At 42.2% G+C, this 144,179-nt stretch overlaps 2 protein-coding genes and 1 long non-coding RNA gene across 10 annotated transcripts; 2 read left to right on the top strand and 1 right to left on the bottom strand.

Moving 5' to 3' along the window:
* Positions 1–19,807: 19,807 nt before the first annotated feature.
* LOC149870413 (uncharacterized) lies at positions 19,808–23,470 on the top strand. 2 transcript variants are annotated; one of them, XR_016440736.1, is made up of 3 exons: positions 19,808–22,456; positions 22,887–22,985; positions 23,336–23,470. It is a non-coding gene; the product is annotated as an uncharacterized LOC149870413 (long non-coding RNA). The 2 variants fall into 2 exon arrangements; XR_016440737.1 differs by lacking the exon at positions 19,808–22,456 and adding an exon at positions 22,642–22,682.
* Positions 23,471–39,016: 15,546 nt separating this feature from the next.
* Positions 39,017–87,102, bottom strand: FBXO8 (F-box protein 8). 3 transcript variants are annotated; one of them, XR_016440735.1, is made up of 7 exons: positions 86,801–86,935; positions 74,635–74,974; positions 61,603–61,729; positions 53,841–53,959; positions 51,237–51,433; positions 48,127–50,346; positions 39,017–45,582 (listed from the first exon to the last, which is right to left on the bottom strand). XR_016440735.1 is itself a non-coding variant. In XM_090036171.1 (6 exons), the coding sequence occupies exons 2-6, from the start codon at positions 74,961–74,963 to the stop codon at positions 50,159–50,161; spliced, it is 960 nt and encodes a 319-aa protein (XP_089892297.1). In that variant the 5' UTR covers positions 74,964–74,974; positions 86,801–87,102; the 3' UTR covers positions 46,742–50,158. The 3 variants fall into 3 exon arrangements, 2 of the variants coding, with proteins under 2 accessions (XP_089892297.1, XP_089892295.1); XM_090036171.1 differs by lacking the exon at positions 39,017–45,582 and having other exon boundaries at positions 46,742–50,346; positions 86,801–87,102; XM_090036169.1 differs by lacking the exon at positions 39,017–45,582 and having other exon boundaries at positions 46,742–50,346; positions 74,635–74,971; positions 86,801–86,932.
* On the top strand, positions 87,084–131,229 carry CEP44 (centrosomal protein 44). Of its 5 annotated transcripts, none has more exons than XM_090036166.1 (11): positions 87,084–87,217; positions 95,502–95,651; positions 98,801–98,948; positions 101,574–101,720; positions 105,566–105,673; positions 108,044–108,175; positions 111,200–111,409; positions 126,675–126,750; positions 129,780–129,907; positions 130,170–130,207; positions 131,045–131,229. In XM_090036166.1, exons 2-11 carry the CDS (start codon positions 95,563–95,565, stop codon positions 131,091–131,093), a joined length of 1,125 nt encoding a protein of 374 aa, XP_089892292.1. In that variant the 5' UTR covers positions 87,084–87,217; positions 95,502–95,562; the 3' UTR covers positions 131,094–131,229. The 5 variants fall into 5 exon arrangements, with proteins under 5 accessions (XP_089892292.1, XP_089892291.1, XP_089892290.1 ...); XM_090036165.1 differs by lacking the exon at positions 87,084–87,217 and adding an exon at positions 87,218–87,354; XM_090036164.1 differs by lacking the exon at positions 87,084–87,217 and adding an exon at positions 87,230–87,424.
* Positions 131,230–144,179: the final 12,950 nt, after the last annotated feature.

Raw genomic sequence — 144,179 nt, 5'->3', positions numbered from 1 at the left:
TTGGGAGGGTCTATAATACACCCACCTCACCTGCTGGGGGGTGAGGGGCTGAAACTCCCCAGACTTAACTCCTTTCACTCCCTTTCTTCCCTCTCATTCTGAAAACAGCGACAAGCTGGGAGCTCCACAGACACAAGTTACAGAAGATGCTACATTTTGAAACATTTTTAGCTCATGCAGTGAGGGGTCTGAGTTTCACTCAGTAGGCCATTTTTTAAGCTGTTTGCAGCTGTGCACTTGTGTTGGTCACAGCTATAAACTGCTTTCTGTGGCCAGATCAGGCAAAAATTGTCACTTATCTCTGCACCCAGAATTCTTCACTTAGATCTATATAGGACACAGTTATTTTGCTCCGTCTTCTTACATCAATGCCTCATTAACATCAATATGAGTTTTGTACATGTGAGAAGAGAGAGGGGCCTAAGCTTCCAGAAGGCATGATGGAGCTTCTTCCTTCCCCTGTGATCCTGCTGGTGAGTTCGGGGTCTGGTAGCAAACTTCTTCATTTGGTTCTGCCGCCAGAATTCCACAGCTTACCAAGCTTGCTAAGATAAGGAACCAGTAAGAGCAGGGCCCTGAATGCTTGTTTGTTTTCCCTTTGCTACCATTTTGTGTAAGAGGAGCAGAATGTTATTCTGAAGAGGGAAAGAAGAAAGAGGAGGAGATGTGAACTGGGCCTCTGTGCAAAACATTTGTGTTAAGCTTGGGGTTATTTTGGTAAATATTTTAAATAAATTATAACGTGTTGCAAATGCCACAAATATGTAACAATAAATATATCATCTGTTTTGAGTATTGCAGGGAAGAACCTACTCATTCCATTGCACCTAGTTCTCACATTTTTTATTTCACATCTGCTTTGAAAATAATGGAAAAATGAATGGCCTTCTAAAGGGGATTCCAACTCATAGAGGTAGAGCTGCCTGTCAGTTTTTATAACTTATTTTAAATTGCATGCATTAGCAGTTCCATTGCTACATGAGCCAACAGTGTGCTCTTGTTGAAGAAAAACACAACAGCATACTCGGTTGTATCAACAGGAGTGTTATTCGCAAATCAAGGGAACTGATACTGCATTCAGCATTAGTGAGGCTTCATCTGGAGTATTGTGTCCAGTTCTGGGCCCCCACACTTCAAGAAGGACAGTTTAGAAAGAGTGCAGCCCAGAGTAACAAAAATGATTAGGGGTCTGGGAGGCAAGACTTATAAAGAAAGGCTAAAATAACTAGGGTTATTTAGTATGAAGAAAAGACTATGGTGGGATTTGAGAACAGTCTTTAAATAATGAAAGGCAATTATAGAGAGGGTGGAGATGGGCTTTTTTCCTGTGGCTGTTGGAGACAAGACTAAGAGCAATGGCCTCAAGCTGCAGCAGGGGAAGTTTAGGGTGGAGATTAGAAAAAACTTTATGACAATGAGGGTAGTCAAGCATTGGAATGAGTTGCCTGAAGAAATTGTTGAATCCCCATCCTTGGAAATTTTCATTGGGCAGACATTTGGCTGTGAGGGTTTAATAGGGGGTGATGCTGCCTTAAACAGAGGGCTTGACTAGATGACCTTGTGAGGTCGCTTCCAGCCCTACTTTCCTATGAATAGTTTATTAATCATATCCTGGTTAGACTTGTATTTCAGAATCATGGAATAGCTATTGGATAGTGTCCACTTAGGCTAGTGACAGATTTCATACATAAACTGGTTTAAGTGATCAGAAACTGGTTTAAAACTGTAACAGAATGGATGTTCAGGACACAAAAACCAGTCTGAAAATGTCTGAAACCAGTTTGAGATAAACCTAGTTAAATGTAGTATCAGACTTAACTGATTTGGCTCAAACTGGTTTATGCAATGTCTGTCCCAGACCCCTTGCTGGTTTAAGTTAAATCAGAGTCCCCCAGGATCCCAGCATGCTCTCTGGGTTGGGCAGGGCTCTTTGTTCCACAGCAGTGCTCCATTCCCTGGCTGGAGCTGGCACAGACTTGCAGGCACAGCAGGTTCTGCTGGCTTCCTTGTGCTTCACTCTTCCCGCTCTCACCACCTGCTGCTTAAGCAGAGATCCCTTCCTCCTCTCTGCCACAGCACAGACTGTAGCCAGCATGTGGTATGCTAGCTAATGCTGAGCAGCTTCTGTGTGTGTGTTTCTTTCCAATTCACTGGGATAGGCAGACAGAACAGTGACTGCCTAGGACTTTTGGACCTAATCAACAGGTCAGCTGGTAAGCTGTTCAAGAAATTTGAAGTAATGTGGAGAGAGGATATTGTTTTGCTAATTGGGTGGTTAAGTCTGTTATCAGCACCTCCCCACCCCCCAATCCGGCTGGCTTGCTCGCCTGTCGGAGAGAGATTGAAAAACTCTGTATCATCAACAGATACATGCACTGCACCCCCCCAATTTGCCTCAGAGTGCTACACCTGGGCTAGAGGCTAGCAACACTTCCACCCCTTGAGCAGCCAGCAAGAAAAAGCCTGGGACCATGCAGGAAGACATCCCTAATCAGAGAGTCCTGCTGGGGCCTGGCCACACCCACCTCAGCTCAGCTCCCTGCAGAAGGGAAGGGAGGGCTGGTCTAGCACCCCCTGGCTTCTAGCCTGAGCCACTGCAGGCATGTGCCTGAATTTCCTCAGTCCAGAGAGAATGTCTGTCCAGTTTCAAACCAGCTCAGCCTAGCCAGGTTAAACTAAACTGCAAAGATTGAGTCAATTTTGGCTCAGGCTCTTTGAATGTCTGTCCCTAGCCTTAGGGTATATTTACAAGATACAATGCAGTGCTACATAGAGGTACCTAAGCTGGGTCCACATGATGGCTTAGGTCAAGAACAGAGCTGTATTATCATGGCTATACAGCTTGATACTCAGGCTTATACCTCTATATAGCATGTAGCTAAATTCCAAATCCTCAAAATTGGGTTTCATGGTTCTTATATATACAAATTCTATCTATGGTTTCTGAAGGAGAAAAAAGTCAAAGCAAAGACTAAGCACTCTGGCAGAATTTTTTTATGCTTTTAAATTTACACTGTCTGAGAAAAATGTAAGGTAGCAAAGAAGATAATTGCTGAGAAGTGTATTCAGTCCCTTTCTCTTCCTATATGGTATGATTCAAAATCTGTTTAAGTCAGTAGGAACCTTTTCATTGACATCTGTGGGTGTGTCTACATATTCATTAATGTGCCTTGGCTACTGCTCATTAAGTTTAATACCTCTGTTATGAGGTAATAGATAAAGGTGCAGTAGCTGTGCTAATGCACAGCAGCAAAGGTAAACATGTTTTGTGATGCTTACTGCACACTAGCACAATTTTTGCTGTGACGCACTAATGTGCAGTAGAACAGTACACTGCACATTAAGGCATGTCATGTAGATACACCTAGTAGGATTTAGGTCAGGCACAAAGGCTGAGCAGAGGAAAGTCAGGAAGGGATTAAGTGATCAATTATTCTTAAACCAGACTGCACTGCTGTCAGCATATAAATATCTCAGTTTGAAATAAGCATATTAATAAATTCCCAAGAAAACATTCAAGTGCCTAACAAACATTTTTTTTCCTTGTCTACCGTAACCAGTTTAATAAAATCCTGAGCTGGAGATCCCCTAACATTTGTACAAATTTCTCATTTTTATTTTTAAGAAAGACAGTGTCTAATTCCCCTTAAATTGAAAATGTAGTCTGCTGGCTTGGTCCTAATTGCATTACTAATAGTTGTCTTTCAGGATGTTAACATTAAAAATATCATATATGACCCTGATTTTGATCTCTGATCAGTGCAACACTGGAGTGGCTCAAGTGATTTAACTAGTTTTTACTCAGTTTATCCAAAGAACAACCTATGACAGTAATGAGGTCAGAAAACATGATATAGATACACTAAATTAATCTAAGGCAGAATAATCTTGTTTATGTTTTGGCTACATTTTAAAGTCAAAGTGGACAAGGAGACTTAATTGGTAGGTCATGAGATTCTTTTTTGTTTAAGTTTTCACTTTCTATATTGCAGTGACATTTACAGCAACAAACTATACACACTGCAGACACTACCGTATAATAACATGGGATCTTCCTATTGGCCAAACAAGTACAAATGATACACAGTGGAATAGATGCATCTTATGAGAGAGAAGAGTTAAATCTATTCATGTGTGTCAAGAAAATAAAGTAAATTTACCCAAGGTGAATATAATTATGTTTTGCCAGTGCTAATATCTGGAGAATGTGGGTGCTTTAACGATTCTATAGGATTGCTGGCCAGTGCAGGATTTGTTTCTAAAAACAGTCATACAGAAATTATACTGGTAAATGTGACATCTAGTGTGTAGAAAATCTGTCATCCAAATGTATTGTGGGTTGCAGTTTCCAGCTTATACAAACAAGAGCACCCATGCCTCACTGCAGATATGTATGCTTTTCTTATCACATCCCATACACTAAATATTCCTCAGCCTGGCAAACCTCTTTTCTGGATCTTGTTCATGGGCTGTTTTGTTCATAAACAATCTCTTTATCTCTTTTCTTCTCTTTTGTCATTTTTAGGGGGATTCCACCCTGGTCCTCCATAATTCCTTGTGTCCCCCTGTCTTTTTCTAAACCATGAAGGCTTTGGTAGTATTTCGCTCTTTAAATTGATATTATTAATGGGTGACTGGGAAGAACAGCTTGGTACTCATTTTACAAACATGTAAATAGGGAGTAAAAGAACTTGAATCAATGAAATTATTTTCTGCAACAAAATCATTTATACATAAAGAGGCTATTTTATTTTTCCTCCTCATCCTCCAGTTCCACACCACTGTTATTATAGCAATGGGGTTACTCTTAACTTACCCTGCTGAAAATGATGGCAGAATGATATGCATGATTTTTCACTTGTACTACCAAAAGGATTTTTAGTTCTATTTTTTATTTTTGTTTTGTTTTTTTAAAGAAAAAAAAAGACGTAGAGGAATAAATATTCTGGGGTTTGTGATTATGCTGAGGATGTTTATGTAACATTTTGAGTTCTCAGTAAAACAAAAAGACCATGCTCATCCTTTCTAATTAGTAAATGCTTGTAAAGTACTTTGAAGATAAGAAGTGCTAAGAGTTATTAATTAATATTGTCCAACCAGGCTATAATATTTACATGCATATGACAACAAAGTGTTTTCATAAAAGTGTATTTGACCTACCGAGAGAAGATTGCTTAAAGCTTTTGATGTGCTTGTACACTATGTCTCTACAAACCTTTCCTTTCAACCCAGCATTATGTTCAAAAGCAGAAAGATATACAGCTGACATTTCAAACTGAATGACAGTATGATAAACTAGGGGTTCTCTGGAAGATAAAATACATCATAAATCGGGGTAACACTTACCTCATTTTAAATATTACTGTCTCCTTTTATCAGGTAACACTATATAACCTCTCCTTACCTCCTTTCTTCCCATATTTTATTTGAAATATTAATTCTGAACAATGATCACAACCAGAATTTTTTTAATTAAAATAAAATATATGGCTTTAGAGGCTTAGGTTATCTGATAAAAAGATTTTAATTAAAAAGACACTGACTCCTTTGATTCTCTGCTAACTGTGATAATAATTGAAATGTATGGCATTAATCTTATTCTGTAATTGTCTTTTTAAAGAAATAGTTCTCCCTCCCCTTAAAAAGAAAAGAAGGAAAAAGTGGGAGGAGAATGAAACTTAGTGACCCATTGATCCTTTTATAATGTATGATTTTATGACAACCTGAGGAAAATACAATGAAGTGCCATCAACTTCCTTTACAGGAATATTTATCATAGCTCAATTGCTACTGTAGATTTTTAGTTTCAGAGCACTGTACTGTATACATAAACATAACACTTTAAAAATGTGACACTTGGTAAATCTTGTTTCTTCTTCTTTGTTGAGCTCCATGGTAGAACCGACTTTAAGGGCCAAGGATTTCCACCAGGGCCGTGCCTCAAAGAGCTTGCAATCTAAGACAGGAAAATACAAAACATGAAGAAATAATTTTGTACAGAAGCTATCAAAGGGACAATATCACCATAGAGACCAGTTCTGTAATACTGTATTGAAGAAAAAGTTTTAAAGAAGGATTAGAAAGAACCACTACTGTGGGCACATCTACACGAGATGGTATGTTACCACAGCAGGCGTTGGCGGGCACAAACCTGGCACTACAATGACATAGTGTTGGCTGGCACAAACCATGATGCCAACGCTACATTGCCATAATGATGAGCTACATCACTTTAACTCATTGCTATGGTGACGTAGCTCATTAAGCAAGTACTGAATGACTGTGCAGTATCAAATGTGCAGTCAGGGGCACATGTAGACGTGCTCTGTATATACTGAGGAGATCTCCAGAACTAATTAACTGACTCATCAGTACTAAATTGAATCCAAGTCTTTTGTTCTGAATTGGTGTAGCAATGCTTTGCAAAGCACTATTTGAAAATTCACTGACTATTATTGAAGATTTACTAACTCTTTTTGGGAATGCTAAAAGAGCAAAACACCCACAGCTGCCTTGTACCTTCTCTGTACATCAGAAGCCAACCAATTGCTACAACTATCTCCGTGCCAGTAGCTCTCATCCTAAGCACACCCCTAGATCCACCATCTACGGCCAAGGTCTACATTCCAACCATATCTGCTCTGATCCCTTGGCCAGGATGCATACCTTAAGGATCTGGAGCATGGATTACTACAATTGCAGTATAATCCCAAAACTGTCACCCCTCAAATCAACACAGCCAGACTCATACCTCATTCTGACCTGGTATAATACGAATCCCAAAACAAAGATGACAGAATCCCTTTGATTATCACGTACAACCCCCATCTTGAATACCTCAGATACAGCATTAATGACTTCTAATCCATCCTAGAAAATGACCACCTTGAGGTAGCCATGGGCCACTAACCTATCCTAACTCCTTTTTTCACCAAGGCACCAGAACATGTCCAGATCCAGATGCCAGCTCATCAACAAAGACCACATCTTCACTGGATGAAATAACATGGATTATAATGTTTACAGTTCATTTATCTGCTTCTCTACCAATACTATCTATGCCATCACCTGTTTACACTGCCCCTCTGCTGTCTATGTGATCCCTACATGTAAGAATGAATGAACAGGTCCCTTCCAGCCCCTAACAACTACGAAACACCATATAATATGAATAATAGAAAGACAGAAAACCTTGTGGCAGAACATTTTAACCTCCCAGAATATCCCCTTGCTGACCTCAGTGTGGCTGTTAGACAGCAACACTTTAAAACAAACTTGAACAGAAAATTGCAGAACGAGAAATCATCCACAGACTGGATTGGCTAAGTATGGTTTCAGCCAGGACTATGGATTCTTATCCCATTAACTGAGTTAGCTTTTAGAAGTCCTAAGGGTGCAGACAGAAGTGACAAGTTTTGCCTGATCTGGCTTACAGCTGTGACCAGACACAAGTGCACAGCTATAGACTGCTTTAAAAACAGCTAATCAGGTAAAAATCTGTCCCCCTCATTGCATGAGGTATCAGATGAAGATGTTTCAAAATGTAGCATCTTCTGTAACTTGTGTCTACAGAGCTCTCAGCCTCAAAATTGAAGGGGGGAAAGGGAGCAGAGGGACTTCAGTCTGGGGTTTTTTCAGCCACTCCTGGAGGGTGGGGTGGGTGTATTGAACCCCACCCCCAAGGTGGGGGGACTCCAATTCATCCGCCCCACCTGTCTGTACTGGCTGGGAAGCCCCAAAAACAACCCCCCCCCCCCACTGCCTTTCTCCCTTCCCGTTCTGAAAACAGTGAGCACTGGCAGAGAGCCTGGATGTTGGTATGGGAACCTGGCTGCTGGCTCCTAGTCACAGCTAGATTCCCCTCCTCCTGGAACTAGCAGTGAACTTCTGTTTGGTCTGGGGTAAGCTTGTAACTCAGAATGCTTTGCAGAAAATTTTCTCAGTTACAGCTGTAACTCCCTAGGTGCGTTAACTGTTTTGTTTTTCTCTTTCCTACCCACCTTGCCTTTCTCAGCAGTGACCTTTTAAATTTCCTTCCCTACTCTTTATATTCTAATCACTGCTTTCTATTTAGCAGCTCTGCTTCTTGCAGTCATTTCATAGTACCTGATGAATTAAGCCTTTGGCTTCCAAATGCTTATGCTATACATTTTTTATTTAATCTATGAAGATGCAAATATACCCTGCCTTCTGCCTTATTAAATCAAGACATTGGAGACGATATAATACACAGAAGCATGAGTTATTTAAGGATTCTTTTTCTTCTTATGTTGTTGTAGTTAACTAAGAAACCCACTGGGATTTCCCTTAGAATTCCTTTGATCTGGACAAATCAATTTTTAAGATGCAAAATGTTTATGCTTGTTCTATAAATAATTGTAGGAGCTTGGCTAACCTCAAGAAAAAAAGATTCTGCATGTTGTTACCATTTTCCTCTCTAGTACCAAAGATCATGACTGAGTTAACTATAAAAAGTCCGGAATATTTCTTTGAAACCAGATAATTGCACTCAGTTTTTTGCAGAAAGTTAAAAATGTATGTATATGTGACTGGTTTCTTAGTTAAGTGAGATGCTACATAAAGCATGTGCATGGGTGATCTCAGAGGCAATAACATTTTTAAAAGTCCTAAGCAGGGAGATACTGGGAGCATTCCACATTACAGTGTAGGAGTGACATGTTTTTTGCACAAGTCCCCAAAGATCCATCTGGGCTGCAGAGGGCAATAGTCTTTCATAGTAGTTCACCCACAGTGCTGAAAAGCAGGGTAGTCTGTACATCAAAGAAATCAGAAGGACAGCAGACGATAACGGTTAGATTCTAATTTACCCTTTCTTTACTGCTTGAAACTTCCTTTAGGTACCTCATTTTCAAAACTGCTGAACGTTTTCCATAAAAATTAGTAGTAGCCATTGGAAAAGGGCATTTTTTGAAAATCAGGACAAACTTATTTAGGTACCTAAGAGCCTATCTAACCTTAAGCATCTATCTGTAAAAATGGTGGTCTTTATCTAAAAAGTAGTCCTACTTAATGGATCTGCAGATGATTGTATTAATGTCATATTATTCTTATAATTGTGTTAATTTCTCAGATTCAGTGGCTTCAACAAACTGTATGCTGTCTAAAAGGTGGGGAGGTTGCCAATGTTCGTTATATATGCTTTAAGAAAACAGTAATCCTAGACCAATGATTGTCAAACAGGGTGCCTTGAGATCCTTTTAAGAGTGCCACAGAGTGCCATGCAACGTAAGCTCTGTTAGATGTGTACACATGATTTACAAGATAAACCCAGGGATTCAAATAGGAATTTATAGTGTTAAAAAAGTTCTGACCTGTTGTGGTCTTTCTGAGTTCTTTACAACAGAATAATTGCTCTATCATTATTCTGTAGTCAAAAAACTATTGAAGATTAAGAGGTGGCATTTTCTGAGGATTGCCTCAAGTCTAACAAAAGGTGCTTCAAATCTAACAAGAGGGTCCTTTACCTTTTTCGATTTTGCTGATGCTCAAGTTACGCACTTATATACTGTACACACTCCTCTGAGATTCATTTACTTGCAAGGACATGATGTGTAAAACAGCATTATATACATAAACATTGAAATTTGCATGGTTGGTTGTACTCCCTCTTGAAAATCTGGCTGTCACGTCCTGTAGGAATCAAGGGGAGGAAATCTAGGATATTCTAACGTGAGGACTATTTGAGGAATATTCATAAGAGCTATTGATGCTTGAGAGTGGCCATAACACTTGACTGGTCACTCTCCACTATTCAGCTTAGGTTTTTTCAAACACTTTTAGATTTCCACTCGTAACTGATGGACAGAGAAGGCTGGAAGAGCTCCATTTAACCTGGAGGATGAGGACAAAATCATTCAGTAAAAAGACCACACTAACTTTGAAATATCTGAATTTGATATATAGGTATTGGCCTTTGTTCAGAACACTTCAGCCAACACTGACTGTTCTCACAGGGCATGTCTACATGAGATGTTTACTGTGCAGCTAATTAATTGTGCAGTAAACGTCTCAGCATCTACACATGCACCCGTATTGGGGCGCACAAAACAAATAAACTCTGCAGCAGGATAGTACTAGTAGTATCTTAGTAGTAGTATCCTATTCATAACATGCAGATCCTAGTAGCATCCTAGTGGTATCTAGGCTCCTACTAGTTACAGGATCCTACTAGTATCCTAAGAGTTATACTAGTTATATTAGTTATCCTAGTAGTTATACTAGGATCCTACTACTTATAGTATCTTAATAGTATTCTAATAGTATCCTAGTAGTATCCTATTTGCAACATGCAGAATACTAGTAGTACCAGTAGTACCCTGCTGTGGAGTTTTTTCATGTCCAACAGTACATGTGTAGATGCTAACCCAGCTGTGTGGAGCACAGGGTGCTTAAATGCAAGGCTAGCTGGAAGGCAGCCCCTGTGCTGAAGCACTCTCATACCTCAGACAGCTGCTCTGCAGCATGTGGAACCCAGTCAGAGCAGCCAAGGCTAGCAGGATACCCAGGGGTCAGCCTGCCAGCCCAGGGCTACTATGACTGGGCTCCACATGCTGTGCACAAATAAACTCTGGAGCAATAAAAACTTAGTTTATTCATGCACATTAATCGCATATGTAGATGCACCCATGATGAAATCTATAAGTAAAGCTCTGATTCACTGCCAGTTGCAAGGTGCTGAATAGTGCAACGTTCAGGTCTTTAGTCTGGAGTCAGTTGTGTGTTTAGGTGATTACCCGATTTCATAACTTCAGGAACATTTACGGCATTGTGACGTATACAAACAGAATGGATAGTACTTCCATGCCACTGATCATATTTTCTTTCTAAAATTATATATTGTTTCTGTGGGCCCAAAACTTCAAAAAATAGGGTTAGCTATATAGAGTCACTAAATTGTTTTTAACCTCTTCCTTGTTGAGGAAACCTATTTTTGTATTAGTTAAAAAAATGTTCATGAACAGGAAATCTGTTGACACCTTTAAGGAAAGTAATGTGAATTAAGTAGAAAATTATACCAAGGTGGGCACGTGGAAAGTAAAACTGCAAATGTAAGATGAAAGAAGAAAAGTATCAAACTATTAAAATATTAATATAGCCTTCTCTTTAAAATAGAATTCAGTGAAGGTACTCTAAAATATTATAACAGCTGTCATAGTTTGCATTTTTCTCAAAAGCTTCCCTATTTTTCTTTCTCAGATCTTACAAAAATCTGTTGTTTTACAGACTTTTTACTGCTTAAGGTATGAAAATTTGTTAACAAAGATATACAAGATCATTTTACGGTTATGCGTATTACAGAAGTGAAATGTTAAAACACTGCAGTGGTGTGTTGGAAGCATTTAATTTTGATAGGCATGATATATAGCTAGGGAAGTAAATGTACTCAAATAATTATGCTGTCTTTGAAAGACTAGGCAATTTAAAAGTAGATTAGCCAATGAGACTGAAGTAGTTGTCAAATTTTCAGGAAGTAATTAAACAAGCAGAGGTTCTCTCTTTTTACTGGCTGTTTCTGGATTACATAGGGATTATGAAGAGAGACAAGAAAAATGACAGAGCAGGCTAAACAGCCTATCAACCTCTTGGAGAACTGTTTTTTTTTTCAGTGGTTCAGCTTTCTCTTTTACAAATAGTTAAATAACGTATTACAATATTTTGGATAGGGGTGGCTGAAAAAGGTAGCCGCCTTTTAAAAGAAAAGAAACAAGTTTTAAATTTAAGTATGTAATGGATTTAAATATTATGTAGTGCCTCCAAAAAATTGTTCCCTCTTTTTTTGGGTAGGTTAATTTAATCCTTTGCTTTTCTGGCTGACTTCCATTTCTTCCATATCTTCTGAAATAAGGTCCCTAGTTGTTTCTGCAGTTATTGTCAGTGTTGCGTGATTGTGCATAAAGTAGACTTTGCATACTTCCACACCTTTTCTAGAACACCTCCTCAGTTCTCCAAGTACCTGCAACAGTCTGTGTTTCACTTCACACAACGCAACATGCAGAAATTGCCTTTGGGCACTTAGGAAAAAACTCATCTGCTGGTAAACTCGAGGCTAAATTGAATAAAGGATTTGAACACCTAATCCCAGGAGTGGAACCTGGGACCCTGTCCTTTACAGAGCATGAGAAAAATTAAGCACATGGAAATTGAATCAATCCCTCCTTCTGCTCCCACTATTCAGGAGAGTTTTTTGAACTAACTGAAAGGAAAGATTGAGGACAATGGTATGTTTCCAGTGCCTTGCTGAGGCCTAGAAGGAAGTGCCTCCTACATCAGGGGTTCCCAACCCCGCCTAGTACCGAGCCACAAAGGGTTGGCTGCTAGTCTACAGGAGAGTTGGCTGCTGGACCAGAGGTGACCACAGACCGGCAAACTGAGGACTGGAAGTGACCACCATACCGAGGATCAGGAGCTAACCCTTTTTTATATTAAGTATAAAACCCTTTACACTAAGTATAAAAAAGGGTTGGCTGCATGCCCACAGTATGCCAGTCACTGCTGGTCCACAGTTTGCCAGTCTGCAGTTTGCCCGTCCATGGGTGCTTGCTTTTTGCTGGTGTAGATGGAGCCTGGGATCAGGCTCCCCTTGCATTGGCAATAAGGTGTGATGGGGTATAATGTGTTACTCTGTCGATCATGCATTAGACCTGCATGTGTAAAGGGGCCCTAAATGTTGTAACTGTGTGTGCCTCTCCAGGCACCATGTTTACTTTCAGTTTGGGTCCCAACTAATAACAATAAAGTCATCAGCCCTCTCTTCCTTGGGCTAATCGAACAATGACCCCTGTGGATTCATAAAACTATAACACTAAGGAAGGATTTAAGCTTCTGTCTCCTATTTCCAGGAAGTTTGCTCTCTTATAGGTCATTGCCAGGTGGGTGGCAGTGCTGCTGCCACCACCACCTGCTGTTCTACAAAAGAAAGCGGCCACCTACATTTGTGAGGACCCTGATACTGTGGGTATCCCATCTTGGTAGAGCATAACTACCCTATTGGGCTTGTCACAGGACTTCAATGCATCAGTGCCTATTTTTTAGTTGTAATCTAATTTAGGTATGGGCTAGGAATATATTTGCTCAGACCTGAGGCAATTTGAGCATGAAGAGAAGAAATTCAAGTGCCAAACAGAAAGGTACTACTGAATTTAGACTTCTCTGGGTAGTACTGAGCATTAGTTTTCTTTGGAGTGTAAGTTTGGGTTTAGGTGCCTCAGTTCCATTTAACTTCTAATTTACATGTGCAAGACTTTTATTTAATCAGAATGCTGGTTTTAATTGCTGGTGCTCATCAATATAATTGTTCAACAGAGACACAGTAAAAATTGAATTATGCTTGACCTTAAGTTCTGACCCTATCTTTGTTAGATTAGCACATTGATCTGATAATGAGCGCTGTGTTAAAACCTAAGACAGTTGTGACTTTGGGAGAATGATATGACCACTAATTGCATGCAGTGTATATGTTTTCTGGGGAATTCCTAATCATGCACTGCAAGGCTTTTCAACTGCTGGCCTGTGGTGCACAGGACACACATAGCCCATGAGTGGTTAATATACAGTTCATGGGCCCAGGCAGCCCGGTCTTCTACTGTTGCACAGCAAGAGAAGGTTTGGGGTTCATCAGTTTAGTCCAACAGGTAGGTTGTGCCACCCACATGTAGGGGGTGGGAATAAAAGTCATGTGTCCTCCACCACAGCCCACATAGTAAGGGGCATCCCAGGAAGGCTGCTCCCATATTGTGCAGCCTCAGCCCTGATGTAGTTCATTCAGAGTGCATTTGACTGTACCAGTCAAACCTAAGATAAAAAGTGACTGGACTGCATAGGCGGAGGAAAAAAATATGACTGGGGGATGGGGCTAAGTAGGCATGCACGTAAGTCTGTCAGAAAGTAAGTCTGTCATGGGGAAGGGGCATAGGGAGGCAGATCGAGGCCCCCTTAGTGAGGAAGAGTGGGGCAGAGATGGGGCAGGGGCTGGGGTGAACAGGGCCCCAGGCCTGGGGTGGATCATGGGAGACTCAGAGCCCAGGCAGCTCATTCAGGAGCATGGGGGGGAGCGGGGAAATCCTGCCACTGCACACAACCCTGGGACAGGCACAGAGAGCACATGCCACCCCAATCTGCGTGTGGGGCAGAGGTGGCTGCCAGTGCAGGCTATGCTTTGCACTCCATTGCTGGTGCCCCAGAATACACGCAATGCCTTGTGCTTCCTGCATACTGGCTGAACTGCCTGCCCATTGGTGGGAGGCACATGGCATTGCATGGCTGCTGGGGACTGGCAGTGGGGTGCAGAGTGCAGCCCACGGCAGCAGCCACCTCCACCTTGCACACAGCACAGATTGGGTGGGAGCACGTATCCCCTGTGCCTGCCCCAGGAATGTGGGCAGCAGCAGGAAACCCCCACCCTGGATGCCCCTGGATGGGCTCCCCAGGCAGCAAGCATCCCACGACCTGCCCTGGGGTCCCCCTCACCCCCCCCCCCGCAGGGGTCTTGATCTGCCCCACTACACCCCTTCCCTACCTTGTGCCCCTTTCCATCCACACATGTACCTGCTCATCTGGGCACTGCTCCACACATGGCTGAGCCGGGCCAGGCCAGGCTGGGCTGAATTCCTGGCTACCTGCAGGCTCTGGCTGCTTATCTCTGACTGTGCATACCACCCCCACCCCACACACACACTGCCTGCAGCCTCCAGGAGCTTGCACCTAGGCTGCCTGTATTTGTGGTGATAAGCCCCCTTAGCCCCAGCCTTCTGCCGCCTGTGATTGGATGTTTATAGAAGGATCCCAGTTCATCTAGTAGTGTTCAGGAAACCTGTAAGAAAAGTAGATATGGGTTCAAATGCAAAAGTTGAAAATTAACAGTGGGTTTCAGCAGCCATACACACACACACACACACGAGATCAACTTCTAACAGGAATGCCTGAGGGGTGCCATTGAAGGCATCAAAGTGTAACAGACAAGGTTGTCTGCCTATATCATTAGATCAACACAACAACAATCAACAACCTTTAAGGTGTAACATGCACATAAATATGCAATTTAGCCTACTCTTTATTCCCTATGGGTCATTATAATCAGGTCATACTTGTTATGGGAGTTTCTTGGGATTTCAGAAACTTCAAAGAAACTGTGCATCTGGTTCTGACTTTTAAACATATCAACCTTAGTCCTTTTGAAAGTTATATTTTTGTATGCTGTCTTCCTACCTAGTGAGGTAATCTAATTGCTGTGATATTTTTGCCAATGACAACAAGCCTTGTTTTAGTTAGTGTATTAAGACTAACTAGTTTATTCTAAATGCAGTGTGAATTTTGTATTTAACACCTTCTAAACAGTTTTATATTGAATAAATAAATAAGTTCATGACTTAGCTGAGTTAGTAGATCATAATATATTAAATATTTTCTCTAAGAAATAAAAGCAAAACAAAAAGCAGAAATAATAATAGCATTCTATTCCTTCCCCGTCTGTTAGATATATGTCATAACGTTAACAGTTAATGTTACGTTAACAGTAATTAAGGCACTACTGAGATAAGCTCCCCACATTAGGTTTTCAGTGACCATGATGTGGCTTTGTGTTTCCATTTTTACACCCTCCACTGAGGACAGTAACCATGGGAGGCATCTGACAGGGCCCAACATAACTTACTTTTGGGTAGTTTTCTCTGCTGTCTCATCAGGCAGGTTGGAGCCTGTTTTAGAAGAGGGTCTTGAACTGGGGAGTCCCTTAGTAATCCCTTTGAGGAGAAACGTAATGGCAAGCAGACAAGGAGCCCCTCTACACATATGGAGTGCCCTTCATTGAGATGACATCAGCAGAGCAGTCTCCTTCACAAAGCTGTAGGCAAAGGTGGAAGGAGTTTTGCTGACCACTGGGGTATGTTGAAGGAGAAATAGAGTCTTACCTGTCCCAGGTCTTTGGTAGCAGCGGCCACTGCTGTGACTTCTGCTATAGCATTGTGAAGTTGGGCTTCTGCAGCTGAGGAACAGTCTCATTACATACCAGCAGCACTAGGCCCATGGTACAGGCTCTTCAGGGGGCCACTCCTGGTGCCCCATTCACTTCTCTCCTCCCCCCAGACATGTTAATGAGTGCAGGGCTCTGCCATCCATGACAAAGCCTCCCTAGGAAGACAAGGGGAAGCCAGTCAAATCACCTTGCCCACCATCCTCCTCCTAGGGTTGTGGACTGCTAGGCAGTTAAAACTTCTAATTATTAAATTCTTCATTGATTTATTCCATGGTTTAAACTAGAGAGTCTTTTAGGGGTTCTTGATTAACACTACTAATTTTCTTGAGTAGCATTCTATACATGATTAACTACAATAACTGGAAGTCACTAATACAATCTCATCAGAGTAACAGATGAACTTTTCCTGTCGTAATGCTTATGTACATCTTCTATTTATCTCTGTTGTAACACTTTAAAGTAATATCTAATACCATTTCCAGAGTTAAGACTTTATTAGTGCCTTGTAAAGTAATTCTATACTTTTCTTATTCACAGCAGAGTTTGCAGTTGAAGAACTTTGGTAAGGTTCAGCTTTATTTTTGTTTTCTAAGCAATCCACTTCATTGTAAAATAGTTTTATAACTATCCTATATGGAGAGCACTGATACATCAGTCCAATATTCGATTGGTACCGATATAAAGAAAATTGGCCAATAATTTGGCCAATAAATGCCTATGAGTGCACACAGCCACAGAGCAACACTCAGGCAGCAAGGAACAGAGCCTGACAGCATGGAGAGCTGCCTCCAGCTGGTAAGTCCACTGTGGTAGAAAGGGAGGGGGGAGGGAATGGGTGTGAGGGGGAGCAGATCAATGCCGCCATAGTGAGGGAGGGGACAGGGGCAGGCACTGCCCAGCCAAGATGGGGCAGGGTGTGGGACAGACCTGAGGTTTGTCGGGGGGGGGAGGGGCAGTTCTCACTTCTGCATGCACCCTGGGGTGCACAGTGGGAGGGGTGCTCCCAGATCTGCATAAAGCAGGGCAGGTGGGCTGCAGCTGTGGGCTGGAGTCAGGGCTGTACTGGGCTCTTCTCACCAGGGGCTGGGCTCAGGGCAGGGGCTATGGATGGGGCTGCAGCCACCTCAGATTTCACCATAGCACCACTTCCAGTGCTGCTGCTCACCCGTCAGCCCCAGCTCAACTTCTGCCTCCCCCCATGCACTGGGAAGACCTGGAGCTGCATCGGACATGCGGTGGCAGTAGTGCTGGGAGCAGCACTACAGTGAAATTTGGGGTGGCTGCAGTCCTCTTGATAACTCCTGCCCTGAGCCCAGCCCCTGGTGAGAAAAGCCTGGTGCAGCCCTGGCTCCAGTCCACAGCTGCAGCCCACTCCCCAACCCCACGCAGATCCAGGAGCACACAGCTCCCACCCCGTGCCCCCCCGGGTTCACGCAGAAGCAGGAGCTGCCTCCCTGACAAGCCATGGGTCCATTCCACCCCCCTGCTGCCCTGGCTGGGCAGCGCCTACCCCTGCTTCTGCCCCTGTTCCTACCTCTGTCCTCTCTCTAACAATGGGACTGGGGGGAGTGCCTCCAATCTGTCTCCCCTTCCCTCCTGCCTCCCCTTCCACCACAACGGACTTAGCAGCTGAAGGCAACTCTCTATGCTGTATTGGAAATCAGATCAGTATCAGCTGATATGCCTCCTTAAAAATTGGATATCGGTGCTGGCCCCAAAAATCTCTATTGGTGCACACTTAGTCCTATACTGTATCTTTAGTAGTTTAAACCTTTTTTTCTTTAATTAAAATGTTAAAGATAAATTGACCTTTTTTTGTTTGTTTAATATTATCAAAATAGAAGATTTGCAAGCGTAGAAAGACTGAGGCAATTATTATGCATGGGGAAGATAGCTTCTCACCATAAACTGTTCTGTTATTTGTTTGATTTTAATTCTTAATACTGTATTTTGTTGCATACACTGTACCCCAGGATAATATAGGCACCTTGTTTTTGAAAGACAGAATGAAGAAAAAAAAATCTTTCTTTATAGTAAATGACTTAGTAGAAGCTAGGGAGATAAGTCTGCTCATTGTTCTTCTACCTGTGGATCATTGCAGAGTTACTTTTTTCTTTCCCCTAGCAAAAGCTGAAGTGGCAGAAACTGCTGTTAGTATATGTCTTGCTTACAGTACGCCGTTTCCAGCAGATGTTTTTTGGGGAAAGGTGCATATTGTATGCAAGAAAATGTGGCGTGTACATTGGACCTGGTCCTGGGAGTCAAGTAATATATATTATTTTACCTGTTCTGTCACTAGCTTTCTGTATGATTTTGGACTTCTCTTTAATGCTTTCTGTGCCTCAGTTTTATAAAAACTGGAAGTAATGATACTTCCCATTCTCCTGGCTTATGCTATTGAGAAGCTTAACATTTTCAGGCACTTTTTTTTACCTGGACATAGAAAACAGCATACATGTTTTAAATATTCAGATTACATTTTATAAACTATCTACATACTATACAATTTTGAAATATTGCTTTGTCATTCAGGTCACGTGCTCTAATGATTTTGAAGAAAGACATAGTATCCCCTCAAACTGCACATAAAGAACACTATGCAAATTGGTGTTAACTATATGTTGTGAATTCAGGAAGCAAACATTCATAGCATAAATGTTATTAAAAAAACCCCAAAACCAGTATGATGCAGGAATCCTGGTTCTCTCTGTTAAAAAAACTTCAAAATTCTCTGATAAAAACACAAACCCCAAATCTGCATTTTTCCATGATTAAAATGCAACACCACTATATATATAGATATAAATATCAGTTGAACACAATGTTTTATTGACATCTTTACAATTTTAAAGCAATTTGGAAGCTTACCAATCATGATGATAAAGTTATTCGAAATACCTATATATTTTGGTGTTTGGTTTTGGTTTTTTATCATGGAAAACCAGAGCTTACCCTGCCCCCTTTGCTCACCAGGATGCAGGTCCAGCTGCGGCTGTTCCCCCTGCTGTTTTGTGGTGCTGAGCTGCCCTGATATGCTGGTGCTCTACCTCTGTCTATTCCATTGCCCCTCACTCCCAAACCACAGCCCCTTTCCCCCCAGACTTGTTGGTGCCCCTCACTCCCAACCTGCAGTCCTATGGCCCTGCCAGTGTCCCTCACTTCCAGCCCACAGCCCCTCCCCCCTAGCTCTGTTGGTGCTCTTTACTCCTGCCTTGCAGCCCCCCATCCCTTCAAGTGCCCCTCACTCCTGACCCACTGCACCCAACCCCAGGCCATAGCCCCCAGTGTGTGAGGAAGGGGGGTTATGTGTGGGGGAGGGGATGTGGGCATAAGCAACACCATAGGTGATGCACTGGGGGGATATAGTTGGGCATGAGGCAGATTTCTTCACCTACAGTGGGGCATGAGGCTGCAGTATGGCTGGCCTGGCACTAGATGGCAGCTGTCTCCTGAGCCCGGTGGGCAGAACCCAGCACAGGAGGGCAGAGCAGGATGGGGAGACTTGGTGCTGCCACTGCCACTGCCACCACCACATCCACCTGGAGCACCATGCCATCATGGCCACCAAGGTGAGGTGCTGCTGCAGTGGGGGCACCAACCCTGCACTGCTGCTGCGGTGCCTCACCTTGGTGGCCGTGGTAGTGCAGTGTTCTTGGTGTAAGTGGTGGGACCACCAAACCTCCCTGCCCTACTCCACCCTCCCACACCAGGTCCCACCCACTGGACCACAAAGGTCTGGTGCTGGTCCAGCCAGGCTGCAGCCCCATGCCCTGCTATGGACACATATGTTATGTTCCCAGCCCCAGCTGCCAATCATCAACCTTGTTCCACTTCTTCCCTCATTGTGAGGGCTCAGCATGAGCTGTGGCTGATGCTTCAATTTCCCCACAAATTGTGCTCCCCACTGTGCCCCCCCATGCATTGCCTATGGCCCCCACCCCTTCATACATTGCCTATGCCCCTCCCCATACACTTATCTGCAAGGAGCTGGCTGTATTGCCAGCCACATGCATGACATCTAAAAAAGTACTTGAACCCAGAAGCCTCAGAAGAAAAGCCAAATTGCCTTACCCGGACTCCAGTAAAAGGTTTTCCTCTCATGGTCAAATGCTGCAGCCCCTACACACAGGTGACATAGAAGCTGCCATATTAGAACAGGACCAGACAGTTCTAGAAATCTGACAGGTGATAATTATGAAATAACAGTAGAATAATAATAGAAATAATAGATTTTCTTCTAGCACTGAATGGTTAGCAATTGACTTGCATCCTGAATCATAGGAGTTTATACAATTTCCAAATTTCTTCTCTGCTGTGTGGGTACACTATTACCCATCCAGCCCTATGAATACTGCTAAACTCTTGTTTCCAGTGCCTTGAGTAACAGGCTAACTGGTTGGAAAAAAATGTCCTTGAATCAGTTTTACAGCTGTTCCTTTCCAATTTCACTAATGTCCCCTTGTTCTTGGGAAGAATTTAATTTCTCTTTATCCTTACTTATAGTATCTCTCAACACCACCCCCCAGCAGTTTTGTGTAGGTCCTCCTTTGCCCTGTGCTCCCTTTCTCTCTATTTTCCCTCAGTCTCTTTGCGCACAGATATGGCAGAAATAAAGGGTGGATGTGAATCTCCCACTTAATTTAAACATTCCTTGAATGAAAAGACAAGATTTTCAGCCTGCAGTTGTAATTACCTTGCTTAACTATTTCAGCCCTACCAAGATTAGGGTTGCCAACCCTGTTTGACTCTATTCAGAGAGTCAAACCAAGAGAAGTGGTGCTGGCTCCTACCCTGGGGGTCTTTAAGAGGTGGCTAGATGAACACCTTGCTGGGGTCGTTTGACCCCAGTACTCTTTTCTGCCATGGCAGGGGGGCAGACTCGATGATCTGTTTGCGTCCCTTCCAACCCTAGAAACTATGAAACTATTCCAGGAGGTTTCTGGAATGCCAGTGTGCCCGTGACACAACACTAACATGCCCACATGCTTGCGTATGTCAGTGACAGATTACAATGCATAGGCTTTACATCAAGAAACCCACTGGACTACTGTATAAATTGGATTCAACATTTAATATTTATTTTAATGAATGCGCCATCATTTATCTCCTGGGTGACTCTCAGCAGTCTCCTGGAGATTTATATCTTATGCCTGGAGACTCCAGGACGATCCTGGAGGATTGGCAACCCTAACCAAGATCAGTCCTGCACCAACAACTCTCCAGCTTCAGCTAATGGGCAAGTACAGGGAGGATTTATTTTGAAAGTGTTGGTTTTGTCCCAGCTGCATACAGACACACTGTACCTACCCATATGCATGTGTACTGCCAGTTGTCTCATGTCATTTGTGTTCTGTTTTTCCTCTTCCTGAAACACTATTTATACAAACGGCTTTCTTCTTCCTTTCAATTAGGTAACCATGATTTATTTACTTTTCTGTTTCTATCATCCACACACATATTTAGTGTTGTAGCTCTTGTCAGAACTTTTTTTTAAAGTTATTTATTTTGATTTCTGATGAGACAGCTTTAAATCAGATGTCAGTGTCAGCAAGTATGCTGCCCAGTGAATGTCATAAAATAACCAGACAGCTCCATGTTTGATTTGCTTTGCTCTCTGTAACTTCCGGGTGCTGGTGGTTGTTTTAATGAGAGTTTGGAACTCCTCTGGATAGGTGGACATCTAAATTACACAAATTGAAAACACCTTTGCACAAAAAGGGCTGGTGATGGTCATCAAACTGTTGAATGGAAGAATAACAGAATCTTCAGATTTCACAGTCTGATGCAGTAAAAAACTATCATTAAACAAAGGGGTGTTTTGTATATAGTTAAACAAAGGGTGAGCTGAACACAGGATGTGGCACAGTTGATGGACCCAAATTGACTGGGCCAAATAACAATCAGTAGATGCCACCTTTTCTGTGGGAATCAACCTCTTTATTTTTTCTGTAGATGCCACCTACTGAATCAACCTCTTTTGTTTTGTCAGTAGATGCCACCTTTTGTGTGTGAATCACCCTCTTTGAAGTCTCATAGCACTGTAGGATGTGTGGATGTTCTGTCAAAGTTCTTTGGGTAAAGGTGATCTCACTTATTCCACCAACTCAAATAATAAATCTAAATAAAAGTCTAATAAAAGAGATCAGCTTTACTCAAAGAACCTTGTCTGCCCATGCCCTTAGACCAACACAGCTACACCCTACACCCCTGTAACATGGATGCGCTGTTGAACTTGAGCATCCTAGGGTTCAGTTTTAAGACAAAGGATTTTTCTTCTGTCTTCGGGTGTCTGTGTTTCCTGAGATAGGAGGGAGCATCAGCCGAGTGCAATGTAACTGCAGTAGTACAAAAAAAAACTGCAGGTGGAGGACTAGGGTGTATCAAAAAAAGAGCCAAACACACGTGAACTTGGGGAGAAGGTTTGGCATCAAGTGGATTGCTGTAAACAAGCGATGGGTCCCAAAGGTAGGCGCAGATTGTTTTTCAGGAGTGCCATATATGGGAAGGAGGGAGGGGGACCTTTGGGGCACTTTAAAATGGAAAGAGCATAAAAGTGTGTGTGTGTGTGTGTGTGTGTGTGTGTGTGTGTGTGTGTGTGTAAGAGCATAAAATCGTGTGTGTGTGTACACACTTTAAATTGGAAAGACCATAGAAGACAGAGTGTACACTTTAAAATGCAAAGAGCATAAAAGTGTGTGTGTGTGTTTTAAAATAGAGCATAAAGAGAGTACAGACTTTAAAATGGGAAGAGCATAAAAGAGAGAGAGAAAGTGTGTGTGTGTGTGTGTGTGTGTGTGTGTGGGTGGGTGTGTATGGGTGTGTGGGTGGGTGGGTGGGTGGGTGTGCTGGGGGGGAGCTGTTCCATATTTAATGTATTGTGTGTCCTCCTTGTAAGTGGCACCGGGAGCGACTACAAGAAGAAAGCGGAGATCTCCAAGAACCGCCGCTCTCACAAAGAAAGGCGAATAAATGCCCAGGGCCACAAATCCGAAAGGTAAAAATGATTTCTCTTGGCCGTTTTGTCACCGGTCCCGGAATACAAGCACTAGAGAGAAAGCGAGGGGAGGGGAGGGGGTGGCAGTGAAGGGCGGTGGTTGCTCCTTCATACCTTGGACCATCACCGTTTCCCAAAGAAGCCTTGAAGAAGCAGCAAGCCACTGTTGTGCAAAGCCAAAACTGGCGCAGCTGTGCCTGGGAAGCAGCGCGCTGCCCCAGCACTCGTAACTCACGCAGGAAAACTCGGCGACTGGAGAAACTTCCCTGCGGAATTAAATTAGTGGGCCGGGAGAAGGAACAAAGTTTGCTCCAAAAATAGTATTTTCTGTTCTTTTTTTCCTTTTGAAGAGAACCCGATAGCGCCATGGTTTGCAGCCTATAATTTGGTGCGTGATCAGAAGAAGTTTGGAGCGTAATCACAGCTTTCTGGGAGCTTGTTAGAGAGGGCAGCGCTCCCTTCAAGGAAATTTTATATACTCTTCATTTGGGCTTGTTTTCCGCCGTCTTCTGACATTTACTGTGATGAGCCATTGCGTGAGGGTAATGTAATATTGAGCAAGGAGGCACACATTCAGTTTCAGACTGGAACATGCCCTTAAGCCTGCTTTAAATGAGGAGCGGGGGAGACGGCCAGATCCCCTGCCCTGCTGTCACATGTCTGCGCGGGGCAGCGCCGCTTGCCCGGGCGCTGCTGGGCGCACACGCTTGCAGCCTCTCCAAGAGGAACCGCTGCCAGACCTGGGGGGTTTCTCGGGTTTCCACGTTGCTCTTGGCCAAGACGCGTTGTACCCTAATTCCTCCTAAATGTATAAAGCCGATGGGGTCAGGGAACTCCATCTCTCAGCCCCCCCCAAGCCCCCATGTAGTGCCACAATTGATGTGGGAGGCAGAGAGAGGGGAAATAGTGCAAGCCGGACGGGCTCTTTGGCAGGCACTCCCCATTATTAGGTTGCCAGTTTGGCAGGCGGAGGAGAGTCCTGCGTCCTGACTTTGTCAGCCTGCAGACTGCTGAAGGTTTCATCCAGCTCTCCTAAGAAGCAGCGGCATCTTTGCTTTTGACCCCCCTAGAAGGATTCAGCTTGGAGGCTGAACGGGTCCCAAATGCAGCATCCCTCACCTGCCCCTGGGACTCCAGGGACTCAAGTCGTTTCCTTCCTGCCAAGCTCATCTCGAAAGGTTGCATCCATAAGACATGCATGCATAGGACAAGGACCCACCACGCCACCGCGGGCCTTTTTAATAAGACGCCTTACTGTATCAAGAGACACCGGATTGCTGCGGTGGCTATTGGTACCAATGGACGGTTACTAAATCGGTACAGCAATGCATGAGCAAGACCTTAAAAAGTTGTTTTACTGCCTACAAACGCTCAGAGAAGACGATCAGGCGTTAGGCAAAGCAGGATGGCAAAGGGGGTGGCAAGGGTGTTCTTAAAGCCACTTTTAGCTGAGCTACACGTTTTTATTAGTGAATGAGAGGCGACTAACACCCTCGGATTTGGCAGTAATGACCACCTCAGTGGGGAGAAATTATAATGCCTGACGCGTAGACAAGACCCACTGGGCAAAGGACATCGCTTAGCAGTAGCGACTATTTTATTTAGTAAACGGAATTAGTACAAGCGCAGGGATTTAGGGTTCAGGTAGTAAACTGCTTGGTCATTATAGAAGGAATTTATTTTGTATTGAGAAAAGAAAAATATTTGAAATCGGTAACCTCTCTATTGGCTAAAAGGTACCTTCCTTCTGCCCACTACCCAGATTTGTCCCCTTTTTAAATCAGAGAAGCTCTATTCTAAGTTTTCTACGTGCCAAGACCTAGACGGTCACTCTACAAGCTCCAGCATTTTAACACCTGCGACCAGCTCAGTTTTGCTACTTGAAAAAATCCCTTTCAAACATAAACGTGCCACGCCAGAGATTTAGATAACTTCTGAACATTGAAAACATCGTTATGATTTTCAGGTGCAAAGTGTACAACAAATGTTGCTCTTCTATAGCTGATCCTGCAGCTTTTGCTGCTAGAAAGGCAATATTGTTATCGCATCTGAAGTCACACGAAACAAGCACTGAAGGGACCACAATTTGATCTCATAATTTGAATCATCCTAATTTGGTGGTACTAATCATCATCAGAATTTGATCAGAATTTGAATAACTTCCATTACGAAATACTTGCTCATAATGCATGCCAGGCTCCAAATACCAGAGTACTGACAATATGGGGCACCTAATTTTTAGCAGGTTTCTCAGGCAATTACAAATTTTAACAATATGTTTACTCGTTGATTATCCAGATTGGTTCACAGAATTTAGCAGGTATAAATATCTGTTAAACGTCTGTTAAAAATTACTCGATTTGTTTCGGTGGGGTTTATAGCTTATTTCCTAAAAGAGAAAGAGCCAAAGCTTTTAATTTTGAAGTGTTCTGAAGATGGCATTTAGGAAAACTGCCCCCAAAGCGACATTTAAGTTGCCTTGAGGGTAATTTTAAATATTTGGGGGTTTTTTGTTAATAGTTTGGGTCTGTAAATGCAACTTTCATTTATTTTGATGCGGTAGATGAGATGAGGGAGCATTCGTTTTTTGATCCAAAGCTTGCCAAATAACCGAGGCACAAATTGCTAAATTGTCGTCTTCTTTTTTTTCCCCTCTCGGGCACAAATATCTTTAATGACAAGGTTTAGACCTCTAAGAGCAGTAGTTTCCCGCGGGAGCTTTGCTTAAATATGAATAGCTGTGAAAACGCCTCAGCCATTGTTCTGCGTTTCTAATGGATTTAGGGTTGCAAATGAAAAGATGAACCAGATCTGGGGCTCAGAGCTCACTGGAAATTGGCTTTTTGTTCAAGGCAACTTGTGGGAAGCAAAAGATAAAGGAATGCCCATGCAACAGTTTTTAAGCCCGTTGAAAAAAGACATGAAGCGATCTACTCCTACAGCATCTTCTCCATGGGATGATTGCTTTGTATTTATAAGATACAGGGTCTGTATTTTCCCCCGCTCCTTTGTAATGCCTTAGAAGAAAAGAGTGTGTGTATGTGGGGGGGATTTCTAGTCCTTTTTTGTTTTGTTTTGTTTTCTATTTCGCTTTTATTATTTTAGGCTGAGACATAACAAACGATTACAGGTTGGAAAACGCATTTGAAAGCAGTAAGGTCACATTACGAGGAAAGTCTGGGCAGCATTAATCTGGTGTTTGGAAAGCAGTTGACAGTTGTGAAGGGTGTTGGGTTTTTTTTAATTGGTCTTAAAAAAGAAAACCCTAAAAACCTAGCCCTCTCTTTCCTTCCCTTCCCCCCGCTTCCAAAATCCCCCCACTAGACCAGTGGTTTCCAACCTTTATTCATTTGCAGACCCCTAAAAAAATTCGTATAGAGATTTTTGGAAATCTCAGGTTTTGCTGGCCCCTTTGGATTGTAAATGTGGCTATTCACACACTTCTGACTGATCAACATCATTTTTCTCAGACCTCTTGGACATAGTCTGGGACCCGCAGGTTGAAAACCACTGCACCAGGACATAAAACCCAACCTCCTTCTCCTCCTCTCTTACAATCCTGTGAGCTTGGAAACACCTGGTGTCCCCCCAGCCCCAATTTGCTTTTTCTACTGGAAACAAGGTACTGGGATAGGATTCAGGTGAACGCTTGGGGTGGGGGGGACACCAGTTCTGGCACAGGTGACATTGTCTGGCACGGGCACAGGTAACACTGTTTGGCACAGGTAACACTCTGCCCTCACCTGGAAGACGATGCTCAGCATCAGGATAAAAGACCAGTGACTTCCAGTAAGGGGATTGGGGGCGGGGAGAGCATTTGCTATTTCAACAAAAGAGGGATGAAGGCCTTAGTCAAAGATGTATTTGGTAGCCGTGTTTGTCTGAGACAAAAAGAAATGCAAAAGTCTAGAACTCTTGGTTTAAGGATGATTAGACCAATTCATAAATCGCAGAAAAAAATGTTTCTATATCTATATAGATATATTGCAATTTCTTAGTTGATCTAATACAAGGTATCATCTCTGAACAAAGCATTCTGGAGTTTTGCATTACTCAAGTCAAAGCAGCTTATTTCAGTGATCATTTGGCCTGAGTAAGTCCTGCCCACAGACTCTGGCCCGTGATATAAACCATATTTTTGCCCTTGCTCCCCCTTGGATCCGAATGGTGAGAACTGCCTCCTGCCTGCTCCGCTATTGAGGGGCTCCTTGGTGAGCACGGAGACCTGTCTTCCTTGGATCCAGTAGGAGTTTCTTTAACTCCCTTAGTCTCCGATCCCTAATTACCCAGCTGATTACCCAACTGCTCCTGTATGAAGTCAGCCCCTGGGGCTGGGATGGAGTCTCTTGTAGTTGTAACATTGCATTTTCTGTTACCTAGTTGTTCCCCTCCTCACTCCCACCCCTCGTATGGCAGTCCCTTGCTGGGGCACTCTGTGTTTCCCTACTGGCTTTGTCATCTATTTGGGTTCACAAATCTTAACATCTACTAATAAAATTCAATCTGGTGTTTGGCATCTTAATAGCTGGGTTTGCTCCCCCCGGAGCTTTCCTACAGCCCAGCAGTATGGAAGGGAAAATGCTTGCAGAGTTGTTGTGTCCAAGCATGGCAGAGACTGGGAAGTCACCCAAATGGCACCACCCTGCCACACTAATTCATAAGAGAAAGACAAGGGAGAGGAGGAATGACTGGGCTCTGGTGCCTGTCGCCAAGAGGACCCCTCGCCTGCGTGTGAGGCTTTATTTGCCGGGGTAACTTCCCTACAAGCTATGTTACCTGCTGGGGTGTGTTACAAGCTACCTTTTTGCTTTCCTGAGGGGCTGATCCCGCCGGGAAAGCTCGCAAAGAGCCCAGCAGTCAGGGGATGCCATAGGGATCTGGTGGTTGGGGGGGACTGTAAAGCACAAGACAGCCCAAATGGCATTGCTGGAGCAGTCAAATGTAGGTTATCCTCTCGTCATCCAGGAAATACATTTAAAGCGCGTTAATTATCTGCTTCTGAACAGACGGGAGGGCTCATCTCAAGTCGCAGGGACACAGCGCAGTTAACTCCTAGAATGACAGAAGATGCGGGTTGGAAGGGACCTCAGGTCATCTAGTCCTCGAAGCAGGACCAGCCCCAACTAGACGGGGCTTTTCTGAGCTGGGTCTTAAACCTCCAGGGATGGAGACTCCTCCACCCCTCTGGGTAACCCCTTCCAGGACTTCACCACCCTCCCAGTAAGGAACCCCTTTCCTAATATCCACCCTAAACCTCCCGGGCTGCAGCTTGAGACCCCTGCTCCTTGTTCTGCCCGGGTGCCGGACTCGCCTGCCCACAAGTCTCTCTCCACTGCAGCCGGGTCCTAGGCGGTGACTTACGTGCCAAATGCCCAGAAACCCGAGGTGGCTTGGGCTGCCAGGGGGCTCGCACATCACCGGGCGGCTTGCAAAGAAGCGATCCCACAGCTCTGGTCCACCTGCCTCTTGCTTCCGGCCCTATCGAGGCCATGGACGCAAGCCTCTCGCATGAGCCCCCCGCGAGCCCGTCCCTTTCCTACAGCGAGGCCTTTGGTTTGGTTCAGATCCCAACTCGCCGCTTGGCAAAGCCAAGAGGAGCGGGGTAGATGCGATCGGGTAGATGTGATCAGTTCACACGCCCGTGATGAGGGGCTGCGATCAGCCCCGACTAGCCAGGACCGCAGCCACTGAAGCCTGCCGAGTGGAGCTGAGCCCTCCCGTCTGTTCAGAGGCGGAGAATTAACGCGCTTCAAATGCAGTTCCTCGATGATGGGAGGGTAACCCACATTTTACTGCTCCAGCGAGGCCATTTGGGCTCTCCTCTGCTTTACAGTCCTCCCCCAGCCAGCAGATCCCAGTCCTGCTCTCAGCCAGCTCCGGACAAAGAGAAACGTGCCCGGCAAAGTCAAGCCCATTTCACCCGATCAAGCAACCGATGCACCCACGGATCAAGGAGCCGATTAAGCACCCGATTGCCCTTTCCCGGGTGGGACCAGGAGGCTGGAAGCCGGAGCGATGCCTTGTCTCCACTCCGGCCTGAATGCCAAGCCCTTGCACGCCCCGCAGCCAGAGCGGGGACCATTCGTGTCTGTCCTGCCCTCAGGGTTTTCCTCCCCTTTGCCCGATCCGTTCGGTTTCTGTGATCCCCCTCCTGGCTCGCAGCACCAGCCGCTTGGCTTCTTTCTCAGCCGATGCCTTTTCTGTGGCAGCGCCTGCTCTGGTCCGAGACGTGCCAGCCTTGCCTAAGGCAATGGCCCTGAGAAGTCCGGAGTGGCTAGATGGCCTGGGCTTGTTTCAGGGACAGATCCGCAGGCACGGGGCAGTGTCGTGGCCCCGGGAAAGCTGGGACGCTTCTGGGAGATGCCACCCGCGAGCCCTTGCCATTTCCAAGCCCGGAGGAGAAGGGGAGGAAGCGATCCCGAAGGCTTATAGGAAACAGTGAGGGGAAGACACGACCTGCAAGCGCCAAAGGCAGCCATGGGCTTGATTTAACATCAAGGAGAAGGGGAGCTTTGCATCCATGAGAGCTGGAGATAGCCACGGGGAAAACGGGCAAGGCAGAGGGAAAGTGGCCTTAATAGATCTGATGCCTAGAGGCAGCACATCACGTCTTGCCCTTGCCTGTATCAAGTCTGTGCACTTTACTGTATTTAATGTACTGGGTTTCAAAAGCTCCCTCCACCCCACTACAGCTGCTATCGTTTCCAGGAGCACAAAGACCCTTCTCCAAATATACAAGGAAAAGAATCACTCCCTTCTCTCTCTTCCATGAGTTTTCCTTTCTTGGTTCCCTGGTAAATGCCCTTCCCAATCTCAGAGTTTGAGTAAGGACAGAATGATTAATTTTTCCCGGGTCACCCTTTAAATCCCCAGAGGTTGCTTTGCTTAACTCTGTTTTATGGCAACTGTTCAGGTCCCTGATCCTACAGCAGATAAATGGCACAGATGCTCTCCTCTTAAAGGTATAGTTGTGGGAGAAAGAAAGGCAGAATTCACATCGTTTTAGCAAAGCTCTAGACTGTGTGTTCAGGACAGAACTGGCTTCTTGATTCATGAGAATTCAGACATCTATGGTATTGTAGTATCTGATTTAGTGATCTAAAACTTTACTTTGTTAAAAAAAAAACACAAAGAGAAACAAAACCAAGAATTCTCCTAAAATATTTTGTTCCAAGAGCCTAAAATATATTTGGAAACTAATGAAAACCATTTACCCCAAAACAGTCCCCCCCCCCACAAAAAATTAATAATCTCAGACTTCTTTCCTTTTTTTTGTCCTTTTTAAATTGTGTCTTCCTCTGAAAACATATTGAAGGATCAAAAGACAGGCAAGAAATAATATTGGAAAAATATCCTTCATTATGAATTTAGGTTTATTAAGTATTTTAACTCTAGTACGGGAAATAACAATAATAACCTGTTTTAGTAGGTTGGACTATTTTAATCCTCTTTTAGATTTCTTTTGAGGAAGACAGGAGCTCTAGAAAAAAACAAATGAAAAGTATTTAAACCTAGTGATTGTAAGTGCTGTATAATACTACTGGAATAAATAAAAGTTGACTAGAGATTCTAGTCAGAAAAAGTGTCTGTACTGTAATAATTTCTAAGTTTTGCTTCAATCTGAAAGATATTAATTTAACAGTATAGTTCTTATGAAATGTAATTCTTACTTTAATGAATATTCAGTGGTAAAGAGCTCTCTACTTTTCAGACTCAGTTTGTGCCTTCCTTGATGCCAGTTAAAATTTTGCCTGAGTAAGGACGTCAGGATCAGGATAGTCTGTTTCATCAGTAAGAATCTACAGCAAAAAAAAAAAAAAAAAATGCAATTGCTTTGTGGTATCATGGCAGTGTAAGAATAAATGTTTCCCCCTGAAAGCATAATAACAGCAGACTTTGTTTTAGTCACAGTTTCAAATGATGTCAATCAGCATAGTTTCACTGAAGTAATCAGAACTGTCATTTTACACCAAGTGAGGACCTGGGTGATATGTGCATTATTTCTTCTCTGGGCTAAATAGTACAAACATGTAATAGAAAAGAGTGTCATGCAGGTCAGTTTCTTCTACTGATTCCTCAGTTTTATATACTCTAAAAGATCATTACTTTTGTATAGTATGATTGATACAAAAGGAAGGAATGGAAATAAATGGCACACTCAATATGGTAAAAGGCCAATTTCATAAGTTACAATATTGCCACCAGATGATGTTTCATAATGGTGAAGTTGCCATCATGAAATCCAGCTCTTTTGATCATTGAGTTTGCACAGATTACACAGTGTTGCCACTATATAAAAATGATAAATTGATTTCTTTAGACAAAAGATTTTGGGCTAAATTTGGATGTGGTTAAGACACTGAGGCTGCATATAGTTTTTCCTAATTTTGTTGTATCCCTAAATGCAAGATTTGATATAAGCCTATGAAACTCTATCCATTTCCATTTAGCCTGAACCAGTCCTTACAGGTACGATTCAAATGAACCACCAGCTCAATACATTGTTACAGTGGGATTTATTTCTGTTGTTAGGAACTGGATAATAATATAAAATGTCCAGCACCTTTTAGCAGAAACACCCTTGCTTATATTTACTTACATTTTTTAAAGGGTTTCATTTCCTTTCATCTGTAAAAAGTCAGTCTCTCTACAGTGTTCTAGTCTCTGAAGGTCTGCAACCCACATGGTTGCACATATTTGATATTTCACTGAATTATTTAAAGGAATATCATATAGTTCTTTTATAACCTAACCCTGTTATATAGTCTGATCAGGACCTTAATGTTTTCTACGTGTATGCACAGGAATGCAATGCTACTTAAAAATGCCAGTTTTTGAAATCATAGGACCCCTATACTCTGCTGCTGTGATCCCTAAATAACTTGACAATTACAAGAAGAAAAGTTTATATATTTCACAGCAAAAGCAGCTCACCATGTATTTTAGATAGATATCACAACACATAATGAGGGTAGACTACAGGTAGTAAGGAATTAGAAATATGGAGAAAGGAATAGAGCTCCTGAGAAACTTGTTTCACAGGAAATGTTGATATAAAGTTTCCTGTACATGTCTTGCTTTTTATAGCATGTATGTTTATATTGTGGAAGATCAAATGCCAAAGGAAAAATAGCTAGTGCCAGCCAAAAAGGTTAGAGGAGTTTTAGAGAGTCACTTCAAGAGAAATGAGTTACTAGGAACTCATGAAAGGGGGAGATGGTTCCAGGATCAGCCTCAGACTGAAAGAAGACACTTAGGAAGGAAGAGGTAACAATATCTAAAACTCTCTAATCCTGCTTGTTTACGCTCTCAAAACCAAGTTGATTCAAAGCCTCAGTAGGTTCTTGCAATGTGCCCTGATTATTCAGACATAGACTTAAAAAAATATGTGACTTATATATACAGAAGTACAGCCTGAATTTCAAACATCAGGCACAGCTTTCAGTGCAGTACTTCTGTATCACAATGCTATGGTCATTTGGTCATAACACTGGCTCTACCTTGCTCCGGAAGGGTGCGTACACACATACTAACTTTATGACAGCTAAGCTGACTTAACTTTTTAAAGCTGATTTAACTGTCAGAGCGTACCCACGTATGTGGAGCAGAGTCAACTTACATGTGCACCTCTGAGGTGTGCTATTTTGATTAACATTAGTTAAACTGACTCACAACTTAAGCTCACAAGATGGCTGCCACCATGTGGAGGAGCTGTACATGAGTATGCTCCAACATGGCTTAAGCTGACTTAGTCAGGTTGACTTAGTATGTGTGTACATACCCAAAGATAGCATCAGCGCAGGTATATGCCTGCAGACACCATAGGGAGAGGGAGAAAATTATTTGGAGGGAGGGGCTGAGCAAGCGTGCACATGACCCCCACCCCAGGGGGGAAAGTCTGTGGGAAAAGGGGTGGGGGGAGGGAAAAGGACCATTGAGGAGGGAAGGGAGTGGGGTTGGGATTGGGAAGGAGTGGAGCTAAATCAGGCCCAGGATCAAGATTGGGGCCAGGGCCCTTTGCGCCTGTGCTGCCCCTTACCCTGCATTGCCTGCACTAGTGCCCCCTGCATCAATGAATCCACTGTCCCCCAGCCCTGAACCAGACCCAGCTGCCTCCCCGCACTGGCCCTGGCCCCAGCTCCAGCTCCAGCTCCAGCTCTAGCTCCGGCCCCAGCACTGCCATGCACCACCCAGGGGGGCCCAGAGTCAGAGGCCAGAGCGGGTTCAGCCTTGGCTGTGCCACCAAGCCAGAGGGAACAGAGTCACTGGCATCGGCAACATGCAGCGGGTGCACGCAGGTGCACATGCACCCCCTGAGATAAGCTCCACCGGCACTTCCACCAGTGGCAGTGATTAGCCACTGAGGGGCCCCCTGTTCGGCAATCAGCTGCTGGGGGACCTCCCTCTTCTAGTCGGCGATTGGCTGCTGGTGCTCCCCCCAGTATTAGGAGGCACCAGTTGCCCATGGCCCAGCATCTGCCCTGCCCCACCCTGAGTCAGAAGAATGTGGTGCAGCCCTGACCCCAGCCCAAAATGGCACCCTGCCCTGCCCCATGCAGATCTGGGGGCACACACCCTCCATGCCTTCTGGGGTGTGCATAGCAGCAGGAGCCGTGCCCCACAGACAAGCCACTCATAGCTCAGTCCCGTGCCCTGTCAGCTGTGCAGCACTTGTACCTCTCCTATCCCCAGCCCTAGCCCCACTCCCCCCCTACCCCGCTGCTGTTTCTGGAAGCCCTCAGCCAGGCTGTCTTGCCCCGCATTTGTGGGGGCTAAGTCCCAGCCTCCTTTTGCCACCTATGGCAGTCACATACAATTAGCCATGGAACCAGTGTGCTCAACCACTCTGCTCCCAGTGTAGCAGGTAGAGGGGCTGTTGGTTGAGCCCACATCCACAGTAAACTTAAGCTGTCTTTTCTTCCTCACTCTAGTCATTAATGGTCAGCATAAATTAGAGAAACCTTCAAAGTATTCTGGCCCAACCTGGAGGGAATGATCTGCATGGAGCAGTGCTAGTATTAAGGCACCAAAAAGGAGTGATTTAAATTATCTATGCACATCACCTCCTGGCTTGTATTCTGTATGGTTTGAGTGTACCCCAAATGTATTTTATTTATTCAGATAGCACACTCACCTTTTCCCTGAAAATTAGCCACCGGAAATTGGGTTACATGCCTTAAACAATGATGAAATCGAGTCAGGGAGGTGCTGGAATGGTGGCACTGGGCTGTGCATGGCACTGACTCACCCAAAGCTGAACTTTCTGGCTACATGTAGCAGGGATGCAATCATTATCCCTCCTGCTACTGCTCTGCCAACAGCTATTGGTCTGACCTGCTCATAGCTACTGCTAAATTAAGACTTTGAGAGGGATATTGAAGAGGGGTGTCTGTCCCTATTCCATGTAGCTTGAGCATTCAGATCTCTGGGTGAACAGGTGCCAAGGCAGGTAAGACTTAGGGAAAAAAACATTTTTTTTCCTTGGTTTTGCCATCCCATAACAAGGTGCATGTCTTATTCAGGACCATGTTGTATGTGACTGTATATAGTACCTGGCCCAATGAACACCAAATACTCAAATACTCGAGTTTCTTTAACTGGCTAGGAAATGATTGCAAAAATGTAAAAGCAAGTTTGATTAAACAATGCATGAGAAGAAATTACAATGGGCAGATATGTCTCTGTGCTTTTTCTCCCCTTTTGTACAATGAGGACAAGTGATGCTAAGCTCTGAGTAATGAGCAACACAGCATATGGTTCTGATCCTGCCAGCTGTGGGCAGACCCTGGAGTCATGCAGAACCCTATTAAGCCTAAAGCAGTGCCCAAATAGAGCATGCTGCAGGATCCCTGCCCATATCTATATCCTTCTTCTAAGATCAGTCAGTCTGTTGGAGCTCCAGGAAGGCTCAAGTTCTTTCCTATAGACTGGTCTAAATCCTGTTTCTTTGTGAGCATATTTCCATGTATAATCTTTGTTGTATATGTTTTTGGTGCATTTATTTGTTTTTCTAACACACATCAACCCTACTTGCAATATAAATCATGTAGGACTGCTCCAGATCCAAATGGTACTGATGTAATGACTTTTCACTGACTTCAAGAGCAGCTGGATAGACCTTGATGAAGCAAGGCCATTGCACATGCATTCTATCAGCTGTATTGTGATGTTAATGCATACTTTAGGATGTGTGGGCTTTACTATGTATAGAGATTGGATTACTTACCTGCTTAAATCATAGCATCTACTTACAGACTTTGTTGAATAGAAATAGGATTACTCACATGTTTAAACTTAAGTGAGTTTTTTATACTATATTTTGATGTGAGTATATTTATTGACTCAAGAGCAGAACCTGGATAGTATATCAGGGTTTTTTTCCCTTTTAATTTTGTTTGTTTATTTGCTTAAATTTTAGTTGCCATAGTGCAAAGTAGTTTGACAGAGTCAAATGCATTGTGTACCAATTGTGATGGAGAGTATATTCATTACAGCAGTGGATTATATAGCCCTTTTAACTTTTTCTATGAGAATAAAACCTATCTGAATCTGCTAAAGCCCATCTTTGGGTCATAAAAGGGGATTAAAGTACAAATTGAAGACTGCAATAAAAACAATAAGCAAATGTTCTTGAAGCGGTAACTGATAAAAGTGGTGCTGTAAAAGTACTGTTTCACTGTTCAGCATTCTAATGTCAGTGGCTGTGATAATTTATATACTAATGCTGTGTCATGGGTAGAATGGAGATAAATTTGTATCTGAAGTGAAGCACAGTATCTTTATTCACAAGTATCTTTGGGATATTTTACAGAAATGGAATTTTAATATATCCCAAGAAAACTAAGGCCATTTGTCTTCCACCTTTGTAGAGAGAGACCATCTTTTGCCAAGGTTAAAAGCTTTCCAGGAGTGATAGAAACTAGGTAAAGTCATAGAGTTAATTCCTTTGATATTTACTCAGACTCTAAAACACATCTATTTGACAGCACAGAAACATTTCATGGGTTGTTTTCATAATATACTAAAAATATGAACATTTCACTTATAAACCCAATTTCAGGCTATTATAAAGAAACTTAAGATGCAGATGAAGGATCTAGTCTTCTTTCAAAAACAAGATCAGATATTCTGTAGGCAAAACAGGGAGACCTGGAAAAACTGTTTCAAACCCTTGCTGAGTATATCCTACTATATGTCTTCTTCTGGCAAAATTTCCCATGGGCATTTTAAGAGTAAAGAAAGTGGAAGTACATTAGCCATATTCTGCAGCATAAGGGGGAAAAAGAAAACAAAGAAACATTTTTTTCTGCCTCTCAGTTCAACCCTTAAGCAAAACCTCCAGACTTTCGTGATGGATGATGTTGGTGGCAAATATCTTTCTGGAAGAACTTTTTCCAGGGATCATGCTTTTCAGTCATCCAGGGTCTGTTTATGGACCGTCAGTCAGACTATTTTCATACTGGTCAAATATACTGATTGGAGTAATTTTTCAGCCACAATGTTCTTATAGAGAATCATTAGTGCAGCAGAGAAAACTGAGGTATTTATGAAGTATTATAGGACTCATATGTTTGCCTGTGAGAGTCTGCATCACATTTCCTTTGAGCACTGAAAGGATCAATCTTACAAGCTAGAGCTCCAGTAAAGTTGTGGGTAATGAGTTCTATCTTCCAGAAATACTGGATTATTTGCTGAACCATGTGAGCACCTGGAGGTGCTATTGCTGAGTCTGATCTGTTGTTCCTTTCTTTCACATGGGCTAATGCCCAGATGTGTCTGCATAGTTTCACAGAGTTTAAGGCCACAGGAGATCATTTGATCATTTAGACTGAAACTCCTATATGTCACAGGGCATTATACTTCAAAATTATCCCTGTACTGAGGCCAGAAACTTGTATGTTTGACCTAAAGAATAAACTGTGTTTGCCTGAAACATTATCTTCCAAATCGGCAGCCAGTCTTGTTTTGGAAACATCAGGAGATGGAGAGTTGACCACTTCATTTTCCCTGGTATAAACTTGTGTTTAATTTCTAATTTGAATTTGTGTGGCTTCTGCTTCCAGTCCTCCTTGGTTTCTCCCATTATCAGGACAAAAAAATCTTTCATTTCACTCTTGCTAGAAGAGGTCCCTAAGTAGATCGTCTCTAGTTTATTTTCATAACAATTCTTTGAGCAGGTTGTCTCCAAGGCTGTAAGCAGTCTGGTTTTATAATAATCAGAAAAGCAATAACATTCATCAGTGTTTCCAGTTTGTTACATTGAAACCATTTTTAAACATTAAAAATTCTTTTATGCAATCAAATACTGAAATCATCATACAATCTTTGCTTCAAAAGCCAAAGGTAAAATCCTGGACCCCCTGAAATCAATAGTGATTTTTGCCATTTACTTCAGTCAGACCAAGTTTTTAAAGACAACATGCAACAATGTGACTTTGTTTTGTTGAATTTACTTCCTAGTTGTTACCCTGCTCATTCCCAATGTATCAAAAATGGGATGTTTCTGTGTTGTAGAGTATGGATAAACCTTTAAAATAAGTAAAGATATATATCTAGACCTCCTATCTTCAGGGAAAAATAGATTTAGGCAATTCTGATAATATTTCTAGGAAGACATATATGATGAAATCCTACTCGGAAATACAGGATACCCTCGCTTAGCACTAATTGGTTCCTGAAAAAATGAGTGTTAAGCAAAACCAAAAGTATTTGATGACCCAAGATGGCGACCACAATTGTTTTTAATGACCCAAGATGGTGATCATGAGCATTATAATGAAATTCGCTGAGCACTAAATGAAATCAGGTATTAATTTCAAATGAGTGTTATAGCAAAATAGCGCTAAGTGAAACAGCGTTAAGTGAAGGTTGCCTGTACTTCTCCCATATCCAAGCTCATGCTGGCATATGACATAAAAGTATCACTTTATGGGAAGGACCTGCCAATTACAAGTATAACATACTTTCCTACATAGAGCATGCACCAAAAACCAGCTGCTGGAAATTGGAGTGTGTTATATGCATGAAATATATTAAGAACAGTTTTGCCACTTATCAGGTAAAAGCTGAAGTAAAGTGTGCATGAGCTCCATGGGGAATAGAATAATGAGTAGGCTTAGCTCCCTAGCTGTTGCTACTCAGTCACTTCCTACAAGGAAAGATCTTTTGTCTTATTCTGTCTTTCAGAAACAAAGGGTGTGTCTACACATGTCCCTGACTACGCATTTGGTACTATGCAGTCCCAGCAGTGTATAGGTTATCGGTTATTTTTAGACACTATGTCACAGTAGCAACAAGCTTCAGTGATGTAGCTTGGCATCACAGTTTGTGTCAGCCAATGCTATGACCATGTAATGGATCATGTAGAGATGCCCAAGGTGTATATCTTATTTTGGAGTGTGCTATATGTAAGAAAATATGGTATTTATTGGGCACATCTAGATGTGCATTTAATGCTATTTGGCTTTACTGCACAGTAAATTTACTGCATAGTAGACTAATTTACTGTGCAGTAAGTGCCTGCATGTGTGGATGGTGATACTTTACTGTGTAGTAGATTAGTTTACTGTACAGTAAACCATTTTGTGTAGACATGGCCATTAATGCATATTCTTCATTACATGGATCCTGTTACTAAGAAGTTACATTTTAATATGAAGAAGTAGACTCTTAGAAATCACACAGGGGATATGAAAAGAAAAAGAAGCTTGGCCAGTTGAGTAGATCATAAATTGCTCTTTGCACTGGCCTTTGCAGAGTGAGAACAGAAACTCAGTTCTGCAGTTGGTGATTGATGCATGTGGCACATTCATGAATGTGTAGTTAGGGCAGGTGGGCTGCCTGTGGGCCCCAACCCTGGATAAGAATTGGGAAATAACTTCACCTCCCCAACCTCATATGGGGGATAAATAATGAAGTTTTTATGTAAATAAAGGAAATTTTCCAGAGAAAAGAATAAAATTCAAGCCATAGGTAGTGAAAAAAATAATTTTTTAAAAGACCCCAAATAAATTTCTCAGTCTTATGTAACATTTTTAAAAATAATTTATTTTATGATACTGTGAGATTGTTTGATTCTGGTTACAGTGTGTTTGCATATATAGAGTATGTCTGTCTTACAGCTTCATACAACAAACTTTTATTTACTTTAGTAGTTCCTTTGACTGTAATTATCTAGTCACATGGAGAAGGGCCTGTAGGAGCATACTGTCAGATTTACAGTACAGCCAGAAATGAGACAAGTTGTCCACATAGAGCCTGTCTTCATTGTAAACTTGCCATGCCTGGCTGCTCTGTTTAGGGTGCCTGAACTGGAAGCAGTGTCCTGACAATAACTTCTCTGAACAAATTTTATTACCATGTCATCTTGTTAACTATCTCTCTGAATTAATCTAATTTCTTTGTGGCAGAGATGGTTAAGTTTTTGTTTTCATATGGATTAAAAAATAAATTGAATAAATGCTAAGAAAACATTTTGTAAAAAAGTTTATATTTAGTATCCACTGCCAAAAAAGACTATTTAAATAATGAATGAGGTTCACTTCCTCAGAATGTGTAAATGTCCTAACTTAGAGTTAAACTGTCAACAGCTGAAAGACAATACCATTGACATGTACCTGGCACTAGTTACTCAGGTTTATTTTTTCCTGGAAAGCTGTTTTGGGCGACAGAGTGGCGTCCGGGTTTCCCAGGTTGTTGTGCTGACAAACTGCAGTGGTGGTAAAAGCAGGGAGTCTGACAAAATCTCATTAATCATTTTAAATTAAATCCAACATTCCTTTCCAACACTGCCAAGAAGAAAGCTAACTTTTACAAATGAAAATTCCCTCTGAAAAGATTTGATATCCTGTCCTTGTTGCTCTCTAAATAAATACGTTTGACACACACACAAGAGGAAATAATACTATTTCTAACCTTAAAAAATGGCTCTGATTATCAGACACATTGAATGCCTCCAGATCCTATTTTCTTTAATGGGAGTTATAGTGAACAACAGCATCTCAGAAAATCAGAACATGTTTGTCTAGTTAGAATTTTCACATAATTATAGCAGTAGCAATTGTGAAAACGAAACAACCCCCCCAACAAACCAACCAATGACAAAACCAAAACCAATTATTCAAGTGGTCATAATAATCCAGCATCTTTCCACGCTTCTAACCAAAGCGGACAAGTTTTCCCTGTGTTCACTGGGAAAGGATTTTAAAACCAAAAAAACCCACAGTTAAATATGGAAAATTAAAAACTGAAAAATCTTTCATGTGGGAATTGGAAGTTTTCTTTGTAATATTTTACAACCCACTTCTTCTTCTTTAAGCTTGTATGAAAGAATAAGAAAGAAAATTATATTTATTACCATTGTCAGAAAACACTCTGAAATAATCTAGTAACATACAATGTAGAAACTTGTTTCTACAATTTTATCTTTGCTATAATGCCTTGGTCTTAAGTTTTCATCTGATCAGTAATATCTACAGATTTAGCTTGGTTTTATATTCAGGCAACTAAATCTGCTGTAGTACATAGTTTGGTACCATATTGCTTTTTAAACCAGAATAAAAATGTGCCTATGGGAGACAGAGAATCCTTTAAAGTCTGCCCTTTGTCTATTTTAATAGTGTTTTTAAGGTTAGAGTAGATTACCTTACAGTGGCAAAAAGCTAGTAATCGTGTTTAATGTTATTACATTTACGACTTTTTCACATATGTGAAAAAGATAAAATTAATAAATCTACATTTGATTGTCATCTGTAATTCAATAAAAGCTAAGTAAATATTACTTTTAAAATGCTTACTCCTATATAACTTAGTAACTTTTCTAAATAAAATTAATTTTTGTATTCATTATGTACTGAAAACGTTACATGGAACAAATCTAAATTCACAGACATTTTAAAATGTAGCAAATCTCACAGTAACAAACTTAAACAGAAAACCAATCCCTACCATTATGAATGGGACAATTCTTGTTAATGGATTTGAATACGTAAATACCTTGAGCTTATGTTACAGGGTGGGACTACTAGCACATTTTCCCAAGTGGACATTGCATTCTTATTTTCCAATTATTTACAGTTTACTGTTTTTCAGTGTTGAAAGATTTTTCTCCTGCTTGGTTTCAGTGAAAGGTGCTATTTTATGAAGGTTTAAGAAAGTGTGTTTATTTTTAAAGACTGAATTTGGCATACTGAGTATGAGCAGTACATGATATTACTTACTTAAATAAGGACATGATATTCCACACTGACATATGTGCTGGTTTTATCTAGATGAATGCAGAATAGTTGAGATTACATCACATCAGCATAAAACTGAAGGTACAATGCTCAGTGTTTTCGAAATTGGCCTCTGAGTATGTGTCTTGTAACTAGGCCCTTTCTCTCTCATCTACACACAAAACTCTCAATCAGTTTTACAGGTGCCTTTAGACAAAGTTTGCCAGCATGACAAGGGATATGTTATAGTTTAGTTCTGCTTTCATTTAGATTAGTCATATGCCCTCTTTGCAGTGAGGAAGTAGGTTAAATTACTCAAATGCTGATAGTCATTAATGTCTTCCCACCTTTCTTCCCAAGGCAGGCAGATTTTCTCTCAGTTCACTGGGAAAGGATCTTAAAGCAGCTTAGTTTAGCAAAAAGAACCTTGTATTAGGTATTCAGAATTCAAAATGACATACAGGAAGGAGTGGAGCATCAGTGAGGATGTAATAAATTGCATATGGCTTCTCCATGCAGAGTACTATTGCTCACACAATATGACTATAGCTTACTTGGATATTTTCACAGCCAGGTGCCAGTAACATAGCTTGCCCCTGCAGTGAAAATGTTCCCTGCTAGGGTTATGTTTGTCACCCAACTTGTAGCATGTAGGGTGTTATTTTAACAGGTGCTGAGAACCTGTAAGTCTGGTTGTAGTCATTGGGAGGTTCAGATACTTAGGATATCTGAATATTAGGTGTAAGATACTTCAGGTCAAGTACCCAAAGATTTAGACTCCCAAGAAAAGTGGAAGTTTTTCAACTAGTTCAGTTTTATAGTCCAAAGATACATTCTGGCTATTTAAACCTTGTTGATGTTTTACTGATGCTCCAAGCCCCATGAGTTTATAGCTTGAACTGTACCATCAAAGTCCAAACCTTTATATTGAAAAGATGTGTGGGAAATGGAGCAAAGAATTAACACATCTTACAGAGATTTGGTGGTGGGAGAATAAAGAAGTGTTTTTTTGAAGGAGAAAAGGTGAGAGGTGCATTTCTTCTGGGTGTGAAATCCTGGATTATAAAGAAAGGGGGGCAGATCTGAATTAAAATCAAGTGCCTAGATTCAAAATTGCCATCCTGAAAGCTCCTGCTCAGGTGCTGCTTAATCCTGGAGTTCCCTGTCTACCTCCCACCCCCTTTTTTCCCCCTGTAGCACATGTTAGTAATTCAGCTTCTGCATATTCCTGAAATTGTGTGGGGCTTGACAGGGGTAAGTAGCTCAGGATCTAGCTCACAGCTAAGTTTGTCTGGGATCTGGAAATAAGGTGTCCTCAGGTATGCTTATAGGTTCAATTTGGTTGGTGTTCTTAGTGTATATAGCAGAATCCTAGAGAAAATAAGTTGTGGTAGTCATGGTTTTCTTTAAGAAATCCTTTGAAGGAGAAGGAAGTGGTGATCCATTGCATATACAGTATAACAGCTTAGTGGTTAGAACGCTTAAAGAGTGAAACCAGGTTAATTTCCCTCCGCTACCTGAAGAGATTAAAATCGATTCCTGAAGTGTTCGTCTAATCACCAGGCTACTGGTTGTTGTTAGAGATGTTTCACTTTGCAGAAAATAATTTGAGACTCAAGGGGTGAGAGAGAGTATAAAAGGAGCATGACTTTGTGAGCTAATGTTTAAGGAACTTGCTTTGGGGGAGAGTACTGTGTTAAGTCCCTACACATCTGACTTTTTTATATTTTACACTAGATGCAGTGATGCAGGTGGAGATTAATATGCAGACAATATCCCAAACCCTTCCTACTCTTCTGGTATTATTCCACAGAGCAGACAATGTGCTTCTCTCTCTTCCCCTGGCACTGAAGTTTTCACAAATCCTTACTATATGTGGACAGAGGTAGTCCAAGCATTCCAGCCTTTTGCAGGGCTTGAGTCCAGAGGGAGCAGATCCTTCCTGCATAGTCTGGTACAAGAGACTTCCAGGAGCCTTGTCCTAGTTAAATAATCACTGAAAATTAGGATTGGAAAGAACCTCAGCAGGTCATTCAGTTCAACCCCCTTCTCAAAGCAGGACCATTCCCAACTATATCATCACAACCGAGGCTTTGTCTAGCTGGGTCTTAAAAACTGCAAAGGATGGAGATTCTGCAATCTGTCTTGGTAACCTGGTCCAGTGCTTTACTATCCTCCTAGTGAGAAAGTTTTTCCTAAGATCTAACCTGAACTTCCCTTCCTGCAACTTGAAACCAATGTGCCTTGTTCTGTCATCTGCCACCACTGAGAACAGTCTCGTTCCATCCTCTTTGTAAACACATTTCAGGTAGTAGAAGACCGCTATTAAATCCCAACCTCCCAATCTTCTTTTCTCCAAACTAAATAAAGCTCAGTTTTGTTAGCCTTTCCTCAGAAGCCATGATCCCCAGCCTTGTAACCATTTCTGTTGCCCTCTGATGGACTCTCTCCAATTTATCCACATCCCTTTGTAGTAGGGAGCCCAAAACTGGACATAGTACTCCAGGAGTGGCCTCACCAGTACTGAACAGAGGGGAATAATCACTTCCCTCAATCTGCTCGCAACACTTGTACTAATGCTGTTATGCTGTTAGCCTTCTTCACAAGGGCACACTTGTCTTACAGTGAGATTCTTGTTCACTGTAACTCCCAGGTCCTTTTCTGCAGAGCTGCTGTTTAGCCAGTAAGTTACCACCCTGTACCAGTGCATGCGATTGTTCTGTCCTAAGTGTAGGACTTGACACTTGTCCTTATTGAATGTCATGAGATTTCTTTTGGTCCAGTCCTCCAATTTGTCTATGTCATGAGACAAATGAATCCTAGCCCTACCCTCCAATGTACCTACTGCTCCCCTCAGCTTGGTGTCATCCACAAATTTGTGGTGTGTGCACTCCATCCAATCTGCCAGATCATTGATAAAGATATTAAACAAAAGTCCCTGAGGCACTCCACTTGAAACTGGCTGCCAGCTCAACACTGAGTCATTGATGATGACTTTGAGACAGATGATCCAGCCAGTTTTCTATCCATCAGTTTTCTATCCATTCATCCAACTCATACTTCCTTAGCTTGCTTGCAAGAATGTTGTGGGAGACCACACTGAAAGCCTTGCTAAGGTCAAGGTATATCAAGTCCACTGTTCTCCCTGCATCCACAGAGCCTGCCATCTCATCAGCTTGGTTAGGCATGACTTGTCCTTGGTGAATCTATGCTAACTGTTCCTAATCACCTTCTTCTCCAAGTGCTTAGAAGTGGACTCCTCCAGGTCCTGCTCTATTATTATTCCAGGGACTGAGATGAGGCTTGCCAGATACTTCTCTTTCTTAAAGATGAACACTATATTTGCCCTTTTCCAAACATCCAGGACCTCTCCTGATCGTCACAAGTTTTCAAAGATAATGGCACTGAAATACATTGGTCAACTCCCTTAGCACCTCAGGTGCATAGCAGCTTACTGAAGAGTTCCCTGCTAAGCCAAGCTGGTCTTCTGCCATACTTGCTAGTTTTCCTGTTCATCAGGGTAGTTCATGCCTGTGGCCTCAGTAAGGTTTCTTTAAAGTACACCTAGCTCTCCTGGACTCTTTTCCCTCTCAGATTTTTCTCCCAGGAGATCCCAGTACCCTGAGTGACTCTTAAGTCTAGTTTTCTGAAGTCCAGGGTCCTCACTCTATTCTTCCTTCCTTTCCTCAGGATCCTGAACTCAATCAACTCATGGTTATGTTGCCCAAATTGCCATTCCCTTCTATGTTTTCCACCAATTCTTTCCTGCTTGTGAGCATCAGGTCAAGAAGAGCATGGCCCCTAGTTGGTCCCTCCAACACCTGCACCGGGAAGTTGCCTTTAACGCTCTCCAAAAACTTCTTGGATTGCCTGTGTACTGCCATGTTGCCCTCCCAGATGTCAGGGTGACTGAAGTCTCCCATGAGAACAAGGGCCTGTGATCAGGAAACTTCTGCTAGCTATTTGAAGAAAGTCTCATTCACCTCATCCTTCTGGCCTGGTGGTCTATACTAGACAGCCACCACTGACCCTACCCCAGAGACTTTCAACAGGCCTGTTTCCAGTTTCATACTGGAGCTCTGAACAATCACATAGCTCTTTTATATGAAATACAACTCCTCCTCTTCTCCTCTGCCTGTTCTTCCTGAAGTTTATACTTATCCATGACAGTACTCCAGTAATGAGAGCTTTCCTATCAAGTCTCTGCCATTCCAATTACATCATGGTTCCGTAATTAGTTCTTCTTGCTTGTTTTTCAGGCACTGTGCATTCGTGTACAGACATCTGAGGTACCTAGAAGAATGAGATGGTCTTCCTGTTGCCCCTTCCTGCTTGTGCTTCCTCCAGACTTAGTTATGCCAGGGGACTGGAACAAGTGACAGCTGCAACAAAAGACAAGTGTAAATTAGAGATGTAAGGAACTCCTTTCACATCAGTACAAAACAGGAACAATTTCACTGGTATCAGTGGAATTATCAGAAAGGAACATCAGGCCCCACAATTTAGTTTTGGGTCCAGGAAGAAAGCTTTGCTTGATGAATCATGAATTTTCTAATTTCATTAAGATCCTTTCCTTTTATTCTCCCAAAGCAGGGCTCAGCAATGTCTGTGGAGTGAATGAATCCAGCCTGCAGACCTGTAGGGTTTTGCCTGTGCTGGGGCTGAGAAGCAAGGAGGTATGCTGAAGCCAGAAGCTGGAAGCTTTGCCTGTGCTATGGCTGCTTCTATCTACCCCCCTCTCCCCTTCCTCCTCCAATTTCTCCAAAGCTGCAGTGTGAGTGAAGCTTTCACTGGAGTGGAGCTACACTGGGGCCAGGCTGGGTGGGAGGGGAGGTGGGCTGGGGCAGAAAATGGTAGCAGCCTTGAAGGAGCTTCCAACCCTTGAGCCCCAGTGCAGCTTTCCTATGGCTGGAAAAAGTTTCTATCCAAGTTGGAAAATGGGGTGGGTGGGATGGGGCTGTGAGAAGTTGTGATAGTGCAGGTGAAAGTCCTCCACTGCTGCAGATGCACCACAGCCATCCAGCCCATGCCAGACTGGGGTTGGGATTGGGCTGTTCTGGACTGCAGCTTGAAAAAGGTTGCTGGCTTCTGCCCCAAAGCATCTCTTCCAAGAGATATTACCTAGGACATGGGTCTGCAACCCTGCTACCCTGGGACCACAGCTTGCAACGTGGCTTGATGCTGCAACCGCCAACCTCTACACCCAAAGACCCCTTGCTCAAAACAGCCTGCTGATATGTGGAGCCTTGCTCAAACTACCCTCACTGCAGATATCTGGCCCCTCTGCAGTGAGGTAAGTATAGGCAGAGAGAGCAGCAGCTGCTCAGTTGACTGCTGAGGATTCTGCAGAGGGCACAGTGGGCTTGGTGGACCTCTGTGTTGTTCAATCATCTGGGCCATCTTGGCCCAGGTTGGACCTTCCTGGGAAGAATCCAACCTCTTCACAGGCCAGATCTCTCTATAGCCTTTAGAGGTCATCATTCTAACCTGTCTTAATTTCTTCCAGAAATAAAACAAGAGTGGCTACAGCAGCTTGTAGTGTTCATTTTTAGCACTACAAATCTTTAATATAAAAGCTCTTACAATTTGGAGTTACCAAAAAAAATTCTGTAATTCTGTAGTGACTACTTGTGAGGTTATTGTAACAGGTTTAGTTAAGCCATCGTCGCTGCATCTATTTTTGAGCCTTCAGAAAAAGGATATACCACTGTACTTTACACTGTTCTGCAATGAGAAATCACTCAAGAGTTTGGAACAACCTTGTAGAACATGCCTGGGATGACCACGTGCAATGCTGTTCGTTTCCATCTTGAGGCAATACAAGTGCAGGTAACATTGGGCACTTCTACATGTGCTCTGGGGACGGGGCGCAGCACTTTAATTAGAGTGGCTCCAAGAGCTACTCTAAGTAAAGAGCCTCAGTGTCTTGTGTTCAATGAGCTTTGGTTGAAGTGTCCCTGCTGCCATTTTGAAGTGCAGGGACGCTGATACACAAGATGTGGGAGGTTGCTGGAGTGCGGTAATTACCATGCTCCAGCAGACTCAATTAATTAAGTCTTCTCCAACATACTGTAATTACAGCACATAGGAGCAGTCTCTGCCCTTGTGTACAGGCACCCATTGAGACTTAAAGGTGTATCTGAATCATAGCTGAATGGCTGAATGCATTTTTGGGTATTTTCTGGACCAGAAATATACTAGAAGTATTAAAAATTGCAAACAGTAGTAATAGCAATATCTTATCTTTATTTTATGTAACCCTTAGAAGAACTATGAATTAAAAATGTTATCATTCTCCTTCCTAATGATGATTTCATTAAAGTGCATAAAACAGAAGTCAACTGGTGCCAATCATCTTTATCCTGGGCTCATTTTCTCCTGATCTTTCTATTCAGGTGTAATAAATGTCATGTGTAGAAAGTAAGAAAAATGGCATTGTGGTTAAGGCACTAAGACTATGGAAGACCTGTGTTCAGATCCCCATTCTGTGGTAGACTTCCTGTGTGAAATCTGATCCCCTTCTAATAAAACTGAAATAAAAATTATTTTCTACCACACAAGGAACACGAAGATAAATTAATTAGTGAGTGTGATGTATTCAGATTATAAATAAACAAACACGAAATTAAGGATCATGTCTTATTTTCAAGGGAGCCTAATGAATAATAGGGAGAAGCACTACGTTGTATGCTACTTGGCTAAAAGACTGTTCCTCATTCATTGTAATATAAGTTGCACAGGTAAAATTCCACTCCTAAACTGCTAGAATACTACATGATTAAGACTCTTTCAACTCTTTTAATTATTTTCCTGAATTTAGAACAAATTAAAATCTATCTACATAAATCTATCTACATAAAAATAGACAAAAAAAGATGCTTTTAAAAACTGCATTCACTAGGATAGTTTGAAACGTCTCTAGCCACCTTATGTATTCTTCGCAGTTGAGGATGATTATTTTCCAAGGTTGTCTTATCTGTGAGTCCAAATATGGCTGATGGGGCCAATCTGGGATCGAAAGACTGCTGCAACTCAGCCATGTGCTTCTGTGCAGGGTATGTGGCTCTGGATTTTTTATTTGGTCTGTGACATGCTGTTTCTGCTGCTCCCGCTTTTCTGTCTCCTATTGTCATCATAAGGTTTCAAAGTACTGATCATTGCAGCAGACTTCCTCCATTTGGGGCAGTTCTGGGTGACAGCCTCCAATGAGCTGGTGTCAATGCTGTATTTTTTTTCCAAGTTGGCCTGGAGGATGTTTTTGAAGCACTTTCTCTAACTTCCTCTTGAGTGAGCCTTGACTGAGCTGGGAGAGTAAGACTTGCTTTTGGAGTCTGGAATTGGACATCTGGATATCGTGGCTGGTCCAGTGAAGCTGTTGGATGATTGTCACCTCAGTGCCTGGGGTGTTTGCTTACGAGAGGATGCTAATGTTGGTGTGTCTGTCTTTCCACTGGATTCAAAGGATCTTTCACAAACAGAATTGATGATGCTTCTGCAACCACTTAAGGCATCTCCTGTATGTTGTCACCATTCAGCTCTGTATAGTAAGCTGGGGATCACAATTGCTTGATAAACCATGAGCTTGGTTTTGGGTTTGATGCTGCAACCTTTGAATATCTGTTTCCTCAGGCATCTGAAGGCTGCACTTACACATTTGAGCTGATGTTGGATTTCTTCATTGATATTAGCCTTCTGAAAGAAACTGCTTCTGAGGGACAGGAAATATTCAATATCCAGAGTCTCACCATGAATCTGAATGGCCAGACCTTAAGTAATAGTAACATATCATAACCTGTTATGTAGCAGTGTTTAACCCAGGGTCCCCTGCATTGTAGTTAGATGGGAGGACTGGAGTTTGAGGACGACAATAATGTGTTTAACTAACTTCTAACCACCTTTTTGCAATCCAGACATAACCTAAGTTAGTGGGAGCTAACTCTTCTGAAGAGAGTGCCACTCTGATCTACTGCTTCTGCCTGACCTGCTGCCCTGCCTTGTGCCCCCCGCCTGATCTGCTGCTCTTCTTTCTGCCCTATTTGCTGCTGTGCTGCCTGTCCTATCTCTCATCTGCCATATGCTATATGTAGAGGCTACCCATGCCACAGGTTGGCCACCCCAGTAGTAAGTTATAATTAAGAAACACAACTGCAAATGTGCCTAACTTACATGGTACAGAACGTAAACAATCCACGTTAGCTAACTCAGTATTAAAAACCACCATGTTTCTTATCTACCTTTATGTAAAACCTTAGGGTTTGTCTACACAAAAGTTTTCAATCCTGTTTTAACTTAAATTTATAATAGTTGCCAATTAATTCAAGTAAACAAATACAACACTAACTGATAGTCTGGACACACCACAACTGCTTATGCCGTGTCCTGGAACAAACACTTATTCAGACTAACTTTTCTTTATCTTACAGTTGAGAAAACCAGTGTGATGGAAACAGGAGCAACATATGAAATGTATAAGGAAAAGTATACAACACTAATTTTTAAGAGTGAAAAGAAAAACCTTTAGTTAAAATATTTTACAATAAAATAATTATGATTATAAATCTCTTTAGTTAAATATGTACACATTACATAGTATTTTAAAAAATTATGGAACTGGTTAAAGTTTTCAAGCAAATCTAATGCACAAATCCACCACTGTCAGCTTAAAAGTGTAATGTCAGTTTAACATTCATAAATGGTACGTCAGAATAATGTCAAACTAATGGCACTGCTTTGTGCGAAACATAAGCAAAGTTATGGAAAAAAATATTCCCCAAATCCTTTGGATCCCATGGTTCAATTGCTAAAAAAAGGTAAGACACGCACACACTCACATTTTGATTGTATACAGAGGTTAGAATGACCAGCACTAATATAACCCCCATATCTACAAAATAATTAACTCCTTGGATTGATTTAGTTTTTTAAACTACAAATTCTAAGTCTCAGCAAATTGTGCTTTTAGGCAGCCACGTGGCCAATAAGGTAGATGTTGTCATAAAGGTGCCCTACAAAATCTTCACTGATGTTCTGAGCTGCACGTCTTGTGTTTCGGATGAATTCTCTCTTTGACATTTTGTTCTTCACATGAGGACTGGTAAGATCAATGGAAAGCAGAATCAAAGAGTAGCATAGTACGTACACTGCATCTAAAGAAAAGAAAATTTTTTGAAGTTATTGTTTTTAGAAACCTAAGTGTGTCCCTGCCCAAGCATATGGCCTCCTGTTGTAAATATGCACATAATTCACTTTATTGACTAAAATGTATCTATTCCTGTTAAGTAGCAATAATGATAGCAAAATCATTTCAAATTAATGTACTATTTTATATTGTATCCAGAGTGTTCAGAGGGCTTTATGGACAGGAATACAGACACACCTTCATTTCAGAGGCCAATTCATTCTGATTTCTGTGAGACGATTAGGAGGTATAAGTTAAACATACGTGCTTTCACGACTTAAGCCTACAGAATCTATAAAATTAAACCACAAAGGAAGAAGGCAAAAGGTGCAGTAGAATAATTCATTTAAAAAAAAAAAAATCACTTAATGGTGTACAAAAGGAGAATCAGAACCTTCAGATATTTTTAAAGATGTCTGAGATGTCTGTATGCTGAATATGCTCATGTCTGACACCCATTCAGTACTGTACTTTAAAAAAAATGTCATTACAGCCATGAACAGCGTGTGCCACTGGCGGCTGTGGGGGGGAAAACGGCTGCACCAGCGGCAGCATGGAGCAGGGAGCTCCTGCAGATGCAGTCAGCGCTACTGGCGGTGGGGGGGGTGGGATGGCGAGCACCTGCAGGTGCCACCGGCAGTGCTGGCACCAGCCAAGGGCAATCTGGGACACTGTTGGCAGCATCTTTTTACAGGGAGTGCACCGCCACGCGCAGGAGGTGCAGGTGCACCTGTGTGCACCCCCTAGGCATTGCCCCTGGTTACAGCTTTATTTAAACCCACTACAAAAAGTGGCAGTTTCCAAGTATACACAGAAATATAAACTCAGATTCGCTATATAAAAGTTCTCTCTACTTACCAGGGCTAAGGCCAAGCTCTCTCATCAAATCAGGGTTACAAGCACAGAATCTGTGTGAGAACTTTGTTATAAGAGTCTCAAGGTATTCACCACGCTCCTCAGGGGCATGAATGTGCCTGAAAAACTCTCTCAGTGCATTTGGCAAGAACTGATTTCTGAAGTTGTGCAGTGTCACGAGGTCGTCCAAAACGTCTCGCCTGGTTGGCAAAGGAAACAAAGAGAGAGAGAGAGATGTTTTGAGATGTTTTAACAGTTCAAATATGAAAATATAGAATTCATAATCTAGAGTGAAAATTGATTTCAGACTTTATATTTTTTCATGAGAAGTAAAAAAAATCCAAAAACACAAGAACAGTTTCTCAGACATCTACTACGCAGCACACAGTCTAGTGCAGAAAAACCACAAAAAAACCAGTATTCTAAATTTGTATTTGCATAGGTGCAGGCACACACAGTGGTAGTACATAGCAGGAAATTAAGACTGCAATACTACCTGAACAAAGCTGAAACCAGAGTAAAAGGAGCAAATATACAGTACAAGACATTTTAAAGTAGCTACTTACAGACATTCAATTTCTCCTGGGAGAGTTGCTTTTTTCCCCAGGAAAAACCATAAGTGTATACAGATGGTCATGATATTTCTTCCAGGGCAAAAATGGCTGCTCTGGGATAAAATCTTTCAGGAGACCAAACATCTGTACAGGCATCCATTTAAGAGAAGCCGCAGAATAGTCCCCTGGAATCCCAGAGAGCTTTGCTCCCTGCCTACTCCTCAACCTCCTTCCCTTGCACAGGTCCAGGGAGAAAGTATGTCAATCCCAGCCAAACAGGGCTCAGAACATGTCTCCTGAATGTTTCGCATCCACCTCATGCGTAGATTGCAGTACTTGTTGTTCTAAGGCCTCAAGGCACGCTAGTGTCAGCACTGCAAACTTTCTGTTATACAGCATGTATTGAGGTTTACATGCTGTGTAACAGTAGTGCTTAAACTTTTGGCTCTTTGAGCGAGATGAGTGGTGCAGGGCCAGTCCGTGGGCTGGATGAAGCCATACACATCAGGATTAGGTCCTGCAGTCCAGTACCACCTGCTCTCTGCTCCAGGAGTGATCCTTGCCTGGCATCACTCCCCTCCACTCCCATGCACTGGGATTGAGCCCTGAGGGCCTGGCAAACACTTCCCCCCAGGACTGGTCCCTGGGGGTCTGGCAATATCCACTTCTGGCCCCCTACACCAGGATTTGGTCTGGGGCCTCTCCACACCCCCCCCCCACCACCAGGACTGGGCCCTGGAATCCAGCGATGCCCCCGCTGGGCCCTGCTCACTGGGACTGGGTGTCCAATTCATTCAGCATGCAGGGCCTGGGCTCCCCATGGGTCCATAAGTTTGATGGTGAGGGTGAGGTTCCACCACTCTTCTTCAGACAAATTTACAGACCAGTGGGGAGCCCCGCAGGCCACATCTGGCCCACAAGGGTTGAATGCCTCTGCTGTATAACATCATTATGTTATGCTAAATGCTACATCTACATTTTTCCTATTCCTTATGGTTGAAATTTATGTTTTCTCTACAAAGAGTAAGTCGATTTTAAGGAGGAGTTCTACCCATATTGAGTGTAGAAATCACAGATGTAAAAAGAATAAGCTGCAAACTGGAATTCTGGAGGCTTTCCCTCTAAAACTCCCACTTGCATGGTTTCAGACACTGAATCAATACAGCTGTGGATCCGCTGTTCCTCCTGTCTCGTTTCCAGATTTCCCTTGTACATCAAAATGTTTTGGCCGGTATGGAATTCTTTTGGTGTTCACAGTGTGCGTGTGTGTACATGAATGCGGAACTCCCATAAGCATGGATTCCCATGGGATTTAAATATTGCAAAGGGCATTTGTGTTAACTCTGTATATCCTGAATGAACTTCACTCTACTCTAAAAGCCTGATTTTTAACAGGTTTAATTACCTGGATCTGTAACTAGGCACTACCTGCATATACATGTTCAAATGATCTAAGATAATTCTCCCAGGCTAATTCTCCTGGTAGAAAAACTTACAGACATTTGAGCTAAGCACAGGACCAATTCTGGAAGGAAGGGTTTGCCAGGCCTTCAGGGTTCAATCCCAGTGCATGGGGGTGGGAGGGAGTGGTGCCAGGCCCCAGGGCTCACTCCCTGAGTAGACAGCAGGTGATGCTGGACCCCAGGGCCTGATTCTGGCATATATGGCTTGATCCAGCCCATGGACTGGCCCCATAACATGCATCTGGCTCACAGAGCCAAAAGTTTGAACACTACTGTTATACAGCATGTAAACTTCAATACAATTTATGCTCAGATCAGAAAAAGTGGAAATAAGTTGTGTGCTAGCTGACTCTCACTATATTAAAAATGCTATATTTAGCTAGTGTCATACGTGTGTGTGTGGGGGGGGGAGTGCCTGCATGTGCACACATACACACACATATTATAACAGAGTAAGTTTTCTGCTTTAAGAATAACATCTTAGTAAAAAAAATATCATTATATTAAGGCAAGTTAAACAGTGATTATTAAAGAGTGTTACAGATGAAAAATGAATACAGATTTTTTTCTTCATGATGGATTCAAAGTACCTTCCATCAAGATAGATTCTCAGTTTCTTCCAATTTAGTGTCCTTGTACAGAAGATAAACTTGGCTATTTCCTTTGATGAGTCATCCAGTATACCTTTGGACATAAAGTAGTTGACTCCCTGAGATAAAAGACATTTTTATATAAGTTTGGTCTTTACATGTCTTTTATTACCAATACTTTATTTAGTAATATTAGAACATGATCCTAATACTTAGGATTTTAGTATAATGACCCCATCCTTTAAACTGCATTTCAACATGCAAAATACAATCTAAAACTATTATACAAGTCAAATGCAAAGAAACAATGCAGTGTTATGGTTGAGATTTTACATGTTCTCACAGTAGGAAATTTAAAATTATGGATCCTGTAACAAGTATAATTTGGTTCTATTTTCTTTTACAGTATAAACATATTTTTGACTACATACAAATATGCACTGTAGTTAAGATTATTATAAGGCTGATAATTTTAAATTTCAAAACTTTGATGCATGTGAAAATCTTGGCCATATTGTGTTTTAGCTTTTAAATTTTTTTCATCAAAGCACTGATTTTAGCGTTCTCACATGTAAATAGCATCACAATCAAATAAACACACTAGATGCTTAAATGTATAATGACTTGGATTAATGCAGGTGTGTTTATTTTAAAGTGTATATCCAGTGCAGGTAGGTGTAGATATGTAATCAAATAGAACTCTGACTTATTTTATAAAATATTTTAAAAAGTGATAGAATGAACATATATCATATGCTATTTATACTGCCATTTTTAAAAAACTTTGCCAAGCACACATTTCTCAGTGAGGAGTATGTACAAATCAGATTTGAAATTGAACTCAAAAATAACATTTAAGATATTTTTGGATGCATCTTGTGTATTCAGGTATCTCAAAGCATGAAACCATTTCCCTCATGGTCAAATCAAATGCAGCTTAATTGATATTTTAAATATAACTTTTAACAAAAAAAAAGAAAAATAAATTTCAATGTAAATGTGGGAGAATTTTTAAGCATTGAAAACAGGGGCTTAGATTCAAGCGGCAATCCTATACCACCACTATAGGAAACTATAATGTTGAAATACGCCAAAAATATTACCGTATCTGTGTTTTACATACTAGATGCATTTGTCTGCATCTGCTTTTTATAAAAATGTACTATTGCAATAAAGTCAACAAAGATAATCCTTAAAATCTTTTTTGCATTATAAATCTTCTGATGTCAAGGATTTTACAATAGTTTGCAAGCCCCTGGAGTTCCTATTAAAGCTATTAAGACATGGGGGACAATCTGTCACTCTATACATAAACAAACTTCCTGTTGATGCCAATTTGGCATAAATAGAGAGTGAGCTTTTAACCTGGAGAGTTACTTTATAAAAAGTGAGACGCACAGTTTAGTAAGACAGAAGAGACAATTTACATCAAGCAAACAGGAAATTAGACTATATGCCTTCAGAAAATAATGAACAATTTAAGCCTAAAACACATGTGAAAGGCTAGAAAACACACATACACCACAAACAATGTGCTACCTAGCCTTTTAAGCAGGCTTAATCATTATATTTGTTTATATATAAGAAGAAACTATTACCCAAAGTAACAAAGTTCCCTTGGTTAAAACAAAATAAATATTTTAAGGGAAAACAATACTCTTTGTAAAGAAATCTGGATCCAGATAATTTTAGCCTCTAGAATATAATACACAACTTGTTTCTAAAAGGCTGAATAAACAAACAAAAAAATCTTTCCGGGTACATCTACATGTGTTATTAATGCGCCTAAATAAACTCTGGCACAGTTTGTGCTGGAGTTTATTGCTCCTGAGTGCAGCATTTTTACATGTGCCCAGGAGCGGGGCATGTTGAGCTGGGGTAGTACAACTCTGTGGTGGCAAGGGGTCTAGAGAGTCAGCCTGCCACCCCAGAGCTGCTCCATCCCAGCTCAATGTGCTGCTTGGGGCACGAGGGTGCTACGGTGCAGGGTTAGCTGGAAGGCAGCCCCTGCGCTGTAGCACCTTCATACCCCAATCAGCCTGGTCACCATCTACATGTGTACTGCGACAGAGTAAAGGACTCTGCAATAGGACAGTACTTGTGTTGGGCAGTACTATCCTACAGCAGAGTTAATTAGCTTCCAGTGCCCTAATAACTTTGCATGCATAGACGGCGATGCTTTACCACGGAGTTAATTAGGCAACTGCAGTAAAGCACAGATGTAGATGCTCTGTCTTTGTAGTAAGTAATTAGGTAGCAGCAGCTAAGGAACTGAGTCTACTCATTGTTCTCCTTCTTGTGGATCTCTGCAGATATTATTTTTGGTTTTGGTACCTCAAGTACTTGACAGTTGCTCAACTATGACAAAAAGCAAGGAAACAACTATACTATCTCATTGGACTTTGTGTTTAAATCTCTCTCCTTAACTTGGCATCTCATTCCAGCAAAGCACTTATGTTCATGTTCAAGTTACAAACGTGTTTAAACTGCTCTGAACTGGGGCCTTGAAGAAGAGGGCACAACAGTATCCTATTTTTAAACTCTCTTTCTAGCATTTATTCCTCAGAAAAAAGCATTAGAAGGACCTATTGGAAGCCTCCATATTTCCTCCCCAAACTTGGATATGTAATTAGCACTATGAAAATGTCACTCTACAGGAGAGACCACTGGACATATTCTTCTTCACCTAGGAGATGCTACAAATCATTTCTTTCTGACATAAGGCTCTTTAAAATCACATCTTCTTGTAGGGTCCTTATCACACAGGCTAGTAGCTCCTCTTTTGGCTTAAGTATTCTGCAACAGACCCTTTATTTTTTAATCTCCCTCTAACCATGTGGTCTCCTTGCTCACCTCCTTCCTTTACACATGCACAAAGTGTAACTCAATTGTCACTGCAACTAGTTTACAGAAGAACTTTAATACTTTATTTCTGCTCCCAAAACAAAACAAAAAAATACATCAGTAGTTGTTGTTACCTTCTCTTCCTAGAGCCAATCCAGTCTGATACACTCTTTGATATTTCATAAGATGACTCCCTTCTGGATTTATTGTTGTCTGTGTAGGAATCTTTTTTTTTTAAACAGGTAATCTGAAATTGTCTGATACTTACTTGCCGATTTTTTTAATATCAGCATTTACTTCATTTTATATTACTGCAGTATTCATGCATTTGTGTTCCTTTCTATCTAAAATATTTTTGCTAGCTTTATTTTTTTAATTAATGTTTTACCTACGGCCTTGAGGATGCGGCCTCCATCACACATGTACAAAGGAAAAAGACCATCTTTAATGTTCACAGAAATAATGGCTTTTCTTAAATTTATTTTTAGTTTCATATATTCAACATGCCATTACTAGAATTCTTCAGATTCCACTGGCATAGTGCAAGTTACATAGAAATGGATTAAAAGCAGTAAATATGGTTTGGATCCAAGAAAAATGCTTGGCAAGAGAGAGCACATTTTACATTTCTGAGATTGGTTGGGGTTCTCTGAAGTTACTAAAAGCTGACAAAGACTGGTTTTGAGGAAGAAAAGATGAGATCAAACAATTTTTATCACAGGTAGCAGACAGCGGTAAAGAGAATCCAACAACTAGAAGTACAAGTTTAATGTAACTTTTGTTTTTTATAGACAGTTTATTTAACTAGTCTTTCAACTGTTCTTTCAGCCTTCATAGTATAGTAAATGTAGTATGGTAGGTTTCTGGTACCATCTATTACAGATAATTAAGGTTGCATAGTAAAGCACACGCAGCTTTCTTAAACTAGTCAAATTTTATCTGAAATTTTCTGTGTTCAGGCTTGCAGGTTTGTTTGTTTTACAGTTTGAACAGAATTGTTAAGACAATTCAGAAGTATGGGACAGTGAAACATTTTCCCCAGCTTATGTTAAAAAAAAATATAAGGGCCAACAGAAAACCATATGCAACTTAAATTATGTAAATAATTGTAAAAGACAAAAAACCTGATTTAAGAAATCAGTAGTTAGCATGTTCAGTGATATCTGCTAAGATTTTTCGTTGATCTTAATTTACTTTTCCCTATGACACAGGTCTGGACAGTCCCTCTTACATATCAACAGAAGATTGAGGTAAAGCTGGTCCTGTTGCTGTTCTCAACATCCCGACTTCAAAATATAGTCTTTAAAATATTATCTCAAAAACAATTTGTATTATTTGTTATGAATTATTTTTAACTTAATGTTGTAAGTTAGACACTTTGCACAGTTTTTAATTTCCTATATTCAAAAATATTTTTGGCTTGGAAACGCTAGAATGTAGAGTTCTCAAGAGGATGTACCAATCTTGCCAATTTTACTTTTTAAGATAATGAAAAAAAAAATCTGCTATGTGTATATGATATTCTGTTTTCAAATTTCATTAACTTAAGGTAAACAAACCCATTTCCCTTGCACCTCTTTTAAAGGTGTACTAAACAAGTCAAACTTGTGTTATTGTTGCCATGAACTATTAAATTAACCTTGCACAAAGATTTTAATAGAAACACATGGAAAAGGGTGTAACCCCTACACATGCATGCATAATTAAAACAGATTGAACATATTTGCTCCAACTTCTAAAATAATCACCTTAAAATTAGGAAACCAAACCATAGAAAAATTCTTCCTGCCTGCCCTCTCATCCAAAAAAAGTGCAAAGAAAGTTGACAAGAAATTAGAACAACTGAAAAAAGGGGGAAGGAATAAAAAGTAAACTGAATATTAATAAATATTGTGCACTACCTGTACTCACTGTAACTTAGAAAGTTATTGCATTATTTGCCATAGACAAAATCCCTGGGTCTACTGAAATGTGAGATTTTTGACAATCAATTTAGTGGAGCCAGGAATTAAATCCAAATATTAACAACCCCCAAATCTATTAGGACTATTATCACTAGCCATAAAATATAAATTGGGCCTTCTTTTATTATAAATCTTCTCCCACTCCCATTTTAAGTGTACAACAAAGCCTGATATAATAAGTTTGGTAACACATCTTATACTGAGTCAGAAAGAGTATGTAAAACTATGAAATACAAATCATGATCACTGCCAAATTCAGTAAGTCTGCATGATATGAAATGAATATTGCATGGAAAACAATTCACACATACTACACACAATTTATAATAATATATGGCAGAGAGATGTTGGGAGATTACCAGGAATTTTAAGAGCAGGAGAATGATTTTGTATAAGGATTTAATATTTAAAAAGTTCTTAGCTACAAAGATACTGCCAATGGAATAAAAAATAAAAATAAGTAAAACAAAATCTTGCACATGCATAAGGAGGCTTTCACATTATGTGTAAATGTGGCTAGGCACATTCTTTCAGTAGAATGTGGTCACTTGCCATGGATTATGCAAGCTCATGCACACAATCAATACAGTATATTACAGCAGACTTCACAACGCCATGCACACAACAATGGCGAACCAGAGAATCCTACCACAAAGTGTGCAGATGGCTCTCCCCCACCCCGTGAGCCACTGCTAGCTCTGGAACTGTTGTTGTGGAGCCTGGTTACCCATTTTCATGACATGGGCGGAGTCCTTTGGAGAATCTTGCTCCTGTGGCTGTAGGTATTCTTATTTTTATAATATTTTAATCAAGTCTGTTATCAAATGTAAAGCAGAATTGGGCAGGAAATTTGTAGACACATAATTTGTAATAGTGGAATGTTATATATCATATCATATATCATATTCTAGTCACAGTGTCCTTATAGTAATAATTCTTCCAATAATCACAGTTGTAAAGAAGAAAAAACAATTGTATTTGTAAAATTCAGGAATGCTCTGGAACTCAGCCCCCAAATGCTTCCTGCCAGGCTAAGGTGCTCCACAGGGAGAGAGAAATAGAAGCCTTAGGCGATACCATGAGATCCCTAGCTGCCAGTGAGCCTGAAGCACAATGTTTGCATTTCCCTTGACATAGACCACAGTGAATCCCAAACTATCAAATGTATTGTAATACATAAATTACAATATTTAATATTTACAATTGCTTTTTAAAAAAATGAAAATTAACACTATTATTTTACATTTTTATTCCAGAGGATCACCAAAATGCTTTAAACTATACAGAGATTACTTTACATAGACACTAGAAAATAACAGCACGATGTAATTTAGGACAGGAAGTGTAGATTGCTAGATCCATTTAAAACTGCAAGGCGAAGTGGAGATCGGTACGCCGAGGTAACACTTATATCACCTCAGTAGTAAGTCTCATTTGAAAAACCTTCATCTCTGACAGTATATTCGCTAAGTATATCTTGGAAAGCAATACTAACTGTTGTTAGCTTCAACTGCAAGGTATCAATAAGTTCAATTAGTAGTGAAGGTGCTGAAAGCCTTGTAGGATTGTGCCCTTTTTCTGTACTGTATCAGAGAAGCTGCCAAGTATTACATTTTTTGATCTATGAAAAGAGCATAGATTTAAGCAGTCAAAGAAAAAAATGTGTGACAAGGCAAATGAAATTCATAAAATTTAAATGGAATCATTTTGTTTTGGAGGCTCATACGACTGCTTTGTCATTTTCTGCAGCACTTGCAAAGATGGATTTTCTGTATCATGTTGAAACAGTAAGGCACTTAGTCTTAAACAGAAAATTGGGAGAGGGACTATGCACTCTCTTTCTACTCTGGATATATTCCATATCCCCGCTGTGTTGGTTATGTAAGTATACTTAGGAAGTGAACATTCAATTTTGTTCAGTCTTGTTTACCATTTTTTCTTTCAGCAATATGATGCATGAAGCGTGATTCTATACAAAAGAGAGTATTTTCAAAGTCATGATAGATTTTGAACTGCATATCTAGGCTAAAACCTGGTATAACTAAAACAAAATTTACTTCTTAAGCAGTGAAGAAACCAGGCTGGAAGAAAGCAGTTGCAGGAGAGTTGGCCAATTACATTATTAGTTAACTATTATTAAATAAATAACAACCTTTTATTTCTGAGGCAGATATTTTTGTATAACAAATAGTCTACTGGACGTAAGCAATGTAACTGAATTGGTATACATTTTCTAAATAAAAAAAATTAAATATTTAGAGAAGTCAAATAAACTATTATTTAGGAAAATTTATTTGTTTAGCTGTTTCATTCTATTAGTGTGATTTGGTGCTTCTGGCTACATAGTATGCCTACATATTATTTGAAAACATGTTACAGTTAGGGGTAGCTGGGGTAAGTTAATATAGGCATTATTTCAACATTTTCCCCTAGAAATTAGAGACATATCCTGTATTTGAAGGCTTGTAAAACAGGATTGGATACAATCTAGAATCAACTGGTATTCCAGACTGTGGGCAACTGTATTTGAACTAAATCATGCTCCACTGAAATCACTGGGAGTTTCACCAGTGGCTTCAATAGGAGAAAGCTTAAGACCATATCCCACAGTGGATTTTATTATATTTATTTATATATGACTTTTTTTTTAATTTCCCATTTTTAATAAACTAGGATCTCCCTAATGATACTATGTGGTCATGACTTTCTGATATCTATAGGTCAGATTGCTGTGCCAGGTGCTTATGAGTCAAGCCGTGTGAATGATGTATACAGGTACTATAAGCAGAAAAGATCAGAATTGTTTCATACTTTAGGATTCAGAAATCACACAACAAATCAAAATACACATTAAAAGTTGACTTTTAATGGTGCTACAATCTCAACTTTCTCCATATACAACAGTTTTAGAAGATTACAGCAGCTATTACTAACGTTAGAGATATTCCACTTACCTCATGAGGGTTGGCATTAAAGGTGAGACTGCCTTCATCTAGCTGCATATACAATTTTCTAAAAGAAAATCCTAGAGGTGGATTCTTATTGTATATAGAACAGTGACCCCAAGTGGATTTGCACAACCTACAAGAATAGGAATAGTCTAGTATGAAAATACTTTGTTATATATTGTTTCTTACACACAGCAAAATGCACAAAAAGATCATTATCAAGTTTACCAAGTACTCAAAAATTATATTACATCAGAAATTTGTTCTCATGCACATGCATAACAATAGAATTACTGTTTTATATAATATTTTAATACATTATTTTGAGTGTGATTTACGAAATGTCAACCCCCTCCCCATTCTCCCCAAACCCAAATTCCAACATATAGCATCAGACTGACGATCACACGGTTCATCAGCAAAGTTGTACCTTTAAATCCACAACAGAGACCTCTGACACTTGAGCTAATGGAGTAAGAGATAGCAGCAGTATGTTATCCTCTACATAGACTACATAGTAAGATAAAGGAAGGAGACTGCCATTGGGTTTACAGTCATTTGATGACAGCAGTGGAACAAATGCTGGAATTTTGCATTCTCTTGAAGTTTCTGCAGGGGAATGAACGTGCTTTAAGAGACCAGATTCCTTTTCCTCTTCCAGCCACCCCCCCTACACGTTTGAAACTTTTAGCCTCATACCCTCCAACCTGTCCTCATCCCAGACCTGTTTCTTTTATAATCCTGTTTCTATGTCCCAGTCCAGAATTTCCTTGCCAGGCTAGTCCTACTCCCGTTCACCCACTTAATTCAATCTGATTACTACTTCCCTCTCCATTTGACATTTTGTCCTAGTTCCCTTCTCCAGTGCCCTCCCCCAACTTCCTAGTTTCCCTTTCTCGTCTACTAGCCTCCAGTCCCAGTCATTCGTCTCTCTCTCTCCAAGCTTCCTTGTTCCATTTTCTCCCGCCACCAGGATCGGGATTCTGTCCCCTCTGAAAATAAATTGGGCAGATTCTTCAACAGAGTTGTTGGCCAAACAGGTATATTTCACTGGTGTACAGCAGACTTCTGTCAGTTCAGGTAGCAATACTCAGACTCAAAATAGCCTATAACAGGCCAGGGTTAAAACTGTAGGGAATATTGTGCATTGGCCTAGACTGGTGTATACTCAATGTAGACTGAATCTTTGGGCAATGCAGATGCTTAAAATACAGGTATTCAACATTTTTTTGAGCAGTGTACACCTGGTGGCTGTTTGAGGCACAGCAGGGGGAGGGGAAGCTGGCTGCAGAGTTGTAGTGGTGGCTGCACACAATGGTGGTGCAGGGTGGTCAATGGCAGTGGTAGCCACCACATGCCAGCTTTTCTTCCTGCATCTGGCCAGGCGGGCGGTGCCTGTTCGACCTGCAGGGGGCGCTGCTGCCCTTGCCCCGCCCCAGGCCTGTTCCTGTGAGGTGGTGGCACGGGGTGGCAGCACCATTTGCCCTGTTTTTCCATGCGAAATGGAAAACCTGGATCCACGCTTATATATCACCAAAAAAGTATTGTAGTACTGTACAGAGCAGTGATTTTGTAAGGCATCTTGAAGGGCTACAATGGATGATTGCTCAGGGGACAAATCTCCTTTGCAATCATAATGATGGAGGCTTGCAGATCAGAAGGCCTGAGAGTCCTGTGTCAAGTTGAGGCTTCCCTGACTCTACTACAGAAAACAAGGAGTTAGGAAACCTTAGGTCACCTGCTCTAGAGCAGGCCATGTAGCAGTTCACCATGGGAGCCACAAAGCCAGGGAACAGCCCACAAGGTGAGATGGCAGAAAAACTTGCAAAGTTGCTTAAATTCCATAAACTTCAGAAGAATGCACATTTAAGATTTGAAATCCGTTTTTCTTTTCAGTGGATTGTGCATTTATTATTTGGAAAAAGACTACGTCTTGAACATTTCTAGCACTAAATTAAAAAAAAGTCTGAGGTTAAATTAAAACCCTCCCAAAAAACTCAATTGTGTTCCATTCTTCCAAAACACAAATCAGCTGAATGTACTTTGCTCACATGTTTAGGAGAGGTCAAATCTGAGTGACATCTCCACATAAAAATGTTGTAAACACAACTAATCAGTTTCTCTTTTCTTACATCCTTCAAAAAGTTAAGAGAATGTGGATTTTTCACTGGGGCTGTTTTGGATCCTCAGTTTTGGGGATTATGTGTAAACTTTAAATATAGGATTGCTGTTCTAATCTGGCATTTCAATAAAGAGTCTGCCTTTTTAAAAACATGTAAAGAGATAGCATTCAGGGCACTTACTTGAATAGTAGATGACGTTTTTTCCCCTAATCAGCAAGGGGAAAAAAGCCACTTATATTTGCATACAAGGAAACCTCACAAAATATACTGTGGTGCGTTCTACATGTGCATTAATGCACCTTTCCTAATGTGTATTAAATTTAGTACCTTCAATGTGAGGTACTAAATTAATGCGCATTAGGCTGCACTAATGTGCAGTAGCACATTTGCTCTTTTTTTAGTGACATTTAAGGCACAGACGATTATTTTACTACACATTAGCGTAATGTCACAGTTTTTATGTGACACTTTAATGCACAGTAAAATAGTTTACTGTGCATTAAAGCACATGTGTAGACATGCCCATTCTATCAGTAAACTACTGCCAAAAGCAGCATGGGCTCAGTAACAGAAACCAACTATGAAGTTAATTAAATGTAGCCAATACTGAGCATGACTATAAATAACATGACCCACACTAGGCAAACATACTGATGGGAACTGTTTTTTTTATTGTTATAAAAGTATCAAACACTTATAAATTCATTTCCATCAGCTTACATTACCTTACAAGAAACTGCATCAACTAAGAAGAAAACCAAATAACGTCTCAAAACTTAAAATGTGATTCCATCAGCTTCCAAAACGTCAACAAATAAGACCAACAAAAAACAAAAAATATTTATACATTATCTAACCATTCCCTCCTTCTCAAAATTCCCATTAATTCACGGCCTGGACACTTTTTTTTTTCTTCCTTAATATTGCATTGCTCCCCATTACTCTCCAAGCTTGTCTATTAATGCCTATCAACCCTTATTCCACATATGTCTTGTCTTCGCTTGTATCATGCCAACCTCCAGCCTCCAGCTATAGCTCCACTGCCCCTCAGGCCTCATCTTTTTCATCCTCCTAGATCTACTAGGCATCTCCAGTCTTCCCTTTTCCATAAATCCATTACTTGCTCCTTACCTAGTTCTCATGTCCTGCCAACAATGCCACCCCAGTTTGCTCAGGCCCAAATGCAAGGCATCTTATACAGAAAGTTCCAGTTGTTACAAGACTAGTAAGTTCTTATCTTCCACAATACCATGCAAAAGCTCACTACTGCTTTCCCCATTCTTTCTCCATCCTTTCTTTGGGTCCCAGCCACACTCCACACAGAATTTCTTCTAGCGTTAGCTGGCGCTTAGCACCTGGCCACTGTAGGAGCTTCTCTGCCTTTCTCCAGACTGTTTTGGTAAACTGACACTCCCATATTACATGCCATATGCTTCCTTCCCCACAAGTTTGTCTGGGACATTTGGCTGTTATACAGTCCCCAACTGTAATAAGAGCACCCATACAAGTACTATACCCTGGGGAATTATACAATTATGTACATGTGCAATTTTGCCCATAAAAGGCATGACTGTGCATAACTGCATAATTTAGCAGAATTTAATGGCAGCGGGCTCTGTGCCTCCATCTCTGTGGGGCTACCGGAATTCCAGCTGGGAGCCCCATGATGTAGGCCAGAGCTGTGTGACTGGGCACCTGGGTAAGTGGGGAGAGGAGCTACTTCCTGTGGAGGGTGGGGGTGGTGTAGGCTGGGCCGGCCAGCTCCAAACCTCCACGTGGGGCTTCCAGAACTCCAGCAGGAAGCTGCATGTAGAAGCCGCTCCCTTGCCAGATACTCCTAGAACACCACTAATAGGTCAGGGCTTAATAAATTCCAAGAAGTCTTGTAAAATTCTGTCACAAGCCTGTCATTCCTTGAGATCATTCTTGTCCTGAAGGTTCAGGTTGCCTCCCATAGTCCTCTCAGTGCTGATGCCCCCTCCAGCTGACGCCTTTCACTTTTCTCCAATGTCACCTCTAACCTCACCAAAAAGGACTCAAGGGCTCCCTGATGCAATTTTGCTGAAGTATAAATTTTAGTAAAACTCCTTCACTGCACTCAGCATCTGTTCTGTCTTTGTTTGTCACACTTCTCTCTCATCCTGCACTGCTGTAATACTTTTCTTGAAGGAGAGGAAAAAAAGTAGGAGGACCATTCTTCTTCTTCTTCCACCCACGCAGCCTTCGTAAGGAAGATGTTTCTTTGCTCTTTCTCTCTACCCCACTCCTTCAATAGGTTTTTTTTGTGTCTCCACAATTTCCTCTGCTACCAGGAATCCCTTCTCTGACAGCCATAGGAGACACTGCTGTCTCCACTGTAGTCTTGTAAACCTCTTCCCTTTTTCCCAGGCCCTTCTTTTCCCCACATACTCATGTGGGGCTCATGTTCTTTTTTAACCTCTTCCCACCGTCTCACTGTACTTGTATATACCCTTTTAATTACTTCCCATTTTTCACAGTGGCTCCCATACCATTTACACATATATTCATCTTCCAATTGTCTTGTATTTATCATCCACTGCTCTCTACCTGCTGTTCCTTGCTCTCTTACTTCCAACACTGTCTTCAGTAGAAGGTGGTCCAAGAAGAAAATCAGTATTCTCTCACTCAAACTTCAATGTGAAAATTGGTATTCTCTCACTGAAACTTTCCAGTATATAGACCTCAAAATGAAGTCTATATGGTCAACTCCAGGAACTTACTTTTGGGTGTCCGGTACTTTATGCTCTACTACCATCCTTGCCAACATCTGTGAGGATCTATCTAATCCTGAAGTGTTGCTCCCCATCCTATCCCCTTCCTCCAATATATGATTAAAATCTCCAACTAGTGTGAGAGGCAGTGCTCCTGGTAGGAGGTAGGGGTGCACCAATAAAGATTTTTTGGGCCAATACTGATAGCCAATAATTAATGAGCCATATCAGCCCATACTGATCTGGTTGCTGATATGCAGCCCGGCAGCTTAGAAAGTAGCATCCGGCTGGGAAGTCTGTTGGAGGGGAAGGGGCAGGAGGAAGGTAAGAGGCGTGGGGGGGGAACAGATTGAGGTCCCCACAGTGAGGGAGGGAGTGGGGCTGGGGTAGGGGCATGTGCTGCCCAGCTGGGGTGGGGCAGGGCACAAGACCAAGCCACAAGCTGCTTGTCCACGGGGAAGACAAGAAGATGTGTCCCCCTTGGGCTGAGGGCAGGCTGCTGCTGCAGCCTGGGGCTGGCACCAGGCTATTTCCAGTGAGGGGGAGCGGGGTTGGGCCAGGGCTCAGCAAAGGGCGGGATGGGCAACGGCGACGCTGGGAGCAGGGGAGTGTGGGAGGGCTATGGTGAATTCTGGGATGGCTGAAGCCCACCCCATACCTCCCCTCCCAGCACTGCCACTTCCACCTGCCCTGAGCATAGCCCTGGCCCAACCCCCCCCACCAGGAAGAGCCCAACACCACCCCACACTCCAGCCTGCAGCAGCAGTCCACCCTCACCCTACTCACAGATCTGGGGGATACGTGCCCCCCCATTCCTCTCCCAAGGTGCATGAAGCAGCAGGAACCACTCCCCCACCTTCCCTCTGGATGAGCTGCTCGCTGCTTCATCCTGCACCCCACCACACCCCACCCTGGCTGGGCAATGCCTGCCCGAGCCCCAGCCTCACCGCAGGGATGCTGATCTGCCTCCCCCCTACTCCTTTCCTTCCCTCCTTCCTCCCAAGAAACTTACCAGCTGGACACTACTCTCCCAGCTGCTGGGCTGGCCACATGCTGGGTGCATGCACACAGCATTTATCAGTGACATTATTGCCCACAGCAGCCAAAAAAAGCCGATTGCTGATAATATCTATTTTCTTTTTATTGATGCTGATACGATATGGACTGATGTCTCAGCACGCCTCCAGTAGGAGGACTTTCAGTTCCTCTAAAAGGCACACAGTTCCTTGCACTCTGCCACTGCATAAACATTTAGTATTCTAAACCTTTCCCCTTCTCTCTCCCCAATTACCTGTAACACTCTGCTCCAATTATTTCCTGATTAATAATCTGTCACAGCTGTGAATCTTTTATTGGCACCGCCACACCCACTGCCATTCTCATTACTGCCTGACCACATGTATGCTCCATCTTCCTATAAGGTCTTTATACTGTTTCTGTCTTGGGACCCCACATTTCTGCAGGTATATAATATCCATATCCATCTGATCTGGCCCACCCACACCCACTTTGCATGGCTGTGAATGCTCTTTACATTAACTGATATTAGGGTGATGATCATATTTGTCCCAAGCTATTACCTACCACTCTCCAAGTCCAATCTGTGCACTGAGGTCTAGGTCTGGGGATGATTCCACTTTCCACTTGACACTTGCCTCACAGCTACTGCCCTTCATCATGCTACCTGGAGTAATCCAGCAGGGGCAGGAAGAGGAGCTGCTGGAGCAGGGGGAAGCCAAGCAGTAGCCAAGCAGCTGCAGCCACATCAACAGCAGTCCTGCCTGAAAGCTGTACATGCTGGCTGGGGGCTGTCGGGGGGGGGGGGCACAGATGAGAACGTGACGCAGGCTGCCCTGGGTGGGACTGAGCAGGGCTTGGGCCCACATGGAGCACTCTGCTGCATGTGCCCCCTCTTCCCTCTTCTGGCTAGCTCCTGGGACCTAGCACACGGACACCCCACATACATCCCCCCCCAACAATATACAAAAGTAAGAATTTATTTTGAGCTATTATGCAATTGCCTTTATATACACTACTCAACAACACAAAAATCAGGACAAACATATTTTTAAAAGAAAATTAAAATATAACATTTTTTATTTTTAATATATGATTTTTTAATTTATAATTAGTTAAAATGATACCTTCTGAAAGATTTTGTGTGTGGGACCCTCAACAGCTCACCAAAACTTGTTAAATGGCCCATCACGCAAAATATTTGCCCATCTTTGTTTTAATTGTATTTGTGAAATATGTGGACCCAATTTGCCACACAAAGTACAGTTCCATTCCTTCTTACACTCTTGCATCCTGTTAGCCTTCTCTCTGCATGCCATGCAAATCTCATATAGGTAGGTCATTGCCAAATGCCCTTCCTCACGCCCCAAACATAACTTTGGCTGTCCACAGTAAATCACCAGTACTTTGTGGAGCCCTAAGGCAATATGCAGAAGGTGTCATATCCCTCCTGCCCCTCCCCCCACCCCTCCGTGTACAGTCAGAGTAACATTTGGGCTCTCCAGGCCCCAGTCCATAACCCATCTGGGTCTCAGAACTTGTCCACATTCTCTACTCTCTTGCAGTGACTTGATAACCAAAATCTTATATACCCCTCTTCAATAAAGACTTCATACATCTTAACTGTAACTATTCTTTCTTAGGTGTCCTTAACAGTCCAAAATAAAAATGTGCCAGGACAGGCGTCTTTCTAACATTTTTTATAGGTCTCTGAGAACTTTTGGTATGCTGTCTCATCCTTAAGCACTACCTCCTAATCCAACTTGCTCAGCATCTTGGATTCAGTAATTCATATCAAGTATCCACCCCTGCAGTATCAGCCTGCTGAAATCCAGATGAGTAATCTCTAGCTTCAAAATGCCTGGGCAAAAGCATTGCCTTGTGGAGATTCTCACACAGAACGGCATCCTTCTCCTGGCTCATCCATTTCCTTTCACAAGGTGCAGTCCGTCCCACCTCTTTCCTTGCCACCATTTCAAACGTTGGTGCTGACTGTGCCACTGCTGCTCCAGCTGCTACTGATCCCTCCTAAGCCTTCCAGCCAGATCAGGCCAGGTCATCATCCTGATTTTAGCCCACATGCTGAGGCTGAACCTACCACAAGAATAGGTTGGGGAAGCTTGTCTGAATAATATACGTGGTAGTACCCATTGTGTACAGTTCCCTCCGCACTCGCTCTTTTCAAGTCATGGTAAGCCACTATACTGAATACATTTTGACTTCCTCTTCACTCCCACAGCTGAGCTGTGCTTTTCTCTCCCATTTCCAATGATTTCCATTTCTTCACCAACCTTAAAAGTCTGGCAAACATTTCTAAATGGAACCTCAAACAGTTAATCCAGAATCCTTCTGTTTCTCCTTCAGCCCGTTGCATATGGTTAATGTGCTGTGCCCTCCATGAGGTGAAGCTGAACCAGGTTGCTCTGTACCTCATCTGCATATACATTTTTGGAGGATCCCAAGACTCAGGACAAGAATTACTGGTTCCAGTCATGAGTGGGGCACTAATTAGTAAGTGGATACTTTGTGAGGGGGGAGGGTCTCCTGGAGTACACACATATACTAAGCAGTGTTGAGTTGTGGGGTCACCATGGCTTGAAATGGTGTTGACTCTGCTGGGGCCCATTTCAATTTGGCTTTGGATTAATAGCATGCATGATTTGCACTACAGAAGTAGATACAAAGTGCTGCTTAAAAGTGTGTTTATGTGCTAAAACTGGCACCAGTTTTAAAAAATAACATGCATCAATTCTGGATGAATTAAGTTTATATGCAAATTACTACAGCTATGTTTATTTCAAGGTCAGTGTTTATACATTTGCTTCTTACTTCCATGTACTCAGGGAGAACAGGAACTAACATAGTGGTGGGCAATTACTTTGGCTGAGGACCAAACACAAAATATCTTTCAGAAGATATCATTTTAACTAACTAAATAACCCCCCCAAATCATATACTAAAATCAAGCATCTGTTATAACATTTTAATATTATTGAGTAGTGTATATGGAAGCAATTGCATAAGAGCTCAAAATAAAGTTACTTGTGTATATTGTGTGTGGGGGTGACGCGCGCGCATGTGTGTGTGTGTGGGGGGCGTTGTGCCTGTGCACCAGGTCCTGGGAGCCAGCTGGAGGTGAAAGGGAGGGATGGCAGGGGGCACATGCAGCAGAATTCACCAGTGCAGGCAGGTGCAGGTGTGGTCCCCTCCCCTCACACAGCCTGTGGCTGCCCCCACAGCAGTCCACAAGAGGCTTGCCCAGGGAAGCTCACTGTGCTCCTGCCCATGTCTACCCATGGCCCCACCCAGTGTACACAGCTTTCAGGTAGGCCTGCTCCCAGTGCTGCTATAGTCCCCTGGGTACACCTTAGCTTTCCCTGCCTCCAGTGTCTCCTCCTTCTGCCCCTGTATTGCTCCATGAAGAAAATAGCATGGGCAAGGGCAGCAGCTGCGAGGACATGTGCTGGCACCAGAAAGCCCGCCAGGCTAAGGGAATGCTTCAGGCAGGTGGCTCCTGTCCTAGCATATGAGTCTTTAGTTCCAGGTACCTTCCACCCAACTTGGCTGCCCATTGTGCTAGGTAGGCAGAGGCGGACAGTGGCTGGGACCTGGACTTGGAGCCCCATGTGCTGAGACAGAAGCCACCTAGCTGCAGCTTCCCCCCCTTCCTGGCTGGGTGTGTGGTGCCAGGCACAGGTCCACACAGCTGCTGTCACTTCCCTCTGCTACCTGCTCCTTGGAACAGCACAGCAGGGGCAGGAGCCACTGGAGGTGGGAGAAGCCAAACATTAACCAGGTAGCTGCAGCCACACCAGAAGCAGCCCTGCCAAGAAGCTGTGCATGCTGGTCAGGGCTGTTGGGCAGGGTTCAGTCCCATGCCCCTCAGGGGCAGCTGTGGACTAAATTTAATCAGTTGGCAGGTTGGCTGCAACCCATGGGCCATATTTTGCTCACTCCTTGTCTAACAGTAAAGCAGCAGGGGGAAAGTGGGGAGGGGAAGGAGCTGCAGGGCGAAGAAGCTGGGTCAGGGTCTTAGGACAAAAGGGCTATCTGGTCTCCCACATTTATTTTCCCTGCTCTAGCAGTGGAAGGGGACAAATTCAAGGTAAATCTCCAATATTTAGATTCCATACCTAGAGAATTACTATAAAATTTTTTCCATACACAGAATCTAATTATTGGTGGATTGTCGAATATAAGATAAACCTTAATATAAAAGTAAATACAGTAACTAAAATATTGTTCTTAATATGTACTGACTTTGAGTTTTTGGCCGAACATAACATAGTTAACCTTGGACAAAATTATTTTGTATAGAAATTCCTTTTTTACTTTCGTATTTTTTGTACATTTAGTCCTTTTGGTCCTTTGTTGGCTATTTGATTCTCTCTGGGTTTTTTCCTAAGGCTAACAGCAGTTTCAAGGACTTTATATGTAGGTATCTTTTTCTATTTAGAGAAAAAGCTGATTTTCCTAAAATAGAACCTGAAAATTCAGTCAACTTATAAGTAAAGACTACTTATAACTGTAAGAAAGTGGTGCTATTTTATTCAGCAGACTCCTGTCTAAGCACATTGGAGGGAGAGAATCAAGATTGCGTGCAGTCATGTAAATTTGGCATTTGCTTGATTTTTGTATTCCAAGTAATATAATTTTAATAGGGTTTTTTTGGTTTGTAACAGTAGAACATAATAGAAAAATACAGAAAATTTGATTATGCAACATCTATCATAGACTTGATGGGCTTTACTTTCAACAGAGTTCTCTGTGTGCCTAGTCTATGATTTTTGTGGAACCAGAAAACAAGCAGTGCTATTCACCAGTGGCCTTTATACTAGCTTATGTGAACAGACTTGCAAATCTATTTTTTTTTTTTTTTAATACAGCACAAATTGTTGCATGGAACGTATTACTTCAGCTTTTCACTGAGGAGTTTTTAGATTCAGTATGAAATTCTTGCATCTCTAAGTGGTGGCCCCTTACTTCCTCCTTCTGGCTACTGAAAGTTAAAATGACAAAGTGCTTTTAACAAAAATCATTGCAATTAATCGTGAGATTAAAAAAAAGTGGCAATTGATTAATTTTAATTGTGCAGTTAAACAATAATAGAATCTCAATTTATTATAAATATTTTTGGATTTTTTTCTGTACTTGCAAATAAACTAATTTCAAATTACAACTCAGTGCCATAAGAACAGAGCAGAACTCTGCTAATCTCTGCCTACTGATTAAGTACAGTATGCAAAAAGGATCAAAACTAGGGTTACTATATTTCCAGTCCAAAAAAAGGGCCTCTCTTTTTTCCCTGCTGGAGGGGCAGTCAGCTCATCCTACCCTGCTGCAGCCCCCAAACCTAGATAGCTTGACAGCCCTAGTTAAAATGTTTTTAACATGTAGACACACGTCTCAAGTAATGGGATGGAAGGGGGAACTCTTGGGATAGGGACAAAAACAGTATGAAAACTGTCCATTGGCTGAAGCAAAGCAGAAATGGACAGTAAGTCTATAAACCAAATCTTCAGCTTTCAAAGAAATGTAGCTTAACTGGAATCAGTCCTGGTCAAATACTGGTTCAGGTTTCATCTTGATGGTAAGGTAAAGGTAAGCTGGACTTTATGAGGTCATGATTATTTGTAATGTGTAAGTAGTAAAGGTCTGTGTTTAATTTACATAATGAATTTCTGACTTTTTCTTGCTCTTCCTTTCCTTACTATGAATCTCGTTCTCACTGCCATATGACACAAACTTTACTATATTCTTCTTCTTTCTTTCTGATACTGTTCAATTTAGATTCATTATGTTGGACTTAGAATTTGAACCCACTATAGCCTTGTGCTTACTAGACACCACTGTGTGCAGTGAAAAGCACCTGTAGGATTCCATAGTACAACTGACCTTGTCTTCACTTTAATGCTAGCGGAGTTCGAGAGGAGTTCATTTAACCCAACTCAAGTGAAAACAATAGTACTGCAAAATAATTTAAAAAGCAAGGGGTAGTCAAGTCCTCGCTGCACTACTGGCTTGATTATCAGTGGCAATTCTATCCCAGGTGAGTTAAATAGCTTGAGTTTAAAGATATCAAGTAACTCCACAGTTTCATAGTAGGTAGGGTGGGAAGGGACCTGAGCAGATCATTAAGTCTGACCCCCTGCCATGGGCAGGAAAGAAAGCAGGAAAGAAAGCTGGGGTCAAACAACCCCGGCTAGGTGAGTATATAGCCTCCTTCTGAAGACCCCCAGGGTAGGAGTGAGCACCACTTTCCTCGGAAGCTGGTTCCAGATCCTAGCTGCCCTGACTGTGAAGTAGTGCCTCCTGATATCTAGCCTGAATCTACTCTCCGTCAACTCATGGCCGTTATTCCTTGTTACTCTCGGTAGTACTTGAGGGAACAGGGACTCTCCCATAGCCTGCTGGTCCCCCTTGGCCAGTTTGGAGACAGCCACCAGATCCCCTCCCAGCCTTCTCTTGTGGAGGCTGAATAGGCTCAGGTCCTGTAGCCTCTGCTCCTAGGGTCTGCCTTGCTGCCCCCTGATCATGCAAGTGGCCCTCCTCTGGACCCTCTCGATGCTGTCCACGTCCCTTCCTGAAGTGCGGCACCCAGGACTGGACGCACTACTCCAATTGTGGCCTGACCAATGTCGCATAGAGGGGGAGGATCACCTCCTTAGACCTGCTCGTGATGCATCTGTGAATGCATGGCAAGGTGCAGTTAGGCTAGTTATTCTTCTGCATGCATGAAACTAAGGATAACACTTGAATTATATGTTTAGCTGACACTGCAGTGAAGATATACTCTTAGTTTTCTCTAAATGTGTGACATGACAAACAAGATATGTATAAATATGCACACAAGTTTGTACCAAGTACGTTTTTTGCCCTTGCATAAGAACGTCTCTTCTAATAATTGATTTGTATTCACCTACGAATGCATTCTTGGGTTTTCACTTTGCTTTTGTTCCTCACGTCAAATCCGAATCAATTTGCACAACATTTGTTTATAAAACGATAAAAGTAGGCAGCCAACAAAGTGTATAAAATAGTTAATTAATTTGAGCTAAATAGTAACTTTTTACTTCTGAACCTGTTTAAAAAAAAATGAAAGTATGTGAAAACAAACTATAAATCTACTAATCCTTAAACATGCAGGTGACCTCCCATTAGCTTACCCTTGCCAGAGAAGCTCATCATTAGCAAGATCCTGCCAGACACAAGAAGCCAGGCAGAGGTCAGTTGCATTCAGGTATGACAAAATGGTAAAACTAAGCTCAGGGGGCAACATTTCCAGGTTAATGAATCCTTCTTGTTCTTTGGATTTTCTTGTTTTCAACAGATGGTAGATATCAATGCCTCCTTGGGCTTGTTTGCGATGACTTGCATTGGAAATACTGTTTGTAGTGATTCGTCTACCATGCTCTCTGGAGAGATAGCTTTGTCCGCTGTATCCTTGATGTTGCAGCTGCTGGTTCCTAGCAACTCTCCACAGCCCCTGACCCATCTGCGAGCCTGCTGGTTGTAAAAACCAAATAAAGTTATTTTAAAACAGAAAAAAAAAAGAGTTAGATCTGTGCACTCATGAGTAGAGACAAGGTCAGGTTTGCACTGAGAAATAAGTGTAGAACTGAGTTTCAAACAGGAAGTGAAATCTTATCAGTAATTACAGCACAAATCTAATCTCTGGTCCACAATAAAACAACTGAACAAATATTTGAGAACAAAAGTGCCAGAAACTAGCGTAGCAGTATTTGACTGAATGAATTTTCATAGCTTGATTATAAAAACAGTACTGAGCCAAATGCCTACTAAATCAAATATCCCCTTGCAAGTCAAGGGGCTACAGTAAGTTAAATATGTTTTCAAGTTTAGCTGAAAAATTTACTCGCTTGACCTGCATAAACAATGCAATGTGAAATGCAACTAAACAAGACAGTTTTCCTTGGTGTGTGATAGTATGTAGTAAGATAAAGCAGGGGTGGACAATTATTTGGGCCTGCGGGCCACAGAGGGAGTTTTGCTGAGCTGTTGTGGGCTGGGTCAGCACTCCTCCAGTGCAACAGCTCATCAAAACTCCCTATGTGGGATGGGGCTCCAGGTGGGTGGAGATCAGGACAGACAGGTGAGGCTGGGGTCACAGGGTGGGGTCAGAGAGCAGTGACAGAACATGGCCAGGGTCTGCTGCTTACACATCCCCATGGTGGGTGCCAATTCTGCAGGCAGGGGCATGCAGGGAGTAGGGACATGCAGGGAGTAGATTGTGACTCCACCCTAGGTCCCAGCCCCACACTGTTACCACCTGAAGATCCTGGCCCCGGCCCTAGATGCAGCTCCCGGCCTGCTCGCAGCCCCATCACATACACCTGGCCAAGTGCCCTGCCTGCATGAGTCTCATTCCCAGCAGCAGGTGCAGGGCAGACAGGCCAGGGTGCCAGGGCAGCAGGGCCAGGTCTCGTGGATGCTGACACTGGAAGGAGTGACGCTGCTGGGAAATGGAGTTTAGCCACTGTGCCACCCCAGCACTGCTGCATGCCCCGGGGTGGCGAGATGGGTTGCATGTGCTACAGCCTGGACTGCCCCCCATGCCTGAGCTAGGTAGGACTGAGAGACCTGCTGTGGGCCAGCAAAATCCCTCAGCAGGCTGGATCCAACCCATGGGCCATATTTTGCCCACCTCTGGGCTAAAGGCAGGTATTATAGAATTAAGACAAATCCTAATAAATTTGGAATTGAAACTAAATTTGGAAGTGTTGCACTTACTTGTTAAGATAAAGATCATGGACCGATTCATTGCTTTAGATATTCAGAATGTGTGAGAGGGTTAACTGACACCTGAGATTTCAGTGTCACAGCTGAATCCCAGAACTGGGACTTTTATAGAAATACCAAATGTCGATTAAAAAGAAGCGTTAGCAAAGCAGTCTTTTAATAGTTCTATCACATTACAGATGAACGCCACCACTCCAGCTCCATATAAAGGAAACATTAGAACACAAAAATCAGGGCTACAGTAGTACTTCTCACTATAGCTTGGTGAGTCTGCATCTACATTAGCACATTCAGTTCTGGCATACTGCTTAAAATATATAGAAACAGAGCAAATTTATCAACAAAAAAAAAATATTGGACAGTAACCATGAAGAATCTCTTCTTTAATGAAAACAATTTAAAATAGCAAGGAGTGAGTTGAGAACAGGTTAAGATACTATAAATATATTAAAATTATGCATAGTCTGAATTATAAAGTTATTTATGATTGACGGTTATTTATGATTACTCTTGCAATTAGGTGTTGTGGAATAATATTTAAAAAGGAGAAACTTAACATAAATTTTGAGACCTCTCTCATGATATGTAATAGTTTAAGATGATGGAAGTCCCACTGCTTAGGAAACTTATAAACCACACTATGAGAAAACATCTGTTTTCTTTTTGCTGCTATTCCCCAACTAAGAGAATGTTTGGCTTTCTAAAGCCTGCACTATAGTGTCTTATGGCAAGGATTTTTTTAAAGGGTGCCTTCAGTATTTGAATATTTTTATGCTACTGCTATGTACCAATATTAAAGATCCTATTGATCACACCATAAGAACTCTATTTAATAAAAGTCCTCTGGAACTTGTTTTTTATTATAACTGTGCGAGTAACCGTGCTAATTCTTGCCAGTTACTTACACTGCATGCTATAAACACAACCTGAAATCTAACTCTACAACATGGTTAAGTAAACACATACTCAAATATTTCAGTAATAATTATATTTACTAAAAGGGACAAAAAAGTACTTTAGGTAACACATATTCCCAGTTTGTGATACAAGTTCATTGTCCAAGAGCTACTGAATTTCACAGTAAGGAGTTTCTTATTCTGGAACTCCTACTATGACAGCAGAGTAGCATAAAATAATTGATAAGCATTCATTCCAGAGCTCTACAGTTTCCTGAAGCTGGTTCACAAAATGCGATATAAACCAGACACGTTTAGGCAGTTGAAGACTGGTCTGATAGGCTCTCACAGGCATGTTAAAACTATTTCTAGTCTGGTAGCACACAGAATCAGAATTAAGGCCCTGTTGCATTAAGTTGACACATGATGAGAAGGCTCCAAAGAGTTTCAAATGTAACAAGTAAAAGAAAAGCAGGGAAGAAAGATGAGGTCAAAGGCCATGAAATTATAGCTTTAAAAATATAAGTGCATAAAAGTGTGCAGATTTTCTTTGTACTTCTGCCATGTTGTATTTCTTTAATTCTTGAACAATTTCTATTTTTTACACTTCTAACTATAGTTTCATGCCTATAAAAAGCCTCCCATCTTATTTTTGGAAGTCTCCAAAAAGGGGGTGCAGGGCGGGGAGAGATCTTACCTTGGAGTAAGGGTAAGTACACAAGGCTGGGGTCTCCAGGGATGGGGGCCTGATCAAGTATATAGTGCTATGGTCATGCTGAAAGGCCCAATCTACCATGCAGTTCTGCGGCCACACTGCAAGGCCCAATCTGATGTGCCAGCTTCAGGGCTGCCTGTTTGGTACAAACCTGTGCACTGGCTCTGGAGCCATGTGCTAGATTTGGGGCCATGTGCTGGGTTAGATCTGGTGCTACTACTGCAGACCTCCATGCACCATTTTGAACTGGTATGCAGTTGGGGAAGAGGGCCATGGGTCTAGAAATTAGGTGGTGGTGAAAGCGAAAGAGGGAGTAGTGGCAGTGTTATTTGCTGTGGCTCCCAGATCCACGGCAGTTAATGTTTTCAATCCGAGCCTTCCACTTCACCCCCACTCCAGATTTCCATATCTGTGGGGAACCTTTTTCCTCATACATAATTTTTTCCAGCTGGCTTTCGGGAAAAGGTGAGGTTATAGGCAAGAAAAACTAAGAGGTGAGTGGTGATGGGGGGGGGGGAATCTGTTGTCTTTTTTTCTCAAGTATCTCTCTAATATACAAATCTTTGGGGAGAGTATGAGCTTTTAGAAAGTTCTGAAATCCTGGGGAAGACAGGAAAAATAAGGAAAGTATAGATGGGAAGAAGCATAGTTATGGAAAACTTGTAGTGGGGAATGAACAGAGCGGACTGGTGCAGTAGAGCAACTACTATTAAATATCCTCCATGAACGGTAACTGAAGAACAATAAGATTAAAATATCTAACCTGCAAGTTATCTATAATGGTAGTTTTCTTCCTGAGATTTTTTTTTTTAAAATTATTGTTAGTTGGCTGTGGCTGGGGTTGTGATGAAACTCAGGGCTTTGTATCTGTGGGGTTATGGCTGAAGCAGCTGAAGAACACCTACCACCATCTGGTGCCTTGTGCCATCATCTAATTTTAATTTTGAAGAAAAAGACCAAATCTGAAGTCTGCAAGACTAGCTAGCAGATTTAATTCTAATACTTGTGGTAAGATCTTGTCACAGTGTAAGGAGATGCACGAAGAAGTGACTACCTATCATGACATCTCAAAACATGTCACAATGCAAGCATCATATATATTCCTCAGACTGTAGAAAGTTATTTGCCAATAGCTGTAAAACTGAAACTGAGCCAATAGCAGGCAGTAGGCCTGTGTGAATAGGGAAATACCCGATTTGGATTCAGCTGATTCGGAGGACAGTGATTCAATTTGGAGATTTGGATCATTGTCCTGAATCGATTTGGCTGAACAGCTTCAGAAGATCTGACGCCAATTCAGAGAGATTTGGTGATTCGGATTGGCCAGGAAGAGCAATGGGAGAAGCCCCCATGGCTGCCTTGCCCAGCCCCATTCCTTGCCTAGCCCCACACTCACCCTCACCAGCTGCAGCAGTGGTGCTTATGTCAGAGCCCTACACATGCAGTGTGGATTCCCCCTCTCCCGGCACCCATACAGCAGCTGTCGCATTGTGTGGGTGCAGCGTGGCTTGGCAGGGTGCTGCATGCTGCCTGGGAACTGGGGCTGAGCAGTGCCAGGTTCTGGCTGACATATGGAGCCACCATAGCTCCCAGACAGTGCGTGGAGCCCTGCCAAGCTTTGCTGCACCTGTGCCATGGGGCAGGCACCACATGGGTGCCAGGTGGGGAGGGGGGGCAATCCCCACTGCCCTGTGCTGTGCCTGGGGGCTCTGCCATGAGCCCTCAGAGGCCCCAGTTGCTGCTGCCAGAACCAGTGAGTTGGGGGCTTTTTTTTTTTCTTTTTAAAGTGCCGAGAGGCTGGCCTGGGTGGGGGATGGGCCCAGGCAGGGCAGCCATGGGGGCTTCTCCCATGGCTCTTCTGGCTGTGCATGCCTCTGCCCCGGAGGAGGAGCTGCGGGGGCTTTGTCCTGCTGCCGCTTGCCCAGCTGGTACGGAGGTAGAGGGGCACAATGCAGGTGTGGCTCACTCCAGGCAGCAGCCGGGCATAGCCCCCACTCCAGAGCTGCTATATCCACAAAAACACTGAGAGAAGGGGCTCTGCCCTGTCACTGCTTGACAGCTGTCACGGAAAGCAGGTGTGGCAACTGCTGCTAGCCCACTTCCACCTGGAGCAAGCCACACCCACATCCTGCCCCAATCCCTCTCACCCCCACCCCAACAGACTTACCAGCTGAAGGCATCTGTGTCAGCTATCTGTTTAGTCTATGACTGAATCTCTGAAGTGGCCGAATCTTTCCTGAAGCAATTCAGATGGTTCAACCCGATTCAGAGCTTTTTATTGGGCTCCTGATTCAATTCAGTGATACAGTCCCCAGATTGGGTCGAATTTCCCCCAAACTGAATCAGCTACCGAAGCTCCACACAGCCCTAGCAGGCAGGTATTTACTTAAAAGATTTGCTGATGTGGATGGGTGTCCTGAGCACATCTGGCATTGTTTTAAACTTGCTAGCTTTCTAAATATCAGAAGAGTACAACAAGCCTTATTTTTAAAGGAATCAAAACACCTTGTAGTATATTCTGATTTATTTTATCATGAAATTAACACTTGTATAATATAACTAATTTTATATCTCCAATAAATCTGCATGCACTTAACAAAGTCTTTAGCATCCAAAGGACATGGTTTAAAGGCTCCTATATTTAGAGCAGTGAAAAATACTTTGGCTTTGGTTCTGCAGATTCCCCTGAATGGACTCTTAGGCCAATTAGGCATCTATATATGCCAATTAAGGCCTTTATCATGGTGCTTCAAATCAAAGATCCCAGAAGAAAGATCTATGAACTTCAGGAGAACAGAGATGAAACTTTAATAATAGATACTTAGAATTATTGTTTTTACATGGTGGTATAGGTCATTTAAGCCCCTGGAGTTTCTACTGATTCAGCTGGGGCTACGAATGCTCAAATCTCCAAAAACTGGTGTCCACATAATGGATGGATAATACAGATAAAAAGCACTGCCTATAAGATGGCCTGCTCACTAAGACCTGCAAGCTGAAGCAACTCAGAAAATGAACCTTAAATTTAGAAACAAACAAAAACTTCCAAAAAGTAAAAGCTTGTTTGCATAGGTAGACAAATGGATTGGACTCAATTGCTTTGGAAAGATAATATTAATATTTCTCTAATGTTCTGGGGCCATTTACCATGGAGAGCTATTATTTTATCTAATGGCTACAGGTTATAGATTAACTGGCATAATTTCAGTCTGTTTATAAAAAGAGTGGGGTGGGGATGGAGAACTAAAACAAATATAATTTGGACTGACAGTTGAATGATGCAGCAGCCAAAGTAGGCTTTTATGTAAACAACCTTAACGAAGCCTTTTCTAATTGGATTGCAAACCTTTCCCAATAGAATTAACATACTTTTGTAGTAGATTCTGAAGACACAGGTCCCAGGAGAAGCAATATTTGTTGATTAACTGCCCTGATACTTCGTTGAGGGAGAAAAAGAGTAAAAATATATACATTTTTGCCACTCCAAAAATTCATAGTCTAGCCAATATACATGTAGTTTAGGCCTTTGAAAAAGTTGCAAATTGTATGAGCTTGAGACTTAAGTTTAACAGTTAAAATACCCAGACAGCAAATATGCTATGATCCAAGGCTACAGGGGCTTTCCTTTCATTGGTTTCTCCCAGTGGCTATGAAATTAGATGAAGCCAGATAACACAACTGGGAGCCTCTCATTCTTGCATTCTCATTCTCCACTGGCACCCAAGCAATGGAAGAAGAAATCATCAGGTACAAATGCTGGGTGAATGGGAAAGGAAAGGAATAGATTGGGACAAGAAGATGGAATTTGAGATTTACTACACCAGGAGAATCTGGAAAACTTTCTTTAATGTTTTAATACCTTGGAAAAGGGTTTGAGATAAAAATATTGGAATCTTGCCAAACATAGTTAAATATTGTTTGAAGAACAAACTGGAAAAGTCAGATGAGCAGTTCTCTTGTGGAAGGAAAAACCTGACATTCACTTTAATTTTTTCTTCATCCTGAACTACCTAAATTTATTCCAAAATCCTATAACTAATTCTTAGTTTGACATTATATTCCAACTTAGAAAGCATATACTTTCTTAAGCTATGCAGACACGCCGCTCATACCAGGAGGTGTTGAATTGGAAGACGGATTCATGAAAAACTAAATTTTGCGTATTCCTTGTGTTCTTGCTAGATTAACATCTATTAGTCTGGAAACAATAGTGGTAGGTCCCTTAAGAACCATCTTTTAAGTCTAAGCTACTTGTGCGTTTGCTTACGGATAAACCAAAGCAGGATCCTGAAATACCAGTCAGTGCATACAACATATACAACTGAGAATCATTTAGGAAAGGAACTATCGAAGCATACAACGTAGAGAATACCAACCAGCATTTAGTATTCTGATTCACTCGAGAACAAAATAAAATGTCCTTCACCACATTTTAAAATGTGTATTTGAGCTTTTAAAGTATTATCAATGTACAGCCAGTTCCATTAATTAAACCTCTCTCCCCACTTGTTAACACTTTCTTTTATAGAAAGAAATTATCACTATACTATAAAGCTGTCTCCCAGCAAAAAAAGGCCTATCTTGGAAAGATCAGGAACAGTAAGTACAGACTGCTGCTCTAACAAGGTTGGAGGGGAAGGGGGAGGGGGAGGGGGGCGAGTCTAATCAAGAATTTCTGGAGCAGTCCCATCAGTTCATAGGTCACTCAAGGACACAATAAGAAACTGCTATTTCTGCAGTGAACAAATACCACTGATCTGAGAACACAGCTTCACATTTTCCAAACAGAACTAATTTTTAGATTTAAACACAAATCAATGTTTTTAGTCAAATGCATTAAATACCTAACCTTCCTTTATTTCTTTTTCTTAAAATGATTAATGATAAAGAACACCTTTCTTACCTCGATAAATGTAATTTGTTGCCTCTCAAAAAAAGAACAGAATGGATATTTCTCAATCAATAATATTCAAAGTTTTCCTTACTTTTATCTACCACTTTCTCAATTCTACAACACATTTTATTATACAATTATCTATTTAATGTACTGAGTCCTAACAGACTGGAAAACTGATTACACCAGCACATGGTCAGCTTATCCCATAACAACATATTAGACACCTATTTTAAACAATTACTTAATCTGTCATGACATGCCATAAATAGCACATATAATCAAGTGTACATATACATGGAAACCAACAAAAAATTACTATTTATCTGAATAAGTCGCATCTAGCTTTTAAAAGAGGTGATTAGGAGGTTTGAGCTACTTCAGTAGTTCCTAGATCAATTAAACAGGGCATAGCTTTGGGTTTTTCCTTATAGTTGTGTATGTAGTATAGAGATAACAGCAGCCAAGAGGAGTAGTGTCCAACTTAATGCCAGCTTGCCTTTAAAAAGAGCCAGCCAATGGTTTGCCAGGAATGGGTATTATCCAGCCACTTCTTCAGAATTCAATTTTTATTTAAAAAATAGCTAGGCCTTATTCTTATAAATAGAATCTCACGATTGTGAGATAGATAAATGGCCATATTCATTTAGATTTATAGTGCGTGAGTGTTTGTGAATAAACCAGAAAAAGAGGTAACAATTCCCTTAGGCCTATGCCCTGGTCCTAGAGCACAGACTAGGCATGTGTTACAGAGTTCTTTTGGGACTAAAGGTATCCTATGGAGCCTCTGAACCATAACCACAGATACTCTGATATGGTGAAAAATTATTGGAAGTTCTGACCAGGAGCGATAGCCCTATTTGATGCCTTTACACTTCAAAGGCTTTAAAGTGAGACCTGTGGTTCTTCCTGGGAGCTGCTCTTCTCCCTTCTGCCTAAAAGCGCAGTGAAACGCTCAGTTTGTGACCTAAAGGAGAGGGAAAACCTTGTCCTAACACATGTTAAACTACTTTCTTACATTTCAGTGTTGCAGTGGACATCATTGCTGCTGTTTTTATTATAGAAGTCATTAGATGGTTAAATCAAGATCAGGGTCCTTGCAAATGAGTTGCCTATCTGCTGGCTTTTGCAGGTGGGTTTTGCTCCCAGAGGAGCTCCTCAGCCACTCCTCCCAAATAAAACAACTTTTAAACAAAACAGAAAAAGCTCACAGCCTGCCTCTTTCCTCCTTGCAAACTGCTCCCTCACAATTTGCTCTCTATCTGAGAAACTTGCTAACACAAGCTGTCATTTTTCAGCATCACAAGATTTCAATTTGAAATGGTTGATGTCAGAATATTATATGAGGTATATGTAGGAGAAAGAAGAGCATCATTATCAGGAAGTTTCTCTAAAAACTGTGTCTGCTTGAGGGCGTAAAGTTGTGTGTTTAAAAAAACAACAACAACAACAACAACAACAACAAAAAAACCACTAGCCCATGATCCTCTGCAAAACAGATTATCTGTCTAATCTTTAAGTAACCCTTCTATATATACACACAACAAATCTACACAAACTTCAGTGCAGCTGTTACTTCCATATTTCAACTACAGCAGCTACACATAAATTTCTAACTGCAAAGAGCCAATGTAATCGTTAACAATAATTACTAATGGAAGATGAACAATTTTTTTAGTTCTCTTAATCTTCTTTAAACTAGTCTGAACATAATCACTTCCAGTTAATTCCATATTAGAAAACAGGGCATGGTTTATATACATCCTGGGAGAAAAATGCAAGTAATCTGTCATAATATCCAAGAAACTTGGCTCTTTGTAACATCATCCATGCAAGGTATTTCTGTGGAAAGACATCCAAAGTAGATTTTTTTTAAAGTAAAGAACCTTGAATGGATTTAATTTAAATGTAATATACAGAAATGATTAAACAAACTACAATAGATTTTTTATTATTAAATACCACTTTAACTGATGTCACAGACTATCATATTATTTAAAACAGCCCAGGACCAATTACGGTAAAGCCACAAGAGTAAAACTTCCGAGCCTTGCTAATCTGCCATTTATTAGACTGGGTGCCTTCTTTCTTCTTCCCTACCCCTTTCCTCCCTGCCTCCTAAGTAATTATTTTCAGGTTTGCAGTAAGCCAGGATGAACATGTTCATTATTGGAACATAATGAACAAAGTAATTTTGAGTACAAGAACCTCTGATTAGTGAATGACTACTAACAGTCACTACAGCTGTATTATGACAATTTAAAAGAGGACAATTTTTCATATCAAAATAAGCAATGGCAGTGTATTTCTCCAAGCTTCAATTATGTATTTTCCCCTACCATTTAGGTTCCTTGATCAAAGCAGGTGCACAAGTACTGTGGGAGGTGTAGGGACTCTCCTCCCCACTACAGAGCAGAGCTAGACCACCAATGGGGACTTAACCATATACCTTTTAATACTGGGAACATAACAGGCATAAAAATCAGAGAGTATAGTGGACACTACAATACCCCAAGGGGGTAGGATTCAACAAAGGTTAGACACTTACAATCACTGACAAAAAACAGGGTTAACAAAATATAAAACACAAACAGCACAACGAACAGTATGGGTTGGTGAAATATAAAAAGGCACAAAATGCAAAATGTCATACGACAAGGAAATATAGGGCCTTGGTACGTGGAGAGGGAGAAAACACAATGGCTCCTGTCCACTGCAGGAAGATTTGCTTCTTGTTAGCTCGCTCACCCCAAGTCACCTCAGCTAGGACTTGAACCCAGGTTTCCTATGTGGTAGGTAGGAACACTGTCACACAGCCACCACTAGTAGCACTACTCCAGCCTGCTAGGGGTCTTGAACTTCCCTAAGCCCGAGCCTCACATCAAGCTGCCTGGCCTCTGATTGGAGGAGTCAGAAGCAGAGCTGGGAACCTCTCAGGTCACTGCTCAGATCGTTGCTGGAGCAGAGGGGAGCCTCTCCTGCTGACTGCAGCCTCTCCCAGAGGATCCTGGAGCCCAGTGGGGAGCCTCTCCTACTGGCCACACACACACCACGCTGCTGAGGGTCCCACTGCTGCCTGCAGGTCCTGCTCTTTCAGGCTCTTCCAGGGCAGTGCTCCTACCCCACTCGCTCAGCTCTTGCCAGCTCTGTGAAGCTCCTTCCTTGTTGGTCTCACTGGTCTCTCCTGAGTCAGCCCATGCTGCCCCTTTTGGCCCCTTGGGTCACCTGGAGGGGGATAATCAGGGGACTGGGGGGTAGGGAGGGCTGAGTCTCTGGGGCCTGATTGGTGCGGAAAGGGAATCCCAAGTTCTCCAATCATCTTTTGTCCTTTCAAAACCCCTGGGCCAAGTCACTGCCAGCCAGCCCGTCACATGTATAAGAAGATTCTGAGATGCACAGGGCCTGGAACCTATAACCCTGTACTGGTACAAAGCTGCTATACTGTAGGGTATAAATAGTGGGTCTCACACACTAATAGCAGGTGTGTTCAAATGTTAACCACACCTGGTTTACAATCATAGATCAGGAGTTCCATGAGCACGTTTGTCAGCACTGAGAGGTTTATGGGGAACCTGATGCAAGTAACTGGGGGTGGGTTGGTGGGATTTAGGGGGGAGGCAGGTGGGTCTGCAGGGTGGGGGAGCTAAAAATAACCCAATTGGGAAAGGAATGAAAGTAACCAGTCAAAGCAGGGGTTGGGTAGCAAGAATCCTACATCTGGGGGAGTGGCTGGGTTGCCAAAGAGCTTTCCCACGCCCACCCATGCTGCGGGCTGCTCCTCTCGACGGAGTGGGTTCCTTTTTCTGCAGGGATGGAGTGCCACAGCAGGGGATCGTGGTGCTTGGCGCAGCCCCCCAACCAGGACCCAAGAGCGCTGTAGTTACTGAACCCCCAGTGACTGACCCCAATGCCCCGTGGGGGTGCTCCCTATTGCTCACTTGCCCCACCTCCTTCTTGCATGGGATTGGGCCTTTCAGGCAGCCGCCTCGCCCCTGCATGCGATATGCGCCCTGCGATTGGCCGTGGCGCCCGTCACTCCGGAACAGGCCCCCTCCCGCTGTCCCTACCTGTGCGAGCTCCAATCCCAACCGCCGCCGCGACGAGCCGGGTCCGAGTCGGGGCGGGAGCCTCGCCGGGTGGGAACAGGCTCGAGCAGCCCCGGTAGGGGGTGGGCTGCAGTCCTCTCCTGTACCCCAACAAACACCCCAAGGAACCACCGCCGCTGCCCCTGGCTCTTCGGCTCTGACTGTCGCTGTTGTTGCCGGAAGTGACGTCTCCGCCGCGAGGCTCCCCGGAAGCAAAACTCGCGGCGGCAGATTCGCCACGCGCGAAGTGTGACGGTTCCTCACCCTCCTCCAGAGCCTGCCTTGCTGCGGCTGGCGAGCGGCTCGGGGGCGGAGCTCCCCGAGGGACGGCTCTGGGAGGGTAGGGGACGTAGCGGCAAATCCGGCGAGGCGAATCGGCAGCTGTGGCGCACGCGGCTGGTAACGAACAAACCGCCGCGGGGCCGGACGGGGGCAGAGCTTCCACGGTGCGGGCTGTGCCTAGCGAGTGGCTCTGGCCTCGCGTTCCTGTTTTATTGGGGACAGCGAGAGAAGGACCCGCGTTTTATGCTGTGAAGGTAGCGGAGGAGCGACGTCGTGGCCGCGAGGGGGTCCCAGGCTGGGCTCTTTCCTCGGGCTGCCCTGCTGGTGGGTGTTCCCCGGGCGGAACCTGAGTCGGGGCTCTCGCCTCCTGCCTGGGCTGGAAACCAGCGGGCTCAAGCGTTGGAGAAATGGGAAGGAGGGTGAGAAGGGCTTGGTGTGTCTGGCTGCTGTGCCCCTCTCGGGCCTTGCTGACTGTGGTGGTGTAATGAAGCTTCAGCGCCTGCAGCGCTGGCAAAAAAAATCATGGCCCGGAGACACCTGACGCTAGGTTTGTCATAAAGGACGACTGCAGGCTCTGCTCATGGCAAGGATTCGGCCAGGTTTTTTGTCTACGTGCGCAGCCTCAATACATATGGGCCTAATGTTACCTCAGACCAGGTGTTAACACACTGATGCCTGTGACAAAGTAGTGGGAACAATGCCCTGCAACAACAAAGTCCTTCCTGGTTTCCGATTCTTTTTTTATGGGGGTCAAAACTAACTACATTTTATATTCCACTTGTATTTTGAATATCTTAAGCTGGGGGTTGGCAATCAGGGGTATGCATACCCCTGGAGGTACTTGGGAAGGCCCTGAGGGATATACAGCAGCAGGGTGGGGGGCAGGGCCACCAGCGCTTCGCACTACTGCATGCCATGCATCGCCAGCACATTTGTTTCCACTGGCGCAGCATGCTGCTGGCACTTCCACTGCAACATGCCATCGCACTTATGACTTTGGTGCTGTGTGTTGCCAGCACTTCTGGTTTTGCCGTTGGGGATGTGTGGGAACCCCCCCCCCCCCCCACACACACACACTCATCAGTCAGCCCTGGGGGACCTCCCCAGTTCTCGATCAGCTGCCGGGGGTACACTAACCAAAAAAAAGGTTAAAAACCATAGTCTTAAACTGTCCTGTATGATGGGCTTCTTTCACATCTGGGGGACCTGCAGGGTCGCTTTCCTATCCCTTCTCCGTCCATGTTTCCGTGCAAAGTTTCATTGGGTGGTATCCACTTGCTCCTTGGACTCATTCATGGGCCAGTGGGCTCTGTCTGCTGTGGTCTGCTCTGTCCCATCTCACAGTGCTCATTTGTTAACCTATGACCTTTGCTCCTGCCTCTGCTTTGTTCATTTGTTCCAGATAATCAGTTGGCACATGTCCAGTAGCTCCCTTCATTAACTGGGGAGAGTGGGGGGAAGAGAGAGGGGAGCTAAAATTGCTGTGTGGGCTTAAGTCCCATGACTCAGCAGTGCATCAGATGGGCCATATCTGAGTGTGATTCCAGCCTTATCGTGGTGCAGGCACTGGACCCTGTGTGTCTAGCACAAGTATCTTTCCATCCATTTTACGATAAGATTGCATGTCTTGCACCATCATCCTGACCATGTTTCCACATTACAACTTCTGCTTATGTGAGAGATTCATGCATTGGTCAGATTTGCTGGTCAGGCCTAGTCTGGCCAGTGCTTTAGGAAAGCCTTTATGTGAGCAGTACGCGTTCATTCGTATTCCGGTGAGGCCTACAAGGTCCATTGATTAAGAAACTGACCAACGTTCTTTGTTATGTGGGACTGGAAGTTGTTGACAGACTCTAAACGTTTTATAACTGACAGATCAAGTTTCTGATAAACATCCGTAGCCTTGGAGGCCATTCAAGCTTTGCTTTGGCAACTACTGATGATTTTAACAGGAAATAGTCAAAGACAGTGATTCTCAACCAGGGTACCAGAACACCTCACTGTCAGATCACATGAAGGATACCATGAGGTGTGAGATGATAATTGAAGTGTTAAGAGATAAACACAGGCTAAGGCTTGTCCCTGCTTAGATGATCGTCCATCGTTTCTACCAGGAGGTAAACACTGATAGTTACAAATTTGTTTTTTAAACTAATTTATAGCTAACTGAGTCACAAAAGTTATGGGGAGGTGCCTTGAATCCAAAAACACTGAGAACCACTTGGGGTAATACACCCTTTTTTAGACTCAAGGCATCCCTCACTAGATCCCTCCCTTGTGAGGCACCCCTTGAAAATTGTCAGCTTTACTTTTTTTTTTTTTACTTCAGAAAAATATTAGGGTAATTCTTCTTTTGCAAAGAACTCATGCAAAAGCCATGACAGGATGAGTAAAAGGTTTTTAATGCTATGGCTTGCTATTTGAAATCTTTGGACTTACCTTGTAAATGATATTTGCATGCCTGTGTTAGCATTGCATGGCACCCTGTGGCACTCTTGGCAGGATCCCAAGGTACCCCTGATGCTGCAGCCTTCCAGTTGAGAATTGGTGGTCTAAGGCTTTGTCTTACTTGTCAAAGTGGGTGTGACCTCTTACATCAGAAAAGCTAATGCTTGTTAGCCATCATTCTGCAAAATTTTGGTGGAGATACTTTTACCATGAAGTTAACTAAGGAAGTCAGTGAAAATTCCCCCGGCCTCTGCTATCAAACTGCAGTGGTATTGTGTTTTAAGCAGAGGTGTACCGATATATTGGTTGCCTATCAGATCAGCCCTGGTAAAAGAAAAATGGCATTATCGGCTTTTTTTGGCCATTCTAGCTGATAACGCTTACTGTTAATTATGCCTTCTGGCTGGGGCCCCAGATGCCTGAGTTTTCTCTTGCCCACAGGGCCAGGGCCCCCAGATGTCTGGGTTCCCTCCTGTAAGTCAGGGTGACCTTGAGCATGCAGGACCCTATCTGGCTTTAGGGGCTCAAGCCATTTTCCATCCCCACCTCCTTCCCCTCACTGGTGGGTCAGAGCGGAACAGAGCAGCTGCTGTAGTGTCCTGGGTGTTGGCACGAACTGCGTCCTGGGGCTGAGACAGGTGCTGTAAAAGGTGTTGAGTGCCACAGAGACATGACTGGGGTGGGGACAGGCAGACAGAGTGGCCCAGCCTGCCTTGGCCCGACTTACCTCAGCCTGCAGTGCCTGGGGGTCTGTGCCCCAGTGGCCGGGACAGAGCCTGGCAGGGCTGGAGGCAGCTGCTCTCCCCTTTGCTATGTGCAGCAGGGTCATCCCCCAACCCCTCATCTCAGCTGGGTCCTGCCCTTCCCAGGGTCGGGGCCAGAGCCATTCAGCCTGCTGAATGGAAACCGGAAATTGTGTTTAGTGTATATAGTATATATAGAACCAGGCAACCTGCTGCCCCCTTCCTTAGTGCTGTTTGCATTTTAGACCCCAACAAGGTGCCTTTACTAAGTTTAGATACACAGCTACTGAAAGCAATCCTGAGATAGGGGAAAGAGAATGACATTGAACGTGCTGCTTATGTGAGCTTTGTCAAAGGGAGCCCGATGCCTATGTTCTGGAACTCTGTCTGTGACCGTTTCCAGATCTTTACTCTTTGGCAAGACTCTGCCTCACCATTCCAACAAACTCGGTGGACACTCAGCATGAGGGGCAAGTGTTCATCCCACAGAAACAGAGAATGTCTGCAGCTTCTGCAACTGGGTGCAGCATGCTTACATTTAATACCTAGCATGAACTGCCTGTTTCAAGGTTAGCATTCAGTTTCAGGAAACTCCTTTTTATAAAGTATAAATTTATTAAAGTGTATAAAGTTGGTATTAGTTACAGTTTATCTTGTGCATAGCTTTACTTGGATAAGATATTTTAGTTTAGAGTTTAATTAAGCGCTTAGATAATATTAATTTATTTTAAATGTATGTAGTTGGTATTACTTGCAATTCATGGTGTGCATAGCTTTATTTTAACCCTCATCTGTTCTCATGGAACTGTAACTGCTGTTGGTCTCATGGGTAACTTGTTACCCCACCTGCATGCACAAAATGGAACCAGTGACAACAGTATAAATGTGCCAAAAGCTATTTATTAGTTTTGGTGTTTGAAAGAGTATTTATGATGCCCTGAACCCAAAATATTATTTAATTATAACTATGAAAAAAATTAAACTTTTTTTTTAGAGTTTCAAAACATGAATGAACAGTTTGCTAAGTCTGCAGTTCACACTGTTTTCAAACTAACAATTACTTCCAAAAACATTTCCTAACTTTTTAAACTAAATATTGCATTCCTCACAGAGCAGCGGTGATTTACTGTGGTGCATACAAGCAGATCACTTACAATCTTTGTATTGTTTCCAGGTTTTGCAGTCATCTGTCCTTGGGCAAAAAGCGCAGCGTCCACTCATGCTTGCAGAAGGTTCTTCCAGTGTGCTCTGTGGCAATTTCTAATTTTAGGGTAGTCATACCAGACATGATGGATTGAGACAGATTATGTGTATCCATCATTCTTCGTTTTATTTGTCCATCAGTCAACTATTCTCTAAGGTCCTGCAGAAAAAGGTGCCCTCTTCTTAAGCGTGGTCTTTCCTTTCACTTTGTGTTGTAGCTTAGCCAAATGATGAGGCTGGCAATGGCAGCTGCATCCAGCATATGAAAAATGAGTGTCATTGGCCACCTGTTGATTTTCAGTTTGCAGGTGGTCATATGGACCAAGTGGTCAAGGTTATCCACCCCACCCTTGTTTTTACTGTAGTCATGGATGATGTCCAGCTTTTTTTGCTCTCCACCCACTGACAGGTCGTGCTGCATGCTTAACAGCATCAGAACAACTTTGGACTTCTTTGGAACATAAGAAACTAGAGTGAGTTCCCTATCAAAAGCGAAAGCGGAGTGGGGGATGGCCATCCATTAGTTACCATGGATACCTGAAGTGGACATGAATGAGATGTGAATGAACATGAATGAGGCCTGTTGAGGGCCACATTTGTAGCCCCACTCCTTGACAAATGCCCTGTCCCTGGTCACCAGCTTGTGACCAGAAGTCCCTCCCTTTACCCATGGAAGTACTCCTTTCAGCAAGAGGTTTTGCTATCTCAGAACCAGAAAAATACCGAATTATATTCTAACGAGCGAACATCTACAGCATTCATTAATTTGGTTTCAACAAATCTTTGTCCTGATTTACATGTGTTAGTGTAGTGTACATAGAAGTCACAATAGCTTAAAATGAACTCTTACTCTCGTATATTGTGGGGGGAGGGCAGGGTGGGTATGTGGGGTGAGAAAGGCATGTGGATATGTGGGGTTTGTGAGGGGCTGGGTACCTGGGTAGTGTGAGGGGGTGTGGGTTGTCTGCATGTTTGGCAGTGCAACAGGGGTGTGGGAGCATGTGTATGGGAGGGGGTGGGACTTTGCCCCTGCCTACACACACCCTGTACCAGAGTGGCCCAGTGCTCCCCGGTCTGGCAATGCAGCCATTGGTGGTGTGGAGCAGGGTGGGGGCAGGAAGGGAATGAAATGGCTAGGTGTGGGCAGGGCTGGGCTGTTCAGTATTGCTGTGGTTTCCCTTGGGTCCTACTGCCCCTGGCTCCTGTCAACTTTGGCTGGCTGCTGAGGCAGACTAATATTAATTTTCTAAATTTCTGGGGGCCCTGTGGGCCAGATCTGGCCCGCGAGCCGTATTTAGTGAGCTAAGCATCTGTTTGTGGGAGCTCAATGCCGAATTATATAGGACTGAATTAAGCACAGGCTCAAACCTGTTCAATTTAAAACTTTTATTGTTTCACAAAGTCATAAACTAAAGGAGGTCTGTTGGTTCACGAGGTTCCCAAATCAAGCCCTTGCTCTCTAACCCGGAGGCTAGGTGCGGCTGCCTGATTCAGTAGTCTCAGAACTGGTTAACAGCTCATTTAAAAGGAGTCCCTTATCTTTTTTTAGACAAAACTGTCCCCATGGTGGAAGTGAGGCATCTAACATAACTTTACTATTAGTTATATATGATAACACTTATACATATGCATTTCTAATTCTTACTTCTATTGGTTATTTAGTTAACTTATCTATGTTATAATATCTTAGCTTTGTATTATAATCATTACGCTTCTTATGTTAATTCTTAATGACCTTTATATTTCTTATACTAATTTTCTATAACCTAAATACATTATTCATCTATATGTTTTGCTGGTTTTTGCAGGGTTAAAATGTCAAAACTGACATAATATGCGGTTGTTTTTTCGTCATTGCGGTTTAGCCATGCAGTTTCCTATTTTTAACAATGTGAGCGGCATGTCTGCTATTTTTATCATTGTTTAAAGGTCAGAAGTTCAGTATTTTCATCTAAGGGTCAGAAAGTGATTACCAGAATGTCAGTCGCTGACTCCTCAACCTCCTTGAAGCATTCTGGGAGTTTTAGTGCATTTTTTTTTAATGCTAGGCCTTGCTTAGCATAAGCACCCTCTCACATTGTTAATAGCTTCTGTGGGCTTAATCCCCTGATATTGCACCCTGACTTTAGAGTAGCTGCTTTTAAGAAACAAACTTGAATGCAAAATTGGAAAACAAAAAATCTTCAGAAGACTTGATTGTGTTAAGTATGGTCCACACAGAGACTATTCTTATCTCATTACTGGGGTATCTTCTGTAACCTCGGTGTCCCTATAGTTTTGCTGCTTTATTTACCACCTTTGTCTCTCTTAGCAGTGCCATCTCTTCTTTCCTTCCTTTTTTCCTGTTGCTTATGAAAGCTTATGCCTCTCTGAATTAGGTAGTTTGTAAGGTGCCACTCTGCTTCACCTTCTTTCAGGTCTAAAATAATTCTTGTGGCTTGGCATATTCCTCTGGCAAATCCGTCTCTAGCACAGGTGTGGGCAATTATTTTGGCTGGAGGCCTGCTTAATTAGTTTTGGTGAGCTGTCAAGGGCTGCAAGAGTAGCCCCACCCCTTGACAGGTGCCCTGCCCCCGGTCATCACCTTGGGACCATAAATCCCACCCCTAACCCCTGATCTTTGCCACTGGAAGTCCCTCTCCTTGCCCCCAAAAGTACTCCTTTTGGGAGGGAAGGTTTGCCATCTTGAAACCAGAAAAAAAAAATCATATAGTAAAAGTCAAACACCTCCTAAAATTTATTTTAATTTTATTACATAAAATATTTTTGACATGATTTATGTTTTACATAGTGTATATAGAGGTGACTGTATAATAGCTCAAAGTCTTAATCTTGTATATTATGTGTGGGGTGTGGCTGGGGTGGTGGGTTTGTGTGTATGGAGACGTGTGTGGGTGTGGGGTTTGTGAGGGGATGTGGCTGCGTGTGTTGGGGGTGCAGGGTATGTTGCAGGGGTGTATGGATATGTTGTGGGGGCAGGTTGTAGGTGTGTGGGGTATAAGGCGGGGGTTGGGGACTTGCCTCCCACACACTACCCCCCTACCATGGTGCAAAGCTTCTATTGCTGGTGACAGCAGCAGGCAATGAGCCTTCGGGGGTGCTCATGGCAGGTGCTGCCACCTGGCAGCATGTGGCTGCAGTCAGGAAGTTGCACATGGTGGCAAGGAGCGCAGCTAGGCCAGTCTGTCTCTATGATGCAGGGCTCCCGGTGGTGCATATGCAGCTCTCAACACTTGTGCACTACTGAGGGAAGCCCTGTGTGATGGAGCCAGCAGGTTTCCCTGCTCCCTGATGCCATGTGCAGGTCTTGGTACTCAGCTGGGAAGAAAGGGGCAGGGCTTCCCTCCACTTCCAAAGGAGTCCCAGGACCTGCACGAAATGCATCGGCTGGTCAGGTTAAAATCAGTTCATGGGTGCTGTGGGCTGGGTGAAATTGCCTACCCATGGGCCATATTTTGCCCGGCCCTGCTATAGCATTTCTGTCAGTTTCTTCTCTAGATGTTTGTTGTGTCATTTAAAGCAGTGGTTCTCAACCTTTTTTTTGTATCAGAACCCATTTGCAAACATTGACTGCCAATACTGACCCAGTGCCCCTCACTTCTGACCTGCTGTTTTCTATGCCTGTTTCTTCTTACAGTCTCTTTTGCCCATTAAAAATCCTTTGTTTCCAAGAAAAAGTCTGGTTTTATAGATCTGTCTTCAAACTTCAGTGGTATACTTCCCAAGAATGGATAAATTATAGGCATTAATTCCAGTAGAACTATCTAATTGCAAAGGAAGAACCCAACCAGGGAATTCAAACTCCTTTTTAGTAGTATTTATTCTAGTTTGCTGGCAGGCTTAGTGGAATTAAGAAGATGACAGATGTTAATTTGTACAGTATCTTGGCTGAATATCATATTAGGAAATGTTATATACTGTCAAATAGAGCAGTGTCTAGAATAGAAAGTATATACTTCACTGGTAATCTTATTGCACTTCATAATTGTCTTATTTTTGTTTCTAAGGAGAAGGATATCCTGAATTCAGTTTGCCTAATAAGCCAAAAGAAGAGCTTTATTTTAACAAATGGCTACAGGAGACTTAAAGGGAAGTTTGCGCAAGATGGAACAAGGACTTCGCTTGTTAAACTATCCCAGAGATGTGGATTATGCAGGGTAAGAGGCAATAAAACATCTTAAAGACATTTTTACTCCATCACTGTGATGGCAAGAATATAAGTAGTGTGTTGGTAACTATTAATAAAAACAAAACAAACAAGAAACCCCCAGGGACCTAATGCATCAATTTTGACCTTTGAATTTTGTTGCTAATGGTAAGTATGGTAGATGCTTCATCAGATATTCTAATTGATTTTAAAGTATGTTGTCAAATTTAAAGTCTTTACTGTTTGAGAGTTTAGTAAATGAGTTATTCTGGTGACAAAACAGATGTTTCAGAGTGTATGAAATGAGTCATTATTTTGGACTGATAGGTATTACTGCCCTCTTTAGCAGTACAAAATTTCACAGTTGACTTAGGAAATTTTAGAGGAAAGTGAAATCTACTATAAAAGCATCCTAATAGTAGGATGTTTGCTTAGGAATTATTACATATTTCTGTGGAAAGTCTCCCAGAGCTACAGTAGCACTAGTGCTGCAGTAGTGAGAATGGCAGAGTAGAACAAGCACTAATGCTTTTAGTGTTGTCATTTAACCTTAAAAGTAGGTATAACAAGGTGATTATATGACATTGCTCCCCTTGTACTGATTGAGAAAAAGCATTGCTGTTCTACTATGTTGGCTTTTGGGCCTGTTTTGATCCAGATCACATGAAAATGGTACAACAGTTTTGGTTGAACTATTTTAGCTATAAACAAAGTTGTTGCAGTGCTAAGATTTATTTTTAAAAAGCTAGCATTGGTGCTTACAGATGTTAAAAAAGCCCCCACGCTTTACCAGAAGTAGTGTGTTGCTTTGACCTGGCTGTGCAGCATCTATATAGATTGGATGCTTCAGTGGGGCTTTTTGGTGCTTTTAGGTAAAGCTGATTCAGTCAGCTATTAGATAAAATCACCAAAAAAGGCCCATTAAAGTGCCCAATCTTTACAAACGTCAGGTGAGTCAGATCCAACTAGGGTGTGGCCTCTTCTGGGCATGCGCTGGTCTTCGTGCGGGGGTACACGCTGAGTTTAAAGTGATTTTTTAAAAATGTCTGCAATTAAATGAGAAGCGTATCTGATTTGGGTTTGAGAGATTTTTCCCTGGAATCCATAGAAGCTGTACGCATAGCTGTTAGAAGTTTGGAAAAAAATTAAATACTAGCTTTTTTAGGCGGGGGTGAAAGAATCTTTTAATATACTTAATATGCATTCAGTATAGAGCCAGTTTTGTTTCTTTAATTTTAAATTTTTCTTAAAAAAAAGTCACTTCACCATTATATCAATCAACACTGTCACTCCTTTAGTCGTACCATATTCACTCAAATCCAAAATAAGGTTTTTTCCCAAATCATCATGAAGGGAAAATAAGCCTTGAAAAGTATAACAAATTTATAGTTTTCATGTATGGAATCTAATGGGGAGGAGATGTTTTCTATTCAGAGTTGTCTTCTACATGAGTAAATATGGTGCATTTATTTTGGCATGCTTGGTAATATAATCTGACCCTCTCTTTAATGTTTTTCCCATTCTCTGTAATGTTGTGGTTAGATCTTGTGTGGGGGGGAAGGGGGACGTTTTCACTGTGCATGATGGAAGCTTCTCTGAAGTTGTTTACAATGATACTTCACATTTGGCTTTAAGAAAGTTCAGCTGGATTTTTTCATCTAAATTGATCTTAAAGCTAATGCAATTCTTTCATTTATATCTGTGTTTATGAATTTTGTACACAGGGGAAAAAACAGTACATTTTTGGAAATGGAGTGGTCTGTCTTTATAAATCTCAAGTACATTAACCAGTTCCATACACTTAAGTGGCTGAATAAAGCAAAAATGTTTAAAGCCTTTGAGGTTTTAATTTTTTTTACAAATTGAGCGGAAATGCTAAATAAATTGCACAAGCCTCATAATAGATAAATTGAGATGTACGGCTCAACAATGAAATGCAGATAAGTAAGTTGTGTGGTCATCTTTTTCAAGGACGCTAAATGTGGGGTGCCCATGGGGAAGAGAGAAATGAATGTCAGTGTTCAAGTTTCACTCTGGCACATATGTGCACAAGATTAGGTTATTTTGGATAACAAATTCTTTAGTGCTGATGGTGTACCCTAGGTGTTTTTGTGACCCATTAACTGAGTATACAAAGGGCAGAGTAGATCCAATCATCCCTTGGTTTTTCTTTACAACAGGTGAGAGGGAACTTCTATAGACTCTATTAGTAAATCTCTTTCCCTTTTTTTGTATTGATCAGGGGTTCTGCCATATGCAAGAAGTGAAATATCTGGGGTGTAAAACCTTTCCTTGTATTAAAATTCAGTGGGGCTTAATTAAGGACAATTCTAGGTGTCCAACTTGAAGCAGACTAAAAAAGCTAGAGTTGCTGACATGAACTGGTTCCTCATGGAATACCATATGCAAACCTCTACACATGCTAAAAAGGGTGTAACAAAACCTCAATCTTCTAATCCAGTGGTTCTCAATCTCTTTAGACTTGAGACACTGCTCCATAAATTTTTGTGAATTGAGCAGCATTCCATTTAAAAAGTATTTATTACACTGTTCCTTGCAGGGGCACTAGAGAGTGGGAGTGAGGCAGTGGCCAGTCAGAGGTGAGCCTGAGCTTTCGTTTATTTCTTCACACCTCACAGCACCTCAGAGTGCTTAGGCACCCTGGTTGAGAATCAGTCTTTCAGCCCTAGAGAGCTGAACTTCCATCCTAAATCCTACACTATATCAACCAAGAGGCTCTAGTTATTTTCCTGTCTCCTATGATGCTTATTCTAGAGAGGTAGGAGGGAGTATGCTTGACTCCTGCTGTCTACTCTGTTCTGTCTTCTTAAATGATCATGAGTTTCAACAACTGTTCCTTGTCAATATTATTCTTTTGAGTTAACACTGCACTTTGTAGGTGATAGGAGCATCAGTATTTTAGGCTACCTGCAGACTTGGGCAGATAGCCTGATTATATTCAAATCCATACCATTGATTCACATTTGGAAGGTTAATTTCAGCAACCAAGAAGACTAGATTGGGCTGAGTTTCTACAAAATCTGGATATGCTATGAAGGGCATAATATGCAACCTGCAAGGTACATTAATATGCCAAATTATACCAAGTGATATTATCTCTGTTTGCTGTGATAAATATTTCTGTTTTCCCCCCAACAGCTTGGTAAAGGGTGATCCAGCTGCCTTTTTACCCATAATCAGCTATTCTTTCATATCCTTTTCAACCTACATAGCAGAACTTCTGGTGGAGTCTGATGTGGAGCTCACAGCAAAAAGTGACTTGCGTTTCATTGAAACTATCTATAAGGTACTGACTTAGTGCTGTTTGACTTGGAAAACAAGTTTTGTGCATGTCTTATAATTACATTGTTAACTTGCTATTATGAGTCTCCACATGCTAATACAATTTTGGCAATGAAAATCAGTGTTGCAATCATTTGGTAACTTCTGAGCAAGAGGTTTTGTCTAAACTTGCTAGCTTGATTTAGAGACAGTTGACCTCTTGTAAAGTGTATTTAATGTGTTTTAACCTTGGTGTCTAGGTCAGGATTTCAGATGAGCAATGACTAAGTGGCAGCTCCAAATTTTTATTTATATCTTAATGAAACATGGATACAATATATTAGCCAAACTTCAATTTTTGACAGTGGTAATATCAGCAAAATTACATCTGGTATTTGCAGATTGTAGGTCTGGAAGTACATGTAAAGTATTCATTGTGCAGTACTATAAATTCAGCAGCCACAGTTGAATGAGAATATATTTTATTGCGTTTGCTGAAATGAAACTTTTTAGTAATTGTTCATTCTGTAAAGAATCATTCTTGAGGTTTTTATGATGAAATGTCTTTCATTCTGATGTCAGTACCTGGAGTACTTACAAATTAAATCATTCTGATGTTCTTGATAAAAATTTATTTCTTATAAGCCTAACATAAAAATTACTTTTTGTCATATCCTTATTATTTAACTGTTGATCTAGGTCTATAATAATTATAATAAATAATTTCAATTTGCTGTTTGTAACTATTTTCTCTCAGTCCTTATAGTGACTATAGAGAATTGAATAACATTGACTAAAAGAGGTGTGATTTAGAGAAAATATACAAAAGAAACATTTCACATAGATTACCATTTAAGGAATCTGATTTTGCTATTGTATATACTAAAATGCATTTCAGTCTTCTGTGCCAATTAAAGAAAAGCTGAAGTTCAATATGGGCCCAAAGAGCTGATTGTGTGCTGCAGCTGGAGGTGATGGCAGATACTGTCAGTCTGTGTGACTGACAGGGTGACAGTATGTGCCTGCCATCAGTTATCAAAGTTTGTAAAATATGGCTGACTGTTTTTTTTGTTGAAGACTATCTCCATGCCTTACTGGTGCTGTTTGATGGATTTACAAAATGGTAGATGAGATGATTTTTCACAAACTGACTGTGGCAGAGAAAGTTTGGATGTAAACCTTGTGACTCTTCACAGTGGGGTTACCACTTTGCAATGCAGTAGGGGTTGAAATCTAATTTATTTAGCAGTTTCCAAGGCATGTTGCTATTTTTATTTAGTCTTTTTTACAGGAGAGCTAATGATGTGCTATTGGAACTATGAATATTTTTATAGGTGTCTAAGCAGGGTTTGTCTGCTTGTTTGTTTTTTTTCTGATTTGTCTAACCTTCCAAGTTTGTTCTTAACTGGAGAATAACCCAGCATATCTGGTAACTGTTTTATTCTTTAAATTAAAATAAAGCCAGTGATTTATACTCATGCTTCATATTGGCTTAATTGGCTTATAAGATTAGATTCTAAGTCTCTTACTCTCAATTTGTAGCTAGCTGTGTTTTTGCTGAATGAAAGAACTGATTGTATATTTCAATCTTGCAATCATGTTTGCAATTCTTATGTTGTGCTTTAATGAAAATCCAAGATTCTAGTCCTTAGAACTTGATTCAAATAGATTGCAATTCTTGGCTAATTTACCTAAGTAGGAGTGCTCTTATACTTGGAATTATACTTGTCTGTTATTTCTTTGTAAACTTCTTTATAGAAGGTGTTCAGTTTTAAACCATTCCAGTTTTCAGTTACTGAGTTTTAACTATAAATATGAAAGATTACAAGGATTAGTGCTGATTTTGTATCATGTCTAGAAAGTGGAACTGGATTATTTTCTGTACAGAATGAAATATGGATTTATCACATTTATAAAATATGCAGGTATCATCAAATACATTTTATACTTGGGTTAAAGATAGGTATGTGGTTTTATCTTATTTAAGGCAATGTATAAAGTCTCCTTTCTCAGAAGGGGAGTCACGGTTATGGGGTTTTAGATAGGTAAAGATCCATTTCTGTGTTTAATATCTAGTTAATGACTTAGATTGCAGTATTCATGTTTGTGAATGCTTCCGGTATTGCTGCAATAATCAACTGATATTACTGTACTAAGACTTAAAATGTTTGACATTTACAGAGCTTAATATTTAATCCAAAAGGGCTTGTTTGCATAAATGCGTACTTTGTAAGATTTTTGTGTTGTGTGAAATTGTATTTAATTCTGGAGTGAAGTACATTGTTTTAGAAAATAGAGCAGAAAACAAATAACATTATTTTTACTGTGCTGTCATATTTTTGGAACTTTCCAAAGGCACTTTCCAAGCTAAATTGGTTACTTATTTATATATTAGCATTTGTTTATATTAGTATTTATGAACTTCTTATTAATGAATGACTTAAATGCATGATACCTGCTAGAATGGCATATGTTGGGAATTATAATTTGGGAGAAGCTTGGAAAGAATAATGTATGAACAACATGTGAGAGAGATTCTTTGCAAAAGAGGGAGAGATGAGGGCAATAAGAAATGACAAAGTAGGTTTCTGAGAATCAGTTGTGATGGTTTGGTTGCAAATAATTTTGTTTTGTTTTGTTTGTTTTTTAGTTTCTTCGAGATCATTTTCAATACAAACCTATTTTAACAAAGCAACAATTTCTCCAGTGTGGCTTTGCAGAAAGGAAAATACAGATTGTTTGTGATATTATCAGCACTGTGATGAAAAAGCATAGAGAGTTATGTAACTTGAATAAGGTACTGAGCTGGTGATACTCCAGTTTTGACTTTTGACTAGCATTTTATGGGAAAGATTATTGTTTGTTTGTCTACAGCATGCAGTTAGCATTACTATAAATAGTAATAATGTAAATATGAGCTTCAGTAAGGATCCCTGAAGAAAGACTTGGGGGTAGAATCCCAATCCCTTACAAATTTAGTATGAATGGGTGCTGACGGACATGGGGGGAAAAATGCGATGTACTGGAAGAGAATCACATTGGTTTGACCTGGCTCAGCAGCATCTGTATAGATAATGCTCTCAGCAGCATCTGTATAGATAATGCTCTTCAGTGGAGTTTTTTGGGAGCTTTTCTCTAGAGATGCAGTGATACATTGGTCTGGTATCAGATCAGCATTGATATAAAGAACATTTTCTGTATCAGAAGTCAGCCTGATGCCACTGATTTAATTTGTCCGATAAATGCTTGTGCATGTGCGCAGCTGCAGCAGAGCACGTAGGCGGTGAGGAGCACAGCCCAGCAGCTTGGAGAGTTGTGTGCAGCTGGTAAGTCTGGTGTGGGGGAAGGGGAGGAGGGAAAGGGCTTGTGGGTGCAGATCAAGGCTCCTGTGGTGAGGGAGGATGTGGGGTTTGGGCTGGTGCAGGTGTGGGCTATAGGAAGGGGTTGGCTTCTGCTGCTGTGTGCGGCTCATCTGGTGTTTGTCTGGTGGCTTCTACTGCTGCTTCTGCCACTTATCCGTGAGGACATGGGGTGAGGGGCATGTTGCCCCTCGATCTGTGTGGGGTGGGCTAGGGCCAGGCTCTTCCTGGCCGGGCAATCTGGAGGCACATTCTCCCCTCCACGCCCTCCTGGACAAGTAGTGGGAGCTGCCAGATGAGCACTAGATGAGCTGCACCCCCTCCTGTTTCACCCCTACCCCCAACAAGCCATGCTTCCATCTGGCCCTAGCCCGCAGCTGGAGCCCACGCTGCGCCTCGTGCATCCGGGGGCAAAAGCCCCCCACCCTGGATACCCCTGCTCCTGTCCCACTCCCTCCCTCACCCATGGGGGCCTTGGTCTGTCCCCTCCACACTCCTCTCCTCTCCTTCCTTTCCCTTCTACCGTACAAGACTTACCAGATGGACTGGAAAGAAAGAAAGAAAGAAATTGGATTGGTATCAGCCGATATGCTTCCTTAAAAATCAGCTATCTGTATCTGCCCCAAAAATCTCTATCGGTGCACCCCTACTTTTTATCTAAAGCTAATTCAATCAACTGTTAGATGAAAGTGCCACATGAGCCCTGCTGAAGTACCTGATCTATACAGATGTTGAGCGAGGCAGTCCAACTAATGCAATACCTCTTCTGAGCATGTGCTACGCTCGGCATGGGAGTGGGCCAAATTTCAAGTAGAGTGCCATTTTTTTTGGTGGTGGGGGCGGAGGGTTCTTTTTTTAACATCTGTAAGCAGCCTATATTATCAAGGTAGCATACATCTGATAGTTAACTAGTTGTACATGTGCTACTAGACAGAACCTAGGAATATCAATGCTTTCTAGTGGAAAAAACAAAAAACAAAATGTCAAGGTACTACAACAAAGATGAATGAATTATTTTGTAGCTGTTAGTAGTAATTTGTGCTCTCTTTAATGGTTTTTGATGCAGGAAGTATCACTTTCAAATAAATAATTTTGTTAGTATTTATTATACAGAACAATTATCATGGTAGGTGGAGAAAAGTGATTCACAAATTGATTTAACTCCTGAATTGACTTAATGGAAATAGAAATGCACTTTACACTTTTCTGATTTTTTTTTTTTATTTTTCTTTTAATACTACCAACATATTTTTGAAAGTTCAAGTACAAGAAATGTTTTCCTCATTTGAATGTGGAACTAATTGCAGGTCAATAAAAAAGTTCTTACAGTCGTATTTGAATTTCAGTAATGCATGTTTTTGGGTCTAATTTATTGATCCAAATGTAATTTTATGAATGTAATTTTAATGCTATGTGATTCTTTGCTACCCTTTCAGTGTAGGCTGTATAGTGAAAGAAATGAAAGGATAATGAAACTTGTTTGTACATATACACATGTGTGTAATATAAACAAACATGGAAACAAACGACGTGTACATATGTTCCCAATTTGCCAGTCTGTGGCTATATCTACCTTAATGATAGATATATGATATAAATATTTCCAAGATAATTTGCATTGACTTAATGCATAACATTTTGTTATATGATTTAATAAGCATATATATTTCCAACATACAAGATATGTTCAAAAAGTATTGAGACTGAACGTGTATTACTGGTACAAAGTATTGGGGGTTGTGGCTTTGTTGAACGCGTCTGGGCATGTTGGGACTCCTCTGGACTACGAGTCATGCAAGAGTTTTTGAATGATATCGTTGGTTTAAAGCAGGATGACCATTGGTCGAAAGTGATAAGAGTTCTGGACGCTCTGCAACATCGTGAAATGATGAAAATGTGGCAGCGGTTCACAGTTTGGGTCGAAATGATAGGTGATTGACTGTCTGAGAGAGAGCAGAAGAAGTTGGTATTTCTGTTGGTTCATGTCATTCAATTCTGACTAGCGATTTGGGAATGAAATGACCAGAAAAGTGGGTGTCTGACTCTTGGATGCTTTATCACGATAACGCACCTGCCCACTCAGCACAGTTTGTGAAACAGTTTTTAGCCAAACACTGTATCCCATAAGTGCCTCAGCTTCCATATTCACTTGATATGGCCCCATGTGCCTCTTTTTCTCTTCCCTCCAACTGTAGAAAACATGGAAAGGAAGAAGATTTTGTGATGTGGACAAAAACAAAATGTGACTGAGCAGCTTTTAGTGATCCCACAAATTGCTTATCAGAGGTGCTTCCAACAATGGCAGCAATGTTGGGAGAAGTGTGTGGCTGCAGAAGGAGCATACTTTGAAGGAGATTAAGCTTCAGCCCCTGTGAATACAATATTTTGTTTCTTACAGCATCAGCCTCTATACTTGTTGAACAGCCCTTGTAATTTACACTAATTTAATAAACATAAATATTTCCAATATATATTTCAGTTATCTATCACCAGGCTAGATTCAGCCTCAGACTGGTGAATTGTAAACATATGTGTACTTCATTAATTTCTGTTTGTTTTGTCCACTCTGAGGATATATTTTTAATGTAAATATTTTTGGTTAAAAATATACTGGAATTTTTTTCAGATTTGCAGCTTTCCTAAATGGTATTTCAGACTGTTTGTATTTTCTCACATACACACACATCCTCTGCTCCCCCCACCATCAGCCTATCAAAATGAAGGTGTGTGTATTAAATGCAGACGCAGATTTTATGCCCTGAGTTGGAAGTATCGTAATTTGATTCCTGCTCCCTAGTGCCACAGCTGTGGTATTACTATTCAAGAAGCTGAAGGAGTCAGTCAGCTTAATGACTCCTTGTTCTTCCTTTCTACAGGTGTTAACAGTCCTGCCTCCTTTAAATGATCTTGATGTTCCACTAATCTAACTTTTTTCTTAGGGCAATGTTGTTCTCTGCTAACTGCTTCTGGTCTGTTTCATAACCTCTTCTGCTCATACTCTTTAGTTCTTTTCTAAATCATAGGTCCACTGATGGGTTTTATAGCTAGGGATTTAACTTGTGTCATGAAGGTGATGAGTCATCTGAAAATCAGGCTTTGTCTTTGCTTTTGCATCCATAACTAAAATAAAAATCTCTTGTTCATTCTTCTGCCTTTCAAAAGAAAAGGTGTGTATTAAATTTGGGTGTGTGCTGTGTGAGAAAAAATACAGTAGGCCCTTCTTCCAGGACAAGATTGAGGCTAATAGTACAAAAGTTTTGTTGATCTATTTCTATTTTCGAAGGCAAAATCACAAAGAAGGAAGAGAACCAGGTCTTTTAAATCTGAACCACTGGCCAGTTGTGAGAATCTTTTGGCTGATCCTATTGTCAGGATTGTGGATTCCAGTGAGGTATGTAAATGGAAGGGAAATTCTTTTAGTTTTGTATGTAAAAACAAGTAATTTGACGGGAGGGGATTGATGTTTATAAAACAGATCAGGATGATTAGAAGGTTCACAAAGTCAGTACCTTCCTGGAATATAAGCTTTCATTTAAATTAAGCTTTAAAGCGAGTCGCATCTCCCCTCCCCAAAAAGGGGTGGGAAAGAGAGATAAACTGATGAAGTGAAACTATAGCCCTGATAGCAAACTGTACCATGGAGCATATGGCATATAAAGGAGGAACTTCAGTTAAAATGAAATGTATGTAATGCTTATGTTTTAGTGAAAAATCTCTTCCTGTGTGCTCTCTGTAACCTTTAGTACTATTGTTCACAATGTGCTCCTGTCTGTTTCTCAAGAGACTTTAGGAAAGAATGAATGGACTTTGAAAGAGCTCGGATCCTCCTTATTCTGAAAATTGACGGTTGTTACAAGCCTGTCCTACCCTTTCTAAAGCCAGCACACATGATGTCCTGCAATGCGTGTTCCTATCCCTCTATGTTATCCACAACATAAAGCTACTGAAAAAACTTAATAGAGGCTGAAGTTTGTGGGCCACAGATGATTAAATACAGATATAATTTCCCTGTTTCCTCATAGCTTGTGGAATATTTTTGAGTGAATATAGTGAGCTTTGGATAATATCTTCATTCAGTTGCTAACTTTATTGAGGCATTGAACAACTTCTATCTGAAAGTGAACCTAAGCATGGCTGATATGGTGCTAGTAGAAAGACCTGGAAATACTTGGAAGAGCTTATTTTCTTTAACTTCTTCCATTATATTAAATTGATCTATAATCTTTTTGGACCCTTCAGTACTTAAGGTAGGGGGAGGGAGATGGAACATGCCTACTTCTATCTCTGACTAGTCAGAAGATTGTACATACTTCTTTTGGACTGAGATCTGGCAGCAGTGGTTGACATACGCAACTGTCACACTTTATTATTACAACTTGTATTTAGCTGTGATGTTTCACATCTGCAATAATTTAATCTACGCAAAATGCAGTATTACTACAGAAGGTGCATCACCACAAGCACATCATCTTGAGGCCGTTTTCTCTTTCTATTAGATCACCATTGCACAGAGTACAGTTTTATAACTGTGTTCTCTTTATTGGGACAGGAATTATCTGTCAAAGAGAATGCCTTTAGCTATGACTTCCCATGATTAAGTTCCATCTCATGTATAAAATTGTCAAGCAGTAGAGAGAAGCTTGCAAGTATTAAAGACTGAATATACAAAAGAGTTGAAATTCTTCAGACAGAGTTATGAAACTCCTCTTTTTGGATTTGTTTTCCCTCAACGAGTTTTTCAAAACAAACAAAGCATTCAAAACCTCCCCCCCCCGTGCCTCCCCTGTCCTCCAAAACCCCAGTGTAGCTAGTCAAGCAACTTTTTTAACTGTGTCAGGGAAAAAGTGATAATTTATACTGCCTCCCAAGCCAGTCAGTGTAATAAAGCCTTCTGAATACAGGCAGTCCTTAGACTTATGACACAATTGGTTCCTGAAAACTGTGTCTTAAGTTGAAATGTCATAACTCAGAACCAATTTTTCCCAAAGGAACAATGTTATAAATAGGGGATTGGTCCTGAACCAAGGCCTGATACCCTATTTTCACTAAAAATAACCCCAAATTTTGTACTCGATCAATTATAGATGAGTAATACAGCTACATTAATGTATTTATATTGTAAATAGCAATCATTGATATGAAAGGACTTCTTTGAGGTGACTTTGCTGGACTTGTTGAAGGGCTGTTGGCTGGAGTCTTCTCAGGAGTCATGGCTGCAGGTTTTTCTGGAGTCTTGTCTGCTTTTTTAAACAAAGTGTCCAAGGAAGTTGTAGACAGATGTTCTCCGGGGAGATGGGCGACGCAGTGTGGCATAGCGTGTCAGATCAAGCATTGTAAAGTTGAAACTAATGTCAGAAAGTCGAAACAGGGTGTCAGTTTATAACCGTTGTAAATGCCATTCATTGCAACTCAAAATGTCTTAAGTTGAGGACTGCCTGTATTTAATTGTGAGGTTGTTTTCATTGCAGTTTCAGGTACAGTTGTCCAGGGATTTAGTCTTTGTCACTAAGACTCATTTAAGTTGTTGAAGTATGCATAGTTATTGACTCTGACTATAAGAGAAATTCCATCCTATTATTCCACTATAATAATTGCTTTTGGTGTCTTACAGCAATGTGAGACCAAAATGCTTGATAGCAAAATAGTTTAATGTTAAATTAGGAGATCTTAAAAGCAACATATTTTTTATGGATTTAGTATGAATATGTGTTTCTACAGTTAAGTGATACAACGATTATTCTTTCCTTCCTGTGATGTTTAGAAGAAACCTCAAGTGGAACGTCACCCAGCAAGTGAAATTAATGTACATGCCCATGATTCAACTATTTTAGTAGATGAAGATAATGAAGAAAAATCTGACCTAACTGATGATAGTTTGGAAGCGTGTGAACAAGTAAGAATTTGAATAGTAAAATGTATGTCTTCATTTCGGAATTTTTTTCCTCCTTTGTACTGTGATATTCAAGGTGATCAGTCTAAGGTAGGAGGCAGCAACCTGTAGCCTGTGGTCCAGATTCAGTCTGCAGAACTTTTGGATCTGGTCCATCAGTGGCAGTAGCAGGGGCTGCTTATGCAGGCACTTTTCCAGTGTTGCTGGAAGGACAAATTCCGACTGCAGTCTGCCACGGGGAGAAGTGCCAGCTACAGGCACTTTCCTCTTGCAGCTGGGAAGATGAGCAGCAGTGATAAGAAGGTTCTTGTGCCTGCATGTTCACTTGCAAACCAGGGTAGGTAATTCTAGCCAAAAAAATTTAAGTATTCAAGTATTCAAAATTTTAAACTTGATCTGTAGGTATCAAAAGGATGGTTAGAGAACAGTGGTAATAAAGAACAGAACAATTTTCAGGAAACAAGTAGGAGTAGTCATGTGATTGGTAGTTGTGATTTTCATAAAGCATTCCCAAGTTCCTCCAAACCATATTGCAACTAGCTGGCTCATTGCTAGTAGGTATTTTTCTAATGTATAACTAGTGACTTTTTTATAAGGGAGTATATACAATAATCCTTGAAGGAAAAGTCATTCATATATATGGTTCATCACCAGGGATCCTGGTTTTCTCTGTTTAAAAATTGCAAGTTCTGATTAAAAAAAATGCCAAATTATTTGATAACCCCCCCCAAGTCAACGTTTCTCAGTGAGTAAAAAGAAGTATACACGTGTGTGTATATGTATATGCTAATTATGTGCGTGTGCACATGTACATACACGTATACATCTGTATATGCACGTGTGTGTATGTGCATATATAAAATACACACACATGCAACAAAATGTTTTATTGATATGTTAAAGCAATTTGGAAGCCTACCAGTGCCTCAATAATTATAATAAAATTAGTGTTCCGTATTTTCAGATTTTACTGAATTTCACTGGTAAATTACTGGATTTTCTTATCGGAGTTGTTATTCAGTTTTCACTGATATACACCCGTTTTTCAGTGCAAGTCAGTAAAAGCCAATCGGGGGGGAGGGTGGGTGGCGGCAGCCACATGCGGAGTGGGTGGCAAGGGGAGGGCCGGTGGCAGTGTGGAGGCTAGGGGAGTGACTGGAGCCGCTGCCTGGGGGCATGGGGTTCCTGGCTCTGACCCTGCGTGGAGTGGGAGGGGCTGCAGGGCTGGGGGGCTACGCCAGGCTCTTCCCAGAGGTATGGGGGTGACCCCGGATCTGTGTGCAGGACGAGCAGGCTGCTGCTGCTGCCTTGGGTAGCAGTGGCACCAGGCTTTTCTTGGTGCTCAGGGCGGGTGGCAGCCTTTTCTTGTCCCCTGTGCAGATCTGGGGGCATGCACCCACTGGGAAAAGCCCGGCACAGCTCCACAGCCCTCCTGGGGGCATGTAGCAGCATACCCACTGACAGCTCGCCCCGCTTTGCTCCCTGCAGCAGCCCTGGGAGCAGCTGATGGGCTGCGCCATGCTCTTCCCCCTGCCCCTTCACCTGTCCCAGCCTTACTCCAGTCCCTCCCTCTCTCACCGCTGTGGTAACATAGTATTGTGTTCCCTAATTTAAACCAAATGTTTTCTTTTCTTTGTTTTATCCCGATTTCAACCTGGTTCTTATGGTTGGATGATAAACAATTAACAATTTCCCAAACTTCTTAAAAAAAATAAAAACTGCAAATGCAGAACACTAAATAAAATATACTCTACATACCTATATATTTTGGCATTTGATTTTAGGGGGTTTTATTGTGGAAAGTAAGAGCTCCCCTTGCTCCCTTCACTCACCACGACGTGGGTCCAGCTGCAGCTTTGTCATGCTGAGCAGCCCTGATATGCCAGTGCCCTGCCCCATGCCCACATTGCCCCTCACTCCCAAGCCACAGACCCCTTTAGCCTTGCTGGTACTCCTTACTCCCATTCTGTGGCCCTGCTAGTGCCCCTCACCCCCAACCCACAGTCCCCTGCCCTTCCCTCTCCCCTCAGCCATACTGGTGCCCCTCACTCCAACCTGCAGCTTCCTGGTCCTGCTGATACCCATCACTTCCAACCTGCAGCTACCTGGCCCTGCCAGTGCTTCTCACTCCAGACCCACAGTCCTTCACCACCCCATCCCTGCTGGTGCCCCTTACTCCTGACATGAAGCTCCCTGGTCCTGCTGGTGCCCCTGACTTCTGAACCACTGCCCCCATCCTGCCCAGACTAGAGCGTGGCAGCTGCAGCGACTCCAACTTTGCGGGTGGTGATGGAGCAAGTCTGACCCTTGTACAGGCTGGAGGGACAAAGAGAGGAGGCCTGTTGCACCCCTCACCCTGGGCTGGGGTTCCTGTGCCATGCCCAACACTCCTCCCAGCTGCCCCATCCCTGGAAGCACAGGTACCAGTCGTGCCACCATCCCAGCTATGCAGCTCCCTCCTCCCCCTTCCCCTGCTGGAGGGCCAGATGCCTTCCTCCCACCCCTCTGCCCTGCCAGAGCCCTATCATTGAGACACCTTCTCTGACCAGCAGCAGGTACCTGCCCCAGCTCACACACCCATCCCCTCCACACCCCTGCCAATCCCCTCCCCCCTGCCCTTCCAGACAGTCCCCAAGTCCTGTCCCTTTAACCCCCATCCCTACAAAATTACCTGCCAGGGCTGCTTCCACCACCCTGCCTGGTTCTATGCTGGCCATATGTATGCACGTGTACGCACACGCACATGACGCCTCTGCCTCCAGTTGCCCTCCCCCTGCTCTTCCCACCCCCAAGCAGCTACTTGCAGGTTGGAGGGCTGCTGGCAGAAAATCTCCTTTACAGGAGAAAGTCTGCATTTTTTTCCTTCAAATGAAAGTTTGAGTTTTTCTTCAGCAAATGGAAAGCCAACATCCCTGTACATCACAATAGCTGAAATTACTCATAAGCAAGTAAAACAAACTGTTTTTTAGTCTATAAAGTGTATTTATATCTAAATTGGAAAAAACCTATTACTTTTCTTATTCCTAGGTCACAGAGGATAACAGTCAAATTGAACTGCTAAAGAACCAGCTTGCTGATTGCCAGGAGAAGCTACATAAACTAAACTGGATGGAAGATAAGCTACACATTTTAGAAGAGAGACTGAAAGGGAAGGTGATTATAGATGAGAAGGACTGGAATAATCTCCTGAGCCGAGTCTTGCTCCTTGAAACAGAACTGCTGTTGCAGTCAAAAAAGGTATACATGAAGTTTCTATTTTATTCAGTAAACAATGTATTATACTATCTAGCAGTAAGGATATGCATTAATTCTGAAGTGTTTTGTGGTCATTATCTATCAACAAAATAGGCCAAAAGGGAACTCCACTTCCTCCATGAGGCTTTTTTTCTCTTTCCTGTTACTTACCAAGTGACTCTGCAGTAAAAAAGTGCACATTTATTTCCTCAGGTTCTTTGAAGCAGCAGCATTGATTGTAATAGGAGCAGGAAACTGCATTCCTGAGGGAACTACAGGAATAGCTCTTTTATTTTTATTTTAGATATATTTTTCCAACATGGATAACTACTGTGCAAGCATTTGTTTCATAGTTGGTAGGGTCGTAAGGGACCTGAGTGATTTCATAGACATCAGGGCTGAAAGGGACCTCGGGAGATCATCGAGTCCAGCCCCCTGCCCGAAGGGCAGGAAGTCAGCTGGGGTCATAGGAACCCAGCAAGATAAGCATCCAATTTACTCTTGAAGGTGTTCAATGTAGGTGGTTGAACCACCTCTGCTGGCAGACTGTTCCAGACCTTGGGGGCTCGGACGGTAAAGAAATTCTTCCTTATGTCCATCCTGAAACGGTCTTGCAGGAGTTTGTGACCGTTCGACCTTGTCATCCCTTGGGGCGCTCTGGTGAACAAACGTTCCCCCAGATCCTGGTGGTCACCCCTGATAAACTTATAGGTGGCCATCAGATCACCCCTGAGCCTACGCTTTTCCAGGCTAAAGAGTCCCATATCTCTCAGCCTGTCATCGTAAGATCTGTTTTCCTGACCTCTGATCATGCGCGTGGCTCTTCTGTGGACTCTCTCAAGCTTCTCCACATCCTTTTTGAATTGTGGAGCCGAAAACTGGACGCAGTACTCCAGCTGCGGCCTCACCAAGGCCAAGTACAAGGGGAGAATGACATCCCGGGATTTGCTCAAGAAGCATCTATGGATGCAAGCCAGCGTTTTGGTCGCTTTATTAGCCGCAGCATCGCATTGGAGGCTCATGTTCATCTTGTGGTCAATGATGACCCCCAAGTCTCTTTCTTCTGTAGTGCTATCCAACGTAGCACTGCCGAGCCTATAAGGATGCTGCAGGTTTTTCTTCCCAAGGTGGAGAACCTTGCATTTTTCGGTGATAAACACCATCAGGTTCTCGTCCGCCCATTTGCTGAGCTTGTCCAGGTCAGCCTGGATCACCCACTTATCTTCTGGCATGGATGCTTTGCCCCAAAGTTTGGTGTCATCGGCGAACTTGGCCAGTCCACTCCTGACTCCAATGTCCACATCATTAATGAAGATGTTGAACAGGATGGGTCCCAGGACAGAGCCTTGAAGGGACCCCACTGGTCACAGGGCACCACGATGAGTGACTGCCATCAATCACAACCCTCTGGGTCCGACCACGGAGCCAATTTCCCAGCCCGGGGATTGTGGTGGAGCCAAGGCCACAATTGGCCAAGAGGTGATCGTGGGATACCAGGTCAAAAGCTTTTTTGAAGTCAAGATATATGACTTCAATCTCTTCTCCCTGGTCCAGGTGATTGGTCAAACAAGACCTACCCGCAACAAACCAGTGCTGGCTGTCCCTTAGGATGTTAGCCTGGGCCAGTCCATCAACGATGGCCTCCTTAATAAACTTTTCTAAGATCTTCCCCAGGATAGAAGTCAGGCTAATGGGCCTGTAGTTAGCCGGATCCACTCTCCTCCCTTTCTTGAAGATCGGCACCACATTGGCCTTCTTCCAGTCTTCGGGCACTACACCAGACCGCCAGGAGTTTTCAAAGATCCATGCCAGGGGCTGGGCTATGACTCTCTCGCCAGCTCCTTGAGTACCCTGGGGTGCAGATTGTCAGGGCCAGCTGACTTGAAGCTATCTAGCTTCTCAAGGTGTTCCTTCATGAGGTCAGCATTTATGGAGGGTAGGGGATCCCCATCACCCGGATTTCCCTGTCCCATAGCAGGGATGGGCGTCCCATGGGACTGATGAAAGACTGACGCAAAGTACCTATTTAATAGATTGGCTTTTTCCTGGGCGTCAGTTGCCAGTTGCCCCATCTGGTTCAGCAGGGGTCCAACGTTGCCCTTGCTTTTCCTCCGGCGCCCCACATATCTGAAAAAGGACTTTTTGTTGTCCTTGATGCTTGAAGATCATCAGGTCTGAACCCCTGCCATGGCAGGAAAGAGTACTGGGGTCAAACAACCCCAGCAAGGTGTTCATCTAGCCGCCTCTTAAAGACCCTCAGGGTAGGAGCCAGCACCACTTCTCTTGGAAGTTGGTTCCAGATCCTAGCCGCCCTGATGGTGAAGTAGCACCTCTTGATGTCTAGTCTGAATCAACCCTCTGCCAGCTTGTGACCATTATTTCTAGTCACTCCTGGTAGTGCTCGGGGGAACAGGGACTCCCCCAATGCCTGCTGCTCCTCCCTGATTAGTTTGTAACAGGCCACCAGATCCCCCTTCAGCCTTCTCTTGAGGAGCCTGAACAGGTTCAGGTCCCTTAGCCTCTTCTCGTAGGTCCCTTAGCCTCTCCCTTAGCCCTGCTGCCACCTGATCATGCGAGTGGCCCTCCTCTGGACCCTTTCCATGTTGCCCACGTACCTCTTGAAGTGCGGCGCCCAGAACTGGACACAGTTTTCCAGCTGCGGCCTGACTAGTGCTGCATAGATGGGGAGGATCACCTCCTTGGACCTGCTTGAGGTGCATCTGTGGATGCATGACAAGGTATGGTTGGCCTTCCTGACTGCAACCCCACACTGCCAGCCCATGTTCTTCTTGGCATCAGTGATGACTCCAAGATCCTTTTCTGCCTCTGCACTGACGAGAAAGGAATTCCCCAGCGTATAGGTATGGTGCTGGTTGTTCCTCCCCAGGTGAAACACCTTGCTCATGTCAGTGTTGAAACCCATCCTGTTCTCATCCGCCCACCCCTGTAACCTGTCTAGGTCCGATTGCGGCCTGTTCTTCTCTTCTAGTGTGCCCGTTTCCCCCGCATCTTAGTGTTGTCTTTGAATTTGAACAGGGTGCTGTTTATCCCCTCGTCCAAGTCACTGATGAAGATGTTGAACAGTGCGGGCCTGAAGACCGAGCCCTGTGGAACCCCACTGCCCACATCCCTCCAGGTCGAAAATGACTCGTCCACCACCACTCTGGGTGCAGACTTCCAGCCAGTTAGTGACCCATTTGACTGTGTAGGTGTCGAAGCCACAGTCCTAGTTTTTTAATGAGAATGGGGTGAGAGACCGTGTCAGAGGCCTTCCAAAAGTCCAGAAGGACTATGTCCACTGCTACCCCTGTGTCTAAGAATTTTGTGACCTGGTCATAGAAGGCTACCAGGTTGGACTGACAGGACCTGCCTCTAATGAACCTTTGTTGGTTGCCCCTAAGCATAATCTCCCTTGTTAGCCCCTCGTGGACATGCGCCAGAATAATTTTCTCAAAAAGCTTGCGCTGGATTGAGGTAAGACTAACTGGCCTATAGTTTCCTGGGTCCTCCTTCCTCCTTTTTTTGAAACTGGGAACCACATTGACCCTTTTCCAGTCTTCTGGCACCACACCAGAGCACCGTGAGTGCTTGTAAAGCAATGACCTCTGCTGATTCCCTCAGCACTCTGGGGTGGACATCGTCAGGACCAGCTGATTTAAATACATCCAGTCCCTCCAGAAGTTCTCTGACTAGATTCTCACAGACCCTAGGCCTGGGTGCATCTCCCCTGGGGCCTATGGGGGTCCCAGTGGGGTGGGGGGTGACTCGGTCCCTGCTCAGGAAAATGGAGGCAAAGGAATTGTTAAATAGGTTAGCTTTGTTGTCTGGTGTGACAACCAGATTTCCTAGCGTGTCTTTCAGAGGCCCCATGTTACCTGGTACCTTCTTTTTACCCGCTGTGTATTTAAAAAAGGACTACTTGTTGTCCTTGATCCAGGTAGCTAGTCCCAGTTCCATCTTTGCCTTGGCCTTCCTGACTGCCCCCCTGCAGCCCCGAGCATCCAAGGTATAGTCTTCCCTGGTGATGGCCCCTCCTTTCCATTGGGTATACGACTCCCTTTTAGCCAGGAGACGTTCCTGTATGCTCTTGGTGAGCCATGGGGGCTTTTGCGCCCTCTTGCCCCATTTAATCTGTGTTGGGATTACCCCCCTTTTGGTTTGGGGGATTGTCTATTTAAGGAATGACCGCTCTTCTTGGACACCTGAGTCCCCTCCCTTCCGGGAACTCAGTGCCTCTCTGACTATTCTCCTTACCTCATTGAAGTCTGTCCTCCTGAAGTCCAGGGCTGCTGCCTTGCTTCGGGCCTTTTCCACCTTGCGCTGGATGGTGAATTCCACCAGGCGATGATGGCTGTTGGCCATGTGGTCGAGCGCCCGCAGACCCCTCACCAGGTCATTGCCCATGGCCAGAACTGGGTCCAACAAGGTATCTCCCCTGGTGGGGCTGTGCACCTCCTGCGTTAGATGGAAGTCCTGTATCTCGGCTAGGAACCTATGCGAGTGGTTAGATCTGGCTGACTGCTCTTCCCAGCAGATGTCTGGAAAGTTCAGGTCACCCATAATGACCATGTCCTTTAACCTAACTACCTCCATGAGCTGACTTGAGAATTCCTGGTCTAGCTCTTCCCCTTGGTTGGGTGGTCTGTAGTAGACCCCCACTGTTAAGTCCCTTTCTCCTCGACTTCCTTGTATTCTAACCCAGAGCACTTCAGTGTGCCCCTCCTCTGACCTTGTGCTACTTGATGAGGATGTGTATTCCTCCTTGATGTAGAGCGCCACACCCCCACCTTTGCTCTGTGTCCTGTCCCTCCTGTACAGCATATAGCCCTTGATGTTCACCGCCCAGTCGTGGGTTGGGTCCCACCACATTTCTGTGAGCCCCACTATGTCTGGGTTGGTGTCAGCTACCAGGAGGTAACTTCCTCCTGCTTGTTCCCCATACTACGAGCATTTGTGTAGAGGCATTTGAGGCCTGAAGATGTGTGCACTGGCCCTCTAATCTTAGTACTGGCCCGATCCCTGTGGCTTACCTTGGTATTTGTTCTGCTCGTCGTCAGTCTAGGCTGGGCTGTTCTTGTGGGTGACTCTTGGTTTAGTGGTCCAAGGCTCCCTCCACCCTCATCTTCTCCTTCACCCGATGAGCCTAGTTTAAAGTCTGCTGGAGGAGATCTGCCAACCTTGAAGAGAACACACGCTTACCTTTGGGGGAAAGGTGAAGCCCATCCCACCCGAGCATGTCTCTCTTCCTGATGCGCAGGTTGTTGTCTAGGAAGCCGAAGCCCGCCTTGAGACACCATTCCCGAAGCAGTCAGTTGGTCTCTCTGAGGCAGGTCTCATGTCATCTTCCACGTCCGGTCACTGGTAGGACAGAAGAGAGGACCTGTGCCCCTATTTCCCTCAGCACGCCCCACAGAGCGTGGTAGTCCATCATCAGGTGATCAGGGCTTCTCCTGGCTGCATCATCAGTACCCACATGGATTAGGACCATGGGATAGTAATCGGTGGGCTGGATCATAGCATGGATCATCCCTGTCACATCCTGAATCTTTGCTCCGGGCAGGCAGTAGACCTTACGTGTCGAGAGGTCGTGGCAACAGATGGGACCCTCTGTACCTTTCAGGATGGAGTCACCTATGACGATCACTCTGTTTCCTCCTCCAGGTCTGCTTAGCTCCTTTGGCCTGGTCAGAGTGTGGAGAGTGTGGTGTTGGCTCCTCTCCAGAGGTTTCCTCCTCTCCTTCCTTCTCTTGCAGTGTCCCCAGGGCCTTGTACCTGTTCTCCAGCCAGCCTGGAGGAACTGGTACCGTTTTGCTGTGAGCAGCCCTGGTTCTGGAGGTGAATGTCTGCCACTGCACCTCCCGAGGTGCTTCTTCCTTAGGTGCATGGCCCTGCCGGGAAAGGAGATAACCATCCTCTGCTTCCCTGATTCCCCTCAGCTTGCTAACCTCTTCCTGGAGCTCCCTCACCTGTGCTTCCAGGGTCCTAAGGGAGGTGCCTGCAGGAGAGGTGTGAGGGCCCCCAATCCCTGCCCCTCCCTCCCCAGCCCTGCTGAACATCCCCCACAGGCAGGGGGATGCCAGCTCCCCCATGGGCTCTCTCTGGGCGGAGGCCTCAGCCAAGCCCCAGGTAGGCAGCACCTCCTGGGCGGGGGCCCTAGCAGCACTCCACGTCGACACCATTATATAAGTTGCTGTTTATTTATATTTTTGTGTGGTGCCTTCGCCTTTTGTGTGGTGCCTTTGATTTAATACATATCCTGAAGGAAGTTATTGGAGGAGCTTCACTACTGTTTGGTTCAGTGTACCATTGTGTATTGGAAAAATTTAACCTATTACTATTTTTACCCCCTGCCCCCAGCTTTCCTGTTAATTCTAAATGCCTTGTACTGGCATGACAGATTTTCTTTCTCAAAATCGGAGATGGAAGACCTCAAACTTTTTATTGAAGATTGCTTGCATGAATGAAATTTCTCAGCAGCAAGTTTTCACAGAATAATAGAAAATTAGGGTTGGAAGGGACACTAGGAGATCATCTAGTCCAACCCCCTACTCAAATAAGGACCATCCCCAACTAGGTCATCCCATTCAAAGATTTATCTAGCCAAGTCTTAAAAACTGGTGAGAATGGAGATTCCACTACCTCTGTGAATAACCTGTTCCAGTGTTTTACTACTCTCCTAGTGAGAGAATTTTTCCTAATATCTAACCTAAACTTCCCTTGCTGCAACTTGATACCATTGCTTTTTGTTCTGTCATCTGCCATCACTGAGAACAGTCCAGCTCCATCTTCTTTTGAAACCCTCTTCAGGTAGTTCAAAGCTGCTATTAAATCCCATCTCAGTCTCCTCTTCTCTAGACTAAATAAGCCCAGTTCCCTCGGCCTCTCCTTATACATCATGTGCCCTACCCTTTTCACCATTTTTGTTGCCCTCCACTGGACTCTTCAGTTTGTCCACATCCTTTCTGTTGTGGGGTGTCCAAAACTGAACATAATAATCCAGATGTGGCCTCACTAGTGCTGAGCATTGTGCATGGATAACCTCTTAGCTTCCTCAAGAAGTTGCTTCCTCAAGAAGTCTACTTAGTTTCCTCAAGAAGTCTACTTAGCTTCCTATCTTGCATGGATGACCTCTATCTGACTCAAGAAGTTTACGGGCCAACAAGAGGTAAAGCGCTGCTCGACCTGGTACTGGCTACTGGGGATGACCTAATTGGCAACCTAGTGATCGATGGGAAGCTGGGTGACAGTTACCACTAGCTGATCACCTTCACTATCTGCCGTAAAGCTGGCAGGTCAGTCAGCAACACTGAAGTCCTTGACTTCAGGAAAGCCGACTTTGACCAGCTCAGGAGGCTTGTCATTGAGGCCCTAAGGGACCACAACCCCAGGGGGAGGGGAGTCCAGGAACAGCGGTTGCTCCTCAAGGGAGCGATCCTCAATGCACAAGCTAATTCAGTTCCATCTTGGAGGAAAGGCAGCAGGAGGGTACAGCAGCCCCCCTGGCTCTCCAGGGATCTAGCAGACCTCCTGAGGCTAAAAAGAAAGGCCTACAAAGGATGGAGGATGGGATTCACCTCCAAGGAGGAATATTCTGCACTGGTCAGGTCCTGCAGGGAGCAAACCAGGAAAGCCAAGGCTGCAACTGTACTCAAACTAGCTTTGAGCATCAAGGACAATAAAAAGTCCTTTTCAGATATGTGGGGAGCCAGAGGAAAAGCAATGGCAACATTGGACCCCTGCTGAACCAGATGGGGCAACTGACAACTGAAGCCCAGGAAAAAGCCAGCCTATTAAATGGGTACTTTGCGTTGGTCTTTCATCAGTCCCATGGGACTCCCATGGCCCCTAAGGGACAGGGATGTCCAGGTGAGGGAGATCCCCTGCCCTCCCTCACTGCTGACCTCATAAAGGAACACCTTGAGAAGTTGGATACCTTCAAGTCAGCCAGCCCTGACAATCTACACCCCAGGGTACTCAAGGAGCTGGTGAGCATCATAGCCCAGCCTCTGGCGCAGATCTTTGAGAACTTGTGGCGCTCTGGTGTAGTGCCCGAAGACTGGAAGAAGGCCAATGTGGTGCCTATCTTCAAGAAAGGGGGGAAAGTGGATCCAGCAAACTACAGGCCCATCAGCCTGACTTCTATCCCAGGCAAGATCTTAGAAAAGTTTATTAAAGCGATCATCCTTAATGCACTGGCCAATGCTAACATCCTGAGGGATAGCCAGTATGGGTTTGTTGCAGGCAGGTCTTGCTTGACCAACCTCATTTCCTTCTATGACTAGGTGACCTACCACTTGGACAAGGGAGATGAGATTGATGTCATATATCTTGACTTCAAAAAAGCCTTTGATCTGGTATCCCATGATCACCTCTTGGCAAAGCTGGCCAGTTGTGGCTTTGGGTCCACCATGATCTGCTGGCTGGGAAATTTGGCTCGGTGATCAAACCTAGAGGGTGGTAATTGATGGAAGTCAATCATCATGGTGCCCTGTGACCAGTGGGATCCCCCAAGGCTCTGTCCTTGGACCCATATTGTTCAACATCTTTATTGATGATGTGGACATTGGAGTCAGAAGTGGACTGGCCAAGTTCGCCGATGACACCAAACTTCGGGGCAAAACATCCACACCTGAAGACAGGAGAGTGATTCACGCTGACCTGGACAGGCTTAGCAGATGGGTGGACGAGAACCTTATGGTGTTTAACACTGAAAAATGCAAGGTTCTCCACCTTGGGAAGAAAAACCTGCAGCATCCTTATAGGCTCAGTAGTGCTACGCTGGCTAGTACTACGGAAGAAAGAGACTTGGGGGTCATGATTGACCACAGCATGAACATGAGCCTGCAGTGCAGTGCTGCGGCTAGTAAAGCGACCAAAACACTGGCTTGCATCCATAGAGGCTTCTCAAGCAAATCGCGGGATATCATTCTCCCCTTGTACTCAGCCTTGGTGAGGCTGCAGCTGGAGTACTGCATCCAGTTTTCGGCCCCACAATTCAAAAAGGATGTGGAGAAGCTTGAGAGTCCAGAGAAGACCCACGTGCATGATCAGAGGTCAGAAAACGGACCTTACGACGACAGGCTGAGATCTTTGAGACTCCTTTAGCCTGGAAAAGCGTAGGCTCAGGGGTGATCTGATGACCACCTATAAGTTTATCGGGGTGACCACCAGGATCTGGGGGAACGTTTGTTCACCAAAGTGCCTCAAGGGATGACAAGGTTGAATGGTCATAAACTACTACAAGACCGTTTCAGGTTGGACATAAGGAAGAATTTCTTTACTGTCCGAGCCCCCAGTGTCTAGAATAGCCTGCCATCGGAGGAAGTTCAAGCACTTACATTGAACACCTTCAAGAGTAAATTGGATGCTTATCTTGCTGGGATCCTATGACCCCAGCTGACTTCCTGCCCTTCAGGCGGGGGGCTGGACTCGATCTTCTGAGGTCCCTTCCAGCCCTAATGTCTATGAAATCTATGAGCAGAGGAGAATAATTAATTCCCTTGACCTGCTGGTAGAGAGTCAGCCCAGTATGCTGTTAGCCTTCTTTGCAGCAAGGGCATACTGTTGGCTTATATTTAGCTTATTGCCCTCTGTAACCCCCAGGTCCTTTTCTACAAAGCTGTTGCCCAGCCAGTCAACCCGCAGCCTGTACTGTTGTATGGGATTATTCCATCCTTAGTGCAGGACTTTTCCCTTGTCCTTGTTGAACCTTATGAGCATCATTTTGGCCCAATCCCCCAATTTGTCTAGGTCACACTGAATCCTAGCCCTAACCCCCCCAGCTTGGTGTCATCTGCAAACTTGCTAAGGGTGTATTCTACGCCATTTTCCAGCTCATTGATGAAGATATTAAACAAAACCCTGCCAGGACTGACCCCACTTGATACTGGCAGCCGACTAGACGTCGAGTCATTGATTAGTACTCTCAAGAGGCTGATGCTCCAGCCAGTTTTCGGTCATGTTACAGTCCATTCATCTAGCCCATACTTCCTTAGCTTGCCTGCAAGAATGTTGTGGGAGACCATATCAAAAGCCTTGCTAAAATCAAGATATATCGCATCCACTGGTCTCTCTGCACCCACAGAGCCTGTCACCTTGTCATAGAAGGCAGTCAGGTTGGTAAGGCATGACTTGCCCTTGGTGAATCCATGCTGACTGTTCCTAATCACCTTTTTCTCTTCCAAGTGCTTAGAAATGGATTCCTTGAGGTTCTGCTCCATGATTTTTCCAGGGACTGGGGTGTAGCTGACTGGTCTGTAGTTCCCTGGATGCTACTTTTTTCCGTTTCTTAAATATGTGCAATATGTTTGCCTATTCTAGTTATCTGGGACTTCTCCTGATCCCCACGAATTTTCGAAGATGATGGCCAGTGGCTCTGCAATCTCATCAGTCTACTCCCTCAGCACCCTTGAGTGCATACTGTCCAGCACCATGGAGTTGTATATGTCCAGCTTTTCTAAATAGTCCCTAACCTATTCTTTTACCACTGAGGGCTGCCCAGTTCCTCCCCAAAATGGTGCTGCCTGGTGCAGTAGTGTGGGAGCAGCCTTGCCTATGAAGACTGAGGCAAAAAAAGGCATTGAGTACTTCAGCCTTTTCTGCATCCTCTGTCACAAGGGTGCCTCCCCCATTCAGTAATGGACCCACATTCTCCCTGATCCTCCTCTTGCTACTGGCATACTTGTAGAAACCCTTCTTGTTACCCTTCACATCCCTTGCTAGCTGCAACTGCAATTGTGCTTTGGCCTTCCTGACTTCATTCCTGCATGCCTGAGGAGTGCTCTTACACTCCTCTGTATTTATTTGTCCAAGCTTCCACTTATAAGCTTCGTTTTTGTGACTTAGTTACTGAAAAGTTCCCTGCTTCCTTGCAAATTTGCATTATGAGATATGTTTTAATGTGCCAGGCATGTGGTTTGTGGCACCACAAACTGCATGTGCCTTCATGTCTGGATCCAGCTATGGTGTGCAGCCCTACTTTGACTGTTGTAATCTATAAGAGACAGCTAAAGTAACACTCATGGTAAAGTTAAATATTGTTTATTTACTTTCCCAAAGAAAGCTCTTATCACTGAAAAACAGAATATTTTTGTCAAGAGTATTTTGTCTAGGCCAGGGGTAGGCAATTATTTTGGGCAGAGGGCTGCTTACTGGGTTTTGGCAAGCCATCAAGGGCCACATGATAGGCAGCCAGAGGCAGATAAATATTAATTTTCTAAATTTTTTAGGGGCCCCATGGGCCAGATAGAATCATCTGCTCGGTCACATCTAGCCTCCGGGCCGCATTTTGCCCACCCCTGGTCTAGGCCTTCATTCTATCAAATGTATCTAGGTTTCCCACCATACTTCTAGATGTAGAAAAATGTGCCTGAAGATCTGAAATGGCATAACTTCTTGAAAGCATGTGAAAAGGTAAGAACAAGACTTCAGCAGGAATTTCGGTGGCATGTAAACAAGTTAATGGATTAGCTCCATTTTTTTCAGCTTCTTTGAGCAGTTTCTCATTGAAATCCTCTGCTTGATTCATTGTATTCTCATAAATTTCTGACCAAGGGCATGGGATTTCTCTGGTGCTTGACAAAAAGTGAAGAACATTAAACTTTCTGAAAATTCACAAGGTTGGAGATTTTAGATATACTTAACATGCCACAGCAAATCAATACTACTTTATACAGTTATAGAACAGTTTAGTAAAATTTTGAAGCGTGTTAATAAAACTAGTAATATTATTTTTTTTATATTTTATATTCAATAAAATACAATTATGTTCAGTCTTGCAAGATAATATCAGTGATTGCAGCACACTAAATCTGTGAATGATATATATTCACAAATATAGTATGTTGTGGTCACCAACATTATCAGGGTATTACTATAAAGTTGCAGTTTTGTTCTTATAATACTTAAGTTGAATCGAAATGTGATGGAAAGTTGCGAAAGCTTATGAAGGCTCCTTTTTATTTACTCTATATTTTTCTGTATCGGATCATTTTTGTCAATTGTAGAAACTTGGAAATAATCTTGATTTTATAAACATAAAATCTGTTTTTTCTGCATCACTTTTAAATTGTTTTCTCCATCCAAAGTTTTATTTCCCCCAATGGAGTATAAGTATAGAAGTTTAATAAGTTAGATCCACTCCGTTCCCATGATAGCTTAAAAAAGATCTAATTGTTCAAAGATTACATATGGAGTTTTTGCTTATAGTTTGAATTTATCTCAGATTGGGAATGACTGAGTAATGTTACCACCTGATGTCTGTTTACTCATTTTTATGAATGAATTTACTACTATTTTTTTTCAAATCCTACAACCATCATAAGAAGTTATGAACCTTATTACAGTGGTTTCAAGAAGTTTGGGATCATAAAGACTGTCCACTCTTTCATAAATGGTTCCATTTGGTCACAATTGAAGCAGATTGAAAGTACTGGTAAGCTTGTACCTTGGCTAGCTTTGCTGTACCTGTCCAAAATGATTTCTAGTCTGGAACCTTTTAACAACACTATATCTGTTTTAAAAAATTATAAATACATATAACAAATGTATATTTACATTTTTATTGAAGATTAGTCTGAGGGATTTTGTTGGTTGACACTTCAAATATTTAACACTAGTTCCTCTTAAAAACATCTAACCAGATATATTATACCCTGGATATCATAAGAGTGGAAGTGTACAAAGACATATTTGGATCCAGTTTGTGTGGGGCATTTTTCTTTTTTTTTAGCTTTTTAGTATAGGAGTGATCTGTTTGAATTTTCCTTTGAGAAAATGCCACTGCTCTACTAATTACAATGGGCCTTTGGAAATTGCCAAGAAAAAAGATGTCTTGACTTTTAAAGAACTTTGTTCCATGAAATTCTATTAATATGGTGGAGAGAGAAATTTTTGACATTTGCTGCTGCTTTTCATTTTGCATTCATTCGTCAGAAAAAATTGGCAACATGTCAAAATAACATGACCGTTATATGATTGGGTCTTTACTGCTGGTATAATATATACCACACTGGAAAGCTCTGAAGCTGCCAAAGCAAAAGTAAAAAAAGGGATGAGCGGGGACTGAGCAGAGCTGCCATCTTGAACTTCTAACTCAAGAGCACTGATATCTGATGGTCTCTGGAGCTTGTCTCCTATTCCTAGCATTCTGTTACTGTCAGCTCCTGTAGTTCCAATGGTAGTCTATGCCAAGCTTCATGATTCAAGACGGGGTGTTAGACTTCTGTGCATCCTAATATTTTGTTTCATTAAATTAGAAAATTACATTAAAAAAATTCTGTTAAAATGTGACACTATAACTGTTTCTTTCTGTCGTGTAAATGCAGTGACACAGTTTTTAATTGAATTGGGTGAAAACATTTTTCCCCAAGAATTCCTACCTCATTCAGTATATAATATGGATGCACATGTGGGTAGATTTTAAGGTTGTCACAGTATAAATCTGGTATTTTTTAACTTCTGTGTTCTGACTTCCAACTGAAATAAAGTTGGTTTAATGTCTTTTACCTCATATTAGGATGGTAGATTTTGTACAGGCACACACATGTTCTCTCTGCATCATAAAGTCACACCGGGCTTTCCTGACGTGCAAACAGTTCTAGTCCCAAAGGGACTAGAAACTGATCCAGAGAGGTACAACCCTTCAATGCCTGCCTCTGTAGATTAGCTTGTGTGATCAGTGCTTAAATTAGATAAACAGTTGGATGGTCCTGCTTTGAGCAAGGAGTTGAACTGAATGACCTCATGAGGTCCCTTACAACACTAATTTTCTATGATTCTATAAATTACCACCCCCGAAAGGAAAAATATTCCTATGTTTCTCCTGTTGTATAAGAAAATGTCCTAAAAAGCTTTTCGGGAATCCAACAAAAGGAATGACCATTTTCTTAAAGAATGAGATCAACTGTAGGCAGAATTGATATTACAGTGTTTAAAACAATTACTCTCAACCAGATACTTTGACCAGAATTTTCAGATTTGGTTACCTGAAGTTATGTATGCAAATCCAAAGTATAGACTCCTAATTCATGACCTAGTATTTAATGAGGCACTTGTGCACTAATCCTTTCTGTTGAGAGCAACATCACTTGTTTTTGTTTATTTTTAATACAACTTCTAGCCTGATCAAATGATTACATCTGAACTGCTAGGCACTCAGTTTTGAAACTTTGCTGTATTGTTTTACAGCAGAGTTATTGTTTAAAAAAAAGACTGATCTACTTAATGTGTGATATAAGTATGTATAACATTAAAAGGTTACATTTTACATGTTCTTGGTCCTCAACAGAATATGGCACATTTAATGCATTAACCACTCTATAAATTGCAACATTCCCCACTTGCAAGCAATTTATGGTGCAATAAAGTGGCAAATGAGCCACAAAAATGGTCCAGTAAGCACAGAACATCTTTGTGGCTAGTTAGTATCACGCTTAATTTGAATGCACAGAAAACATTCAGTGCAGGAGACTGAGATCAGGGAGTTGCTCCTTGCTCCCTTAAGCAGCCCAGCTGCATGCTTGCCCTTTGAACGTGGGGAAGGAGGGGGGCAGGATAGGGATCTACTCCTAGAGTTGTGCTACATGACGCCCTTTTCAAGGGCCAGGAGGCAGTTGTGTCCTCCATCAGGGGCTGCCACTCCTATCCCTTGAAAGGCATGCAGTGTAAGCCCATATGTTGCAACATTTAAAGCAGTGTGGTGCATTTAAAGCCTCAGAGTTCTAACTCAGTGCATAGGCTATACTGCACACTTTCAAGGAGCAGGGAGCAGCTCTGTCCCAGGCCTGGGACAGAATCTGACTCTGAACACAGTAAACCCCTGCCCCTTGAAGTGCACTGTGCACACTGACATCTGGGAGCCAGTCTCTGATGTTGGGCTGTCTGGTGAATCTGTAAAGGTCAGGCACAAGGGGAGCCCTGGATTGTGGATTGGGAAACTTCAGGGGTCCTCCACCTGAATGGAGGTGCAACAGGATGTGATCCTGGGTCGCAAAAATCATGTGAGGTGTCATGCATGTTTGACATGGCAGCATGTATGATATTGGGGATCTGGGATCAGATCCCATTCCACAAATAAATGAATGTCTGCTAGGGCTTTTACTCCATAGAAGCAGTTTCATAAAACTTCTTGTAATATGTGTTCAGTATAGTAAATATCTATGCATATATTCAATATTTGATTATCATTCTCATTATGCTCAGCATTTATGTAAGATGTGTGGCTAACGGTTTTTTTTGTTGTAACTGGCAAAATCTCCTGCTGTTTCAGAGTGACTTATCTACAGAATTGAACAATATAGGTGAAGAATGTACCTCTAGTAGGAATATGATTCCAGTGTCTCCTGGTAAGACTTATAATATTTTAACTAAATTTTTTGTTAATATAACTTTTGCTAACCTCAGAAAAAATTGTATTCCAAAATTTTTACTTTTTTTAAACAGACACTCTACATTTGAAAGCTTCTCAAGATGTTTTAAAAGATTCAGTTTCAGGTGCTAACCCAACCTTGGAAATAGCCTGTTTGGGTGGTTTAGTACTAGCATATTTTCCTTTCTCACTAGGTGTCTACACATGCAATTAATGTGAAGCAATAAACTTCAGCACTTATTGTACTAGAGTTTACTGCTTTTGGGCATGCTGGGGGGGTCAGCATACCAGTCCAGGGTTGCTCCTGCCTGGCTCAGTGTGCTGTGGATCGCCTGGGTGGCTCTTGTGTGGGGCTAGCTGGCAGGCAGCCCAGCACCGAAGCTAATGCCCCAGCCCCTCAGCATCTGTCTACACATGCATTATTGGATCAGAGTAAAAAACTCTGCAGCAGAATAATACTTGTATTATCTTGCTGCGGTGTTTATTAGTTTCCTGCAGCCTAAAAGCTGAGATATTTACTGTGAAACTAACTGGGGAACATCTGCTTTGATTTTTAACTCGTTCAGAGCTACTGCTGAATTGGCAGTAGCTTTCACCTGAGCAGCAAAAATCTGCTACAGAATCAGCAGTGGGTAAGAGAGGGGCTAAAACCATAACTTTCACCGTAGCAGCAGTGATTTGGATGCAGCCATGGGCCTAGGAGATAGGGAGAAATTCCCTTAAGTCCAGCTTCCCTTTAGTTTCCTAGTTGCCAAGCTTACTCTGGAAAATTTATTCTAATTATAAACTAGAGTCTTTTCTTAGAAATCAGTTTTTGATGCATTTTTCTTCCTACTTCTTTCTGTATTTAATTCTGTAGCCTTATTCAGTGACAAATTTATCTTGTCCATATCCTTCTGTCAGATATAAACCTATCTCATCTGCCCTTTTTCTTTTTCTGGTCTTGTGTGTACTACTTGGTCATGTCCATGTTTGAGCACTGTCTATAATCTTGAACTTTAGAAAGTTAGGTTTCCTCATTTCTTTCTCACTCATTTTGTTCTAATTGGTTCCCTACCTTTAGCTTTTTTATTGTAATCACTGTTTTAATTTTAAGTTCACACTTACAATTCTGTCTCATTTATTGTCTCTAACTAACTTCCTACCTGCATTTTTAAGTTTAACAGCAGAACAGTTCATTATTGTGAATCTGTTGTCTTTAATATCTCTCTTTCTCTCAATTTGATCAGTTTTTATTTTCTTAGGGGAAAAAAATAACTAGCCCAGAAATGGAACATATAGAACTGCCTAAATGTCAGAATAAAGTAAATTTTACTTGTGGTTTGCAAAAGAAGTGTAAAAGGGCCCTGTTGTGCTAGGTTGTGTTGCAACTGGTACAGCTGGAGGTCTGTAAAAAGTTTGAGACTAGATGTTTTTCCTGTTTCCTCAGTAGGAATCACCCTGTAGTTAGGCTTGAGTCTTAAATTTCCATTTTAATCTTAAGTGTTTCTGTTTTACCACTCGTTACCCCCACTACCAATAATAATATGGGCAATATGTCTTTCTTTACCTGCTCCAGACACAAAATGCTGAAGAACCTCTTCCCTCTTTCCTTTTATTAGGATTGAGAGCATCAGAATGGAAAATGGGAAAGAACTGCTTTTCCTGTAGTAATTGAAGGAATGATAGATGTATTTGAAATGTTTGGGATTGTACGGAGTCCCTAGCTCTGAAACGCCGTATGCAGTTCCGAGATGCTGTCAGAACCATATCTTCCCTGTATTGGTGTGGGGGGGGGAATATGCTTTACTTAAAATGATTTGGTAGGGCCTGCAGTTTATAATCTTCTTTATGTAAGAATATAATTCTTAACAATTTATGCTCTTTATCAGTCAATATGTTTTTTATGGGCAACAAACAATATTAATAATTTATAACTAACATATTTTAAATAGCTATATAACTCTTTCTAACTGTCATGACAAGCAAGTGAACAGATATACCAAATCTTATATACCATTAAAAACTAATAAAATTTCTGCACTATAAGCTTGCTGTGACATCCACAGTTGGAATTACACAACTATATTTTTGGGATTAGTCACCTATACAAGGTTCTGCCTGCCACTGTTTCTGCCATTCTGCTACACTATCCTTAATGTGTGTCCAAAGTTAAATTTCACTCATCACATGCTACAAAATAGCTGACTTCTCATGCCTCTGAGCTCTTCTACTGAATAATTGTTTAATAAATAATCATAATGCTTTTCTGAATCTAGGATCCATTGACTACATAAAGACAACAAAATGCTATGCTATTTTTTAACATTGAAAGGCATGCTTTCCTTTGGTACTCAGGATAATTATTCTAATTAAAGAAAAAGTTAATATAGCACCAAAGATTTCCTTATATAGAGAATGGGATTCCTTGCAGCACTTAATGTTGGCTTGGCTCTATGCCAGTTGTATTTGCTTTTGGTGAATTAATACTAGTCCTAAGCTTAAAAATAAGAAATGTAGTCATTTTTAAAATTTCTGCTGTTTATACCACATATCTGAACCGAAACACATTAAAAACATGTTTATGCAAGCTTCAATCTTTAAAACGTTAATAAAGATCATTAGTATAAGGACGCTGAGTTTAAGCAATAGAATTTAAAAGGTCCTACATCTACAAGAGACAAGTGGTTTATAATAAGAAAACAAAGATGAACTATCTGAAATTATTATGTAATGTTTTGGTCAATTATTGTACTTGCTTAACTGTTTGAATTGACTGTAATCACGATTCCTCTATAATCTTTATTGGAATTTCTTCTCTCTTTCTGTGTCATAGTTGTGTGTTCTGTTCATGCTTTTTTAAAAGAATGAGAAACCCATCTTGGACCTTCACCAGTAGCATTTTTCTTTCTAAACAATGCATTTTCTTCTGTTATTACATACTGTAAATCAAGCTGTTCGATTGCTGACCCTGCTACAAAAGAGCAAAAAGGCAAAGGTGACCTAAAAATGAATATTTCTCTTTAGATATAGAAAGGAAGGAGGATATGCCAGAGAGTCTTCATCAGTCGTCTGGATACAGTTCACAATTATCCACAGACCCATCTCCCAAAGCCACGACCATTAATTATCATAGTCTGACAGAGATTTCAAAGGTAAGTAAAACTGGCAAATGCTTAGTTGATTTCCTTTCTAAGGTCAAGAGAACAAGTAAGCATTAGTTTTAGTTGTATATACTATTAGCAAAACACTGCAAAACTATGCAAAACTTCATCTAGGTCTGTCTCATAAAAATCCTTTTGATATGTAAACAGTGCTTAAAGTAGTTTTTTTTCATGAATTCTCCAGGTTAAAAGTCCATCACTGAAGAATGTTGGCTTTGAAGAATTGACTAAATTTGTTGCTTTTAAATTGCAGGAGACAACAAGACAAAGAATGGAACGGATAAGTAAAATGTAAGTAATAGAAAAGGGCAGCAGGAATTCATTTCCCAGTAGGGAATTGTACTGGACTAATCATATATAGAATGTGCATATGTGTTCCAAACCTCAAAGGCCTCTACATCAGGTGTGGCATTTCCTTATGACTCCACTGGATAATAAATCCACTTACAGTTCTGCATTTGTGGGATGAGTCACTGTTTTGGTTTCTAACAAGCAACGTAAAGTGTTCTTAATGGTATTAATTTGGAATTAAAGAGCATTTAGATATTGGTTGATGACCAATAGAAGTATTGTCCATAGTATGTCCATAGTAACAAGAGGTTACTAGAACTAGGTAAAACTGTTCAACTTTTTTTGTTACTGAATTTTGAGATGAAATTTTAAATGAAGTAAGCAGTCCTAGATTATGAGGATATCACAGAACATTTAGATGCTGGTCTTTAGATTTGTAAAGAAAATTTATGAATAGAAAGAATTTTAATTATACTTGTCAAAGTAAAATAAGATGCATTATCATAATGTACAACCAGGGTTTTACATTGTACGAATTACCTCAAAAAGCTAAAATTATTAATCTTTTTATCTATCCCATTGCAACCCTCTAAGCCTTGTGATGGTGACAACTTTTTAAGTCTGATTTGTGATAAGGGATGTGTGAATTACCTCTATCATTAATTTTATTTTAGGGGAGGGAGGGTTTCTTCCTTTTTTATGCATTTTTTCTCAAATAATAGCAAATTTAGTAGGCTGACCAATGCAAAAAGACAAGAAAAGTTAAAGGCATTATTTTAACATCATTGTACGAAATAAATGTTTTTACTATATTTTAAACATTTTAAATATTTTTAGGATTGAAGAAACTTCAGAATTCTTGAAAAATTCAAGCAACGGCTCTTAGTTCATGTCCTGGATAGACTTCTGGATCTCAAGGCTATGATGTGAATGTGTACAGTACAAAATTTATTTTAATATTATCATTTTAATACCCATAATGTTTTTATTGTTGCTTAGAGAATAAATGTTTTCTACCTTCTGAGTGTTTTTTTTACATCTTTTTTTTTTTTTTTTTTTCAAGTCTTTTGCTTCAGAAAATTCTGTTTAAAAAAAGTATTTTTTGTGGAGTGAAGTCATTACAGCAGTGTATTTCTGTGTTGACATTTGTTGGCAGCGTGCTAAGTAATATGTTTTTTAAAGTGCAGGCTAGAGGACCATGGTTTACATCCTGTTGGAAACACTCCAGCTGGGACTTGCATATTGCACCCAAGAGACTTTCATACATACCATCTTGCCATCTGTACGGTTGAATAAGTCTTAATGAAAACTTAAATACACATATTGTAAATGTGTAACTTTTTTTTTTTTTTTTTTTTTTTTAAATATAAATTTTCATGCTTAGTCAGAAAGCACCAACACATTATGGCTTCCATTAACACTGCCAAAGTGAGGGTCAGTTTGATCCTAAACACTAAAGTGTGTACGTAAGTCCACAGACTTTGACTGTGAGAGATGTGTTGAGTGTTTTAGTGCTCTATTACCCAACACATTTTAAGACCAGCAGCAAAGATGGAGACCATCCAGTATACAAAGATACACAACATTTTTATGATTTGAAACCATATAAAACTTCTCTTTGGAGACATAAGTAGATGTAAGACTTCCATAAACATGATATAATCAAATCAAAGGTACAAGTGTATGTGTTAGTTGGCATATGGAGATAATTTTTTAAAATTCTTTTAAAATTACTGAGAATGAAAACATATCATGTCAAGAAACTTTGTACTTGTGTGACAGCTATCCACATTCTGTCACTTCATATGAAAAAATTCTGTAGTGACATTGCAAGAGCAGATGATGTTAAACAATTCCTACGGTATAGTCTGTAAATGAAGAAGGCCTGTTGCAAACTGAGATCTACTTGATGCAGTATAATTGTTCATTTGTTTAATAAATATGTAGATATGGACTGACTTTATTTTGCCCCCCAAAAAAGGACAGATATTCCATTACTGTCACACAAACTACAAGTGTGAAAATGTTCAACACTCTTACATAAACCTCATCTACTTAAGGTATTTTAGGGACTCTGAAAAATAAATGTTATAATGGTGATGGCAGTTCACAAACCACTCCTGGTATCTTAAAGTAATTATGAAAATTATTTTGTCTAGAGAGAATAACTTTTTTTGGTACTGATTTGAGGTTGTATACAGATGTAGTAGTATATGCAGTAAAATGGAATTATAGCACCACCATGTGGTGGTAATTTATAGAAAACATTTTTCTCTTTAGATTAAAATCATGTTCCAGTTTGAAGTTCACAAATCATTATTACTTTAAAACAATACAAACAGAACTTCTTTTAGTTGTTGTCTTTCAGTAATTTTCTGTCTTGAATTGATGCAGGATTTCACTTTAATAAAATATACATTAATCTTTGTATTTAAAAATATACATTAATTTCCACCCTAAAAAGTACAGTGTGTGACCTTCAAAATTCAATATAAGACATGAATCCCATTGTGCCATAAATTGGAAGAAAATAGAACAGTATTAAATTAGTGGGAATATAGCCATTTGTGTTCAGAAAAGAACGTTTAGAAAGTCAAGTAAAAAGTAAAATTAGGAAGATAACGCTGAGTTTATGGCAGACTTACTGAAGCACCAATATTAGCATGAAAAAAACTTGTGTTTGCAAAGTATCATGAATCTAACATATTCCTTAATTTAATCCTGCAAATACGAAAATGCACAGTTGTCCAACATTTTCTAGTTTTCACATTTAGTTGCTTCTCAAGCAAATTCTGGGATGTCATTCTCCCCTTGTACTCAGCCTTGGTGAGGCCGCAGCTGGAGTACTGCGTCCAGTTTTGAGCTCCACGATTCAAAAAGGATGTGGAGAAGCTTGGGAGAGTCCAGAGAAGAGCCACACGCATGATCAGAGGTCAGGAAAACAGACCTTACGATGACAGGCTGAGAGCCATGGACCTCTTCAGCCTGGAAAAGTGCAGGCTCAGGGGTGATCTGATGGCCACCTATAAGTTTATCAGGGGTGACCACCAGGATCTGGGGAAACAGAGCACCCCAAGGGATAACAAGGTCAAACGGTCATAAACTCCTGCAAGACCGTTTCAGGCTGGACATAAGGAAGAATTTCTTTACTGTCCGAGCCCCCAAGGTCTGGAACAGCCTGCCATCGGAGGTGGTTCAAGCACTTACGTTGAACACCTTCAAGAGCGAATTGGGTGCTTATCTTGCTGGGATCTTATGACCCCAGCTGACTTCCTGCCCTTTGAGGGAGGGGCTGGACTCGATGATCTTCCGAGGTCCCTTCCAGCCCTAATATCTATGAAATCTGTGAAATTTAGTGAAGGTAAGCTATGCTGATATCCCACGTGTATTAGAACTTACACATGGGAGCTTACACATCTTCCAAAAACATAAACACATCACAGATTGTTGTTCCTAGCAGTCTGTCTAAAACCTCATTTCTTTTGACTTGCTAACAAATGGAGTTTTGTGTTTCAAAATGTTTGTTGTATGTTTGTCATATCTAATTGAACTCATATTTGTGCTTAAAAAGAATGGGCTTATGAATATTAAAGGAGGGGAAAATAGTTCTCTACACAACAGACTCCCTTTAAAAGCACCTTTCTCCTTAGTTTCTGTTTTTTAAAAGACTGCTTTATGCATCTCCACATATATCAAGCAAACAAATCCCACCTTTTAATACTTAGGAGATCCATGATCATGCAAGGGATAATGAAGCATAACTGCATTAACATAAAACATTGAAACAGGAGCTCCTCCTAAAACTTTAGTTAATTTTGGACTAGATTTTAAATCTACTAATAAAGAACTGAAGCATGCAATGATATCTGAAGAGTCAAAGTAAAACTTGTAGCAGGTATCCAGTATTGCTTTAAAAAAAATAGAGCATTCTTGCATTGTAAATTAAACACAGAAATCATTTTTCTTGGTCCAGTAATACAATCTGAGTAATAACCATATGTCTGTATGGTGGGCCCTAAATGCCCTGAGTCCTAGCTAGGAATAAAGCTATTGCAGCCTACAGCCTCAGCATACAGATTGGCTTAATGCAGGGATGGGCAATTATTTCATTTGGTAGGCCATTTAACAAGTTTTGGTGAGCTGTTGAGGGCCGCACATATAAAAATCTTTCAGAAGATACCATTTTAACATAGATATGTCATGTGCTAAAAACCAAACATCTATTATAATATTTTAATTTTATTTCTGAAATAATATTTGTCCTGTTTTGTTTTGTTTTTTTTAGTCATATGTATATATAGAGGTGATCATAGGCAATGTGTAGAGGGTGCATATGCACCCCCTGAGAGCGCTGGTTCCCCCGTCCCTTCTGAAAGCAAATGCTCTCGGCTTAGGCAATGGTGGGGGCAGGCATTTCTGGGCTTGGTATCCAGCAGTGGGGGACCACTCCCTCGGTTGGTGATCAGCCACTGACCATCACAGCTGCCTGTGGACAGTCCTCACTTGGCTTGTCCTCGCTACTGGGGTGTGTGTCACTGCCTGCACGTGGTCGCTATGCTTCCTCAGCCTGAGGAGGCACGCACCGCCTATGGAGGTGATTGCATAACAGCTCAAAATAGCCTTGCTTTTGTATGGTAGCAGGGAGAGGGGCTGTGCAGGGAGTGCACATGTTTTGGGGGGGTGATTAGTACACTAGGCCCCAGGAGCCAGTTGGGGGTGTGGGGAACCCACACCATGCCCAGGGCAGGCCACTTTGCACTTCCGCCTAGACCTGCCAACAGCACTGCCCTGGCCCTGGTCCAACACACACGGCTTCCCAGCAAGGCTGCTCTGGCTGTTGCTTCAGCTGCCCAGGTCCAGCTACTGCTCAGCTCCCCTGCCTTCGGTGTCTCCTCCTGCCCTGGAAGTGGTGATGTCTGTGGTGGTATGTGTCAGGCACGACATGTGCAACCAGGTGGGAAGGAAGCTGCAGCTGAATGGCTCCTGTCCCAGCTCCAGCTTCAGCTCATGGCCACCTTCCACTCGCTCCACCTGCCTGGTGCAATGAGCAACTACCTGTGTGCAGCTAAATGGGTGGAAGGTGGCTGAAGCAGCGCAGCAGGGCAGGAGTAGGAGGAGTTGGTGGAGGCAGGGGAGCTGAGCAGCACCCAGGCAGCAGCGGGACCAGCTCTACCAAGAAGCTGTTCATGTTGGCTGGAGCCAGGGCAGTGCTGTGCAGGGTGGGTGCACAGCGCAGGCCTCGGTTTTTAAAACATTTAATAACCTGTCCCTTCAGGCTTGACCAAAGTCCTCTTGACTTGATTGAGGGTTGGACCAGATTTCTACAGTGTAGCATTTTGGATTAATATATTTCTGTTATCTGCATAAATCTGAAAAAGGACATCGTGATTACTAGGCATGTCCCATGTTCTTGTATTTGTTTTTATTTGAATTATTAAATAATTTCACACTTGTTCTTGGAGGAAAAAATATATGAAAGAACTGTTAACTTTGTTATCTACTGTAGCCAGATGGAGAAGGCACTGCTATCTTGCTACAGTAGATAATATAGATAACAGTTCTGTCATGTTCTATTCTGTCCAGGTCTTTAAAAATATAAACTTGTTTGGATGTAGTAAATGTTGTCTGGTGTCCATATGGGCTCATAATATATTTTATAAGTTGCTTAAGTTCTTGTTATAGTCTGTAATACTACCAACCTGCAAGTGTAACACTCATGCCAAATCCATGATGTCTTTATTAGTGTTCTTGTGCATGCTTTTCCCCTGCTCTCTAGTGCTTTTACGGTATTCATTTTGTCTTATATTCCTAAAGGGTGGCAGCACCATCAGGGAGTAAAGATATATAAACATTTTATAAGAGAGATGGGTTCCATTTTATCTTTGTTTTTAGTTTAAAGAATACTTGGGGGATCAATTTATAATGTTTTTGGAAAAGCATATGTCTAATAGGGCTGTCACTTGCACATGCTCTTAGAAATTTTTCAGTTAGGATTAGTTCAAACAGAGTAAGCCACAAGCAACTTAGAATTGAAGGTTAACTATCATGTACTTCAACCCAGACCATAACATATTCACATCTAGGCATTTAAGCCAATCATTGTTTTTCCAATTTCTGGACACTTTCAGCTACCAATCACTTTTCTCAAAGTCTGAATAAAGTGTAACTTTTTTCAAAATTCAAATGGCATGATTTCTCAAACTTCAGAAAAGACAGTAAATAAGGTGCTTTAAAGGGGACTAATTCAGGACATCTTTACAGGTTGTAATGCAGCACACTGAGCTCTAAAGTTTTCATAGGCAGATTTTTGTGGAGCAGCGTCCTGTTCTTCATCATTCTCAAGATGTTTAACATAATCTGACGCATCTACTACATCAGACTAGCAGTCGGCAAAAGATCAGTCATAAAAATAATGTTCAGCATTCTACTTGCACAAGCTTTGGTGTCTGTAGGTTCTCAAGAGCATCAGCTCACAGCAAAGTCCTCCACTCCCTAGAAGACAAGAAAAGAATACTTTTTACCATGAGCATAGATTACAGTTAAGTACTGCCCCGTAGTATCTAAAAATGAACACTTCTAAAATTTGTTCTGAGACTCTAAATACATTATTGATTCCAAAGACCTCAGTTTCTAATATTCACAGAATCTGTTTTTGACTCAATCCACAATTAAAATATGCATTTGGGATACTGATTGAGAGAATCCCTGATTTACTGAGTGCTGAGCTCCGGCTTCAGCTGACTAGCTTGTACTTGTTTCATATCTGTGTGACTGGATGTGGCTGAAGTATTGCTGAACTAATCAGAGAATCCTAGAAAATTAGGGTTGGAAAGGATCTCAGGAGGTCATCTAGTCCAACCCCTTGCTCAAAGCAGGACCAGCCTCAACTATATCATCCCAACCAGGTCCAGCCGGGTCTTAAAAACCTCCAAGGATGGAAATTAAACCACCTCTCTGGGTAGCTTGTTTCAGTGTTTTACTACCCTCCTAGTGAGAAAATTATTTCTGCTATCTAACGTAAACTTCCCTTGCTGCAGCTCGAGACCATTGCTCCTTGTTCTGTCATCTGCCACCACTGAGAATAGTCTAGCTCCATCCTCTTTGGAACCACCCTTCAGGTAGTTGAAGGCTGCTTTTTAAAGCCCCCTTTAGTCTTTTCTCCAGACTAAATAAGCCCAGTTCCCTCACCCTGTCCTCATAAGTCATGTTCCACAGCCCCTAGCCACTTTTGTTTCCCTCTGGACTCCAATTTGTCCACATCCTTTCTGTAGCGGGGGGAGCAAAACTGGACACAGTACTCTGGATGTGGCCATAGGTGACTGGTAGGGGGTGTATGAGATCCCCATATTGGGGCTGGTGTCCTCCCTTACAGTTGACACTGATGCTGTTGGTAGGGCTGGTGCCCTCCCTGACAGGGTCAGTGGCTTCTGTGGGTGCCCCCCACAGTTTCAGGAAGGACCAGTCACTTATGGATGTGGTCTCACCAGTGCCAAAAAGAGGGGAATAATGACTTCTTTCAGTCTGCTGGAAACAGTCCTACTGATGCAGCCCAGTATGCTGTTAGCCCTCTGCAACAATGGTATACTATTGGCTTATATTCAGCTTATTGTCCACTAGGTCCTTTTCTGCAGAGTTGCTATTTAGCCAGTCAATCCCCAGCCTGTACCACGGCATGGCATTTGTCCTGTCCAAAGTGCAGGACTTTGCACTTGTCCTCATTGAATATCATGAGATTATTTTCTGTCTGAAAGTCCAATTTGTATAGGTCTCTCTGAATCATAGCCCTACCCTTTTGTGTATCTACTACTGCCCCCCAGTTTGGTGTCATCTGTAAACTTGCTGAGGGTGCACTCCATCTCCCATCTTTCAGATGCTGATGAAGGTATTGAACAAAACTGGTCCCAGGACCAACCCCCTGAGGCACTCCACTTGATACTGGCTGCCAACCTAGACAGTGAGCCATTGATTACTACCTTTTGAGCCCAATGATGCAGCCAGTTTCTTATCCACCCTACAGTCCATTCATCTAACCTGTACTTCCTTAGCCTGGTTGCAAGAATGTTGTAGGAGACCATATCAAAATCTTTGCTAAAGTCAAAGTACACCACATCCACTGATCTCCATGCATCTACAAAGCCAGTCATCTCATCACAGAAGGCAATCAGATTGGTCAAACACAACTTGCCCCTTGGTGAATCCATGCTGTTCCTAATCACCATCTTCTCCTCCAAATAGAAATAGATTCCTTGAGGACTTTCTCCATGATTTTTCAGGGCCGAGATAAACCCCCTTAAGTTCTGTGAATGTAGCACGCCAGACTTTTGAACCTGTCCACAGTAGTTGGAGATGAAAAATAATTTTTTAACTCTGGTTTTCCATAAGGGTGTAATCCACAGGATTTCAAAAACCAGACAAGCTGAGCTTGGCAAACTTAGTCTTCGTTGGCATAAATTGACCTTTTGGATCTGTAACAAAGAACTTCTGTTGTAGTCACAACCCAAATAGGCAATCCTGTGTTGCATTTCTGTGTTATCAAAACAGTTGTGTTTGGTAAACAACCTAGTATTTAAATGTATTGGTGTAGAGACAATGACTGTCAAAGTTAAATATTACGTAAACAGTAAGCAGTTTGAGAAGACAAGTATACTGTAATACTTTCCATTCTGCAGCTCAAGTAGCTGATAAATATCCATTGTAAATAAAAAAAAAAAAACATTTAAGGAGAGAAGGGCCAAAACATCATAACTTTCTGTTCCTTAATTCAGTCAGTTGATAAATATTCCCCCTTCCTTTTTTTTTTTTACATTAGTTTTCCCTTCCTCTTTCCTTTTCTTTAAAAAAAAAAAGAAAAAAAGAAATCAAAAGTTCACAGCTTCCTATTCATAAATTCTTCATATATCCATGTTAGTCATATTCTTCAAAAAATATTTTCTATGAGGAGTGTGCGGAGCGGGCTGTATTTGATTTGGATTTGGCCCAATTTGGGGGACAGTGATTTGACTAATTGATTTGGATCATTGTCCCGATTCAATTCGGCTGAATCTGAAGGTTCGATGCTGATTCGGAGAATCAGCAATTAAAGCTGTCTACGGCTGAAATGTTTTTTCTATGTACCTTGAGGTACCAGGCATGGCTCATGAATGCTAAGATGGTGGGGTAGATGGAGCATCCCACAGGTAGTGCAGGGAGGGGGGGTCCCCATGTGCTTGGTGGCAGACCCGGAAGTACTTCTGGTCCACTTCCAGGTCCACGGCCGAGTGTGAGGGTCCCCCCTATTCTGTGCCCCCCCCCGGCTTTGCAATCATTCATGGGGAAACCCTGGGTGCCCCCCCAGACCCAGGAGGCACCAGTCGTCGAGCTGCGGGGCGCAGGGGGAACGTGCTCCGCGACTGACCCGGAAGTGCTTTTGGTCCACTTCTGGGTCCACCGCCGAGCATGTTGGGGACCCCTCCCATGGGACACTCCAGCTGCCCCAGCACTGCAGCATTCATGAGCCACCTGGTACCTTGAGGTATGTAGAAAAAACATTTAAAGTTGTGTCTATGTCCGAATCATCGAATCTTCAAATTGATTGGGAGGGTTCTGATTTGATTCGGAGAAATTAAAGGGTCTCCTGATTCGATTCAGATTTGGAGATTCAGCCACCGAATTGGGCCGAATCGAGTCAGCGACCAAAGCTTCGCACAGCCCTATTTGCTGTTATTTGGATTTTTTCTGTCTACAGGTCCTGCTGAAGTTCACGCAGAAGACTCTTGTAGTGAGAGAGTCTTATGTCCACACGGGCTTTTTATGCTGCAGTGGCCATTTTAGCTGACGTAAAGGCCTTAATGATGACTTTCAACTGATGCAGAATTTCCTGGCATAGGTATTGCAGAAGAAAACTAAAGTTGCTTTCCAATGTTGCCTCCACAAGCTCTGGGCATACAGGATGGGGGAACAGTTTTACTGATTGAAGGGCCACAACAGGTAGCACAGCAGCCCCTAGAAATAGCCTGAGAAGATTACAGTTACTGACTGATACAGGGCTGGGGGGCAGAGCTGTACTACTACACAGTGTGTTCACAGATGGCAGATAGTGGAATGAACTTCAGGGAAGGTTAGCTTGAAATAAGCGGAGTAACTCTGACAAATAAACAGTCACTGACCAAGCAGCGGCAGTACCACCAGGATGTGAGGACAGCAGATGGCAATGAGTTCCCTCCTGAAAAGCCACATATATCCTTGGATGGTGCTGTGACATGGTGAGGACAGGTCACCGCTATAATAAGCCAGCCCAGCCCTGAGCTATGGGTCTGCAAGTCCTCAACAGCAGAGCGGGCAGATGTTAGACTCTCAGTGATTGCAGAGGTGGATGAAGGCTGGAGCAGAATGAAATCCCCAGTTGTCTTGTTCTCCTTACCATTGGATCATGGTCCTAGTCTGTCAAGAGCCATGTGGAAGTTGATATGCAGCAGCTTCTCCACAACAAAGTCATGCACAGGCATCTTCCATGCCATGATACAGGGCCTTGGTTGCTGTTGGTAAGTAGCACCAGTTCTGGTCTTACTTTGGGACAGAACAGGTTCATAGGGATATAAAAGTGGCTTTAAGCCAACTTACCATTTCCTGCTTCAGCGATTCCTGTAAATTCTGTGCTGAACACTTTGAAGGGGGAGCACAGAAATCTCACCCTCAGAGATTGATATGAGATATTGGCATATTGGGAAGTTAAGAATAGGTTACACATTCCAGATATTAGATGAGCTTCTGCAGAAGCATAACTAGGCATATAAAAAGTCAACAATACTTTGTGATTTGTTAGAAAGAGTTATCTCAGGGATAAAATCATAAAAGACTGTTTCCTGAGAATGAAACTGTGCATCTGTGTTAAGAAGTAGCTGAATCTGAAAATCCCCAAGCTTGTTCAATACAGTATGGCAACCTAAATGGTATTTATCCACAATGTGCTTTTCTGCCCTTCTCTGAGAACATAAGATGGTGGTATTATTTTTATCTCACAAATATCTATATGCCAGTTTTGGAGGGCATTTTAGCCACCATGCTAAAAATGTGGAGATGTACTCTGTTTTCTTGAATCATAGAAAACATAGACTGAAATAGTCTAACTCAGTGGTGCCCAACTTTGCCGCTTGGTGGGCTGGATGAATAAGTAGTGTGGGGATGGTGCATGGGGTCAGTCTGAGTTAATCCAGCACACCAGCCCAAACCTTTGCAGCCAGATCTGGTCCCCAACTGACCTGACCTCATGCTGGCCCAGATCTGGCCATGTGCTGGAGTGATCTGGTATAAAAGATCAAGTTTTCCAGTCTCTGGGGCTTCCCAAGGGTCTGGAAATTTGGTAGCAGTGGAGTGGTACCCACCACCAAAATTTTGGACCCTTGGGGAGCACAGCAGGCTGGATAGCAGGATCCTGTGTCCCCATAGCAGATAGCATAGTAATTTAAGTTCTCAATAAGCCCCAGTTACAGTGATTTGGATGTTTTAGTTGCTGTGTGTGTTATATATATGAGAAACAGAAAAGAAAAAACCTTCCTGCCTTTGCCACCTCACAACAAAAACTTCATTCACCACCACTGTCCTTGATTGGTGGGTGTATAGTAGATGCCCATCATGGCATCACTCTTTCTGCTCGCCTTAAGTGATTTTTCAACAAGCCTACTTCCAGTTTAGTTCTGTACCTCAAAATAGACATAAATATCTTTAATATATAAGGTTTCCTTTCCTCCTGCCAGTCCTTCCTGCATCAATTATACCCCATCTGTGGCAATAATCCAGTCTTGGGAATTATTCCATTAAATCTCATTTATCCCAATCGCATCAAAATGTTGTGCATATACTCTGACTTCCAGTCTGCTTATTTAGTTCCCATACTTCCTGCATTAGTATACTGTCATCTTGGATGACTACCCAGTGGCCCTGCTAATTTGCCTCTTACCCTCCCATGTTGTCTATAGCATTTATCCAAGTCACTTTGCTCTTTACTTACTTCCTGTGATCTTCTGTGATTTTGAGACATTTGCTGAAGTTAGGACCAAAAGTCAATGATAATGTACCACCAGTGGTAGACAGGTAGCCTATCAGCATTAACATATTTATTATAATTACTTTATATGAAAAAATTTGCTGGTGGTACTTAAGGATGTATTGTTTTAAATTGGTGGTGTGTAATGTCAGAGTTTGGGAACCACTGTTCTAGAGTCAGGACAAAGAAAAATTTGGACCTATTTTATTTATAATGATATATAGCCATAGTAAATAATTGTAAGAGATAACATTGTTTTTGAATGCATTTTAATCTGAGATTAAAGTATACTTTTAATAGTTATGTTCCAAGATTTCATGAATTTTTAATATCTGTATTTCTGTTCCTAGTCCTAAGAGTCTGACATCATCAAGCCATGACCAGAATTAGAAATAATATTGGGTTGTGAGTCTTGAGTAAGGGTTAGTGACTGCTGGCTTCAGAGGAGGAGGAGCTGGAGATTTTTTTTACATGAGTTGAACATGCATTACAAATAATTGCATGGCTGAAAAATTAATAATTGCGTTATTAATCAAATGAGAGCAAATATTTATCTGGAAAACCACATGAAATAGGGTTAAATAGATGTTGCAATGTGAAATATTTTTGCTTTAAGAGTTTGAGTTATCTACTACATGTGACTTTGACATTCCCCTGAAATTTTTATATGAATTTATAATCTCATTTCATCCTTTGTTTAAAGAATATTTATTATCTACTGCTATAGGGGAAATTCATGTGAAATACTATCAAATGTAATACAGGACTTTAGACATCATTTTTCCAGTAACCATTGGTCTTCTTCTTAAACTCCCTCCTTCCCCCAACCCCCCCCCCCAAAAAAAAAACCCCCAACAACCCGAACAGCTGTGTTTTATTTGAGATCTTTAGACAGCCATTCATGTATTCCAGATAGGCAGAAATTAATTTTCTCTGCCTTGGGTAAAAAGGGAATGGGAGCAAACTAAATGCCACAGTTTTTAATGTCAAATTTTGTACTAGTTTAAAATGCTATCAATATACCAATGAGCTACAGGAGTTCTTATATGAAAATTGATAAAAGTAAGTAGTTTATCTGACCTTATTTTCTCTTAATGTTTACAGACAATAATATATGGCTATGTAGAACAGTATACCTATTTTCATACTATATTGACTTAAAATTTATAGTTTTTCACCTCTGTGGCTTTGGAGAAGTCATCTATAGTAACTTCTGTCTTGGTTTTTCCTTCTTTGCAAAGAGAGAATAGTGCCTACCTGTTTGCTTTACAGGAGTCCTATGAACTTTGGTTAATTGTTTGCATCACACTATGACAGTATTAAATAAATAAAAATGAAAGTCTTTTCTCTAGTTTTGTGGGTCTAGTTTTGTGTGTTCAAACCACTAGGTTCCTTTTTATTTAGTTATTTAGAGTCTAGCTTACTGGACTTTCATAGAGTCTTAGATACTAGGGTCGGAAGGGACCTCAACAGATCATTGAGTCTGACCCCCTGCCTAGGCAGGAAAGAGTGCTGGGGTCCGATGACCTCAGCCAGATGCCTATCCAGCCTTTTCTTAAAGACCCCCAAGACAGGGGAGAGCACCATCTCCCTTGGAAGCCCATTCCAAATTTTGGTCAACCTTACCGTGCAGAATTTTTTCCTGATATCTAGCTTAAATCTGTTCTCTGTCAGTTTGTGACCATTGTTCCTTGTTTACCCCAAGAGGCGCCCTGGTGAATAGAGCATATCCAATCCCTTGCTGTGTCCCCCTAATTAATTTATAGGCAGCCATAAGATCATCTCTCAGCCTTCTTTTGCAGAGGCTGAAGTGGTCCAGGTCCCTCAGTCTCTCCTCAGGGTTTTTCCTGTAAGCCCCTAACCAAGAGTGGCCCTCCTCTGGACCCTCTCGAGTCTATCAACATCCTTCTTGAAGTATGACGCCCAAAACTGGACGCAGAACTCCAACTG

This window comes from Crocodylus siamensis, chromosome 2, assembly GCF_052110815.1.
Source record: "Crocodylus siamensis isolate JL-2025a chromosome 2, ASM5211081v1, whole genome shotgun sequence".
Taxonomy (NCBI): Eukaryota; Metazoa; Chordata; order Crocodylia; family Crocodylidae; genus Crocodylus; species Crocodylus siamensis.
The sequence above is the reverse complement of the archived record's forward strand: the minus strand, read 5'-3'. Positions and strand labels throughout refer to the sequence as shown.

Coding starts and splice junctions, on each gene's coding strand:
- CEP44 (XM_090036166.1), top strand. CDS start 95,563: ATGGCTACAGGAGACTTAAAGGGAAGTTTGCGCAAGATGGAACAAGGA. Junction 105,674..108,043: donor GGATTGTGGATTCCAGTGAG/GTATGTAAATGG, acceptor TGTGATGTTTAG/AAGAAACCTCAAGTGGAACG. Junction 108,176..111,199: donor GTTTGGAAGCGTGTGAACAA/GTAAGAATTTGA, acceptor TCTTATTCCTAG/GTCACAGAGGATAACAGTCA.
- FBXO8 (XM_090036171.1), bottom strand. CDS start 74,963: ATGGGTCAGGGGCTGTGGAGAGTTGCTAGGAACCAGCAGCTGCAACAT. Junction 51,434..53,840: donor AGAATCTATCTTGATGGAAG/GTACTTTGAATC, acceptor TTTGCCAACCAG/GCGAGACGTTTTGGACGACC. Junction 50,347..51,236: donor AGAGCTTGGCCTTAGCCCTG/GTAAGTAGAGAG, acceptor TCTTTTCTTTAG/ATGCAGTGTACGTACTATGC.